This window comes from Sabethes cyaneus, chromosome 3 (genome assembly GCF_943734655.1).
Source record: "Sabethes cyaneus chromosome 3, idSabCyanKW18_F2, whole genome shotgun sequence".
Classification (NCBI taxonomy): Eukaryota; Metazoa; Arthropoda; class Insecta; order Diptera; family Culicidae; genus Sabethes; species Sabethes cyaneus.
In genome coordinates, this window is record NC_071355.1 from 22,415,863 (window position 1) to 22,518,534 (window position 102,672).

Sequence of the window (102,672 nt, forward strand, 5' to 3'; positions counted from 1 at the left end):
TCCAGCCTTGATTGTTGTTATAGAACTTTCAAGCGTACGTGAGCGGAGTTCCCAAAAGCAAATGAACATTGTCGAAATGTTGAAATTAATAGCTGCTTTCGAAGCTGCAATGAAGCTTAAGAAAAACTTTTTTGCGCTCCCAAATAGCCAATTTACGCAATACTGTCAATTCTATTTTAAGAACAAGAAATAATTTTGGCAATCTGCCTTTCCAGTCCCTTTAATCAACGCTTCATCAACCTTTATGCAGCAAAAAAACTATTTTTAAATTTAAAAAATGGAGCGCAGCCTTTATTATTTCGCTGTGAGCATGTTTCGAACGCGATATTTTTAATTTCGAATAACTTTAATTCGTATAATTAAGCTCTACTTAAAAATGCATATCTCTTTTTCCGGGAATTGAACCCGCCACCTTTTGATCCATAAGCACTCACCGTATGATCCGCCCCATTTGCATCTGCAAAACAGACAGTGAGAATATCTTTAGTATAATCAATATATATAGAATGCCAGTGTCGCTGCAGTGCGCGTGGCAAACATCACACATGTTCAGATAATGTATTTACTTTATATATGCATATGTGTGTGTGCCTGAGATTCATCAAAAGGGGAATCTCATTGTCAAACTTTGGCAACCAGTTTAAAATTTCAAATATGGCTGCCAAGTAATGTGATTGGAAACTTCGTTTGCTGCAAATTTCTGAAAAAATCGGTGCAATAGGGCGCAGTTGTGGGATTTAATTCATCCGGACGAAAAGAAAAAGAACGTTTAAAAACATTTCACTGGCATGAAAACAGCGATGAGCGCACTGATGACAGCACCAACCAGCGCACAGATAAAGAACAGATAAATAACAATGAGCAACTTTGACAATGAAGCTCCCGATTCACAGACTTGATACAGATTGTTAGCATCATGTTTACCACAATGAGTCCTGTAGTAAAACAGCGACACTGGCATTCTATATATATTGATTCTACTATATCTTTACACCTGAAGCCTAGCCCGCCTAGCGTGAAGCAGTCGATAATGTCGATAACTGACAAACTGTCTGCTGTCAGCCGAATTGCGAAATTCTATGATCTGACAGTATGTGTGCTGTGAGCCGAAAGAATACTTGGTAGAAGTTTGTAAAGCCACTTTAACACCCTTAAGCAGCCTTAAAGCAGTTTTAAAGCTGTGAGCCTAATGAAAGATTCCACTCTACACTTTAACACCTTTAAGCAGCCCTAAAACGGTTTGATGTTTATGGCTGTTTAGAAGCAGATTTTTTAGTAGAAAAATCCTTGTTTATCAGCTTTTGGGAGGGAACTGGTTTGAAAAACTTAAAGTAGCTTAAACATCGCTTATTTAAACACCATTTAAGTGCTTACTCTATGCAGCTTTCATCGCCTCAAGCTAACCCGTAAACAGCCATTGCTCTTGCAATTCAGCTACCGTTGTTACTTGGGTGTCAGCAATGTCAATATCACACTTGTCGACCAACATTAGAAAAGGGCGAATAAGCCAAACGTCAAACAGACCGAGCGAGAGTTATTTTTTGCTGGAGCAGCATAGGAAAATGAACTCTCACTCGTTCTGTTTGACAGTACTCTGAAACAAAAACCATGGTATCTCGCACAATTTTGCAGAAAACGCATGCTTTTTGTAAGTACCATGAATATGCTATTCAAATTTACCGTAATTCTTGTACAAGTAATATGTTCTCAGATAATTTTACCACCTTCGACTAGTAATTTTGACTATCCAGCTTTTTGCGAACCATAATGGCGGACGTGGTCGTAATATTTGAACAGCATTTTTGACAATTCCCTAATACATTGCACGTTTTCTTTCCGTGCATTCCTTTAGTTCTACCGTGAACGCGCGGAAAGAAAATGTGCGATGTATTAGGGAAATGTCAAAAATGCTGTTCAAATATTACAAACACGTCCGCCATTATGGCTCGTAAAAAGCTGGATACGATTCTGTAATTTTTCTTATGTATCGGGGTAACGCCGAAAGTAAGGCCCCGTACAGACTAAACGCGACAGCGACGCGACACGACTTCGCTCTCATGTTGCTAAATGCACAGTCCTTTTACGGGCGAAAAGGGGCTGCGCGTATAGCTACAGCAAGAAATGTCGCGTCGCGTCGCATGTCGCTGCACTCTGGCGGTACCCTAAGGCCCCGTACAGAGTAAACGCGACACGACTTCGCTCTCATGTTGCTAAATGCACAGTCCTGCTTCGGGCGAAAAAGAGCTGCGCGTAAAACTACAGCAAGAAATGTCGCGTCGCGTCGCTTGTCGCTTGCACTCTGGCGGTACCCTTAGGGTACCGACAACGCGGTAAACGCGACAGCCCAGTTCACCTAACTGGGTCGTCAAAAGTAACTAAAACTTTATGATTTCTGATAATTTCATCCAATAATATCAAAATCAACCCGGCAACTATGAAAGAACATTTCATTTCTGAGTTGCGTGGTGGATAATTTTCAATGAAGCTCACAATATTGAAAATCGATCGGGAAACCGCTAAGCTATTACCCACAGGTCTGCTACTGTTTTACCTGACTCACTGCGAATATGCGTGTTATTGAAATAAAACGTCACCATGCGTTTTATTCGTTTATAACGCATATGCAGCTAATATCGATAACAACCGATTTTTTATAAGTTGTGCTTTTGTTATTGCATTTAACTTGTAAAAAGTTGCATAAATAACAATTCAGTTTCACAATACAATAGAGGTTTTCCGTCAAAAATTTTTATTGCTTTAAATGTTAGGTTTTGACTCCTGGAAATGATCCCTATCCAGCTTTTTACGCGCTATAATGGCGGACGCTATAAATTGTGTTCGTAATATGTGAACAATCTTTTTGACAACTCTGCATACAGCAAAACTGGGCACTCTACTCCTGTACGGCAGTGTTGCTCTTTCTTTCGTTTACGCAAAAGAAGGAAGGCAATAGTTTTGTTTACATTTCGCACAGTTTTGCTTTCCTTCTTTGACGTAAACGAAAGAAAGAGCACGGTAGTGTTGCCAGAGAAGACTGTCAGATTTGATGTATGCAGAGTTGTCAAAAAGATTGTTCGCATATTACGAACACAATTTATAGCGGCCACTATTATAGCGCGTAAAAAGCTGGATATAAAACTTTTTTTTATAGAGCCCCTAACTATTGTAAAAATTAAAAATATAAAAATATGCATATCTTAACCCATTGCTCCCCGAACATACTACCCGCATTTTACACCAGCATCCTCTTCTATTTTCACCACCTGGAAACCATTATGCGGAATCTTGTGCTACTCTTTACTCTTGTAGCAAGAAACATTAGTAAAGAAATCGAATGTGATCATTAACTTTCCAATCGTTCTGCCCTTCTTACTCGGCCGCCAATATATATGTGCCAAAATCCACAGCATAGTTTGTTCTTCTTTTCATATGTAAACATTGCTTGACAGTCGCTTCTTTCTTTCGACGAGAAAAAGTAGGAAGAAGCCAGCTGACGGTTCTTGAATCAACTGCATCAGTAGTTTATTTATTTACACAATAACCATGGCGACAAAGCGAGTGAAAAAGTGCTGCGTATTGGGTTGTAAATCGACCAGCAATAATTTCGAGCTTAGATTTGTTTCGGTTCCTTTAGATACTCGAAAGCGAGAATTGTGGGTAGTACTTATGCAACCAAATAAAATAATCAAGCGAATGTATTGCTGTCAAAAGCATTTTAATGTAAGTATAAAGTATATCATACGTTGTCATAAACGATCAACAATCAATTAATAATGGTTTACATTCCCTAGCTAGAAGACGATTGCGTCGATTACAATGACATCGAGAAAAAACACGAAGGCTTCCGACGATATCTGAAATTGAAAAAGGACGTGTTACCTCACAAAAACTTACCTCTTCATTCAACAAACCTTTCTTTATCACAACTGAGTCATGCAGCTCCATCAATTGTTGCAGACACCAAAACCCTTGATTTAAAAACTCAAATTGAATTTAAAATATCACTACCGGCTGAAGGAAGTTCAAAATCATCGCTACACGGTATACATATTTCAATTGATATTTAAGAAACATATAATCAAAAGTTATTTTTTATAGCATTGCCCTGTGAATATGAGATTGCTGATCCTCTACATGTGGGCGACCAATTCAGTATAATTAAAGAACAAAATTACGAAACTGATAATTCTATTGGACAAGGAAGTAATAGGATATAAATATAAAAATATATTTCGTTTAACTTTAACATATTTTATGGGTTTACAGGTTCAAACGTTGATGTCTCGGTATCGGAAAGTTTCATTTTTGGCTCTTGCAAACCAGATAGCCTCTATGTTCCTAGTCGCTCGTCAACATCTACACGTTTTACTGGATCAGCGGAATCTCAAATAGCATACAAAGAAAAACTCAGTTGGAATTTACTATGGAAACAATGAGGAACAATCCGAAAAGATATATGGGAATTAATGTAGAATCAGTTCATTTATTGAAAATTTTATCGGATGCTACGGAACTTTCAGAACGCGACCTCTTTCTGATATTTGAGAAAAGTGAGACGTGACGAGCCATATTGGCAGTTGGCTGATTGCTTTTCTATAAGTATCACATCAGTTAGTCAAATTATTTCGGAAAACCTAAATATACTCAGTGAAGCGTTAAAAGAATTCATTATTTGGCCAGAACTAGAAGAAATTCAGTACAACCTACCAAGAAGCTTTAAACACCGATACGCAGCAGTAAACACGATTATTGACTGCTTCGAAATCCAGATTCAAAAACCGTCACAAGCCGTTCATCAAACATTGACATATTCAATGTATCCAGCTTTTTACGCGCTATAATGATGGCCGCTATAAATTGTGTTCGTAATATGCGAACAATCTTTTTGACAACTCTGCATACATCAAATCTGGCACTTTTCTCTTGCAACACTACCGTGCTCTTTCTTTCCTTTACGTCAAAGAAGGAGAGCAAAAATGTGCGAAATGTAAACAAAACTATTGCTCTTCTTCTTTTGCGTAAACGAAAGAAAGAGCAACACTGCCGTACATGAGAAGAGTGCCCAGTTTTGATGGATGCAGAGTTGTCAAAAAGATTGTTCGAATATTACGAACACAATTTATAGCGGCCATTATTATAGCGCGTAAAAAGCTGGATAAAAAATGTAATACCATTAAATATTTAATAGGTTGTTTGCCAGACGGTACAATTAACTTTGTATCAAAAGGCGCTGGAGGAAGGATTTCGGATGTAATTAGTAAGGGTGAGCGGATTTCTCGAAAGATTAACTCCGCATACAACGGTGATGGCCGATCGCGGATTTAAACAGGTCGAAAATGAGCTGAGAAAACATAAATGTGTTTTGGTAAGACCGCCTAGTACAATTGCTAGTGAAACGATGTCCAAACAACAAGTTCTTGAAAACAAAAGGATTGCTAGTCTACGGATACACGAAAACACGAAAATTTAGGTTTTTATTTACGTTTGATAATTCAACGGACAATGCACATGACTTTCGAAGCCAATTTGGAGCCAGCTTTTGATTGGCTATCACCCTGTCACATTTGTACAATGTTGCCAGAAAATCTGCAAAAATGTTGTCGCCAGTGCTGCCAAAATGCATCTTTTTTATATTCAACATTCGTGGTTTGGTGAAAAAAAATTCAACATTCTTGCAATTTTCATCGTTTCAAAAGTCATAGTAAATTCTAGAGGTATTAAAAAAAAATTTTTTTTGCACCATTCAGTATCATATTTAACGTACTTTCAGGGAAAAATAAGAAAAGCAGGGGTATGATTTGACGGAAAACCTCTATTATTGCGTACTACTAGCACTTGCAATATAACGTTTAAGTACGTTATTTTTAGTGATCAAAATCAACGATATTTTCGATACAAGGGCGATATTTTTCGAAACCTTTCGAACCAACACGATACCGCGAATACAACGCTATGCGCAGTGAGTCAGGTAACACAGTACGCAGCCATGTTTATGCAGTCAGCATCTAACCATTTGCGTAAATGAGACAGCATGACACTGCTATACGTTCTGTTCGTTTCACTCTGCAAAGCGAGTATGCTGGCAGACGGGTATTATTTTCAAATCTTAGCTAGATTTTTGCAAATAATACCCACGCCGGCAGTAGATGTTGGCTACTGTCAAACACATAGAGTAAGGATAGGGTTGCCAGTCCCTTGCTATTACCCGCTTAGGCGCGTCCGGCAGAAATCGAACAAAAATTTGGCAGCGGAAAACTTTTTCTGCCAGACATTCTGGCCGCCGTCACCCGTGAAAACAACATCCGATGTTACAGAAATGCAACATCCGATTCGGGCAGAAATTTCGCCTTACGATTTTTTTGCCGGATTTCTGTTCGATTTCTGCCAGAGGTTTCGAATAGAAACCGGTTTTGTACCGATTCAGCTTTCCCTCCTTTTTTGGAGGGTAGCAGCAGCGGATTGTAGCAGCAAGAAGCGTGCAATAAACAGGGGTGACATTGCGCATCTCGTTTCGAGTGATTAAGGTTCGTTTCGACCACGTTAAACAAATGGGCGTCTCGAACGAAAATCACTCGAAACGAGATGCGCAATGTCACCCCAGGTTAACAATGAAATTATACCTGCTTTGTCATGTTCCATATTATTCTCTTATCTTTTGACATAAAGAGAATCGTGCGAAAAATGAAGACTGGTTCTGTTCGCTTTCTGTCAGGCATCCGCCTTTTTCGTAAGCGGGTAGCGTTTAAAACCTGACCACTTTTCGAGAAAGATTTTTTGGAATGACACCCTACCCAACCAAACCTTGTCGTAAGACGTAGTCCTACGTCAAAATATGCACAAATTTACACCAGCGAAGAAAATCGACATCCTAAAAACTAATGCCAGATTTGAATAGAATTTAATTGAAAAAGTTTTCTTATTTAAATATTTAAACGAAAGGTGTTAACAAATATCACCCTGCCCTATATAGTTCCACATCATGTCTCGGGCGAGATATTTTTTAACGACGCCTATGCATTGTGCAATCAGCGAAACGATCGAGTAATGATTAACGTTGCTGTCACTGATTCGCAGGTTCTTTTCTTTTTTTCGCACGGTTTCTAGAGCCCAAAAGACAGTGCCTGTATCGCGAAAAAAATTGTGCTCCGGCATCTGTTTCGGTAAATAGCTGAATTTAGAACCGATTAGCGATTCGGGCGATTTAAGGACCGCAAGCTGAACCTAGCGGGATGGACGTATAGCGAACAGGTTTCCAAATTTCGGGCAAAGAAAAACACGCCGACTATTGTCTAGCAAGAACAAATGAACGGACGGTCGAATAGCATTTAGTGCAAGTGCAATATTCAATTTTACTGCTGTGTGCGTGCCCGTGTGCGAGTGTGTTCTTTCATCCAAAGAAAAGTACTGTCAAAATTTCTTCGGAAGTTTGCGGGTTAGCCGATTGGAAGTGTTTTTGCCGAAATTGGTTTTTTCGTCCGCAAGGATTAGGTGTAGTAGTTTTGTTCCTGAAGTTATCACCCCGGTGCCATGGATGCGTTGGTGGAAAACTCGTCAAATGCTCCGTCTCGGTTTTACTGCCACTCTTGCTCGGTAGAGATCGATCGAGTGTCGTCGGATTTCACATGCCCCCACTGTCTGGAAGGATTCATAGAGGAACTTCCGGCTGCCGAACGAAATACGAATCCACCTTCGCCGCCACCTGCACCGTCCGACAGCGACTCGAACACGATGGATTACATGAACCCCCAGGTAAGGTGTTGCGCGAAAACTGATGACAAAATTGAGTGGAAAAAATGGTGAAATATGTTTTTTTTTTGTAGGCAATAAGATTAGCCACCGATATCTTTAGCAATAGCATTTTGTCGCCATTGCTACTGTCGACGGGTGGTGCGGGAGATTCGCGTGCGACGGATTCCGAGGCACCTGCTTCGCTTGGCGACGATGGGGGTGACTCGGCGGCTGGGGGTGCAACCGGCGGAAATGCCGGCGGTCCGTACTCGATGAGATTGCTTGGAAGACACCGTAACCGGCGCAGGGGTGTTCAAAACATTAACAATTTAGACAACATATTACGGGAGATACTGATATCGGTGGCGGATGGTGCGAACGGGGGCGCCGGAGGTACGCCCATGTTTTTCATGGGTAATCCCGGTGACTATGCCTGGGGCCGGGAGGGATTGGATACCATCGTAACGCAGTTGCTCAATCAAATGGACAACACCGGTCCTCCGCCGCTTGAGAAGGAGAAAATAGCGGAGATTCCGAAGGTAACAATCAGCAGCGAACAGGTGGACATGAAGCTGCAGTGCTCGGTCTGCTGGGAAGATTTCCAGATCGACGAAGTTGTCCGGAAGCTGTCCTGTGCTGTAAGTGATGGTGTTGTTTGGTTCACAAAAATGAGCGTTGTTCAAAACGATGTTTTGGTTTCTCCACACAGCACATTTATCATGAAACCTGTATCATTCCCTGGCTAGAGTTGCACGGAACCTGTCCTATCTGTAGGAAAAGTCTAGCGCCGGAGCAACAACCGGATGAGCAGCGAGGCCTGGCAGCTGCCGCCAATGCCGTCGCCAATACGTTACGTAAGTGTTGCGGTTTTAGAACTTTCTAATACTTTAGTTAGGAAAATCAAATTCACATCGAATTTCGATTTCCGTTTCAGGATCCCTTCACTCGGATGCGTTCCCGGGCGCTGCTAGCCAGCTGTCCGCTTCATCGTCGGCCGACGTGAACGGACCGTCGACATCTAGTCTGCTGGTCGAACTCGGTCAGCCGTTTTTTTCTCTCCGCGCTAATAACCCATCCCAGCCAAGGCCATCGGGATCTCGTTCCTCGTCGACGTTGTCAAGCGCGCAACAGCAAACGCAAAACAGCTCCTCCGGCCAGCAGGCAGCGTCGACGACGACGACGACGGCAACGGACCCACCAGGGGCGCAGCCGGCCTCATCCAGGAACAATGGCACGGATGAAGGGGGGAACGGTAGCAGTAGCGGCACTAATCGGTACCGTTTCGACGATGGAAACATTGACTACGAGTTCGATTAATGTGCTTTGAACTCGCACCGGTCATTGTCTGGGGGTGTTGCGTAGATATCTGCAGGACGCTTTGTACCAAAATATTGTTTCAAGGTTTTTCGCGATCGTTTTTTATTGTTTGGCATAGCTATTGGAGACCACCCGAAAAACCGATTGACCTAATGTTAATTAATTTTTCCGCTAACAATTATGTTTATTTTCCAGTTTACAAGGGCGCTACTAGTGTACAATGTATGTTATACACTGCTTGTATAAATAGGTTAGAACGCCAGCTACATTGGGGATGTTTTTGTATGCACTAGTGATTTTTATAACACCTCTAAGATGTCAACGACACATACAGAAAAGTATCCTTATCCCGCTTTACTCCCCGCGTTAGGATTATAAAATAATATTTTTAATAGTTTTGTGACACTTTCAAAAAAAATATTGCATCTTATCACGATGCAAAATTCGAATATGAAAAGAAAGCCGGTAGAAAAAATTCGAACCTAACTGTAAGTTACGCATCCCGACGTACAGAAAGTTACAAGAAACCGATAACAGATTGACAAGAATAAATTATACTGAACGAAACCAAGCGACTGTGAGCAAAATTACTTTTCGCCATTTAGGACCATTACGTATACTAAGTTGAATCCTATTTATCACGTTAGAATGTCGGAGAAAAGGACGTACGGAACACGGTAGACTAAAGTTGTACGCTAGACCGAAAAAAAACATACTAAAACACTACCTACTCTAATAACTTTGAACACACACACAAGGCCCCACCACAGTCAAGGAGGGGGGGGAGGTCATAGAACCGAATAGTGCTGATATTCGTGCGTGTTGATGCTAGATGAATTAATTTAATTTATATCAGGAGTATGCCTATAATTTATCAAGACCTAGTACCGCAAAATACGCAAACGATGAAATGCAGATACAGTTTAGCGAACCTATATCTTAACATTAAAATGTCAGAGTAAGTCAAACAAAGAAACAAACAAGAAGAAATGGTACACGCGCTAAATTTCATATTTTTATCGTTATAATGTAAATTATAGAGATCAGAAGTTTTCAGAACGAGTTCATGTGAAGAACGAGCGGAAATTAAAATAAAAGTCTTAAACAATACATTCATGTTTTTTTTCTGCAAATTAAAAAGCCTAATGTACTGTCAAGTACCTACCTACTAATAATAAATCAATGAACACTACCTCAATTTGCTTTTTTGACAAACATTTGGCTAACTAGATTAGATTCAAAAACCGTTCGATTCGCCATGCGCTCGTCATCGCAATAGGCGGCGCGAATGCAAACTTCATTTTCTTACCTGCAGCATGCACATGCATTCGTGGCGTTTTCAACCGAGTGCAGTGCAGAGCTCAATTTAGTGCAAATTTGGTTATCCTCAAATACGGTGATGGGGCCACCTTCGCCGATTTCCTCCACATCAATCGTTTCGTTCGGTTCAGCCGGGCTTCTGGTACCACTAGCGTGCTCAGACATGGACGAAAAGTGGGGGGCACCCGACCATTCAGGAGAATGTTTTGGCCTGAAAAAATACCGGATTAGCTTGAAGATTCAGGACTTTTAGGGCCAATTCGATTCGAAAATCCTTATTTAGTGACCACGAAATGATCGTACTTACTTACTTACTTAGGTGGCTTGCCGTCCTAAGACAAAGCCTATTGAACAAAGTTTCTCCATGTAACTCAGTTGAGAACTACCGCTCTCCAATTCCTCGACACCGAGTACTCTCCGCCAGATCTCGCTCCACCTGGTCTAACCATCTTGCTCGCTGCGCTCCTGGTCGTCTTGTTCCTACCGGATTTGAGGCGAACACCATCTTTGCAGGGTAGTTGTCCGGCATTCTTACAACATGCCCTGCCCATATAGTATCCGTCCAGCTTTAGCCACCTCCTGGATCCTCCACCTCCATACTCCGTTCTCTTGTACGCCGTCGAAGATCGTTCTTAGCACTCGTCGTTCGAAAACTCCAAGCACTCGCAGGTCCTCCTCGAGCATTGTCCATGTTTCATGCCCGTAAAAAACAACCAGTCTAATAAGTGTCTTGAACAGGGCGCACTTTGCACGGGGACGTAGTCTGCTCGACCGTAATTCTTTGTGTAGCCCATAGTAAGCACGACTTAACGCTGATAATACGCCTCCGAATCTCACGGCTGGTATCAATGTCCGCCGTTACCAGTGAACCAAGGTAGCCAAATTGATCGACTACCTCAAACTCATCGCCGTCGATCAATATACCCAATATAGTATTTACCTTTAACCCAATCTTTTCTGCTTCGCGCTTTAGTCTGGTGTACTGTTCAGCCACTGCCACAGATGTTCTGCCGATAATATTCATGTCATCGGCAAAGCAGACGAATTGACTAGATTTGTTGAATATCGTGTTGAACAGCAGGCATGAAAGACCATCACCTTGACGAAGCCCTCTGTGTGATTCGAATGAACTTGACATTGCAGCCAAAATCCGAACACAGCACTGTGTACCATCCATCGTAGATTTAATCAGTTTGATGAGCTTCCTGGGGAAGCTGTTCTCGTCCATGATTTTCCATAGCTCTTTTCGGTTGATGGTATCATATGCGGCTTTGAAGTCAACGAATAAATTATGCGTGGGAACAGTATAATCAATATATATAGAATGCCAGTGTCGCTGCAGTGCGCGTGGTAAACATCACACATGTTCAGATAATGTATTTACATTATATATGCAAATGTGTGTGTGCCTGAGATTCACGAAAAAGGGAATCTCATTGTCAAACTTTGGCAACTAGTTTAAAATTTCAATTATGGCTGCCAAGTAATGTGATTGGAAACTTCGCTTGCTGCAAATTTCTGAAAAAAATCGGTGCTAAAGGGCGCAGTTGTGGGATTCTATTCATCCGGACGAAAAGAAAAAGAACGTTTAAAACCATTTCACTGGCATAAAAACACAGCGGAGAACGCACTGATGACAGCACCAACCAGCGCACAGATAAAGAACAGATAAATAACTATGAGCAACTTTGACAACGAAGTTCCCGATTCACAAACTTGATACAGATTGTTAGCATCATGTTTACCACAATGAGTCCTATAGAAAAACAGCGACACTGGCATTCTATATATATTGATTCTACTGTGGGAACTCTGTATTCACGGCCCTTTTGGAGAATTTGCCGCAGTGTAAATATTTGATCCGCTGTGGACCGACCTTCTACGAAGCCGGCTTGATAAGTTCCCACAAATCTATTCGCAATTGGTGATAGACGGCGGAAAATGAAATGGGACCGCACTTTGTGGGCGGCATTGAGAACGGTGATCGTTCGATAGTTCTCACAGTTCAACTTGTCGCCCTTATTATAGATCGGGCAGATAACCCCATCTTTCCACTCCTCCGGTAGCTGTTCCGTTTCCCAAACTCTATCAATTGGTCGGTGTAGACAAACGGCCAGCTTTTCTGGTCCCATTTTAATAAGTTCCGCTCCGATGCCATCTTTTCCAGCTGACTTGTTGTTCTTTAGCCTATCGTTGGGGCTAGCACCTCTTCCCCGTTTGTTGCACCGTCGAAATCGCTTTCCCCGCCGCCATGGTTCTCTGCCTGGGCACCATTCAGTGCTGCTTCCACCTATCGGTCACCTCACGATCGTCCGTCAGAATACTGCCAGTCTTATCCCGACACATTTCAGCTCGCGGCACAAAGCCTTTACGGGATCCATTCAGTTTCTGGTAGAACTTTCGCGTTTCCTGAGAACGATGCAACCGCCCTTCTTCTGTTTGTGTCTTTCCACGTTCTGACGTGTGACACTGCGCCACTTGGCCAACCGCGCAGCGTTCTCCTCATCCATCAACCTCCTACATTCATCGTCAAACCAATCGTACCGCTGATTCCGGGCCCCATGCCCGGTGGAGTTCTCCGCTACCCTGCTGATGGCTGTTTTAATAGTGTTCCAACAGTCCTCGAGAGGGGCTTCGTCCAACTCGTCCTCTTCCGGCAGCGCAGCTTCGAGTGAATGCGCGTAGTTTGCGGCAACGTCTGGCTGCCAGGGCTGTCATTCGCTCACACTATGCGCCCAATGTTCCAATATTATGCCTTGTCGCACAGAGCGATTCGGCAACACACCTCTACAGCTAATATGCACACAGCGTACGAGCGAAAGCGGAGTGGAAGCGAACGACAGCACTCGGTGAAAATCGCGCAGTGAGTAATCATCCAAACAGCACTTGGTGTTGCCCTTTGCAACACTCCGTGCGGAATTAACGCAAAAAATTTGTTTTGTATTTACAAATTTTCTGCCCTTTTAAAAGTGAAAATACACGCTGCACTGAACAACTAATATGTGTAGGGAAAGAGCCAAGTTAGATGAATCAGCGTAAAACAAATCTAATGAAACTGAATTATTTACTTGAGTGTAACTGAAATCCATTGCATAGGAAGAATACCGTCATACGAACGATAAGAGACGAGGAGAGAAATGTATCGTTCAATAGGAGAGTTACGCATACTGTGGCAAGATATAGCAGACTCTAAACAAGAGTCAGTTTTTGGACGAACGTAGACTTTGACGGACGTTGTTCCGAATTCCGGAGGGCTCGGTTGGAAATAACCGACGGACACGACAATATGGTCTATGTTAAGTTAGTACGGATCAGGCGACGCAACAGTAAAAATGTTTTTTTCAATCACACCACTTCAACTGACCCAGCGCAGAGTGTACAATCCAGCCGCGCAGAGTGCGGCTCTTGGTGTGGTAAAGCACGCAGCAAATTTATCACTCTGCGTTTGCGACTGCCTTTTCCTGGTGCGCGTAAAAACCGAAAGAGCGTGTTTAGCAAGAGACACTGAAGGGAATTTGTGGGCGAACACACACTGCATGGCGAGTGTTGTGTTGCTTAAGCATGTGTGTCTTTTGGTCTGCGCTGCGGTTTATGCCACCTCTGCTGGCTGCTTCAGCCGCGCGAGATCTAACCGAGGCTGGCGCCGGTATCGAATGTTGTTCACAACGGAGAGTCTTGGGCGCATCACTAGATAGTGGTCCGAGTCAACGTTAGCGCTTCGATAGGATATAACGTCGATAATGTCTGAGAAGTGTCGACTGTCAATCAAAACGTGGTCGATCTGTGATTCTGTCTGATTTGGTGACCTCCAGGTGTACTTGTGATGGATTCTGTGCTGGAAAAAGGTACTACGTACGGCCATGTTTTTGGAGGCGGCAAAGTCGATAAGTCTTAGACCCATTTTATTGGTCCGATGGTGTGCACTGAACCTTCCAATCACCGGTTTGTATTTCTCCTCCTGGTCGACCTAAGCATTGAAATCCCCCATGACGATCTTGATATCATGTTTTGGGCAGCGGTCGCATTCACTCTCCAACTGCGCGTAGAATTCATCCTTGTGATCATCGCTACTTCTGAGGTGAGGGCTGTGCACGTTGATGATGCTTATATTGAAGAATCGGTCCTTGATTCTCAACCTGCACATTCGAGGATTGATTGGCCACCATCCAATCACCCGTTTCCGCATCTCGCCCATCACTATGAAAGCTGTACCCAGCTCGTGTGTGTTGCCGCAGCTCTGGTAGATGGTATGTCCATCTCTGAACGTACGTACCGTTGAGCTCTTCCAGCACACCTCCTGCAGCGCTACGACGTCGAACTTAGGGCTCTTCAATACGTCGGAGAGCACTCGAGTGCTCTCTTGGAAGTTGAGAGATCGGCAGTTCCACGTCCCGAGTTTCCAATCCATAGTCCTTTTTCGTCACGTGGGTCTATTCCGATTGTTCCAGTAAGAATTTATTTGCTCTTCGTTCCGTGCTTTAGTATTTTTCGTGGTGACGGCTTCCAAAGCCTGCTACACCAACCCCCTGTTTCGCCGGAGGGCCAACGGAGCTCGAAAGAGCCCTCCTTTCCTGTCAGCATACGACCTTGGCTTCCACCGGGGTTGGTTACCCGATCTCCACCAAAGTTGCTCGTATCCCGGCTGGTACCACGAGGAGATAGGAATAGGAGTTGCTGAATAAGAGGCTATGAACCACTGTAGGGTCTATTTTATGCCTATACGTGCATGAAGCACCGACGGTACGCATTATTCAGCCGTTTACCAGCCAAAACAAAATGATCGTGTGTAGTCTAAAACATAACAGTGAAGCTGGACAAGCGGCTCAACAAAACGTCGTAAGGACATCTCAAACCAAAAGCTCTCGTCACATAGAGAAGAACGACTTCAAAAGAATAAGACTTGATCTGGAAAAATTGAAGGAAGAAGAGATAAGGGACAAATATCAACAATACGAATATCGAGAATGAAGATTCAATTTCTCGAATGGCTAAAACGTTCAGATTTACAAAGGCGTACATTGTTGCCTGTGCAACAGCGAAAATAAAAGAAAAAGCTACATCAACATTAGGAAATTGCAGCAGAAACTGGATGAATCGTGCCAGGGCAGAGATGACGAGGCAATGTTGCTTCCGGAAACAGACGGTAGATCCCCAGTACCAGAGCCGACTTGGGAAGAAGTAAACAGAATTATACTAAACATACGAAATAACAGCGCCCCGAGGGTAGACAATATTCCCAATGAACTGCTAAAATATGGCTCGGAGAAACTGCAGACAGAAGTAATAAACTGTCTAAAGGCAGCGTTCAATCATATCAACTCTAAAAAACGAAAGTGCTATACAGGGATCCGTATGCCAACAGTGACAAAATGCTAGAAACTACGCGTAAGTTTGGTAGTCACGAACTCACGGTTGTGACAGTACTCAAATACTAGGGATATTCATTACAAGTGGGCTCTCCAGGGTACAACGACAGCGGAACGTATCAGCAAAGAATACGAATCCTTTTTCTACCTGTGTGCATTCTTAAAAAACACTAGCTGGAGTGGACCACAGTCGAGCGTCTGTATCACTGTTTGGTCACTCCAGTTGTGACCTACGGCATGGAAGTATCGACAATCCTCAAGCAGAATAGAACGTCATATGGAGGACGAAATGAGGAAGGATCGCACATGGATAACACGGAAAAGGAGGCGAACCGGAAAGATCCTGTGAAACCCCTAACCTGGCACCCCGATGGTTGAAGAACAACACCATCAACTTCGCATTGCTAAGCTGGGGTTTTTCGGCCATATTTTGCGAAGCGAAGGGAATAGCATTCTGAAAAAAAGCTCTAGAGCTGAAAATACCCACAACAAAGAAAAGGGGAAGACCCGCATTTTCCGGGAGGAACTCAATCTGGCAGGACATTGAGCGGAGCGGAATACCGTTAGAGGCATGGCACGAGGCAGCGGCCGATAAAATCAAATTTAAGGATCCTTATATCCTTATCCACCTTTTCGCGTGCTTAATGGCGGATAGTGGGCGCAACTTTTGGAAAATATTTCAATGCTTTTGGCAACTTTGCTAACGTACGCTTGACAGTTTTGCAAGGGGAAAATGTCAACTTGACGTGAGCAGAGTTGCCAACAGCATGTTATTTTTTCCGATAGTTGTACCCACTAGCCGTAAAGCCCTATAAATGTATATCTTTATAGAGCTTTAACTAGCCGCCATTAGGCACGCGAAAAGGTCGATAATCCTTATTTCCGTTTTGTCTTTTAGTTGGATTCAGCTCCTGATTCGCTTGGCGTACCAACGAATGGTTCGTCGCTGTCCGAGAATCCGTCAAACTCCGATGGGAGGAGCGAGCTTTCCGAACTGGCATCATCCGAGTCCTCGCTGAGTTCGTATTCGGATTCTAACTCCTATTATATTGCAAATTGCATCAAAAACGCGAAATGCGAAAATCTTGCAAACAGTTTACAAGTAAAATGCTACCAGCGAGCTGTCAAATATTTATGTCAACCATGTCAACTTATTGCACGTGTCAATCCCAATAAATTGACATGAATAATTGACGGCTCACTGCTGGAATTTTGCTTGCAAAATGTTTGCAAGTTTCTTGTATTTCGCGTTTTTGATGCAATTTGCAATATAATAAGAGTTAGAATCCGAATACGAACTCAGCGAGGACTCGGATGATGCCAGTTCGGAAAGCTCGCTCCTCCCATCGGAGTTTGACGGATTCTCAGACAGTAACGAACCATTCGTTGGTACGCCAAGCGAATCAGGAGCTGAATCCAACTAAAGGACAAAACGGAAATAGAATGAGAGGAAAAACAACGAAGACAGTAAAAAAAACGCAGAACAAAGTTAGGAAATCTGTAAAATAAAACAAACTATCTCCGACAAAATTTAACCATTTAACCAAAGGGCATTTATTTTCCACATACACATGCCAACATAACACATCACACATCTGTTTTTGACGGTTATTTAGAAGCAAAAATAGGAATAAGAAGAGAACCACACGAATACACGGGACACACACAACATCCTAAGAATTGCACGCACGGGAAAGAAACTAGGACCACTACTAGAACCCAAACAAGGATAGTTGCGCCAGAATGGCTAGATAGATAGCCTAGGTGCTACATTCCGTTATCGAAACTTGACCTTCTGTTTTTATACGACAGACTTCGTAGCCAGCTGTTAAAGTACAGGACAATTGCAGGGCCTGTTGCTACGATCCTACTGACTCTAACAGCCTATCCCAGCCGAGATTCGAACATACGGCGACTGGCTTATTAGGCCAGCATCATGCCTCGAGGCCAACTGGGAGGACAAACCGGACATGAACACGAAATTAGACTAGAAGTTATGCTTGAAATTGGAATTGTCATTTTTCGTCTTATTCTCTCACACATTTGACCTCTTTTCTGTTCCTTTTGTTCTCTCTTCAGTCCCGTTTTTGCAGTTTTGTTCCGTTTTTTTCCTTTTCTGTGACGTTTTCTAGGTTTTTGCTCTTTCCGTTTCTGTTTTTCTTTTTTTCTGTTCCGTGTTTCATCGTTCCGGCTTCTTCGTGTCCTGTTCATTTTTGCTTATTTTCAGTTTAGTTTTTCTTTCATTTTTTGTTACTTTCTTTCCCGTTTTCGGTATTTTCACTGCTCTTTCCTTTTTTCCTTTCTATTCGTATGCGTCTTTTCTAACTCTTTATCTCCTTTCCTTCTCGATTTTCGTTTTCTTCTTTCTGTCCCGTTTTACTGTCTTTTCCACATTCATTTTGTTTTGGTTACCCTTTCCTCTCCGGTTTTCTTTTTTCATCTGCCGTTTTCGTCTTTTATTTTCCGTTTAACCTTTTTCTTTTCCATTTACCTACTTTTCTTTTCTTCTTTTTCTTTGTCCTTTTATATCCCGTTTTACCTCTTGTTTTTTTCGTTTTCCTCTGCAGGGTTTCTCTTTTCGCTTTCACTATTCTTCCTTTCCTTCCGTAGGTTGGCATATGGTTGGATAACAGACTCCGTAGTGGTCTTTAGCCTGTTATGCAGCAACTGCTATCCCTACCCCCACGTGGTACCAGCCGGAATACGAGCAACCTTAGCGGAGATCGGGTAACCAACCCTGGTGGAAACTAAGGTCGTATACCAACAGAGAAGGAGGCACCGTGCTGTCTCGACACTGTGAGATGGCAGCCCCGTCACGAGACTTGGTAGCGTAATCCCTAGTACGGCTACCTATCTAAACTCACTAAACTTAAACTAAAAAAAGTCAAGAAAATTCTACTCGGAACATTCGGCACCAAATAAGGTCATGGAATGGAGACTTGGTACCTGGAAGAGGTACCGTAGACCCCCGTTCGTTTGACCGTTTTTAATCTGAACACTTTTTAATTTGCACCCCGTTGGTTTGCACGATGTGCAAATTAAAAATGGTTCAAACGTCATGCTTAACATGACATTATTTGCTTATGCAGACAATGCGCATAAATGCGATTTGTTTGTACTGAACTAGCGTGTTTAATCTGTTTCACATTGCGTTTTCCCAACGATTATGATAGAAATCCGATCGGAGAATGAAATATTCGCTGCTTCCAACTTCCAACTGAATCAAACCACCAAAACAATAACAAAGAGTAGGGCGACCAGTTCACACAAGTTCCAGCATATTTAGAGTTGCCAGTTGTTCAAATTAAAAACTAACCCCGTTAGTTTGCATGAGGAATCGTTCAAACGAACGGGGGTCCACTGTATGTCGTAAAGGCGAGAAGGTGTGGAGGATCCGTGGTGGCAAAGCCCAATTTTTTCGATGGCGAGAAGGAAGCGTTCTATGCGAAGCTGGAAGCAACGTACGATAGCTGTTCACGACGGGACACCAAGATCGATATCGGGGATACCGGTCGGCAGGGAAGTAATGTATAGATCGGTGATCGGCCCCATAGCCTGTACACCGACACGAACGATAACGGCCAGCGATGCATCAACTTTGCAGCTTCCCGAGGATTGATGGCGATTAGAAGCACTTCTTTGCCCACAAAGTCCTGGAAATCACCTGACCAACGAACCTCGAACCAAATCGACCATATTCTCATCGAGGGCCGGTTTTTCTCGAATGTCACCAACGTACGCTCCCTACGGGGTACGGTCATAAACTCGGACCTAGTCGGTTTACACTTCGCGACAAAGCCGCCCTCCTCGGTTGAACATTCGGCAATTAAACAACCCGCGAGTTGCCGAAAACTAACAAGGAAACATCACTATGGGTTACAGGCTTAGAGCTTAACCATATACACCATAGTGTAGTCCTGTCGATCCAGACCATCACTGCACTGCTCGTATAGGTGTAGCCTATGGAACTTTTTTGAGAAAACTTAACTTGAAATTTGTATGGGAAAATTACTCAATGGAAGCGCATGGTACATGAATATCCTACATACACTCTCAAGTTACAGAACAAAAATAAAATTATATTGATTGAAAAAGGATGATTTTATTATGCAACAAGTTACATCGTAACATCGGGATAGAAAGGTGTTGTAAAATGTGAGCTTCCTAGTTTACATTGCGGCGATAAACTCCGAATTATTACAAATATATACAACTAATGCTTCAGAGTCAGAGAGTATATAAATTGATATTGTGGCTGCCAGCCAAATCTGGATTATTAACCCTAATACCAAATGCTGTTGTTGCTCTGTATCTTTCTTACGACAGTGACTTAAGTATGTCGCAATTTGGTCACAGTTCTGTGCAGTCGCACTTTCAAACTGCAGAGTCCCGTTTAGCGGAAAGTGCGGTATAAAATAACATGGAAAGTGTTGCGTAACGAGGAGAAAAGTTTAATAACACTTCCAGGTGGACAAAAAAGTGATTTTAGAAACGCTTGTTGTATAATAAAATCATCCTTTTTCAATCAATATAATTTTCTTTTTGTTCTGTTACTTGAGGGTGTATGTAGGATATTCATGTACCATGCGCCTCCATTTAGTCATTTTCCCATACAAGTTTCAAGTTAAGTTTTCTCAAAAAAGTTCCATAGGCTACACCTATACAAGCAGTGCAGTGATGTTCTGGATCGACAGGACTACACTATGGTGTATATGGTTAAGCTCTAAGCCTGTGACCGATAGTGATGTTTCCTTGTAAGTGCGCGTACTGGATGAAAATCTGCCTTCCTCTGTGGAGCACGAAATGATTTGACAGGGAATGCCAACAAGCAATAGAGAGCAAAAAAAGGCTTGGAAAAGTTATCTAAGCATATCCACGACAGAATTTGGCATTGTATCGACAAGCGCAGAATGAGTTAATCACGATCCTGAGGAGGAAAAAGCGGCAGAAGGAGGACAGATAACGTGAAAAACTGGAACAACTGTTTCGAGCTAATGACATGCGCAAGTTTTACGAGAAGATGAATTAAACTCGTAGGGGCTACACACCTAAACCTGACATGTCTAGGGACGAGACGAGCGCGAGGTGGTCGACAGGTGGAAGCAGTACTTCGATGAGCATCTGAACAGCGATATAGCAGGAGACGCAACGGAATTTAATCTCGGAGTGCCTACAAACGACAACAGCGTGCCGGCTTCCGATCTCGAAGAAGAATCATCAGCTGAGGAATAACAGCCGCAGGAAAGGACCGACTCCCGGCAAAACTAAAAAAATGGTCAAGAACCGCTGTAGCCGCGCGGACCAATTTTGATGAAGCACGTAGCTTAAGCGCCACTCCTTTAAGAGGCTACCGGCAAGATCCTATTTGCCCGGAAGAGACTGCTTTTTTAAGAGTCCAGTTGGAATTATTTCAAGAAACGAATCCAAATCGTTCCAGCTAGGTACACCAGGTAGAACCAAAGAGGGGTGCAAACACCCTAGAAAGACAACCTCCAAACGCGGCCAATTGGCGACGAGTAGCCCCAAACCGAGTACAATGGAGAGGAGTTCTTGATACGATAAGAGCCACCCCTCTCGGTTGGTAAATGGTCAACATCATCATTTCATTTTGTGAATACCAATAGGGAAATGTGACAATCACTAAACATGATATTGAATAAGTTCTGGTCGTATTATTAGGCGATCTGCATTTCAAAACAAAATTGAAAGCAAGTATTTTGTTCGAAACGACAGTTATGTATCGTGAAGTGTATGTTAAAGTTTGGTGGAATTAATGCTTAAGAAAAGAATTAAAGCAATTTTGAGAAATTCTCAACGAAAGTTCAAATTTAAGTCTGTAAATCTAGTATATATGTTAGGGGTGTGAGGTGAACGTGTAAAATAACGCTTATTAGTTCGTAAAAAAATTAGCATTCTATTCCATTCCCTGAGCCGCTTGCGCCGGAGTGGCACCAGTTCCGTCGTTGTTCTTCTTTTTCGACCCGGACACAATATCGTCGATGCGCAACAGCAGAATGGCCGTCTCCACGGCGGTTTTGTACACCTGCAGCTTGACCGAGAGTGGTTCCCAAATGCCCTTCTCCTTCATGTCGACGATCTGGCCGCTTTCGCCGTCAATGCCCCAGGTGCACGGTCCGGAACCGGCCGGGTGCGAAGCATGCTTCGCTCTCAGAGCCGTTAACGTGCGGATTGTATTAGCGCCACAATTCTGAGCCAACGTGCGTGGGATAATTTCCAAAGCTTGTGCAACGGCCCGGTACGGACCCTGGATCTGCTTGTTTGTCAGAGCTTGCGATACGGCCATTTCGACTGCACCGCCGCCGGGAAGCAAACGCGGCTCCAACATTAGGTTACGAGCAACATGAAGCGCATCCTGAAGATTTCTTTCCGTTTCGTTAAGAATATCCTTTGATGCTCCTCGCAGCAAAATGGTGCACGCTTTCGGATCGGCGCATTCCGTCACAAAACAGAAATATTCATCACCCAACTTTTTGATTTCGAAAAGTCCGGCTCCGGTGCCAACATCTTTCTCGGTCAGCTCTTCCGTGCGATTGACGATCGTAGCACCGCAAGCACGGGCAATTCGATTATTGTCGGTCTTACGCAAACGACGTATGGCAGTGATTCCTGCTTTCAGCAGGAAATGTTGAGCCAGATCCGAAACGCCCTTCTCCGTAAACACCACATCCGGTTTAACGGCAATGATGTCCGCACAAACCTTCGCCACATGTTCCTCTTCAATTTGCAACAGCTTGGTAAAATCTTGATCACCAACAATCTCGACATTCGTTTGGCTCTCGCCCTTCTTGTATTCCAGTGGGCAATCCAACAACACGATGCGAGGTTTCTCGATGTAACGTCGCATTTTAGGATGAGTAACGTCCTTGTTCAACATAACACCCCGCAAAACGCAAGATTCATCAATCGATCCCCCGGGGATCTTTTCTACCTTAGCATACTTCTTGATGTCAATCTCCGTACGACCGTTTTCCGTTAACATGACCGTTTCAACCGCATCCAAAGCAATCTTCACTGCCAAATCCGACCAACGGCCTATGAATTTAGTACCAACGCAAGACTTGACCACTTCAGCCATCTTCGCCTTGTCGTTCTTATCCAAAGGAATACTGACGTCGTTATTCAGCAGTTTGACCATATCCTCAAGTGCTTCCCTATACGCACGAATAATAACAGTCGGATGAATCTGCTGCTGAAGGAACTGTTCAGCAACGGCCAGCATTTCCCCGGCCAACACAATGACCGACGTTGTTCCGTCACCAACTTCTTCATCTTGCGTCCGAGCAATTTCGATCATACTCTTAGCTGCCGGATGTTGCACGGTAATTTCCCGCAGAATCGCGTTACCATCGTTGGTCATTACGATTCCTCCCATCGGGTCCATCAGCATTTTTAGCATAGCCTGTGGCCCCAGACAGGTGCGAATCAGATCTGCAATGGTCTGTCGAAAATCGAAATAAATTAACCTCTTTCCAGGGTTCATGCAGCGAAATGACTCACCTTGCCGGCATTGATATTCTCCAGCTGCACCTTTCGGCCGCTGTCTCGTTTTGTGTTCTGACCTGAAACCGAAGTAAATCGTTAGGTCCACTACGCTAGTGAACAAAGATTCGGAATAGACTTACTTAGAACGAGAATTGGCTGCTGTGGACCGTACATTTTTCAAAAAGCTATCCGATCACGCTATGTAATTTTCAGAGACACACGAGAACAAAAAACAGGCCTGACGAACTGTGAAAAAAAGCACGACGTTCCACTCGTTTGATGTTTGAGGATTTGACAGTTTCGCAATAATTTTTAAGTTGCGTCATGTTGGTATTGTCGGAGTGCTTGACGGCTGAAGAAATTTGTTCATGCATAAAACGGGGTATTGTCAATTGCAAGGAAAATTTTACCACCCAAAGTGCGATATCGCTCATAAAAGTGCTATTTTGCATTAAATCGTTTCGGTATGTTCGGCGCACTTATTGCTTGGAAAATAACGAAAAAGTGCGCCGAAGATACCGAAACGATTTAATGCAAAATATCACTTTTATGAGCGATATCGCACTTTGGATGGTACAACTTTCCTTGCAATTGACAATACGCTGCTGAAAAAAATCGGTAAAATGGGGTAAAAAGATAGGAATAGAGTGACTATATACAGAGTGGCGACAATGTCAAAATTGGAATGATAATTATCTGTCAGTGTCATTCCAATCGAGCAGACGACCTATCCAACGCGTATGCAGGAAAGAGAAAGAAAAACCTAGGATAAACCGCATTGCATACATTTGGGATGACTTGGCGCCACTCTGTATATAGTCACTCTAGATAGGAAGAAAAATGCTCAAGAAATCGATTTCTCTAATGATTTCTTACTAGAGGCTGTAAACCAATTCGAGAAATTTTTGACTTTTTGTTTAATGCTTGGTGTAAAGCTTGGCCATACTGAGTCTCAGTGTTTTCAAAGCACATCTGGCAACCCACAAGGAAGCAACCTTGGACCGCTCCTTTTCCTTCAGGGTGTAAAATTCTGTATGCTGATGATCTTCAAGGTTATCCGTTCAGCTGCTGATTGCAAAAACCTGCAAAAGCTCATAAATGTTTTTTCGAGTTGGTGCGTCAATAACAGGTTTAACATCAGTGTCGCAAAGTATTCAGTAGTAAGTTTCACCAGGCGGAAATCTCCTATTGAGCATCGTTACTTGATAAAGAGTCAACCAATTCAGCGGGAGTATCTTGTGAGGGATCTGGGAGTTTTTTTGGATACCAAGCTAACATTTCATGTGCACTATAGCCACGTAATCAGTAAAGCGTATCGTACGTAATCTTGGCTTCATCATGCAAGTTGCCAAAGAGTTTCGAGTGTGGTTTTGAGACCCTTATTGCCTGAGAGCACTATACCATACGTTAGTGCGCTCGATACTTGAAACAGCTGCAGTAGTTTGGAGCCCCTACACCGCAATCTGGTCCACTAGAATTGAGGCCATACAACGAAAATTTATCCAGCTTTCCACGAGCGATAATGGCGGATATCGAGCACAACTGGGCACAATCTTTTGACATTCATTGGAGGAGCGTCGAGTTCGCCCTGACGGAGTTACTATGGATATACCGTAGACCCCCGTTCGTTTGACCGTTTTTAATCTGAACACTTTTTAATTTGAACCCCGTTGGTTTGCACGATGTGCAAATTAAAAATGGTTCAAATGTCATTCTCAATATGACATCATTTGCTTATGCAGACAATGCGCATAAACACGATTTGTTTGTACTGATCTAGCGTGTTTAATATGTTTCACAATGCGTTTTCCCAACGATTATGGTAGAAATCTGATCGGAGAATGAAATATTCGCTGCTTGCAACTGCCAACTGAATCAAACTACCAAACAATAACAAAGAACAGGGCAGCCAGTTCACACAAGCTCCAGCATATTTAGGGTTACCAGTTGTTCAAATTAAAAGCTAACCCCGTTAGTTTGCATGAGGAATCGTTCAAACGAACGGGGGTCCACTGTATTCATGATTGTTTGTTGTTCGAATGTAAAAATGTAAACATTGTTCAATTTTGCAGATCATGCAGCTAATGAGGAACATAATCGAACGGACAACAAGTTTTATGCAATGTGGCTTTGCAGTTTTCGCAGATTTCAGGGAGAATGTGCAAATACGCAACGGAAAGTTTCTTATCAAGTCGAGACGCTGTTCGAGAGCAAACTTGACAACGGCTCGACCAACATGAAGTTAATGTTTGCGTTAATGTATAATGTTTCGAATGTTTAATTCGCACGATTGCGAAAAAGTATTCTGAGCCAGTGCCTTCAGCAAATTATGGCCGCAAATCACTATAAAAGTTTGAATCCGTTTTGTTATGTTCCACTTCAGCTGATCTGCAAAATTAAACAATGTTTACATTTTTACACTCGAACAACAAACAATCATGAATGTATCCATAGTAACTCCGTCAGGGCGAACTCGACGCTTCTCCAATGAATGTCAAAAGATTGTACCCACTTGTGCTCAATATCCGTCATTATCGCTCGTGGAAAGCTGGATACGGTATGCTATAAGGCGTTTACCGTAAGTCAATTCACTCGAACTTCCCCCATACGAAGACCGTTACAAACTTCTGGACATGGAAACTTTAGCTAAAAGGAGAAGAGACTTGCGAGCTTGCTTGCGAGCAATGTTTATTGCGAAGTTGCTTTGTGGTGAAATTGATGCTCCGAACATCTTGGCGAAATTCTACACACTTAATAGTTCGGTAAAATTTTACCGAAATCTAAACAGCAGAACGTTCGGTAAATTTTTTTATTGCACCAAACATTATTAATGATCTGTAAACGTCGATTGGCACTATCGAAATATTCACCGAACGTTCACGCAAAATAATCCACACGTTCTTTCCACGTGAAAAATCACGTAAATTTCTCTACAGGGAGTTACGTGACTTTCAGTTGAACATTATTGGAAAATACAATAGCATCTATCTGATTTCCACGTAAATGCACGCATACTAATGCAAACTACGTTAAATTCACGTAAATAGTACGGGAAAAGTTAGATGAAAAATAATCACATAACTTTTCACGTAATTTTGACGTGAAAATTATTTTGAGTGTTCAGCTGTTTAGATTCGGTTAAATTTTACCGAATTCGGTGCTTTTTGTTAAGTGTGTAGATAGAATTAACAAAAGGGCGAATGTCGCAAATGAAAACACAACGAGTGAGAGTTATTTTTTGCTGGACCAGCATAGGAAAATCAACCCTCACTCGGTTTGTTTACGCTTGCAACATTCACCCTTTTGTTAATTCTATCTCCAATTAATACCGTTTTTGTTTTTGCTTAGTTCCAATCGATCGGCTGTCAAAACGTTTGTTTTTTCACTCAGGTTGAACTTAGTTTTGCTCTGGGTTGCACTTTTTAGACGACGGGTTCGCACTGAGATTTTTCACAGTTTGAACCTCGCAATAAGCAATCCAGCTTTTTACGAGACATAATGGCGGACGTGTTCGTAATATTTGAACGGCATCTTTGACATGTCACTAATACATCGCACGTCTTGTTTCCGCGCGTTCACGGTAAAACTAAAGGAATGTACGGAAAGAAAACGTGCGATGTATTAGGGAAATGTCAAAAATGCTGTTAAAATATTACGAACACGTCCGCCATTATGGCTTGTAAAAAGCTGGATACACTGACAACCCGAAAACGTTTGTTTATGCTCGTGAAAATGTTTGTTTATTCAGTGGTCGGTTGGAATAAACTCAGGTTAAAAAACAAAAACGCTATAAGCATCACTGCACCGTCAAGGTTTCTGTGTTCAACAGATTTTCTATGCCGATGACAACAGATTTTCTATGCCTATGACGATGTATGGACAAAACGAACCTATTTGTGCAATGTGTGTTTGTTTTTACAATGTGTATCATCTGTTTGATTTTTCGATTAGTTGTGAAGTTTTTAAATGCCCTTTCCGTAATTTAATGTAAAGTGAATTTATCATGTAGACCAGGTAGTCCGATGATGTTAGGGAATAATTAAGTAAATATTGTGCTTTGCAGCTGTACCTGGATTAATCCCAAGGGGTCGGACACTCAGCACATAGTGCCCCGGCACTGCAGAAATATCAAACGGCACACCTCTAAAGCCTTATAAAAATAACATTTATAGGGCTTTACACACCTCCGGTTCGATTTTACATATGAAATGGGAGCACTGCCAGTTGTCAAAATCATCTCACACGGTTGCCAGGTCTATCAGATTTTAACAAATTTAACAAATCTTGCAGTTCGGCACTTTCGGTACAGCACCGGCACAGTTCGGTTCGTTTCAAGTCGCCTAACATAAAAACGGCTGTGCCGAGTGTCCGACCCCTTGATTAATCCAGATTTTCTCTAATTCCAATATATATGACAAAAGAATAAAACAGCAACATTGCAGTTGTCACTCTTTGTCTTTCTCTCTCACAGCATTCGCATTGTCGCACTTTTAGACTGCGGTGTCCAGTAAGGTGCACAACCCAGTAAACCATTTGGTTTGTATATCTCGATTGCAACTGAGGTATACGAAATCATATCTGAACGAAAAAGTTATATTTCACGCCATATAAGAACATATATGTACCAAAGTGGAGGCGATATACGTGCGAAAGTTTTGACAACTATTTGTAATTCTATTTTGCGCAGTTTTTATAACACGCAACTAAATACTCCTGAATATATGATTAAGATATAATCAAATATTGCAATTGTCTATCCTGCTTTATAATTCACAGTCATGAATTGTATATGAAGACACGCACAACTGCAAAACAACTTATTGTTCACTTCGATTTGACATACTCTAATCATTATACAATTCCAACGTGAAATTGACATGAAAACGATTTAATGTGAACTTTCTATTACGATTTTGTGTTATCTGGGAATGCGGGATATTAAATATAAATATTGGTCCACAGCCTTAAATGAACCTGTAAATAGGTCGGATTTACTTAAAGCTAGGTTGAAACTAGTCAAAATGCTCTTAAAGTGTACAAACTCAGATTTTGAGTATAGTTTTTCAACCAAAAAATTGGTAGTAGGAACCTAAAAATGAGTTATTTGTCATATACCATTTTTGTTTTTGGTTAGGTCCAATCTAGATTCGCTCTAGTTTCAATCAAACGGCTGTCAAAAAGTCTTCGCATTCTAAACTGATTTTAATCACACGAGGAGAAATAACTATCGAACTGTCAAATTTTAACTAAAAAGTTAAAAATTTTGCGAAATGGTTCATAGCCGTGATAATCTATCCACCTTTTCGCGCGGTTAACACTTTTCGACAATGTTTATTTGCTTTTGGGAACTCCGCTCACGTACGCTTGAAAGTTCTACAACAACAATCAAGGTTGGAAATATCAACCTGACGTGAAAAAGTTGCCAAAGGCATGCTAATGTTTTCCAAAAGTTGTACCCACTAGCCGCCATTACGCAAGCGGCAGTTAAATATTTGAAAGATAAAATTTATCTCATTTCATTTCGGGTTGAATGAACATATTTGTTATACGATAAGCATCCATAGTGCTAACAGATAGTATTGTGCTTCCCGCAAAATCAAAAACTATTGATAAAACGGTGGGTATTTTAAATGTATTGTATGATCAACAGTTACTGTTCCTGATAAAGTTTTATATCATTTGCTATCATTCAAGTTCATATAGGTTTAACGATTGGCGTACGATACTGTATACAGTTAGTACTAAATAAATAGTAAGAACGAAATTCTGACCATTGAGTGAAAAATTAGGTTGAATGATTTTTCTGTGTACATATAAATGGGTTACATTATTTTACTGTGTACCCACAGAAACGAACGAAAAAGCGATAAACTGTTATTCATTGCTTCGCTGTTGGACTTCCGCCCTCTACACTAACCGTCACCATCGTCACCGTCATTTCTGATTGCCGGTTAGAATCTTTGAGTGAAGATTATATCATCGTGAAAATGCTAGTGAGTATTGTTTAAAAATTGAATTGCCATAATTTAATTGAAATATTTTATCTGCAGATCGAGCAACTATTAAGCGACGAACATGTTCTTAAGTTTTGCCTTAAAGAGATCGCAGCATGCCGCGTATACTACTATCCGCTTTCATTTGGAGTGTCCAAGGTGATATCGGCGAGGAAGTCAAAAGTACGTATAGTGGTGACACGGTGACCTGCCAGGATTTAGTTACGCTGCACAGTTATCCATGAAGCTACCATGGTGGATGGTTACAAACGGAGGCGTGAGTGAAAATGCGCAAAATCGCAAGCGCCTGAGCATTACGAAATAATTGAAATTATATTTCATATCATTTATGAGCTAATAAACGAACTATATAATATGGCTAAATTATTTTCCATTGTTGAAACAATATTTATAGCATAAAATAGCATACACCAACGATTTCCAGTATAATCCCTTAACCATATCAAAACCATTACACGAATGATACATGCACCATTAGTAACAATATAAATACCATTGTCCCTGTCATTCAATGTGAATCGTTTGTTTCCGAAAAACCATAATAATACTATATATGTAATAGTTTTAGTACAATTTCACTGACTGTATGTCCACCATACCAAGTATGGTATCGCCAAAAAATTGTTCGCGAAAATCAGCATTTTTGTATGGTAACCATACCTAACGACTAGTTCATACAATGGTTATTTCTCAAGTTACCATTTACCACATAGTCAAAACCATTGCTGAGTATAGTCTGCATATGGTTATCTGATTATATAGCAAATGGTCCACTTGATTCACCAAATGGTTAGAAAACTATATGGAAAATCGTTGGCATATGGTATTTGACTATGCGGGTTTGCAACTGTACCTGGATTAATCCAGATTATTTTCTCTAATGCCAATGTATCCAGCTTTTTACGCGCTATAATGGTGGCCGCTATAAATTGTGTTCGTAATATGCGAACAATCTTTTTGACAACTCTGCATACATCAAATCTGGCACTCTTCTCTTGCAACACTACCGTTCTCTTTCTTTCGTTTACGTCAAAGAAGGAAAGCAAAACTGTGCGAAATGTAAACAAAACTATTGCCTTCCTTCTTTTGCGTAAACGAAAGAAAGAGAAACACTGCCGTACATGAGAAGAGTGCCCAGTTTTGATGTATGCCGAGTTGTCAAAAAGATTGATCACATATTACGAACACAATTCATAGCGTCCGCCATTATAGCGCGTAAAAAGCTGGATATGACAAAACAAAACAGCAACATTGCAATTGACAGTCTTTCTCTTTCTTACTCACAGCAATCGCATTGTCGCACTTTGCGTGCCAGTCGCACTTTTAGACTGCGGTGTCCAGTGAGGTGCAAAATGCGGGATAAACAAACCCCAAATAGATGTCACATGAGTGAATCGCGTTCATTCGTGACGTCAGCAAAACCTTATCGGACTTTTCGCGTGCGCAATGGCGACTAGTGGGTACAACTTTCGGAGAACGTTAGCATGCCGTTGGCATCTTTATTCGCGTCAAGTTGATATTTCCAGCCTTAATTGTTGTTGTAGAACTTTCAAGCATACGTGAGCGGAGTTGCCAAAAGAAAATAAACACTGTCGAAAATTGTACCCACTAGCCGCCATTAAGCGCGCGAGAAGGTGGATTGATCACACGTGTATCAGATCCTGGCCCAAGATGCATTTTATTTTTATGTGATATTCATGTTTTTAATGGATAGTTTTCTGATAGCGTGTATGGGTTTGCACTTCGACTCCGACACTATTCCCACCAAAAAGTAAATGACAAGACTGTCAAAATTCAAAACCCTCCGCTAGCCGGATTCAAAATATCGTCTATTCGTTGATTCGCTTATATCTTTGAACGCGGTAGGTTTTCTCGTTTTATCTCAGAAATATAAACGATTTAAAAACTATTTGTCAAAGAAAAAGAATATGAGTTCTATTTCCGAGCAGCAGTTACAAAAATTTCTTTTTATTATCGAAGATAATAAAGAGATTGAGGATGCCTCGGAAGATATGCAAATGGCCTACTCAGTGAGTACTTTAGTGTTTATTTTTCATTTTGGAAATTTCACGTTAATTTTCGTTTTTTTTTTTCAACAGACAATTCGTGACCATGGCCAGGAAAAACTCGTCACCTGGTTAAGCGAAAGCGAATGTCTTCATCTTCAGCCGGACCAGCTGACGAAGAAACACGTAACCGTGTTTGAGCGCTTTGACGGAGAGGCATACGAGCACATCCGGACAACAAATGCTTGCGTGATTGGGCCACGCTGCTTGATAAGCTGTTTCAACGACGACCAGACGATTCCGTGCGGAAAACAACCTGTCCTCACGACGGCCATGCGCAATCTAACCGTGAGCACATCTGGATTAAAAGTTGAGGAGAAAACTCGGCTTAGCCAAATGGTGTTTCAAATGGGTGGATGCTATCTGGAAATTTTGACAGCCGCTTGTACTCACCTGATTGCGGGCACCGTAAAGTCGGTGAAATACGAAAAGGCTGCTGAAATTAAGATGCGAATCATGCATCCCGATTGGGTGCAGGACGTCTGGGAGCAGAGTCAGTGCAAAATGATCAGCGCGACAGATCCGGCGTTCGATAAACATGCCCTTCCTGTGTTTTACTCGCTGACTATCACGTCAACTGGGTTGACGAACCAAAAGCGCAATCAAGTTAAGCAACTGATTGAGGAAAATGGTGGCCGCTACATTGGGGCGTTCAAATCGGAACATACTGATATTTTGATTTTGGACAAGAGCAGTGTGGGCTCGGCAAAGTTTCAAGCAGCCGTGCGTTGCAAAAAGGAATGTTTAACACCGGCGTGGGTTATAGACAGTGTCCAGAAGGGGTATGCTCTTCCGATTGCCAACTATGAAGTGAGACGCATCAAATCGTCCACACCGACGAAGGACGATCCTGGGTTGATTTCCAGCATAGACTTCAATCCGGACGGCACGCAACTGTCGATGATCAGTCATCAGAACAGCCGGAATTTAACTATCAACGAAAGTGTGGCAAGTACGACCTCCGCTGCTTCGGCCGTCTCAAGGGTATTGTCCCGTGAAACGATGGGCGGTGCAAATCAACGAAAAGCCTACCGTGAAATGCTGGACCAAATTACGTTGCCACAGGCCAAGAAGTCGGGCCCGTTTTTGGATGGTTGTAACGTAAGTAAGGTTTTCTATCTTGGTACTTAGCGACTTAGAACACTTTTTTGCAGATATATTTAAGCGGTTTCACTACAGAAGAAAAGGACAAATTGAACAAAATCCTCAACAGCGGCGGAGCCATACGGTTCGACGAGATAAGTGACCGCGTTAGCCACGTTATTGTGGGCGAGCAAGTGTCGGCCGATTTTCGAGAAATTCGGGAACAGCAAATAAGTCCACACATTTTGACCTTGGAATGGATTCAAAAGTCTCTAACCCTGCGAATGCCTGCCCCCGAAGATGACGAACTGCTAATGTTCAAACCGAATCTTAAAGATGCCATTGTGGAAAAGGGTCCGGAACCTCCCTCGCCGGCAAGCAAAAAAAATCTAGAATCAATGAACAGTACATTCAAACGACCGGAAGCGCCTCCCAAGTTCCGCCTAGATGAACCCAAACCAGGACCAAGTCGAGAGCGCGGCAAGGAAGACGAGGTTCTGCTGCAGTACATGCAAAAAAATACTTCCGTTCAGTTACCACCGGTGGAGACAAAAAAGAGCGCACCAGCGCCGGCTGCCGATTCCGTCACCTCACAGAATTCGGAACTGGATTCGCAGTACAGTGATTTTATGTCCACGAAAACCCTGTTTGTGTATGGGTTTTCCGACGAGGACGCAATGCAGATCGTAACCGATTGCGAGAACTGCGGTGGGACGATCGTAGATGAACACTACACCGACGTGGCCGATTACATCGTTCTGCCAACTAGTTGCATAGGAGAGATCGACTTTAAGGTGCGCGGCAGGGAAACTGTTAACTGCATTTGGCTGGAGACCTGCATTCAGGACGGTGTCTGCTATCCCCTCCAATACTACTTCGAACCCATCTTCTATGCAGAGGACGATCCGAGACCGCTGGAGGGGGAAATACTAGTTATTAGTACGTACTCGGGGGCTGAGCGGAACTATTTGATTGCGTTGGGTGGAATTCTGGGTGCTAAAGTTGAGGATCGCCTGGTCCGGAAGGCGGCTCCGATAGTGATCTGTAAGGAACCGTCCGGCGCCAAATACGAAGCCGCCATCAAATGGGGTAAGTCAGAGCAATTCTATGCTACTTTCAATAATGTTTTAACGTAGATCTACGTTTTTGTTTACTATATTGGGGTGCGCTTTAGAAGTACAAAATTGAGCATGTAACGAAAAGTGGTTACGTTTTACAAGCCTTTAATTGCCTCGATTGCTCAGAAATTTTTCTGTGCGTTGATTGAAGAATATAATAAGAATTAAAGTACTCTAATAACCGGCTGCGAAGTCTGTCGTTAAAACAGTTACCTTAAAAGATATCAAGTATGCCTTGCATTATAGTCACCATAGCAAAGCAAGCAGTTTTTCATTAACAATTTAGGTTTCTTTGAATAAATACACTTTTACTTTTCTTGTCAGTGTAAAATTATTTCGAAGGTAACAATTTGGCGATAGAAATTCCGATAGGAGCGTTCAATGAAATTCTGATAGAGGGGATAATATTCAAGAGACTTCGCTGGCGAAGGTTTCCCGGCAGATGTCTCTACAGAACAACTCTCTGCTGTTCTGTTCTCCAGAAGGGTCTGCTGACCCTTCTGGAATAACTCACAGGTAGACAACCAACAGCACCACAAGGAAGCGCTCCAGAATAAATTATTTAATTTCATTAAACTACTATCAAGGAGTTTCACCATGACCCGGAAAACGGAACTACTTTCGTTCGCTAGTTTTCAAAGTATGAAGATCTCAGAAATCAGAGAATCAGAACAGATGGTGGTAGTTTGGATGATCCAGGTATCAGCATCTTTGGCTCGAGCAGCACGTTCCTCAAAATCGTGTGGAAGATTTGTGCCTTGCCCTTCTTGCCCTTGTCATCATTTACCTGATGAGGACGGGAAGGAAAACAGGAGGAATAGGAAGGGGTGGATGAGGAATTTGGACAAACACAAACACGTACATACCAAGAGATTTTTGTACCCTCGAGGGGTTGCTGACCCACGATTCCAACAAGTCAAGCACAGTGGATGTCATTTTGGGTGTAGATGTCTTCCTGTCCATACTTCGATTGAGATAGGTCAAGACTCTCAACGACATTCCTGTAGCACAAGGTTCCATATTCAGATGGATGGTCGCAGGAAGAAATTCTGTTTCTGTTTGCAGCACAAGGTGGGGCAGTTAGAGCCAAGTCTGTCCAGGGCTGAGATAAGGTGGTTGTGATAATGTTAAAAGAATCCGTGCGGATTACGCTAGCTCCATAATGTATTGGTGATTATGGATTAATGGGCGGAAGAAGAGTGACAGAACTTGGCTTGATATAATTGTGTGCTTGGTCAATATAGCATAAGATGGCTTGTACTTATCTTGTTTTCTCCTTCCTTTGTTTGTTTCCTCATCTTGTTCGTAGTCAATCTTAATTAAACCTGAAGCAGGCTCCACGCCGGCCGTCCTCTCCATCGTTGTCACCAGTGTGGTCATCTGTGGCTGGTCTCTTGCCTCCCCTCACGGCAACATTATTGTTGCCGTGAGAAGAAGCGATAGAGATCAGGCAGAAAAGAAAAGAAAAGAAAAGAGGAATTTTTTAGTCAACATGTTGATTGCAATTTTCAAGTTAGTAATATCACGAGAATTCTATGTCTGTCCATCACCTATGCTACTACCGACTAACTACTCGCTAGGCTGGACGCTACTCATCTCCCAAATACCCATGTCATCACGATTGACCCAGCGCTGTTCCACAACCTATGCTCATTAAAAGCCACAGCCGCCTCTTTATCTACCATCTTTGCAGTATTGTAGCTGATGGCGTAAATTTTCGAATATTTTGTGCGGAATATTATTCAAGAGCAATATTATCGCTCAGAACTATCGAAAAACTACTTGAACTTCCGAAAAATAGAGCAGATGCGATGTAATGGGGACTGGTACTCGCTCGTATTATTCCCGGTGGCATTAATTGCATATTTGTAGCGGTAGTCAACCGATTTGTCGGTATGCTCTTCAGACCGTGGTCAATTGAAATGATTCTGTAACTAAGAAGGGATGATGTGGATCAAAAAGAACTTCACTTGGAGATATGTATATATGCCGTGTTAGGTCTTAAGTGCAAGCTGTCACTAAAGCAAGACTTAATAAGATGTTAACGACGTTGATAATTCTGTGAGGATGGTATTGAATCGAAAAATAAATCCTCATACCACGACCATATATTATGTACTATGACCACATTTTAGGAAGTGGAAATGATTGAGGACAGCCCTTCGCTATCGCTTGAATCAGCCAGAGAATCGAATACCTGTTTTTACTTGAAGAAGTTTTAACTCTAAAAAGATTTAGTTAGAAATGGAATTTCAGTTGAATGAAGAGGAGCAGGCCGCCGGTGAGTTGCCACCGTTCGACTTGATGGACTCTCCGACAGAGGCTCATCAGCATTAGGAAGGCCCTTGGGAGACAAACAGCGTCATACATGATCATTTTATGTTGTTAGTTGAATACCGTTAACGCGGTTAGTCACAAGACATGCAAATCATTCTAATAAAGGAGGGAAATAAGAAAAAAAAAATTATGATTACATCCAAAACAATACAATAGAGGTGACAGTAACAGCAACGATAGCAATATTAGTAATAATAGTAATAGCATAGGAAACTGATCGGGAACCACAGCTACTGACTATAACTTCCTGCCCATTAATAATTGTAATTTGGCAGCATAGGTATAAGAAGAATTTCCGACTCATCATAGAACACTCAAACATATATTCATTCGTACCTATACACCCATGCACACTCATACATGCATACACATGTATACATGTACGTGTGTGTATATTTTTCAGTGCTGTGCTGTCCATAATCGCATAACAGCCACAAATTCTATGGCAATCTCATAGAAAATGTCTCGATTGCGCAAATAAAGACATCACATCATTTTTGAACACTCGTTCGTTCTAACTAGCGATACATTTTAATTTTCATGAGTAAGTCAAAATCTCATGAATGGTGGGTAGGATTTGGTTTCAGTTTTCTAGAGAAATTTCTGTGCATACCAGCAATTCATCTAGGGAACTGAGTAAGCCCTCCCGGTGCTTCGGCCCAAACGGATTGAATTTAAAATCAAATCCGTTCGATTTCGCTCCATTCCGCTTTACGAGACACATGCTACACATAAAGCTAAATTATGCAATACTACATACTACACATATATCCAACTTAAACTATAAACATTCTACATGCGGAACTAAGAATTTTTAGGTCGTTTGGCCGAAGTACGCGTCAAACCACCTACCCATGGGAGGGGATGGTCGCAGGAAGAAATTCTAAGGAGAAATGTTTACACACCAATCATTCAGTGATAAATGTACATCAGGAATTCGCTATCGATCGCACTCTACGGATGTTTTGGAAAGACCAAGAGCTGCACAACAGCCAGCCTTTGATGGAGGCAGAGAAACGAGTAATCAAGCATTTCTTATCAACATTCACAAGCACGGAAGAAGGACGCTTTATCGTTAGACGATTCAAAGCAAAAGCTCGGTGAATCTTTGGCCACTGTTGTCAAGCGCCTCAGAGCAATGAAGTGCAGGTTTCAGAACGATGAAAATTTCAAGATTAGGTAAACAACGTTCATGCAAGAATACATACGACTGGGACAAATGCAGTTAATCCGAGACTCGGTAATAGTAGTCGGCCAGTCAAAGTCCTATTATTTGCCTTACCACGGGGTCGTTAAGGAAGACAGTCTTACGACCAAATTGTGAGTCGTATTCGACGGATCTTGTGTTACATCTCCCGAGCATCACTTAACATTTTGGCGAACTGTTATTCGAGTAGCGGCAGTATAAATACGCAATACTCCGTATACGCAACGTAGCAAACGCTACATGAATACCCCTATTATTTGAATAACAACGGAATACGACGGTTTACTTTACTTAAACTTATCGTTCAATTTACCCATTGAACCAAATTCAAGAATAACCACCTTACTGCGATGCGCGCACAAGCCCACACCACACGCACCACAAGCAATATGCGTAACTTGTTCAATGCTAAAGATTATTATTATTATTATTATTTATTGAATAAAATTCATCTGACAAAATATTGTCTTAATGAAAAATAAAACGAACACAAGATCATGATAGTCTTCTCATAAAAACATGCAATGGAATGTTGAAGTCAAAAATGCTGTAAGCGAGATTGAATGCACTGGCTATGGCACGGATTGGCTCATTTTGTCCGTATTGTCGACTACGAGCTGCGAGGTGTAAAAAGTTGCGTTGACGTATAACTCTCTCTGGAGCATAGAAGTAAAACTGCCGGAGTAGTTCAGGCGAATCGACTTCCGAAGTGATGATCTTAGCAGCAAAGAGAGCTTGTGCAGTGAATCTTCTCCGTTCTAGGGTATCAATTCCAAGTAGCCGACAGCGATCAGTGTAGGAAGGCAGGTTCGTAGCATCACGCCATGGTAGCCAACGAAGTGCGTAGCGAACAAACCTTTTTTGTACTCGCTCGAATCTAGCAATCCAACACGCTTGGTATGGACACCATACCACACTACTAAACTCAAGAACTGAGCGGACTAGTGCACAATACAACGCCCGTAGGCACAGCGTAGGCAAGATGAACGAGTTAATGAGAAAATTTTGCGAATAACGCATGCCAAATTGCCAGCCGGGCTCTATTTTCAAATCCCCTTCGTACCAACAATCCAACACATTGTTCCTGGTGCTAATCTCTAAAGCAACGTTCAAACGTCGTGTTGAACGTTTTGCTCATTAGCCTGGTAACTAAATAAAATGGAATCAAAGCGAAGGCCATAGGGATATGTGGTAGTAAATTGTTCAATGCTGAAGGTGAACGAGTTGATGAGACAATAATGCGCCTGCGCTTCCGGGTGAAAGCTGTTTCACCTTCTCTTTTTATCTACTTCGTACCAACACATTGTTCCTGGTGCTAATTCAATATCAAGAATCAACACCAGGAATAATGTGTTGGTATGCTTGTGCATTGAGATCTCTAAAGCAACGTTCAAATATCGTGCTGAACGGTTTGCTCATCAGCTTCGTAAACTAAACTAATAATTTACCGAATTATTCGTATTGCATATGCGTCGGTGCAAACGAAATCATGAACTAGTGATGAAACCAGTTTTGTCGGGATGAATTTTGTTGCCTGTCCTATGAACAGATTGAACATGCGGATGAGTCGCCACTGACGCAAATGGAGCTCGAATTTAGAAAGGGTTATCGACTTAGTGACGTGAATGTTGACACTAAACTGATCAATTTGGCAGACGAACAGAATTCGGTGGAAGCGCTACATTGGTTGCCTGAAGAAGACGTTTTTACATTCAAGGTGAATTTTTGAGTAGATGGTCCTAATGAAAAGCTGGGCTGGTAAACGGTTTGGTAATGCGTACCATCGGTGCCTTGTGCACTGGGCATAAAATAGACCCCACAGTGGTCCACAGCCTCTTACCTAGCAAGCCCTACCCCTACCTCCTCGTGGTACCAGCCGAGATACGACCAACCTCGGTGGAGATCGGGTAACCAACCCCGGTGGAAACCAAGGTCGTATGGGAGGAGGGCTCCTTCGAGCTACGTTGACCCCCCGGCGATACTGTGGGGTTTGTTGCGGGCTTTGCAAGCCTGAACTACTAAAAAAATCAAAGCAATGGACTCCGTAAGTGATTATAATAAGTCTAATCGGAACAATCAGCAAACACCCAGGCGACGAAAACGGACTAACGATTGGAAATTAGGAACATGGAACTGTCGGTCTCTAAATTTCCTCGGAAGTACCCACGTGTTTTCTAAAGAAGTGAAGAGCCGCAAGTTCGATATCGTAGTGCTGCAGGAGGTATGCTGGAAAGAAACGATGGTACGTACGTATAGAGATGGTCATACCATCTACCAGAGCTGCGGCAATACACACGAGCTGGGCACAGCTTAGTGATGGGCGAGATGCAGAAGCGGGTGATCGGGTGGTACATCGTAGAAGTACGATGATGACAAAGACGAATTCTACGCGCAGTTGGAACGTCAATACGACCGCTGCCCAAGACATGATGTCAAAATTATCATCGGGGACTGTAATGCTCAGGTTGGTCAGGAGGAGGAATTCAAACCGGTGATTGGACGGTTCAGCGCTCACCCGCAAACAAGCGAAAACGGCCTAAAACTTGTCGACTTCGACGCCTCCAAGAAAATGGCCATACGTAGTACCTTCTTTCAGCATAACCTCTGCCATCGGTACACCTGGAGATCAGCCAACCAGACAGAATCACAAATCGACCACGTTCTGATAGATGGTCGGCACTTTTCAGACATTATTGACGTCAGAGCCTAACCAGGCGCTAACATTGATTCGGATCACTACCTAGTGATGGTAAGGATACGTCAAAAACTATGTTGTAAACAACATATGATACCGGCGCCCGACACGGTATAATCTGGCGCGACTGAAGCAACCGGAGATCGCCGAAAACTACGCGTTATCTCTCGAAACTCGCTGCCGGAAGAGGGTGAGCTGGATGAAACCCCTTTTGAGGACTGTTGGAATGCCGTGAAAACAGCCATTAACAGCGTAGCGGAGAACGTCCTAGGCCGTGTGGCACCGAATCGACGTAACGAATGGTTTGACGAGGAATGCCAGCAGATATTGGCTAAGAAGAACGCAGCGCGGGTACAAATGCTGCGTAGAGCCACCCATCAGAATGTGGAGCGATACAAACAGAAGCGGAGGCAGCTAACCCGACTCTTCAAGGAGAAGAAGCGCCACCAGGAGGAAAAGGAGTGCGAAGACCTCGAACAGCTGTACCGCTTTCACGACACACGGAAGTTCTATCAGAGACTCAACGGATGTCGCAAAGACTTCGTGCCGCGGGCCGAAATGTGCAGAGATAAAAATGGAAGTATCTTGACTGACGACCGTGCGGTGATCGAAAGGTGGAAGCAGCACTACGATGAACACCTGAATGGCATGCAGGCGGAAGACCATGATAGCGGAGGAAATGACCTCATTGGTGTAGCAAGCAACGAAGATGTGCCACCCCCATCGATAAGGGAAGTTAAAGAAGCCATCCAGCGGCTGAAGAACAACAAAGCAGCGGGAGCGGAACTTATTAAAATGGGCCCGGACAAGTTGACCGGCTGTCTGCATCAACTGATTGTCAATATTTTAGATACGGAACAACTACCGGAGGAGTGGAAAGACGGGGTTATCTGCCCTATCTACAAGAAAGGTGATAAGCTAGATTGTGAGAACTACCGAGCAATCACTATCCTGAATGCCGCCTACAAAGTGCTGTCCCAAGTCATCTTTCATCGACTATCGCAAATTGCCAATAGATTTGTGGGAAGTTACCAGACCGGCTTCATGGGGGGTCGGTCTACAACGGACCAAATCTTCACACTGCGGCAGATCCTCCAGAAGTGCCGCGAATTCCGAGTCATCGGAACACGCATCGCCTGTTCATCGATTTCAAAGCCGCAAATGATAGCGTAAACCGACAAGAGCTATGAAAAATTTTGGACGAAAACGGCTTTCCGGGTAAGCTTACTAGACCTATCATGGCTATGGCTACGATGGATGGGATCCAGTGCTGTGTGAGAATCTCGGGTGGATTGTCGAAACCATTCGAATCTCGCAGGGGACTTCGACTAGGAGATGGTCTTTCCTGTCTGCTATTCAACATTGCGCTTGAAGGTGTTATAAGACGAGCGGAACTGGAGATCAGTTGCCATGGACCGAAACAGATGGAGAAATTATACTGCGCAGGCCTTGTCGTAAGACGTTAGGCCAATTAAGTAGTTAGTAATGCAAAGCATCAACTGCTGTCGGAAACAGAGCGACTGTTCGAACCGTTCGGATGGTTTGCACCAGTCAAAAAATTTTTATCAAGATTGTTGGCTATACGAATTGGATTGACACGATCCGTTACACCCGAGTATAGAATATGCGTGGGTAGAAATGAAACAAAATTTGTGGCAACTTGAACAGCTGAAAATTTCAAGATGGATGGCAAACTTTGACGGTCGTATAACTGCACGGCTTTTCAGACGCTTCTGACGAAGCTTACGCCGCAGTTGTGTATATGCGATCACTCGACGAAGATGGTCGTATTCACGTCAGCTTAATTGCAGCTAAAACAAAGGTAGCGCCGGTGAAACGCTAAAACAAAGGTAGCGCCAAGTTCAACAGTATGTCTAGACAGATTCGACGATAGTCCTGTAATGGCTTAGCAACCATCCGCGTAAGTGGAACACGTATGTAGCGAACAGAGCATCGACTATTCTGGAAATTTTACCGCGACGACACTGGGACCATGTTTCAACACACGAAAATCCTGCAGATTGTGCGTCGCGAGGAATAAACCCTTCGGAGTTGGTCGATTATCCGCTTTGGTGGTCTGGAACGCTTTGGCTAGCAACAGATTCCTCGTCGTGGAAGCGCAATGTTTCACCGGAAGATTTCAAAGACGACACATTTGAGGTACGTAAACGGTTTCAAACGCTCAATACGATGATTAAGCTTCCAGGCACCAATTACGAGATTGAAAGGCAGATTCTTGAACGCAAGTCTACTTTACATGCGGCGTGTCGGCAATTAGCATACGTTAATCGTTTCATAACCAATATGAAGGCACAGCGAAGTAAGCAACCTAAACTTTCCGGCACGATCATACTAACCGAACTACACGAAGCTAGACTACAATACGCAAGGCTAGTGCAACATGACGTTTACGCAAGAGAGATAGATAGCTTGAAGGGTGGTAGCGTGGTTTTTTCTAAATCGAAGATCAGCGACATGTATCCATTTCTGGACAGTGACGGAACCATGCGAGTTGGCGGTCGGTTGCAGCTCGTCCATTTCGCATTATGCATCCCGTAATTCTAGCTAAAGAACATTGCGTCACACGACCGTTAATAGAGGAACTACACGTTCAGAACTGTCATGCCGGCCCATCGCTATCGACTGCAACTATAAACCAGTACTACTATGCGAAGGGTTACCAAGAGGTGGTTAAGCAAGTGATACGCAACTGTGTGAAATGTTGTCGCATGAAAGCGAAAACTGCTCAGCAGTTAATGGGAAGTCTTCTAGCGGCACGTGTTACAGCATATCGTCCGTTCGCACACGTCGGAGTGGACTATGCCGGTTCCATTCTGATACGCTGCAGTAACACTCGAGGAGAGCGATCGATGAAGGGTTATATCGTGTTCTTCGTCTGCTTATCGACTAAGGTGGGGCACTTAGAAGCAGCAGGGGACCTTACGTTACCTACGTTCTTGGGAGCGTTGAAACGGATGATTGCTCGACGCGGATATTGCAACGAGATCTGGTCTGATAACGGTACCAAACTGGTTGGAGCTGATCGACAACTAAGAGAAACTTACACAGCTTTGATGTCGCACGGTAAGGATGCTGAGCGCTTTCTCAGTAGCCTCGGTATACAATGGAGATTCATTTCGCCGTCCAGTCCTCACCAGGGCGATATTTTGGAAGCGGCGGTGAAACGCGCCGAGGGCTTACTTCGACCAATCGTTGGAAATGACAAGGTAACCTTCGAGGAGCTGACCACTGTGCTCTCTCAGATCGAGGCTTGCTTGAATTCCAGGTCTGTCTGCCCGATTTCATCATCACCCGATAACTGCGAAGCCCTCACTTCGGGGCACTTTATCGTAGGACAACCGGTAAACCTGTCACCCGAACCAGACGTCTCGCGCGTGCAAATGAATCGACTCGATCATTGGGCGAAGGTCCAACGATACACTATCGAGTTTTGGAACAGATGGCGGAACGAGTACCTGACAACGCTGCATTCCAGGGGCAAATGGCGAACCAGACAGGAGAACATCAAACCGGGTCACCACGCCCAGGTGAAAAGCGACAACGTGCCGCCTTCGGCTTGGGAGTTAGCCAGGGTGTCAGCGGTGCATCCGGATCAACAGGGATTAGTCCGCATCGTCGTACATACAAGCGAGAAGAAAAAATTCAAATTCTTTCACTTACAACTGTAACGTAGAACAATAAAGACGCTATTTTGTACTCGGTCAGTTCTCACTTATATTATCCGGTTTCGGTTCAATCCTCCGGTGATATTCCGTTTTCTGGTCAGTGATTAGTCCAGGTTCTAATAACCTCTCGTTTTCTGGCTCATACACTCTCAACATCTGCTGTTTAGCAAATCTTACATCAATCAACACGAACCTTCTGCAGTTCTGTTCATTTTGTATTTATCAGATTGAAGACGCTACTCAAGTTGGTACTATTCACACGGATGTTGAAGCTGCGTTTGTTCGTATTGATCAACAAATTCTGCTTCGAAAACTGAACCGCCTAGGAGCGTCTGATGGTTTTCTCGGTAAAGTTAAGCTCTACTGAATCGTACAGTTTTTGCAATCAAGCAGGAGTTCCACAGGGAAGTAACTGAGCACCGCTACTATTCCTTATATTCTTTAGCGACGTGTCTGTGTTGTTAAAGACCTAGGGGTTGAATTGGACTCTAGAATGAACCTTCCAATCCACTACTATAATATCCTTTCTACAGCGAATCGCAATTTAGGTCTTAGGGATCTTCCGTGGTCGGACCCTCGAGATCCTCCACCATATAGAGGATACATGCAAGTTACTTTGTATCGAAACGCTGAGTAGCAGGAGAATTGTATCAAGAGTTGTCTTCGTTACTCAGCCCTTGAAGTGCGAAATCGATGCTCCTGAACTTCTGTCCTGGATTAAACGTTAACATTATGTCTCGAGCGTTCAGATCCCGAGGATTTCTTCGGCCTAATTATCATCGTACGCTATACAGACAACAGAAACCAATCCAGGAGATGTGCAGTGTTTTTAATGATGTGTATGAAACTTAAACGTATGAAGAAACTTAATAAATAAAGAAATATACCAGATTATCTGTTTCGATCGAACCTAGACCAACTTAATGTCGAGAAAGTAAACAATTTTGCAACCACCTCTTCTCTTCAATCGATTTTAACGTTTGAACATGAAATCTAAACCAACTTGAAGTCCTGAAAGTAAGAATAGGATTACCTCTTATTGGAACTACAAACTCTAAGAAACTGATAAAAATGATATAAGAATTTTAGGCAATGAACTTTTAAGGTATTATACAATTTCGTAACGAACTGTTGAACAGTTGAAAAACGTCAAACATTGTCAAGCTATATATCTCCCGCGTTCGTATCATCTAGGCACTGACCTTCCTACTTTTTATTTAGATCTCACAGTAGTCAACGCTGACTGGTTGCGGGAATGTCTCAAGCAGAAGCTCCGAGTCAACGAAGAGCCCCATTTGGTCGGTAAATCGGTTTGCTCTTCCAAAAACGTTGTGGTTCGTGAACCAGAAAACAGTAAACGGCTTTCTGATTTGCCGGAATTCTCCAGGAACGCTTGTCTACCGACAACTTCCACAGACGATGTAGACATTGACTCGGTATTTCTTCCGCCGCCTGCGCCTTCGGCGTCGCTTACAAAGTCTAAATCGCGTGCAGACGTAACTAAAGAAAACCATCCTGGAAACTATAAGTACATTTCGGTGGACAAAGCAAAAAATTCAAAAGAAGTCGAATATGAATTCAAACGACTATCTTCACCTGAGTTACGCAAAATTACCCACGAAGAAAGGCAGGTTTACTCTCAAGAGATGGAACAGTACGAAGAGCTGGTACAAACTCAACGCGACCAACGCCAGCCGTTCGACCCCGGGCATCCAGCAGATTCTCCATTGGTATTAAAACATCGTCGGTTGTCCGCTCTTGCTGGCATAAATTCACCTTCCACGCCGGTGGCCACAACCAGCACCAGCGTTTCGGAGTACGAACAACTCAGCGTAACCCAGCGGGTGATGGAATTCGATACACCGGTGCGCGAGACGCTCTACAAGGTACTGAAAGAAGCGGAAGAAGCCGAGAAAAAAATCACCCCCCGAACGCGTCGTAGAAACGAGCTATTGGCTACGCCGAGCACCGGCCAGGATGGTCATATCAAAACACCGACCCTGCCCGAGTGCATGACCAAGCCGGTCACACCGTACGGGTTCCGTCCGGATGCCAGCCCGGAAAATCACCTTTACCACAAGCGAAAGCTTCAGGTATGGGACCAGTACTACAGACCCAGGGAGCAGGGGAAAGATCGTCGGAAGAGTACTCCATTGAGTGAAATTAAGCGACGCTTTTGGCGGGAGAATCTCGGTGACGAATATGTCGACTACATCGAGTCCAAATACTCGTCGACGCAATTCCAGCCGTTCGAGCAAGATGATGAGGATGATAAAAAGAAGGATCAACCTCCCGAATGTCAGCCAGGCCCATCGTCTGGCACCAGCAGCAGAAGTAAAGAAGTTTTCAAAGAAATCACAGCAGAGCCGCTGGACGAAAGTCACAAGTCGGAGGAGAGCAATCGGAGCAGTGAGAAGCGGTCGCGTGAGGAATACGAACTAGATGATGATGAAGACGACGAAATGGCGAACAACTGCGAAACAGGAAAAGGCACACCCGCGGCCAAGCGGATGAATCTCGCCGAAGCCGACAACGTTAAGCGATTGAGTGATCTAATCAATTCCAATAAAAATGCCGCCAAGAAGTCGAAGAAAATTTGCGAGGAGCCGCAGTACTCCGAACTGCCGAGATTCGATTCGGGTGGGTTGGACATATCATAATTTAATTTTTACAGTACAATCATTTCATAAATTTTCTTTTTACATCTTAGAAACGGTATCAGAAGATGCCGTTGGGGTGGGATGGCGTGATCCAGCCGAACCACAGCGAGCTGCCGCGGGGGGAAATGGAATGATTTACACGGGTACTCCCGTATTTGCGATATCCGGAGTACCTGAGCAGCAACGTTCGGCCCTGATGGAAAGGATTAAACAACTAGGAGGTGAACTGTCGGGCAAACCGAACGAGTACGATCCTGCCTGTACGCATATCATCTGCGGTAAACCAAACCGAGGCGAAAAGATACTGTCCGGTATCGCATCCGGCAAGTGGTTGTTATGCTCCAAATACCTCGACGATAGTTGCAAAGCTGGCTTCTTTTTGAATGTAAGTATATAATGTTGAACACTTTTTCCATTTATCAATTAAAATATGTTACTTTTTATCAACAGGAAGAACAATACGAATGGGGTAATCCGAAGGCGAAAAATCTACCACCACTGGAAGCGCTGGAGAAACAGGTTTCCAATGCAGCCTACATCTGGCGCTGTAAAATAGCGCAGGAAGCCGGCAAACACGACGGTGTATTCACCGGTTTCCGCGTCCTACTGTTGGCACCGAAAAAGGAGCAACTCGTACGGTTGGTAAAATCCGGAGGCGGGTATGTAATCACCGTTGGTCCACCGTATGTTCATTCCGCGGAAGCAATGACCGCTACGCACTGCTTCGTGGACAAAAATAGCCAGCTAAGTTCTCGCGATCATAAAGCGCTGGCCGAAGCCGGCATAGCTGTGATGTCCATTATGTATCTCAATGCCTATCTTACGTCGGAAAAGTTACCGGATCCGGTCAAGTATAGGTTGGAGATTTAGGCTATCGGTTTATGAATTTTACAAACGAATTGTTGAATTTAACAAACATTAACATTTATGTTAAACATACGAGTGAATTAATAAAATTGTGTTGACACAAGCGTATATCGAAAGATGAACGTAAACGGGACTTACTTTAACGGTGAAAAGCCATTACTAAATTCACATTGAAACTCTTCAAATCGCCGGTTTCTTGCTTCAGAAAAGACGAAAGCAGATAACGAAGCGTTCCACCAACTGATGGTTAATGTTGTTATAGTAACCGTCATATTGACATCAAGACATCCATGCTTTTCTCTACAATGAAAATTTATTCAATGGCTTTATTAGAAAAATTTTGGAACCTCAAGTTTTTTTTTCCTGCTAAAAAACAGTGAAATTGTTCATTCCAACCAAGAAACAAGCAATAAAGTTACACGAACTAGCCACCACAGATCAAGATTTCCGGGAAGTATGGTTTCATTGGAATCAAATGTGGTGGTGCGTGGAAATATCTATTCATATTCACCATCAGCAAGGTAAGCAAGAATTGAAGATATACCGTTAGACTTATACCTACGTAGGTAGAACCTGAGCGATCTGGTAACGATGGGAAAACATCCAGTACTAAAGAAAAGAAAATGAAAGAGTAAAACCAACCTTCAAAACTAACGAAATTAGGATGTATGAAAAAAACAAGGTAGGTAGGTACCTACATAGTTCACGTTTCCCTGTAAACTTGTAGGAAAGAAGTAGGGTAGAGGATCCATATTGCGCCACGAGCCATATTTCGCCAGTTTGACGAACCCAAAACCTTTTTGCATATTATTGGTGCACTGAGAAATTATCTGACGAATTGGTAAAATGTAGAAAATGTTCTACCAAAAATTATCAATACCTTTGGCTTTAGGTATACTATTTTATCAGTTAATATTCAGAATTTGAAAACACCACCTCGTACTAGGGGTATATTTTTTACAACATCAAAACGAGAGACAAAAATATAATTGGGGCAAAATGTAATAAAACTGTTTCATTAATTAATTATTCATGAGTAATAGAATTCTGTGTACAATATTTCGACTAATTTTATGCCGATTTCAGTTTAAACTTCAGATAATTACGAAAAGATCATCAAAATTAAAGTGGCGAAATATGGTATCCATTTTTAGTCATGGATTCAAATTTCGCCACTTGATTTTTTTAAACCTAATTTTGCCATTTCTTATATAAAATTACATAAATTTGAAAAAAATCAATTAAAAATTTAGTAAACTAAATCCATAAGCTATACTGAATATTGAAACAAAATTTTGGGTTATAAGTGTCTTTAAGACTTATTCTTTATCAAACGACTCGAAGGAAAATTAATACAATTTGACAGAAAATATCACAGCAAATCTTTGATCTTTGTACTTTGCTTGCACAAAGATAAAAATTAGACTGTTTTTACGGGTTAACTTTGGGACGAAATTTTTATTTATTTGTTTATTTACTATTTTAACGAATGGTCCTCCAGTACCGTCGGTTCTGGGTTGCCGGTCTCCAATCCACACGAACACCAGCTGAACATGCATCGTCTTCGACAGCACACACCCACCGGGTGCGGGGCCTGCCTCGGAGTCTACGGCCTCTTCCTGGTTCTCTGATGAAAATAGTTTTGGCTACTCTTTCATCGGGCATTCTGGCCACGTGTCCAGCCCACCGCAGCCTGCCACATTGCACTACCTTCACTATATCAGTATATTTATATACTTGGTACAGCGCCACACTCCCAGTTTTGAGCGAATTTACAAACTACGGGACTTCAGCTAGCTACGTAATCCGTAGAAAGCCCGATTCGCAGCTGCAACTTGTCGTTTCACTTCGTGGCTTATATCGTCATCGTCACATGTCACGAGTGTACCAGGGTATATAAATTCCTCCACCACTTCACATCGTTCCCCATCTAGCTCCACCTCGGCACCAACACCACTTGGGCTCTCATGTTCCCTGCCAGCAACCATGTACTTCGTTTTGGCGGTGTTAATGGTAAGTCCCAATTTCGCAGCTTCCCTTTTAAAGGGCCCAAGGCCTCTTCCACTCCTCTACGGTTGATTCCGATGATATCGACGTCATCCGCAAAACCAAGAAGCATGTGAGATTTCGTGATGATAGTTCCATTCCTTTCCATGTTTGCCCTTCGTAATGCACCTTCCAAGGCAAAGTTGAATAGCAGGTTAGAGAGTGCATCCCCTTGCTTCAGTCCATCCAACGTCACGAAAGCAGCTGAGGTCTCACCCGCTATTCTAACGCATGATTTGGATCCGTCCAGCGTCGCACGAATCAGCGTAACTAGTTTCGTCGGAAAACCATCTTCTAGCATTATCTGCCACAGCTCATTTCGTTTAACTGAATCGTACGCCGCTTTAAAGTCCACAAACAGATGGTGTGTCTGCAAGTTGTACTCCCGCAACTTGTCTAGCAACTGACGCAGGGTAACCATCTGATCCGAGCAACAATCGGAGCAACCCTCACGAAAACCAGCTTGGTACTCGCATTCGAAGGACTCCGCTAACGGTCTCAGTCTGCAGAACAGGATACGGGAAAGCACCTTGTAGGCAGAATGGAGCAATGTAATTCCTCGATAGTTTTTACACTCCAGTCGATGTCCCTTTTTGAAAATTGGGCAAATGAGGCCATCCAACTACTCCTCCGGCATTTGTTCTTCCTCCCAGATTCTGACAATGTTCCGGTGGATTCCTTCGTACAGCCGCTCGATCCCCGCTTTTAGAAGTTCAGCCGGGATACCGTCCTTCCCAGCAGCCTTACCGTTTTCCAGCTCACTGATTGCCTTCTTAACCTCCTCCTGTGTTGGTGGCTCCACAGCTTGACCATCGTTTACAATTCCTATTCTGTCCCTGCTGATCTCCGCATTCACCTCTCCATTCAACAGTATCTGAAAGTGCTCCTTCAACCTGTCTGCTACCGCCGTTTTATCGGTAAGCCAGGTTGCCAGCACTATCATTGCACATCACAGGCATGGCAAAATTCCTGCATCTGACCGTTTTATAGAAACTCCGTGTGTCGTTGCTGGCGTATCGCTCCTCCGCGCCGGCGAGCACCTGCTCCTCGTACTCGCGTTTGTTTAGACGATGGGTCCTTTTTTTCCGCAGCTAGAGTCTCTCTGTACCTCTCTCTGTTTTGACGCGTTGCCGCAGTGAGCATGCGACTTCTGGCTTGGTTCTTTTCATCTGTCACTCCCTGGCATTCGGCATCAAACCAGCTGTTACGCTGTCTTCCACGCGTCGTGCCTACCACCTCTCTCGCAGCTGTTTGGATGGCACCATGGATGTTCCTCCACAGCCCATTTATATCTTTTCCTTCTACCTGCTGTTCTGCGATTCGTTGGTCAAGCTTCCTGGCGTACTCCACTGCTACGCCGTCTGTCGTTAACCGCTGGATGTTGAAACGCGGCGTCCTCTCAATGCGAGCTTTCGCAGTGTTTGACAGTCTTGCGCGAATCTTACTCACTACGAGATAGTGGTCAGAGTCGATATTTGGACCCCGAAAAGACCGTACATCGATAACATCCGAAAAGTGTCGACCGTCAATCAAGACATGATCGATCTGAGAGCTAGAGTCTCCATTTGGATGCTTCCAGGTGTGTTTCCGAATATTCAAACGTGGAAAGTAGGTGCTACAGATGGTCATTCCTCAGGCCGTGGCAAAATTTATGTGCCTCAGACAGTTATCATTGGTCGACAGATGCAGGATATGTCTTCCATTAACTGGACGGAAGAATTCCTCCCTCCCGATCTGCGCGTTTGCATCTCCGATGATGATTTTCACGTCGTGTTTTGGGCACTCTCCATAGGTTCTCTTAAGCCTGTCGTAAAACTCGTCCTTAGCATCATCGGATTTATTATTTGTCGGTGCGTATAAGTTGATTAGGCTATAGTTGAAGAATTTGCCCTTAATGCACTTAAACAGGATAGCTACCGGAGGAGTCGTGGATGGAATGGATAATATGCCCTATATGCAATATATAACAGTCCTTTTTCAAGTTGGAATGTGGAAACTATCGAGCGATCACTATCCTCAACACTGTCTATCAAGTGCTTTCTTAGATTATATTGCGCCGTCTACCGCGGACGGGCGATCAATAAATTGGACCCAATCTATGTTGCTGGAGGATCCTCCAAAAGTGTCACGGATACTAAGTTTCTACGCACCACCTTTTCATAATATTTTAAGCTATGATACTATCGACCGTGAAGAGCTATGGAAAATAGTGGACGATAACGACTTTCCCAGGAAGCTGACAAGAGTTGGACGGTGTACAGTAACGTGTAAGGATATCGCCTATGCGAGGACACCACGCCCGTTTTAATGAAATACGACGTTGTCGGAAGGATGTTTGCTTTAATGGGACGTCTGAAACACAGTGTCTATTACCAGAAGGATCCGAGCGTGATTGAGCTCGCATAGGCAATACTGTGTTAATCGACGGGGACGAGTCCGAGGTGATGAACGAATTTGTATACCTCGAGTCGGTTGACGTCGGGTAACAACTGCAGCAGAGAAATACGCAGACTTATTCTTGCAGAAAGTCTGGCTTACTGCGGACTTCATAAGACCTTAAAGCTTAAACACAAAGTACCTGTGTGTTCAAAGTAGCCTGCAAGGTGCACCTACAGAGACTATACATTACAGAGGCGCCGAGACACTCAAAATCCGCTAAATTTTGAAACAAAACGGAGAGTACCATCATAAATAAAGGTCACTCTCTGCTTTCGTTCAAAATTTAGTGGTTTGTGAGTGTCTCGGCGCCTCTGTAATCTAGAGTCTCTGTAGGTGAACCTCAATTGAGCTCAGTTGAAAATCGACGCTAGATTCCACGATGGCCAATCATGTGTGGACCATGTCAGGGCGTTTCGTATTATATTAGAGCAAATCAACGACTCTCTTCTGCTGGTGTTCATTTACTTTGAATAAGCGTTTGACCGATTTCGCCACGGAAATATCTAGGGCTCGCTTAGGTCTCAAAGGAATTTAAGATAAACTAGTTCATCTTGAACGAACCGAACACCAAACACCAAATTGATATGCAGAGCAAGCTTGAGGACCTCTCGAAAAGCTACCAGGTAGCGGGTCTCATTTAATACAGCAAAGACAGCCTATGAAGGAGCATTGCCAATTCCTCCACCTTCACATTAGTCTAACAAGAGGTTGAGCAATTGGAAGCTTTTCAATATACAGGCTTAGGCAACTCGCTGCAAATATTTTAGGAGGTGATAGAGGACCGCATCTGGTATCGTTCTACAATACGTTCTTTGACGTGAAACGCTTGTATGTTCTAGTTTCGTTGCAATTGAATTTTGTACGTATCGTTTTTGGCTGTTGAATTGGTATCGGAAAACTGCCCGAATTCATACATCACGCATAGTATATTAGATCACCGCGTGCGATTTTGTAGACCAAAACAAGCATTACACCTGGAATCCGGAAACAATTCATCACAATGAAACAATGGTAATTACAATTATAATTACTTTCACAGATGAAAAATTCGTAATAAATTTTATTTTCTTAATCGTCAAAAATGCAGTTGGCATTAAATGCAATCTCTGGTAATCACCAAATGAATTCTGTATAACTAAATAACACTTTTTCTTTGTTGTTGCAACACTGGTTCACTGTGCTAAAATAACATTTCCTCCACTGTAAACAGTATCCTAAATTCTAATAAATGCACTTTAGTTATTCTCGTCACTGGAAGACACTTGTTACTTTTCAACCTGTTCAACCCTTTGGGTTGTATCTCGGTATCGATTTACATACGGAACACACCAAATTTGGTCTCAGCGATCGGCTTATTGAGTGCGGCATGCAAACTCAAACCAAGCACTTTCCTGGTATCAACCGGATCGATGATACCGTCATCCCACAGCCGAGCGGTACTGTAGTAGGGAGAACCTTCCGCCTCGAACTGCTGGATTATCGGAGCTTTGATCTTATCTCCAACGGCAGTTGTCCATTCTTTTCCGGACCTCTTGTATTGTTCTTCAGTGATTTGCGCTAGGACGCCGGCTGCCTGCGAGCCACCCATAACCGAAATGCGACTATTTGGCCACATGTACAAAAATCGTGGCGAATAGGCTCGACCGCACATGCCGTAATTGCCAGCCCCATACGATCCACCGATTATCAGTGTTAGCTTGGGAACATTGGCACACGCCACTGCCGTGACCATTTTCGCACCGTTCTTGGCTATTCCTCCGGCTTCGGCGTCACGACCCACCATGAAGCCGGTAATGTTCTGCAGGAAAATCAGCGGAATTTTCTTCTGTGCGCACAGTTGAATGAAGTGCGCTCCCTTGAGGGCACTTTCCGAAAATAACACTCCATTGTTACCGACCACTCCGACCAGCTGACCGTAAAGCCGTGCGAAACCACACACGATCATTTCTCCGTAGAATTTTTTAAATTCCGTAAATCGGCTGCCGTCAAAGATGCGAGCAATTACTTCGCGTACGTCAAAAGATTTAGTTAAATTTGACCCAACGATTCCGTACAACTCGCTGGCATCATAGCGGGGAGCTTCTGCCTCCGGCAGAAAACTTAATCCATCATGATTCATCTACAGAATTAAAAAGCTTGTCAAATTTAAAGTTTGCCCCCAACATTATACCATCATACCATTGCTTTCGAAGAATATCCAGCATTCTCGTCATATCCACTCGGTCGGTTCAAATTCTGAACGACTTGTCTGGCCAGATAGAGCGCATGCTCATCGTCCACAGCGTAGTGGTCCGTAACACCCGACGTTCGACAGTGCAAATCTGCTCCACCCAAGTCCTCCGCTGACACGACTTCTCCGGTGGCCGCTTTCACTAAAGGTGGTCCCGCTAGGAAAATTGTACCTTGCTTCTTAACGATTATGCTTTCGTCGGCCATTGCCGGTACGTAAGCGCCGCCGGCAGTACACGAGCCCATCACAACGGCTATTTGCGGGATTCCAGCCGCTGACATGTTGGCTTGGTTGTAGAAAATACGCCCGAAATGCATTTTATCCGGAAAGACATCCGCTTGCCGTGGCAGATTGGCACCACCGGAATCGACCAGATAGACACAAGGAAGATTATTTTCTTGGGCGATTTCCTGGGCTCGGAGGTGCTTTTTAACTGTGACCGGGTAATACGTTCCACCTTTCACGGTGGCATCGTTAGCCACGACAACGCAATCAACCCCCTGAATACGTCCAACACCGGTGACGATCCCTGCCGAATTAACAACGTCCTTTCCATACATTTCATAGCCGGCTAGGGTGCTTAGCTCCAAAAACGGAGAACCAGGGTCTACCAGTCTATTTATACGATCCCGGGCCAATAGTTTCCCTTTGCTGGTATGCCGTTTAATTGCCTCTGGCCCGCCTCCGCTTAGCACTTGGTCGGTAATAGACTTAAGCTCGTTGACGAGATCGCTCATTTGCGAGTGGTTTTCCTACAAACCAACGAAAAGAGGCTGCAGTTGGTTGCCATGCCAAGTGGTTGGAACCGAAGGTCACTCACCTTGTACTCTGCAGACTGTCGATTTACGTCGGTGGTCAGCACGTTTGCTTCGGAAATGTGTAGTGCCCGTATCAACCGGAACGGTGACCATCCCGGTACGAGAAAACGTGATTTCGAGAGCATTTTACCGGATAACTTGTTGAAGCGTATTATGTAAACATTAGCCAACTCGTGGAATGGATTTTTGCTTTTGTCAGCACTTCAGCAGCCAGCAGCACATGAGAATGTGAAATATGTGTGAAGTGAAGTGAATTGATGAACAAATGCTTCATTCGACAAGCAGTGGGCGCTGCGGTAAAAATGACGATATTTTTATTTTAATCTGACGTCAAAATAAGGATAGGTGGTGCAAAACTGCCACATCAAGCAAAAACTCTGTAAAAAAAGCTGTAGCCTAATTTCTATAATTTTTCTGCTTTAAATGAATAGTATTGATGTATTATCTACCCGCATGCAAAAATATAAATATCTATGATTTTCTATTTACGGTACGTACTCCGCTTTATCCCGGATAAAGATTTTTATGTCAATTCGAATTTCAAACAAATACCCTGGCAGCACTGGTGATGACTGAAGGAAAGAAGGGAAAGAAGGTAAAAAAGAAAACCAAGCAAACGCAAGCGTGAGCCAAGCAAAAAGCAAAGCAAGCAAACCAAAATAAAAAGCAAAAAGGTTGCTCTGATTCGAGTGTTTTAAACTGAATGTCTTGAGGAGCATTTTTCTTGCAAAAGTATTAATTTATTCAATTGTTTAAAAAATAATGTCCACAAATTTGTTGATGCCAGAGTGTTGCCGATGCTGTATGGTCGAAGAAAGCGAAATGTTTAATGTGTTCGATTATTTGGACGAATTCGAAAAGAAGATTAGCGAGCTGATTGCCAACTGCGGTGGAGTTTTGGTAAGATAAAATTTAATTTTAATACTTGCTGCAGAAAGGCACGCAAACCAATCCCCTCAACTCACAAACCTTGTTTGGTTGTTTGTTTTAGATTCTCCAAAATGACCATTTTTCCAAATGTATTTGTGGTAAATGTTTGAACGATGTGGCCAATGCAGCGCGTTTTCGAAAACGTTGTCTGGAAACGGAAACTATTTTGCAGAGCACAAAAATTGATATTAAGGAGATCGTAAGCTTAGACGCGGGCGATCAACCGAAGCAGGATTGTACTCAGCCGACACCTTCTTTGATTGATCCGGCTGGCTACCATGAAAATCAATGTTCATCAGAAGGTGTTGTTATGGATGAAGTCAAAAGCGAACCGGTTTGGACTGCAGATTCAGCGGGCACAAGTAACGGAGGAACTACTTTAATCCAAAACGATGCATCAGTCGCATCTCGTCATGAATCAGCCGTTGCAACTGCAAAACATATGAATAATTTATCAGCAATCGATAACCGGCCGCACAAGTGCGAGTTTTGTGGCAAAGGGTTCATGGAACCAAACGATCTTAAGCGGCATATGCGCATACACGGTGAGAAGCCACATAAATGTGACATATGTGGTAAAGCTTTTAGCGCAAGTAGCAAACTGGAGCGTCACTTTCGCACCCACACGGGAGAACGACCGAACAAGTGTCATTTCTGCGATAAAGTGTTTACTTGCGGGAGTAATCTATCGAGGCATGAGAAACGCATTCATACCAATACGAGACCATTCGTTTGCGAAATCTGTGGTAAAGGATTCATAGAGAGGTGTCATCTTGCGAATCATTTGCACATTCATACCGGCAATCGACCGTTCAAATGTGACATTTGCGGGGAAGGATTTGCGGAAAACTGGAAGCTAAACAGGCATATAAGCAATCATTCGAACGTGCAACAGTATCCGTGTGAAATTTGCGGAAAAAACTTCCTACAGAAGGGTAATCTCAAAAAGCACATACGAGTTCACACCGGGGAGCGACCCTACATTTGCGACATTTGCGGCAAAGGTGTTTCCAATAGTGGTCACTTGTTGCGACATCGTCGCATCCATACCGACAAACGGCCGCACAAGTGATTTGTGCATAAAGTGCATTCCTGAACAGCAGCTGTTAAGTCTTGGGCTCGAGCGGCCGCAGTATGACACTTGTTTGTAACTGAAGCGTTCGAAAGGTCTTCGTATTTATTTAGTGCGAGTGCTCTATTTATTTATTTATGTATTAGGAATCTTGTCCTTCATCCACAGGATATTAAAAAAAGTCAAACATAAAAAATGTTCACTTAAATTACATAAGATGCACTTTTAACTTATTTTTAATTGATTGTCTACAGTCTAAAATCGACTCTACGCTCTGTACGTCGTTTGTCATGAACATCATGCGGCAAGCTGGTTCGTTCGTGCTGTAGTTCGTATTTCTCGTGGGTAACTGGAACTGGCGAACTCTCCTCAAATTTCTGTTCTCTTCGTTAAACGTTACCTAATTCAAAAGATATGGCGAGTAGAACCGTTAGGGTCCGTTAAGAGGTCCTTCAGGAACAGCACATCGTTAATTTTTCGTCTACAATCCAGCTAATTAAGGTTTACTAATCTGCATAGATCTAAGTATGGTGTTAAACCACCACGTCAACCCAAGTTGTGAAGTGCGAATCGAACAAATTTCTTTTGAACGTGTTCCAACCACTGTTTGGGGCTATCATACTGAGGTGTCCAAACAATTCCTCCGTATTCCACACCTGATCGTTCCAAAGCTGTGTACAGTGTCACAATTGTATACGAATCGTCAAAACCTTTTGCATAACGTTTTACTAAACCAAACATTGAGAAGGCTTTCAAAATCACTCCATCGATATGTGTGTTGAAAGATAGTTCCTTGTCCATAATCACTCCCAGGTCGCGTACTGTGTCGGATCGTTGTAAATCGAAATCTATGCGGTAGTAATGCATGACATTGATGACATTAGATAGCTTGTGTGAAAAAGTCAAAATGCTACATTTCGAAGTGTCATCATACCACATCTGTCGCAAAATGTCTTTAAGTTTTCCAAATCAGCCTGGAGCTAGCAGCAGTCAATGTGGTTCTTCACCGGGTAAAACATTTTCACGTCATCGGCGCATCATTGATGTACTCAGGTAAATCGTTCATTAAAACAATAAAGAACAAGGGTCCAAGGTGGCTCCCTTGTGGGACTCCAAAATTTACACCGAAAGTTTCTGAGCAAGACTTATTAATCTTTATGAATTGTTTCCTATTTGACATGCATGTATAAATCCAGTGTTTATACTTTCTTCGATTTAACAATTTATTCAAACCCATTCTGATCAGAATTCGTATTCAGAATTCTTATGAAACTATATTCTTTAACCTATTCTGATCAAAATGTATTCGAGGCGGTAGTTTACTGTTTGACTTTAAATAGAATGAAATTTATTTATGATATAGATGACAAAATGGCCTTCCTTCATCTGAAAATATCCCACTCTCAGGAATGTCATCTACATCGATGTCTCCGTGATGATTCGTTTCAGCTACGGTTGTTTCAACTATTTCAGCGTGTTCATCCAGGCATTCTTCATGTAATTCTGAATAAGAGAAATCCTGTGTGAGCTCGTTGCAGTACGAAATAGTTCCATTTTCTGCAATTGCAGATATGCAAAGCTTGTCGATAAATGTAAATGTGAAGTTATCCATCTCGTCCTGGCGATCTGGTATGAATATCTCCAGGTTCATGAAGTTGGTATCACAAAATCTCATGCTTTTGTTTTTTTGAGCAGCTATCATTTGCTCCAGCTGCTGAACGTTGTTCGATTCCGTTAAATTAGCAAGACGGTTGCGGATAGTCCTACGAAATTCATTAAGGGTAAGCGGGGCAAGACCGCCCGCCTAAGCAAAACCACCTGTATAAAAAAAAGTTGTAGCTCAATTTCTAATTTATCTGCTTTAAATGAACAATTGATCTATTACCTACATATAAAAAATAAAAACATAAATATCTGTAATGATTTTCTATTTTTTATTGCGATTTGGAAACACGTCCAAAAAATAGAGTATTTTTTCCATGCGGGGTGAAACACGCCCACTAACGGGGTAAAACCGCCATAGCGTATAACTTTAACAATATTCAACCGATTTGAATGAAACTGGTGGCATTGAATTCATGAATTTATCTAATTTAAACAAATTGAATCAGTTTGCTATCAAACAATACATAGTTCCCCGAGATTCGCAAGTTCGAAAGAGTGTCCGGCAACCACTCGTATTGGAAGAATATCAGTAATATAGGTACCGACAGTCTTGAAATTGATACCGTGTAGTTTCCTTAGACAACAAGACGGATCGGGTTAGGCATCCTGGAGTCAATCTTTAAGGACTAGAGAGGATCTAAGATAAAATATAACAATATGGGTATTAAAGATCCTGGAATTGATCCGGTAGGTCATTTTTTGACATTTCAAATTGTTCTGATTGATAAAGCAGATACATATTACTTTTCCATTGCTAAGATAATTGGGTCCTAAAATTTGTGATAAAAAGATGATTTTTTTAGAAGGAACGATAAAGCTTCCCATTATGACTACCAGAGTATAGTTTTTTCTTTTTTAAAAAGATGCAGAGCACTAAAAAATTAAAAAACAAAAATATTGTAATTTACTCTCCCTTGACATTAGAGATCTTCCTTGACATAGCGAAAATAACACGTTTCTGGCAACAATGATAACTTTTTCTCACTGGCAACTCTGGTTTGACATTAGAGCAGCTGATCGTTTTGACAGTTACAGCTTCGCAGTTGTTTCTTGTGCTTGTCTGCGTTTTGCTGGTCGTGAGGAAGTGGAACATCAAATTTGTACTAGTTATCGGATAAAAGTTTTGATTCGGACAATGTATTCCAATCCATCGATTCACGGTGCTAGACTTTGTCCAAATCTAGTTTGCGCTAAGAATGACTAAACGATGTCAAACTGATGGAGAACAGTATAATCTCGGTACAATTGACTCCGCAGAACAGTATGAAAAAAAAACGCCAACCGAAACTGGCACCGTATTATCAATCAGATTGGTATGTTCTGCTACTCCGATACCGATGTGAATCAGCAGTAGGGCGAACGGCAGACCAAAAATTTCTGTGCGTTTCTAACCAAACACGGTCGCATCTCGATGGCGGGTGTTGCATCCGAAAACTGAAGCCATCCGCGCTGTGACCAAGTGCAGTCACTACGCTTATTGCTGATTTTGACAAAGGCCTTATTTAAACTGAGATGACCGGAACCGGAAAATGAGCTGTAAACTCAGAAAATGTTTTAGGTCGCGATTGCCAAGCCATTTCCTGACTTTGCAACTTTTGACTTTTCGATACACTATCACATGAGCGTGAAGGTAAACAAAAGTTTTCCGTGACATTTCAGGACATACTATGGTTTCTTTTTATAATTCGTGTTGTCTAGACACCGCTTGACACAACCATGCACAACTATAGTTTGTCTATATAAGATTGCCCAAATGTTTATTTTTTGTTCAAAATTTCACAAAATTAAAAAAAAAGGTTTTTAACGGCAATAGCCTAAAAATATAAAATTGAATATCAAAATATGTGTTCCTAACCCTAACCTCATCGATTCAAGCTAAAAACGACATAGGGCTTTAGGACCCAATTTGCTATATTTTCATAAAAAATATGTTTATTCTATGTTATTTGTTCCAAGAGGGAGGAATTATTAAAAAAAAAGCTGTATCCGAGAAAACAAGAAAATGTCCATAGCGTCCGCAGGGAAAATTGGCGATTTAGATTTTTCCAAACAGTCCACCAGCTATAAACTAAACACATTTATATTGTTTTATGTAAATCTGAGATCCTTTGGTCCAAACTATGCAATTATTTTAAAAATCTCCTTATCGCACTATCATTATACACGACGGTCTTGCGCCGTTCGTTGTGGGCGGTTTTACCCCCAAATGACCGACTTGCACATTTCACTATTTATTTCAACAAAACTGCATGAACAGTTACCTAATTTAGGTACTGTCGGATGAAGGCAGGATCAGAGAAGCGACGTGGGTTTGATTTACTGAAAGTTTTAACGTTTTGAAGAAAATAAAGCCTAAGTTCTGCGGGAACAAAGTTATAAAAAACGAAACGATTGTAACGAAAAATCTATTTTTATTTATTTCTCCGATAGTTTATACGATATTGCTGTACAAGGTATTGTAAAATATTGCGTACGCATTCAGTAATATGACTGTCATCAACATTTAACACCAATTTGAGCAGGGCCTTGTAAAACCATGGTGGGCGGTTTTACCCCGGCGGGCGTTGTTACCCCGTTTACCCTTACTTTTTTTTAGATGATCAGGATCACCGTCGATGCCAACATCCATATCGTTATACACTTTTAGAAATAACTCTGGACCTCTTCCTGAAAAATTTTCTTTTTTGATCATTGCGTTAACAGCAAAGATGAAAAGCCAACTTGCCGTAGTATAGGCGTATTGGAGCCATACTGAATATTTTTCCGTTTATTCATTGTCGAGAAAATTGCACAAGTTGCACGAGTTAAATATACACAAATGAGCCATGCTCGAAGAATACTTTCAGCAGCCGATAGGTTATATTAGGCTGGGAACGGTATAAATATATTAAGGTTGAAAAAATATTTACATAGAGAAAATTAATATATTTTCAAGAGTGTCTTACACCTCGGGTTATGCTTGAATGCGCAACTACCATGCTGACATTCGCCGGATCTGTGGGGCCGCGTTTCCTACCGCTATCATCAATCTGCTGTTTACCGCTCTATCGATGAGAAGCATTTGGCTTTTCGAAAAAAAATACCCAAAGTTTTTTGCATACTTTCTCTTGTTCCAAATATATCACTGTAATCTCTTAATCTATTTTGTTAAAACTCTACCGATACAAACAACATGCTTTCAACTAAAAATTCAAAATTTCTGTTATGTACAGTGGACCCCCGTTCGTTTGAACGATTCCTCGTGCAAACTAACGGGGTTAGTTTTTAATTTGAACAACTGGTAACCCTAAGTATGCTGGAACTTGTGTGAACTGGCTGCCCTGCTCTTTGTTATTGTTTTGGTGGTTTGATTCAGTTGGCAGTTGCAAGCAGCGTATATTTCATTCTCCGATCGGATTTTTACCATAATCGTTGGGAAAACGCAATGTGAAACAGTTTAAACACGGTAGATCAGCACAAACAAATCGTGTTTATGTGCATTGTCTGGATAAGCAAATGTTGTCATATTGAGAATGACGTTTAAACCATTTTTAATTTGCACGTCGTGCAAACCAACGGGGTTCAAATTAAAGAGTGTTCAGATTAAAAACGGTCAAACGAACGGGGGTCCACGGTATTATGTTTACTCACTTTCTTGAAAAAGTTACTAACTACTCAGTGTGTCCAGTTTTTTCGAATACAGTTTTCAATATAACCACAACTCGAAAGCGAAAGATGGAATCAATACGATGCATTCGGATAAATTGAAGGAAATTAAATGTAGTTATTAGAAATTTTATAGAAACAATGGAGCAACTGGAATAACATAAAAAAGACGTGTTTAAAATAAAAAATTAAGATAAATCTAGAGATAAATCCAACTTTTTCTCCGAATATCTCGAAAACGGCTGCATTTAAAACAATAACTATGACCAATTTTGTTGTAAATGACATAAAGAATTGTTATTTGTATTAAAAATTCATATATTACTTGAAAAATACCAAGTTAGAAAAAAGTCATAAAAGTCGTTGTTCTACGAAGTCCGTTCATAAAAGTTGCTCCATCTCAGAATAACTTTTAAAAACCTAAATTACCGTTCTGATTCAAACTTCGATTCAAACTTGAAATTTTCTTTAAAGTAAAATCACTGACGAACTGACATGACACATAGAAGAAACTATGCCTGACCGCATTTCAAGGTCATGACTAAAATCACGAGGTTTGGTCTATGCGAGCCAAGTTAAAATCCGAGTTCTCACTTGTTCTAGCGCCTGCTGATTTCTTACAAGGAGTCCTACAGTTCAATGTCATGCATCGCCGGATAGAGGACATTTTAACGAGCACGGTGGTGTACAATTAGTATAGGCGAATTCGAGCAAAACTAAGAGCTACCGTTCGCTACCTGGTTGTGATTATTGGAACTACAAAAAAAGTGCAATTCCCAAAATGCTTGCTGGCACCTATATGGAACTCGACTTTAAATGTAATATTTTATTGAATTAACAACAGTGGGAATGATGAAAATGGATAATAAAGGTAAGAAAAAGCATTACCTTTCATTTGATATATATTGTTTCTGTTTCAGGAGATTATTAGAGCTTCGCAAGTGTATTTATGTTTACGAACTGATAGGTTATATGTTTGGTTCTTGGCGCAGATGATGCTAATCAAGAAAATAAATCCGTTAGCATTTGAAAACACATTGGAAAACGCTGAAGACTGAAAATAATTGGTGATTCTCTATCCAGGATATGTAAACTTTACAGCTGACTCTATGTACTTTTGTTTCATGCGGTACAAAATCAAACATTAACATTTTTCTGCCATAAAGTTAATTAATTCGAATATTTTCACTTACCTTAACGTAGATAAACAAATTTCTTCCAATATTTCGCTATCTAAAATCCTGACAATTGAAAGGGTTAATCAAAAACTGCATTTTATTTCAGTTTTTTTCAAAAATGTATGGAGTTTGACAGCGATTTTACTTTTCATCACTTTTTTTATGCAGCGCCTCTAAGCGGGCGATAGCTTGTCAAAAACGCCTATAGTATTTTATCATATTAGCGGTACTAACAAGCATTTTAATCTGAAGTGTTCGAAGTTTGAGACTGTTCTAAGCTTGAATCAGAACGGTACGTCGTTTTTCCAAAAAAAAATTAAAAATGTTTAAAAATGGTATTTTTTTGATATTTTGATTTTAAGTTTTGTTTTCAAATTTTTGAAAAATTGGTAAAATAATATTTTTCACTACAAATTTTTTTATGTTTACAAATCAAAATGGCGCCATAAACCTGTGGAAGGTGCATATTTCCTCCTATCAAATACGTTTGTAAAGTTTCATCTAAATAACATAGGTTCAAATTTTGTCATTTACATATTGCACGTGGAACTGCCCGAGATTAGATCATGGTTTTTTTTATCGCTGTTTATCTAAATTATCCCGGATAAGGATTTTTATGTTAATGTAAATTTTAAGAAAATACTCTGGCAGCTCTGGTAACGACCGAAGAAAAAAAAGCAAGAAAAAAAGCGAAGAAAGCAAACCAAAACAAAAAGCAAAAAGGCCTCGGATTCGAGTCGAGTTTGAGTGTTTTGACGTTTTGAAGATTTTCAGAGGAGCAGAGAATCTATCATTTTTATTGCAAAAGTATATTTTATTTAGTTTTTAAAAAAATAATTGTAGAACCATCGTTTCAAAAAAATATTAAAAAAATAATGTCCACAAATTTGTTAATGCCAGAGTGCTGCCGATGCTGTATGGCTGAAGAAAGTGAAATGTTTCATGTGTTCGATCATTTGGACGAATTCGAAAAGAAGATTAGCGAGCTGATTGCTAACTATGGTGGAGTTTTGGTAAGATACTTGCTGCAAACAAACCACTATCAATTTGCAAACCTTGTTTGGTTGTTTGTTTCAGATTCTGGAAAATGACCATTTTTCCAAATGTATTTGCGGTAAATGTTTGAATGATGTGGCCAATGCAGCGCGTTTTCGCGAACGTTGTCTGAAAACGGAAACTATTTTACAGAGCACAAAGATGGATATTAAGGAGATCGTAAGCTTAGGGGAAGGTGATCAACCAAAGCAGCACTGTGCTCCGACTTCTTCGATCGAACCGATTGCCTACCGTGAAAATCAATGTTTATCAGAAGTCGCTATTATAGATGAAGTCAAAAGCGAACCGGTTTGGCCGTCAGATGCAGCGGGTACAAGTAACGGAGAAATTATTTTAAACCAAAACGTTGCGTCAGTTGCATCTAGTCATGAATCAGTCGGTGCAATTGTAAAGGATACGAATAGTTTGTCAGCGAATAAAGTAATCGATGACCGGCCGCACAAGTGCGGATTTTGTGGCAAAGGGTTTTTGGCACCTAACGATCTTAAGCGACACACGCGCATACACACTGGTGAGAAGCCACATAAATGTGACACATGTGGTAAAGCGTTTATCGCAAGCAGCCAACTAACGCGCCACATACGCATCCACACGGGAGAACGGCCGAGCAAGTGCAGTCTCTGCGATAAGGTGTTCATTTGCGGGAGTGATCTTACGAAGCATGAGAAACGAGTGCATACCAATACGAGACCACATGTTTGCAAAGTCTGCGGTAAAGGATTCACAGAGAGGAGTCATCTTGCGAATCATTTACACATCCATACCGGCGATCGACCCTTCAAATGTGACATTTGCGGGGAAGGATTTACGGAAAACTGCAAACTGAACAAGCATAAGCGCATTCATTCGAACGTGCGACAGTATAAGTGTGAAACCTGCGGAAAAGAATTCCTAGAGAAAGGTGACCTCAAAAAACATACTCGAATCCATACCGGGGAGCGACCGTACATCTGCGATATTTGCGGCAAAGGGTTCTCCGAGAGCAGTCACCTGTTGCGGCATCGCCGTACGCATACCAACGAACGGCCGCACAAGTGTGACCTGTGCATAAAAACATTCCTGGACAGCAAAGGACTTGCCAAGCACAAACTCGTGCATCTGGAGAAACCATTCAGTTGTCCCGTGTGCGCTAAAGCCTTCGTCGAGTGCGATCAGCTGACGCGACACTTGACCACGCACAGTTTGGAGTGATTTTAGGCGCGCTGGTTATAGAACAGTTGAACCGACTGTTATAGGACCAATTCCAGTAATTAATAAATTGATAAAGTAGCGTGAGTGTGCTACTTAGGGCGCGAAAGTGATTCGGAATGTATATGTCTGGGTAATCTTAATTTAAATTATGTATAACAATTGCCAAAATAAACTACTTAGTTTAAGTCTTGCACGATTTTTGTAATAATTGATTCGAAATTTTTTGAACAGAATACTTCGAACTAGATTAGATTCTCTATTTCAGAGTTTTTCAGTTTGCGACTGGTTCGTTCGCCTCTTGAATTCCAGTTGAATTTATCTTTTATTTAAATATGTTTTAAATTTTTAACAGCGAGTTCACTGTGAACATAAAGGTAGTTTGTTTTTCTCGGTATAAACAAATAGTCGAGAACTATTAATCTTCTCAGCCCACAGTATGATCGCGCGTAGAGAAAGCTCTATGCTTTAGAAAAGCATGGAAGAATACAAGACGAATACATACGTAAGTCGCGCACACTTATGTGACTAAGTTACTCAAGTTTGGCTTAATTTCCCGCCCTGTTCGAGTATGTGTGCTAGATTATTTGCTGATCTTCTGCATACCTATGCAATAGTTAATGCAGTTTGTTGTATGATCGTGTCATGTCAGTTCTGTCTAAATGTTTGATCGGATAAACAGTGAACTAAAAAGCTGATCCTTATTGTTCTTCCGAGAAAAGTGATAATTGCTCAATGTTGTGGGATTTTTTTTACCGGAAAATACGACAAACACAAACCAACTTAAGATGAAAAAATCAACAGAGATGCGCATTGAAGCCACTGACGAAGTATTGGTAACAAATAATAATACCATTGAAAAAGTGAAAATTCCAACTGATGAGGGGATCGCAACATCGGACGGATCCTCCGCGGAGAACGAAATTTCAACTGGCGTGTCGGAAAAGCCGCAAAAGCAACGCCGTCGGCAGTGCGATTTTTGTGGCAAAGAGTTCAATGCCAGCACGGACCTGTCACGGCACCGACGAATTCACACCGGGGAGAAACCGCACAAGTGTACCATCTGTGGGAAGGCTTTCATCGCTTGCAACCAGCTAGCGCGCCACCTTCGCATCCACACCGGAGAGCGGCCGCATGAGTGCGATGTCTGCGGCGGACGATTCATTTGTGGAGGCGATCTGAACAAGCACAAGCGAACACACTCCGGTGCGAAACCGTACGGTTGCGACATTTGTGGCCATTTGTTCAATCAGCGAAACCATCTGCTGTCCCACCGGAACATCCACACCGGTGATCGACCATTCGAGTGCGACATTTGTGGCACTAAATTCACGGAAAATAGGCGATTGACCGTGCACAAGCTGACGCATACTACCGAACGCTTCCACGAGTGCGACATTTGCTCCAAACGGTTTGTGTCGAAAAATGCCGTCAAGCGACACATGCGAGTTCACAATATCAAATAAAGTGGTCCCTACGCTATATAATCAATAGGAATTTTCAAAAATTGGCAATAATACTTCAAAAAAATATTTTATAATAATAATTTTAAGTAAAGGTTACAACTACTTGAAAAGAGCTTTATTTACCTAATAGGTATTAAACAGAGGAAAATGATCGAATAAAAATTATCGATAATACTGTTTATAAATATTTTGTCGTGATTCAAAAAAATACATCCAACTCTGACTTAACGAACAATCCTAAGGCCGCAACAAACGACTACCTAGCAGTTCTATTTTTGCGTTTTCGTTATCAATTTATCCACGCAGTTATGAGTTTTCAACCGCTCGGCCCGGGTGAATCGTTTGCCACAGAAGCCGCAGGCGTGCCGCTGCTCACCGGTGTGGATTCGCTTGTGCCGATTCAGGTGAGTTTGCTTGGCAAATGCGCGACTGCAAACGGCGCAGACGTGCGGCCGTTCACCGGTGTGCACACGCCGGTGTTCGATCATATTGATTTTCTGCGTAAAAGTCTTACCGCAAATGTCGCACTGGTGCCGACGTTCGCCCGTGTGCACGAACCGATGGCGGCTCTTCATACTGGATGTGGCAAATTTGCGGCCGCAAATGTCGCACTGGTGCCGACGTTCGCCCGTATGCACGAACCGATGGCGGCTCTTCGTACTGGATGAGGAAAATTTGCGGTCGCAAATATTACATTCGTATTTAAGATCGACCGTCCCACCATCCTTTATGTTTACCTGTGACTCAAGGTTCGACCAAAGCGATGCATCCGAGAAGGATTGTTCTGTGTAATGTGTGCTTTTTTCATCATCATCATCATCATCCGTGTGTTCGATTTTGATTAGAATTGACTCGATTGGAGTCATTTCGTCCGTGTTTTGAACAGGAATAGATTCGTTCCGTAAGAATGTATCAGACTGGCGGCAACGATCTTGGAAACGTGCAGCTATGGTCAAATCATCCAGACAGGCTTTACAGATATTTTGGGGCAAACAATCGTCGTTCGAAACCTGTAAAAAAATCGACCTTTAAGAACAGTTGCTTGTAAAATTTTAACTAATCATAATTACCATAACTCCACTACAGCTGAAAATTAAATCGCTGATCGGACGTCCAAACTCTTCCAGTTTTACAAATAGGTGGACAAGGCCATCTTTCTGTAGCATACAGCACCGACAGCATTCGGACAAGGAATCATTTGCAGACATGGTAGTATGATGTATTTTGGAATAGGATTGCTGAATGGAAACTTTCAGCAAACCGTACAAAATTTTGATGTTTAAGCCACTCTACTGAATGTTGACGCTGTAGGTCACACTATAGTATTATATGAACTAAAAAATTTTATTAGTCGTTTTATCACTGGCCCACTGGCGAGTTTTGCATTTGGTTCAGAAGCAACAGTATTCTCATTTGGAAAGAATACTTGCACGCCGTTACTGCCAGCAGTATTTGCAGATTATTGACCCAATTTCCAAAGATTGGTTGCTGTTCTATCGCGTCAAATAAGAATTAAACTCAGAAAGATTCCAACTTCGGTACTGCTACCCTCTTACCATTACCAAAACCAACCTGCCAAAACCGACCGAACTATTGTTTGTCATGAAAACAAAAACGAAACATCAAAATAAACATAAGTACACATTTACTCAGAGTTGCTCAAAAACTTACCTAAACTATACAATCACGAACGATCGAAATCACATCTAGAGGACATTTTTAACGAAGTAGAATGATGGGTGGATGGATCATTGAAAATGTCTATTATTCGATATTTATTCGGGATATTCAGAAGGCAAGCCGGGAAATGATATGAATTGATTGGCAGTTGACTAAAGACTATAACTGTACATCTCCTCTTGATATATAAATTGGAAAATAATTCACAAATTGCTCCGATTCCGAAAGCTAATAACACTCCTCCTCGACATCGTAGGGTAGGCTGGAATTCCGCTAGCTTCCCTTATAGTTTTACTAACTTAATGCTTGTCAACGCTTTCGCCATCATATCTGCAAACTGATGTTATTCTTATTTTTCATGTCTTTGATGAAGCAGTGTTTCACATCAACATGCTTCGATCGCTGACCTCCCTTCTCGTTTTCTACTTGCCCGATACAGCTCTGATTGTCGTTCAAGTGCTTTCTTACTTACTTAGGTGGCTTGCCGTCCTGTTGAACAAAGTTTCTCCATGTAACTCGGTTGAGGGCTACCGCTCTCCAATTCCTCGGACACCGAGTACTCTCCGCCAGATCTCGCTCCACCTGGTCTAACCATCTTGCTCGCTGCACTCCTGGTCGTCTTGTTCCTACCGGATTTGAGGCGAACACCATCTTTGCAGGGCAGTTGTCCGGCATTCTTGCAACATGTCCTGCCCATCGTATCCGTCCAGCTTTAGCCGTCTTCTGGATACTGGGTTCGCCATAAAGCTGTGCGAGTTCATGGTTCATCCTCCGCATCCATACTCCGTTCTCCTGTACTCCGCCGAAGATCGTTCTTAGCACTCGTCGTTCGAAAACTCCGAGTACTCGCAGGTCCTCCTCGAGCATTGTCCATGTTTCATGCCCGTAGAGAACAACCGGTCTAATAAGCGTCTTGTACAGGGTGCACTTTGTACGAGGACTTAGTCTGCTCGACCGCAATTGTTTGTGGAGCCCATAGTAAGCACGACTTCCGCTGATAATACGCCTCCGAATCTCACGGCTGGTATCATTGTCCGCCGTTACCAGTGAGTCAAGGTAGAAAAATTCATCGACTACCTCAAACTCATCGCCGTCGATCAATATACTACTGCCCAAGCGGCGTCGTTCGGTCTCGGTTCCGCTGGCCAGCATGTACTTTGTTTTAGACGTATTTACCTTTAACCCAATCTATCCATGTCATCGGCAAAGCAGACGAACTGACAAGATTTGTTGAACATCGTGCTCCGCGTGTTGATATCCGCTCGGTTCATAACACCTTGTAGCGCTATGTTGAACAGCAGGCATGAAAGACCATCACCTTGACGAAGCCCTCTGTGTGATTCGAATGAACTTGACAGTCCACCCGAAATCCGAACACAGCACTGTGTACCATCCATCGTAGATTTAATCAGTTTGATGAGCTTCCTGGGGAAGCTGTTTTCGTCCATGATTTTCCATAGCTCTTTCCGGTCGATGGTATCATATGCTGCTTTAAAGTCAACGAATAAATGATGCGTGGGAACTCTGTATTCACGGCCCTTTTGGAGGATTTGCCGCAGTGTAAATATTTGATCCGCTGTAGACCGACCTTCGACGAAGCCGGCTTGATAAGTCCCCACAAATCTATTCGCAATTGGTGATAGACGGCGGAAAATGATTTGGGATAGCACTTTATAGGCGGCATTGAGACCGGTGATCGCTCAATAGTTCTCACAGTCCAACTTGTCGCCCTTATTATAGATCGGGCAGATAACCCCATCTTTCCACTCCTCCGGTAGCTGTTCCGTATCCCAAATTCTAACAATTAGTCGGTGTAGACAAACGGCCAGCTTTTCTGGTCCCATTTTAATAAGCTCCGCTCCGATGCCATCTTTTCCAGCTGACTTGTTGTTCTTTAGCTGCATGATGGCCTCCTTAACTTCGCCTATTGTTGGGGCTGGCACCTCTCCCCCGTTTGTTGCACCGTCGAAATCGCTTTCCCCGCCGCCATGGTTCTCCGCCTGGGCGCCATTCAGGTGTTCGTCGAAGTGCTACTTCCACCTATCGGTCACCTCACGATCGTCCGTCAGAATACTGCCAATCTTATCCCGACACATTTCGGCTCGCGGCACAAAGCCTTTGCGGGATCCATTCAGTTTCTGGTAGAACTTTCGCGTTTCCTGAGAACGATGCAGCCGCTCCAACTCTGCATATTCATGCTCTTCCAGGTAGCGCTTTTTCTCTCGAAAGATTTGGTTTCGCTGCATCTTCTTCTGTTTGTGTCTTTCCACGTTCTGACGTGTGGCACTGCGCATCTTGGTCACCCTCCTACATTCATCGTCAAACCAATCATTCCGCTGATTCCGGGCCACATGCCCGATGGAGCTCTCCGCTACACTGCTGTTGGCTGTTTTGATAGTGTTCCAACAGTTCTCGAGAGACGCTTCGTCCAGCTCGTCCTCTTCCGGCAGCGCAGCTTCGAGTGAATGCGCGTAGTTTGCGGCGACGTCTGGCTGCTTCAGCCGCGCGAGATCTAACCGAGGCTGGGTTCGATACCGAATGTTGTAGAGCCGCGCACGATTATTTCCTTGAAACCCAGCTCACGGCTCCACCACCGAGGAAAATGAGGAAGCCAGAAGTTGATTTTCTGTCCCGTGTGTTCCCGGCCCAGTCTGCGTCGCAGTACACCTCTAATGCAGCGTTTGATGGTCCGAGCTGCACTACAACGTCGAGGAACTAATGGAGATGTCCGGTCATGAATTCACCGCGATATACAGCAAACTTCTTACCAGGCTTTGGTGAAAGTCAGCTAGATGTTGCCCAACACAGTCCACTTGAAACATCCTTTCAGGTGGTTAACGACCAGAATATCGTCAACGTAGATGAGAAGAAGGCTGACAAAGGGTAAACATGTGCATTCCAGCCTACTGTACCAGAACAAAAAAAAAAGTTACCGAAAATGAAAGAAGAAATCTCTCTGGATTATTGGCAACGACCTTTAGCATGAAAACACGGACACGAACAGGGCAAGCTGGCTCAACTTGCAAGGGAAGCTAACCGCCTAAAGCTTGAAATTCTGGGGCTGAGCGAGGTCCGCTGGCCGGGTACTGACGAACACAGGACATCATCCGGGCAAGTCTTGCTCTACTCTGGCATACGAGGTGAAAATGCTACTCGAGAAAGAGGAGTTGGATTCCTACTGAGCCCAGGGGCACATGCGGCTCTGATGAAGTGGGAACCGATAAATGAGCAAAGAATCGTTGCCAGATTCAGAACACGGGTTAGGAACCTTACGGCAATCCAGTGCTATGCGCCAACAGATGCTGCCGACTTGCAGGAGAAAGAGAGTTTTTACAGCCAGCTGAACAGCGTTGTTGAGAAAATCCCGAAGGGGGACATCCAAATTCACATGGGCGACTTCAACGCGAAGATTGGTTCAAACAACGCGGACCTTGAACGCGTCATGGGACGCCATGGCCTAGGAGAGATGAACGAAAACGGGGAGCTGTTTACAGAATTCTGTGGTAATAAAGACATGGTCATTAGTGGATCGCTCTTCCCGCACAGACCAGTACACAAGGTCACGTGGGTTTCCCGCGACGGCCGAACATAAAACCAAATCGACCACATCTGCATTAGCCGGAAATGGAGAAGGAGCCTTCTTGATGTATGCAATAAACGCAGCGCTGATATTGCATCTGACCATTATCTTCTTATCGCTGATACGTCTGCGCGTCGCACGTGTCCAACGACGGGAGAAAAAAGTTGGACGCCGCTACTACGTCCGCCGATTGGAGAATTCTGAGGTGAAAAGAGCCTTTGTCGAACAATTTGAATTTCGAGCCTCGCAGTTGCTACCTGGTGGAACCGTCGAAGAGCAATAGACCGGCATCAAGAACGCCTTCATCACGACCAGTGATGAAACCCTCGGCAAAGCGCGCAGTGGGTGGAGGGAGTGGATTTCGGATGAAACTTGGAGGAAGATCGACGAGCGGAGAGAGGCGAAAGCCGGCATTGAGCGAGCCCGGACCAGATCGGCTAAGACAGCTGCCCGTCAACGATACGCCGAACTGGAGAGGGCTGTTAAACGTGCTTGTAGGCGGGACAAGAGAGCCTGGACTAACTTCCTAGCCAAACAAGGAGAAACCGCCGCCGCCAATGGTGATATCCGTTTATTGTACGATATTTCTCGCCGCATTAGTGGTACCAGGATGAATACAAAGATGCCGCTAAAGGACAGGGCTGGCTGACTGACCGTATAGAATAGCTTAAGCGATGGACTGAACATTTTGAACAACTCTATCGAGTTTCAAATGTGTTTCGAATCAGCAAATGTTGCTGGTCTTCCACAAGCAGCGCAATCGTCGCCTTTCGTCTGGAGTTTCGTCCTCGATGTACTGATCAAGGACTGTATTTCTCCTCTCGATATAAGTTGAAATAAATTCACAGATTGCTTCGATTCGCAAAACGAACATATTTTTGGAATGACAACAGCTTCCCTCTGGGACATTAAATCGTTCATATACTCCAGCGCTAAAAGCTTAATGCCTTCTCCTGTCGACCAATGATAACAGTCTGAGGCTCATGACCTCGGCCAGAGGTATTTATATGACCATTTGTATCAACTTTTTTCTTCTACTTCAGCATAAAACCGAGGGGGCTCCTGCTGTTTCAAGCACTCGTCCGCATTCAACTCGGTCTTGGGCCACTCGTCACCAATTTCCTAGTCGTCTCAGATGTCGCAAATCGCTTTCGAGCTTGTCGAGCCATTGTGCACGGTGGCCCCTCCTGTTTCTGGTGCCGGTGGGGTTGTTTAAGAGAACTATTTTCGTTGCACTATCGTCCGGCATCCTTACGACGTGTCCGGCCCACCGTAGCCTGCTAACTTTCGCTAGTTGTACGATGGGAGTCTCCCCAAGCAGTGCCTATAGGTCGTGATTCATGCGCCTCCGCCACTCTCAGTTTTCAGTTTGTACTCCGCCAAATATCGTCCGCAACAGTTTCCGCTCGAACATGGCAAGGGCGCGTATGTCCTCCGTGAGCAGCGTTATGACTTCAAGTCCATAAAGAACTACCGGTCTAATAAGGGTTTTGTACATTACACGGTGTTACACGGAAAAAATACTTCTCAAATGACCTAGTGTACGTTGTTAGTCACACCTAGTACATCATCAAAACACATTTGAAATCTTCCTACTACCCTCAAAATTTCAAGTTATTGCAAAAAAACGTTTTTTGGCTAAGTGCACACATAGTATCATGAATAACTCAATAAGTTTTCAAGCAATTTTAGGTTTTTTTATACATTTTCGGAAAACTTAGAGGACAAGCTTTCAGAATATATACACATTCACTATGGTTCTACAAAAGTTACACGAGATTTTTTCAATTAAATATGAAATTTAACTACAAAAATGAAATTTTTCTCACTTTAGGGGTCCTTAAAGTGACCCTAAAAAAGACCCACATTCCTGAGCTCAACATCACTTGTTTTATATTCAATCCTAAGACTTTGGTCAAAATTTCAGCCAAATCGGTCAACATTTGCAAATTTGAGACCATTTTTAAGAGTTGTAGAATTTGTTGCTTCTCATATATCACCCGCCTAATCTTACATCGTGTACAAGATGCTTAGTTGTAAGTTCGATCCAATGCAGCTCTGATCAGTTTCGTCACTTTGTCCGGATAATCGTGTTCGTGGATTATCTGCCATAGCTTGTCTCGATCGACTGTATCATATGCTGCTTTGAAATGAATAAAGATGTGATGCGAGGGCACGTTGTCCCAAGCAACACAGCTTGTTATCGAACAGTATAATATTACATATATCAGAACATCTCTATTACCTGAAAAGCGCAAAAAATTTAAGTCTAATGAAACAAGAATTGAAAGAAGTATGTATCAGGTTATTTTATACAAATTTAAAACGTTATTATAGCATAAGCTACAACTTGTTCTTTCAGTAGTTTAAATTTAGTAATGGAGACATAATAAATACTTCGTGTTGACATGTTGACAAAACAAACATTATACATTTGATATGAGCTGTCAAATAAATTCATATTATCCCAAAACATCTCAAAACCTTAATAATAACGACATATGTTTTCAAAGTACGTTTATAGTACTCTTAAGCGACTACTTTCCAGGAATATTCTTTTCTAACTTGTTTTGAGTGTTACTTGGGGTACTCCCGACATTTCTGCAACATCTGTCGGATAGTAAAAATTTGGTCCGTAGTTGCGCGAGCCCCCATGAAACCCGCCTGATAATTCCCTACGAAACCTTGTGCTATCGGTGACAGCCGGCGTAACAGGATCTGGAAGAGTACCTTGTAGGCGGCGTTTACCAGCGTAATACCGCGGTAGTTGTAGCAGTTAGCCGATCACCCTTTTTGTAGATGGGACAAACCACTCCTTCCATCCATTCCTCCAGTAACTTTTCCTCCTCCCAAATCCTCGAAATAACCCAGTGTAGAGCTTTTACTAGCGTTTCTCCGCCATGTTTATAAAGCTCTGCCGGTAGGCGGTCCTTCCCAGCGACTTTATTGGTCTTCAGCAGCCCGATTTCTCGACTTCTTAGAGACAGGTGCTAGGACATTACTATCTTCCATGGGTGCTCCTAGGTTAATTTCCGCGCCATTCATCGAAGAACTGCTTCCACCTGTCGACCACCTCGCGCTCGTTTGTAATTAGATTCCCTCCCTCGTCCCTACACTTGTCATGTTTCGGTGTGTAGCCCTTCTAAGTTTGGTCCCCCTTCTCATAAAACTTGCGCGTGTCATTAGCTCGGAATAGGTGTTCTAATTCTTCACGATCTCCTTTTGGCGGTTTTTTGTCCTCAGGATCGTGGTCAACTTGTGCCTAGTCCGTCGGTATTTGGCCAGGTTCTCTCTAGTGGCAATACGTAGATAATTATTCCAAGCAGTTTTTTCCCCTCCACCGCTTGTTGGCATTCCCCATCAAACCAATCATTGTGTGTACTTCTAGGCTGAATACCTAGTGCCTACTCTACGTCTCAAAATCCAGCGGTTGACGGCAGATGGCGTGGCAGCGGCATACGCTAGAAAACATGACCAAGATGATCAACGAATCGCAGAACATTAGAAAAGAAGACATAGGTGGAGGAACATTCCTGCACCATTGAAACAATTGTGAGAGTTTGGGTGGTTTACAGTTTTTGGTCACTTGAACAAGTTCTTAACAAGCAATTTGTCAAGCCCAACTGGTCGGTGTGAAATCAGCTCGTAAAACAATGTTTTACTCTACGTTCTGAAATTGAATATGTACTGCAAAAATTTACTTGACTGATTTTAGTCTCGGAAGTTATGGATCACCTGTGCTACCATAGGACAGAAAGGAATCTTTGAATTCCCTGGCAATGAGTAAAAAGGATACCTATGGTGTAATGAGACATTAAAAATGTATACGACGGAATTATAACGGTTTCGTTAATCGTCAGGTGCTTTCATTTAATTTTGATATCGTTATTTACAGCAAAAAAAACCGTTGGTTAGTAGCAGAGGTAATCTACTTACAGAGACTATAGATTACAGAGGTGCCAAGACACTCAAAAACCGCTAAGTTTTGAACGAAAGCGGAGAGTTACCTTTATTTATGATGTACTCTCCGTTTTGTTTCAAAATTTAGTGGATGTTGAGTGTCTCGGCGCCTCTGTAATTTATAGTCTCTGTAAATCTACTAGTTCATTGAATTTTAAATCAGACTGAATGGGCCATATGAATAGAACAGTTTACTTTGCTTCCTCCATAGCAAAGCAAACGGTTTTATTCATACGGGCTAATGAATAAATTAATTTGGATTTATCTAGACCGTAACAGGTCTTTGATTAGATCAAATTTCGTGTAGGTACATTTGATACTTTGGATACATAATAAATAAAATTACTTCATTGAATTAGTTATTTTCGCAGCATTGCCATGCCTGTCCAGATGCTTCTTGAACAGTACCTTGGAAACAAATGTTTTTTCGCAGACATGGCACTGATGGGGTCTCACATTTCTGGTGTGAAGCAGCATGTGATGTTCTAGTTTTCCCGGAAGCACAAATTCCTTATCGCATATGTCACATTTGTGTGGTTTTAAGCCAGCATGAACCAGCTTATGGCGTTGAAAGTGCTTAAGGCGAATGAATTCTTTATCACACTCACCACATTTGAAGTGTTGTTTGACTTGATCGTGGGTTAACATGTGCCGCTTCATGTTACCACTTTGAACAAATTCCTTACCACATGCACTGCAACTGTACGGTCGGACTCCGGTGTGAATGCGCATATGGCGCGCCAGATGACCATTTTCAATGAATTCCTTTCCACACACCTCACATTTATACCGCCGTACCGGACCTTTGTGGTTCTTTACGTGCCTCAAGAAGTGGCCGGTTTGAAAGTATTTTTTACCGCACAAGCCACACTTGTGCGGGCGACTTTTGTGAGATAACACATGCCGCTCAAAGTTATCGATTTGCATGAACAATTTGCCACATTCATCACATTTGAAGTACTGGTGCCTTTTGAAAAAACCAACGTCCGGTTCGGAGTTTTCAGAAGGCATTGATTCTTCCGCCAGTTCAGCCGTTGGTTGTTCATTTGGCGGTTCAGTAGGTTCTTCCGTAGAAACTTCCTCAAGACATTGAGAATACTGATCTTCGCATTCCGTGTCAACTATTTCTGTTTTAATTTGAATTGCGCTGGGTGATGGAGATCTGGTAAATTCTGAATCTGGGTCTAGATTAGGACTGGTTTCTTTCAGTGGTTTTTCGACCAAGCCAAATTTGTTGTTTTTCAAAAACTCTTCCGTCTTTTGGCATTGATCCCGAAAACGAGCCGCTATCGTTAAATTATTTAAGCACGTCTGGCAGATGTCCTTCGACAGGAAATCTTGTTCTGAAATCTAAGTTAAAGGTGAGAAAACTGTTTACGTTACCATTTTAAAAGTTCAATACCAGAATGCCTCCGTAGTGCGATAGCATATCACAAATTTGGCTTTCAAACTCCAACAGCGTACCGAAGACATTCGACATTTCGATGTCCTCTGCGAGACAGCACCTGCACCATCCCGGCATGATTTCCAAAAGCTAGATGGCCTTTTAACACGATCAAAGCTTCGAAGACAACACGGGTTAAGTGGAGAATATGTACCGAAAACACTTTTCTGTTTTTCGTACTCGGCACTTCTAAAGTGATTAATTCCGATTCCGGATTGGACTGGGTTCTGCTCCCTGTTCAGCATTCAGCCTCGGGCAAAAATTTTTTACACCTTTGTTGACACTTTTGACAGATCTGTCAAATTTCGTCTCTTCGAGACAGAGCTGCCATAAATACAGATATTTGTGCATGCATAAATTTGGGATCCTACCGTTTTCTCCGGAGTATTTATTTTCTCGATCTAATCTTTTAAATAACATATGGACTACTTTAAAATTCAGGAACATTAGTAGAGCCAGACATCACAGCAACTGAAATAATTGATGGGTCCCAAATTTATGCATGCACAAATATCTGTATTTGTGGCAGCTCTGCTTCGACATTCGAAAGTTTCGAAGAATCGAAAGAATCGGAAGAATCGCAAATGTCGCAAATCGAACGAGGAATGCCCGGAATGCCAAATATTTCGAAAAATGCTATCGCCATCGGTACTGCTTGAAAATCTTGACTGGACATACAGCTCGGTAATTGGCTTTATAATCGTCATATAGACAAAAGTAATGTCGCGGTGGATATTATATGATATAATAATATAATGCATCGGCTCTTGGTTCGGCCAGCATTAAATTCAGAAAATTACCATAATATTTTAAAAGTATTTGGCATCTCTGCCCGGCTTAGGAAAAGGGAAAACCAGGAAAACGGGAAGTATTTATAAACAGTGAGGAGAGGAAAAGCAGGAAAATAAGTAGCCAGCAGTAAGTAACCAAGTTAAGCAAAGTAAAATCTTGCTGCTATATCCACTTTCAGAAATTGACCTGTTGCTTTTTTATTCAAAGGACCAAGTGGCCATCTGATGTTGTATCTTATGGCTGGACCATGTCTTTAAACCTATTGGTTTTTTAATAGTTAGCAACCTATACCTAAGTCAAATATCAAAACAAAAACTTGCAGCTTTCGTTTTACTTAGTGGTTGCTTGTATAGCAGGAGCTGAAACCTAAAATGGATACCCCCGACTGCATTAAACTAGAACCTCTTCCTAACGACATCGAGGTAGAGGTGGATATAAAGGTTGACGAGGGAAGCACTAGCAAGGCAGCTGAGAGCCTTCAGCAGGAGATTCGGTTCGAGTGCAACGTTTGCGGCAAGGAAGTGAAGAATCTGCGAAGGCACAAACGGACCCACACGGACAAACGACGTTATCAGTGCGAGCTTTGTGGCAAGGTCGTTAAAAATATACATGTACACATGCTGAATCATAAGGACATCGAGCGTCGGTTTGAATGTGAATTTTGTGACAAAAAGTTTACCAAGAAGAGTCATATCGATCGACACCGAGAAATTCATACCGGAAATCGGCCACACAAGTGTGGAATGTGTGGACTGGCATTCATTACCAACAGTGACCTGGCGCAGCACGAGCGAATACATACTCGGGAACGGGCGCATCCCTGCGATATTTGCGGAAGAGACTTCATTCGTATCAGTGATCTGCGGCATCACAGACGAATTCATACCGGCGAACGACCGTACAGTTGTACGGTGTGCGGCGAGGACTTCTATCGCAATAATCATCTGAAGCGACATCAAAAGAAGCACGAGCGATTGGAACCGCCGGCAAAACGCGGCCGTAAGAAAAGGGTACGGAAGAGTAGGGGGTTTCTCTTTAAAAGGTCTGACGACAGTCATTTTAACAATTTCAGGATATATCGGAATACATGTCAAAGGAAGCTTACGAATTATACAAATTGGCAAATCAACTGAGCAACAACGAGGCCTGCCTTCCGGCCCAGGCGAATGTATAATGGAATCGGCCAAAGCTGTCGTCTGTAGTCTAACATCTTAGGTCGGTTATTTAATTCAAACGAGACATACATGAAATAGGGTAGATGGACCAAAGATGGATGGATATATATGTCATCAATGTAGACAAATTAATATATAAATATCAAAATAGCGAAAAACGCATAATTTGCCCAAGTTCTACGGTTGAACGTTTTCCGTATTTTACGTATTATTTGTCATACCAATACGGAATGATTTCAGACATTTAAAATGGGTAAGAAAAATACATCACGATAATAGGTACATTCTTACGAATTTGTGGTAATAAAGCAGTTTAAAATTTTCCCCTGTAACGCTAAGAATCTAATTTATGAAATTTGTTATGCAATTACCTTGTATGGGTCCCTTAAAGTCACTTTGTTTTTAAACAATAAAACTACATTCATAGGTTGAGAAATGATCGAATCATCAGTGCTCAAAATCTATCCGATTTTGTGACACTCGGATTTTTAGGTTTTTAGAACTAAGTTTCAATTTTTGAAGCATTGGAATTATCCTATTGTCTTGTAACACGTGCAACACGTCCTCTCATAGTGCAAACAAAACCCTTGTCCACTGTCGTCCACCAGCCACTTCCAAATCTGTCTCCTTTTCGGTAAGCCCTATATAAAGCAAGATGAAACCTTTTTTACGTTTTTAGACTTCCCTCTTGTCAATAGTCACCCTATCCCGCTTCCAGAACCCCGTTTTGTCATCCAGCCACTTGTACACCTGCTGGCCTCTTGCAAGAGAAACTCACTCCTTTACCCATTTGAAACTTCCTCCCCTTCCCCTATTGTAAGAAAACAAATCCACCCTCTTATCAATGCAGGGGCTTGATTCTTTTATGTCAAAGAACAAGTTTGTGCCAAGTTTAATGAAGAACCGACCAGGCCGTCCGGAGTTATGGCGGAACATACATCCATGCTTACGTTCCTCGTCCCCCCTCTGTTGACCCACAATCAGCGCTCTTTCTGTCACGTTGCCAATTATGTATCTGTTTGCTCTCTAAAAATCCCTATAACGGAAAAGAAACAAAGCCATTTTTCCATACATCCTTCATCAGTGGACTGCCAATCAGTCTAAATGCAAGAGGAACGCACAACGCAACCCCTTTTACTTATTTGGAACCTTTTCTCAAACCCCGGTGCTGTTTTCCTTATGTCAAGGAACATGTGTGCTAAAGTTTGGTGGAGAACGGTCAAGGCGTTCTGGACTTATGACGGAACATTGTGGACTGACTGTACATACAAACCTGAGAGAGAGTCGCGGAGACGGTCTTCTTTTTCTTATGCTTTGGCTGTTCTTCTTCTTCCTATTACGTTTGCTTTCATTTTCGGGCAAATAAATGAAACTTGTGCGTGAACATCTCATTGGACGTGTGAAGTGTGCATTTTATAATAACATATTTTGGTGTTAATTGTCACACGGGCATTTCAGTTTTTGCAAAAATGTTAATTTACAATTGAGACAAACAAGACTAATTCAATTCCGAATGTGTTTTTCAAAAAAACACCGGCAGAAAACTTATGAGAATTAACAATACTTTTCCATTTTGGGACAACGATAACGACTGGCTGCATTTGACAGATCGTACTGGCTGCATTTGACGTTAGAATTTTTCCTCTTCGCGAATCTCTCTCAGATACAAACTCGTGTTCGTTTTAGATTGATAGTTCGGTGATAGAACTTAGGTATATTTTTTTGGACATGCCTCATATACTCATATACATATATGGAGTGCCAAACTTTACAGTTAATTTTTTAATAATTCTTCTCTGACAGCTAAAAATGCTGAATATGTACAAAAAAATCAGAAAATTATTTCTGTTCGTTTTATTGATAATCGATCAGAAAACAACTGCGATTTAATCGATTATCGAGATTATCGATCATCAGTACACAACCTACACACACAACAGCAACAAAGGCATCAGCAGGACGCATCCATGTAGCATAACAGCTGATGAAGCGGCTGAAGTCGCTGAAGTTGATGCAAATGCGGCAAATGCAAAGTGTGAGAAAAAGGAGATAAATCCAGCTATTTATTTACAGTGACTTTTCTTGAATGTACAATAATAGATTTATTAGGTGCTAAACTCGCTAAATTACAAAGATTGATGTGCTTTACAAATTGGATTACCGGAAATACCGTTATGATAACATAAACAGGTTCCAAATACGTATCAAAATTTGATGCCTGATTTCAAAGGTAAGAACGGTTGATATGAGTATAAAACAAAATTTAGTTTGGTATTTAATACCAAAGTTTAATTTAAATTAATGGCTCTATTTTCGATGGTTTTAGTTAACTGATTGGGCAAGACCGGGATGATTTACTTTTAACCAGCATCAATCAAGTTTTCAAGTGCAATATTTACCAACAAAGAACAATGGATACAGAAATTTCTACTTTTAAATTCAAATCAGAAAATAGCGATGACATGTATTCTGATCAAGAAGCTCCTTTTGCAGAAGTACCCACTGGCACTAGTGACACAAAAACTGAACACAAGTTATTGAATTTAACCTGTGAATTCCAATCAGAAGATCGTGCCGAATTTTGCATAAAGCTGGAACCTTCGGCTGCACAAGTACCCACTGACACTGGCACGGAAATTAAACAAAATCTTTTGAATTCAGCTTGTGAATTCAAATCAGAAGATAGTGTCGAATTCTATACAGAGCTAGAAGCACCAGCTGCCGAAACAACCCCTGGCACTAGTGACGGGACAAAGCACAAGCGAGCCGAGCGTTCTTACGAATGTAAACCTTGCGGCAAAACGTTTAAACAAATTAAAAACTTTCAACGCCATATGCGCCTGCACAGAGGCGAGCGCCCGTTTCGGTGCGATTTGTGCGACAAAGGTTTCCTGTGTAACGGCGAGCTGACTCGCCACAAAATTACCCACCTTGGCAAGCGCTGCCACGAGTGTTCGGTGTGTGGAAAAGCATTTTTCCGGAAAAATAACCTTACCCAGCATCAGTTGATACACAACACAGAACGTCCGCATTCGTGTGAATTTTGCGGTAACGGTTACCTAACGGCCAGAGATTTGGAACGACACCGGCGTAAGCATACCGGTGTCCGACCGTATAAATGTGCAGAGTGTGGCAAAGAGTTTTCCGCGAGCGGTGACCGCTTGCAGCACATGCGTACCCATTCCGGCGAACGACCGTATCAGTGCGGTGTGTGTGGGAAGGAGTTCGTCCGCGCAAGCCACCTTGCGCGGCACAGCCGTACGCACACGGGTGAACGACCGTACCGGTGTGAAGAGTGTGGTAAAGCGTTTCGCTCCTGCAGCGATTTGTCACGTCATAGGCGCACCCATTCCGTCAAACGCCAGTGTGGTGTCTGTAAACAAGAGTTTATCAGGATAACGCAGTTGGAGCGGCATTATCGGGACACTTCCCACGGTGCGGAAAGCACACCGGCAGTGAAAGTAGAGCCTCTTCTGGAAGAACAAATGCCATTGTGAGTGTTTAAGTATCCTAGTCTAGCTAGCTGGTGACCTAAGAGAAATATAAAGTAATTTAGAAAGAATAGTACAATCTATGTAATATCCAAGTGAACAGTTTAAAAATAGGCAGGAACGAGTCCTCTTACTCGTATTGTGCGCGGTGACTGGAGATCCGATTTATATGAACTCATCAACCTACCAACTTCCAGTTCGTTGCCCTTAATAGTTTCTATCCGTGGGAGATGAAGGCTATTTTCTCTGGAGTCTCTCCCCACCATTTAAGGCATTGATTTGCAACCCAATCCTCCTAGCCTCTGTTTTTAGTCTAAAGTAGATTGCCTCCGCCGTCTCCGAGTTTCTAGTAACAATGTCAAGGTTGTCTGCGACCGGTAGGGGTTGGCTAATTTTGCCGAAGACCGCTTCTCTCGTGTTTCGGTGTCCGCTCGCCGGATCACACCTTTGATAGCCTTTAAAGTTTTTTTTGAGCGTGTAGGTGGAATACGAAGGTTATGAAAGAATTTTTTTTCACGATTACATTCCACTATCAATTTTATTCACGACAGATTTCGCCTACCACTTGCAGCAGGCGTCATCTATCTGTTTTCGAACCATGTTCGCATGCATACTCGCTCCAGCGTAGTTTTGATCAGGCGTCAATTAGTCCGGAAAAACGTTCTCATGCATTATTTATCATAGCTGTTTATGTTCGACTGTCTCGTATGCTGCCCTGAAATCCAGTTCTTCAACTCGAGCGCAAGTGCTGGATAAGGTGGAAGATTGTCGGGATCTCACCAAGGCAAATCCTTAAGAACCATACGAACGAACCTTCTCTGGATGCGTTCGATTCTTAAGGACCACGTGAGCTGATAAGGTAGCCAAATTACACTTGAATTTTCAAGTACTGGACGGACAACAGTTTCGATGCTCGGTCGCAAACAGACGTCATTTACACTGATCTTTCCGCAGCTTTCGACAAATTGAACTACCAAATCGCTATTGCTAAACTGGATGAGCTTGGCATAGATCAGTGATGGCCAAACTGCGGCCCTTCGAGACGATTCGTGCGGCCCGCGGACTGATTTGAGGGATGGCGGACTTATGAATATGTTTTTTGTTGACACAGGGGTCACTCAGTTCACTCGTAATATCTCGTGCATATTGTAGATCTGATTGCTTTCCTGTTTGAATCTAGTGGTGATTTCTAAAAATCGATGTTTGCTGCTGCCTATTTTAAATTTTGTTTTTCGCAAGAAGGGCCAGAGGTCATTGCGGCCCGCGGACTTATAAAGCTATCTGATTTGGCCCGCACTACGCCTATGCCTGGGCACCACTGGCATAGGTGGTCCGTTGCTGCGTTGGTTCCGTTCATACTTATCCGATCGCCACTTAAAGGTGAACATTGAGGGCAGTCTCTCTGGATCGTTCACTGCTCATTCCGGAACACCACAAGGCAACCATCTTGCTCCTTTAATATTCCTTATCTACTTCAATGACGTCAATTACTTGCTCAAAGGTCCGCGACTCTTGTTTGCTGACGACCTCAAGTTATACTCAAAAGTCGAAAATCTATCCGACGCTGCTGTCCTTCAGGAGGAACTATCAACCTTTGCCAAATGCTGTGTCGACAACCGCATGCTGTTTAACCCCAACAAGTGTGAAGTCATCACATTTTCCAGAAAGTTGAGCCCGTTCGCTTTCGACAAGCTGTCAAATACGGCATTACGTCGTGTAAACTGCGTCAAGGATCTGGGGATGCTGCTCGACTCTAAACTTACATTCAAACAGCACATCGCGTTCATCGTGGACAAAACCTGCAGAAACCTTGGCTTCATTATGCGCATCGGCAAGAACTTCAACGATGTTTACTGCTTGAAAGCTCTTTATTGTGCATTAGTCTGCTCCAATCTTGAATTCTGTGCTCCAGTTTGGAGTCCATACTATCAAAATGGAGTTAGCCGAACCGAGTCAGTGCAGCGGAGATTCGTTCGTTTTGCTCTTCGGAGACTTCCGTGGAATAACCCTTTCCAGCTGCCAAGCTACGAACAACGCTGTAGGCTCATCGACCTAGACCCCCTTTATGTTCGTCGCGATGTAAATAGAGCAAAAATTATCTCCGATTTATTGACCTCACGAGTGGATTGCCCGTATATATTGGAAAACCTTGATATTCACGTCCGGAGTCGTACATTGCGCAATAGCCACTTTCTAAACGTGCCGAATCGACGGACTAACTACAGCAGCTGTAGCACGATTACCGGTCTCCTACGCCACTTTAACCGTTTTTACTCCAGCTTTGAATTTGACGTCAGCCATAATGTGCTGAAAAATCGTTTCTTATCAATAGCGCGTAGTTTTTAGGTTAAATTATCATTTGGGCCACAAGGCCTGTTGATGTACAAATAAACAAATCGACTAATGCGCAATACAAAAGGATTTTAGGCAATGAGGGTCCTTGAAATCTCTTCCGATTTTAGCAATGAATCCAAGCTGCCGGCATGCTTTGGAAATGATATTAGAACGGTGAGCATTGAACGTAACTTTTGAGTCGAGTAAGATGCCGAGGTCATTAACCTGATAAACCCTCCGGAGGATACTTCCGTCAAGGCGGTAGTCAAACACAATCGGGCTGTGAATGCGATGGAACGTAACTACCTCACATTTGGCCATACTTACAATCAAGTAGTTTAACTTGCACAGTTAAACAGTTTGAGATCGTCAGTGTAAACAAGTATGCATCCGGCTTCAAGTAGTAACGTGCCGTCGTTGAAAAATAGGATGAGGAGTAAAGGCCCCATTTTTGTGCGAGTTGATGGACTGCAGCGTATTGCTGATTGATTTTCGGCCCGACTCGCGAGTTAACCATGCAAAATAAGCCGACCGAACTAACCATAGCGGGTCAATTCAACGACGTTCCTCGGACCAAGAGGACTTAATTTGCCTGAATTAAGCTCAAGATTTTTGTCGGTGAATTGTCATGTCATAGTCATCGTATTCAGTCGTCTCCTTTTTTGTCTGTGTCTGACTTCTGGCCCTTGCTTCTTCGATTTTTTATATGCGCATTACTGTTTTAACCTTTCTACCGTGCATCATTCAATGAAATGAAATTACTATGGATAAAAATAGAACGAGCTCACCAGCAGTCCGTTGAATCAGATATAGTTGCATCATTTGAGTTTCCATCAGTCGTATATACATCAGCCCAACAATATCCATGTACATTATTAGTAAGTCTTACGGTCAATATTTCCATTGTATAGTAGGTGTTTGAAGAGCTAGAACGAAACAAATAATTAGAATACATGTTGGGACTTACCTATCAACGGGGCCGAGTGGATCGGCCGTCTGCTCAAAACCACAATTTTGATATCAGGCAGCCGGGATCCTCGCCGCATTGCACCTCCTAGCTTAGCTACTTAATCTTAAGGAAAGAGCATTACCGGGTATGACCACGTAGAGGTGCTAGGTCGGAACTTGGGATGGCCAGAGCAATGTTGGACGCATCTTCATTACCTTCCCCCTTTCATACCCGGATGGGGAGCATGTTAGGTTGTTCTACACTTATGGACGGTTTGCCCTACATAGGTTAATGCAAGTCAATGTTACCGTGGACCCCCGTTCGTTTGACGTTTTTAATCTGAACTCTTTTTAATTCGAACCTCGCTGGTTTGCACGACGTGCAAATTAAAAATGGTTTAAATGTCATTCTTAACATGATAACATTTGCTTATACAGACGATACACATAGGCATGATTTGGTTGTACTGATCTAGCGTGTTTAATATGTTTCACGTTGCGCTTTCCCAACAATTAAAGCAAAGCAAAGCCTAGGTGCTACATTCCGTTATCGAAATTTGACCTTCTGTTTTTATACGACAGATTTCGCAGCCAGCTGTTAGAGTGCAGGACAATTGCAGGGCCAGTTGCTACGATCTTATTGACTTTAACAGCATTTCCAAGTCGAGATTCGAATATACGACGACTGGCTTATTAGGCAAGCTTCATACCTCGAAGCTAACTGGGAGGAAGTGCAATTTCCAACAATTGGGATGATAGAAATCTAATCGGAGAAAGAAATATTCGCTGCTTTCAACTGCCAACTAAATCAAAGCATCAAAACAATACAAAGAGCAGGGCGACTAGTTCATACATGTTCCAGAATATTTAAGGTTGTCAGTTGTTCAAATTAAAAACTAACTTCGTTAGTTTGCACGAGTAAAAACCCTAAATTTCTTGATTTAGTCTTGACTAACGAAGCCGCAACACCAGTCTGTACCGCTTCGGAAGCAATTGAGCCTTTGATCACTTTCGATGCAGACCATTCTGCTTTGGACGTCCTGTTGAATCTCCCAACGCCGATCATTTTTGAGGATGCCTTCGGGAATGATGGTACACCGGACTTTCGCCGAGCTGATCATGACGGAATCAGATCCGCTATCTCTCGCGTTGACTGGCAGACTCTATAAATAATAAACTCTGCTACATGTATTGACGACGCCGTCGATTATTTCCAGCGTACAACCTTAAATGTGATCAGTGAATTTGTACCCGACGCCCACCCGCCTTTAAAACCTCCTTGGTCGAATAATCGCCTACGCAGACTAAAACGACTGAGGGCTAGAGCTCTACGAAGATACTGTTGGAATCGTTCTCACCTTACAAAACAGGAATACCAACGATATGTTCTCCGTACACAGGCATTTATGTGCAGGAATCCACAGCGGTTTTGGCATTTCGTAAATTCCAAGAAGAAAGAGGCTGGTCTGCCAATGTCAGTTCACCTTGGGGAACAAGTTGCTAACTCAGAACTTGATAAGTGCGATCTTTTCGTCCAACACTTTAGGAATTCGTTCAACGAACGCTCTGCCTCACCTGCACAAGTCGCCATTGCCATCAACGACTGTCCTAGTGATATTTTTGAGTTCCGTCTATTTCACATTAGTGAACAAATCGTCATGTCTGCACTCCAAAAGTTAAAGCTTGCTTATCCTGCTGGTCCCGATGGTATTTCAGCGTCCATTCTAAAGTTGTGCTCGGAGGTGAAATTTCCTGAACTATGGAAATCCTCATTTATGTTCTCTATTCACAAGAAAGATGATAAGAGAGACATTCGGAATTACAGAGGCATTACTTCCTTATGCTGCTGTTCTAAAGTTTTTGAGATTATTAACAATGAGGCGCTTTTCTGCTCATATAAGAATTATATTTCAACTGCTCAGCATGGATTCTATCCCATGCGGTCTGTTGCGACAAATTGGACCGAATTCGCATCACTATGCGTTCGCACAATGCACAACGGTGGACAAGTTGATGCTGTCTACACTGATCTCAAGGCAGCATTTGATCGAGTGGATCACGAAATTCTGTTAAGGAAACTTGGTTCAGATCCGATAAATAAACCGATCGCTTCGCGTTAAGATCGAAGCTTCCTGTTCCGAAGTGTTTACGAATGTTTCGGGTGTCCCTCAGGGTAGTAATCTTAGGCCACTTTTGTTCTCGTTATTTATCAACGAACTTTCTGTCATACTGCCATCTGGATGCCGCCTGTTTTATACCGACGACGTCAAAATATATAACGTCATCAACAGTACTAATGATTGCGGCTACTTGCAACTAAGTGTAGATCGTATGCAGAGTTGGCGCTCCCGGCATTTTTTGACACTTAGTATTAACAAATAGGGTATGAAATGGTGAAAGTTACCTGGAAGGAGCGTCAAACATAGCTCTGGCTCTCTCAAGCTCCCTGGCGCCTCCACGCAGATCTAAGTCAAATAATGACGGTCGATGGCCTTACCCGGATATGCTTCATGTACTTACTGAAGCAGCTAAGCTAGGAGGTGCGAACTAGAGCGCCTGTTCTCCAGGTGAGGGACGGCTCACACAGCGTCTGTCTCGTAACGAGCGGCTGAATATGAAAGGCTGTATCCCGCAAGCCATACCTAAGATGACAGACCCATCAGCGGGATGTAGGTATCGCGACCCCGGTGAGGTAGTATACCGTAAACTCAATAACCACGAACAAAGAAATTCAGGACGGAACAATCGGTATAGGATACGGCAAGGGACAAGGAAACGATTGGAAACTTGGTACCTGGAATGTCCGAACTCTCCATGAACCGGCACGGGCTGGCTTGCTTGCTCGAGAGCAGCATCAACTCGGAGTGGAGATCACTGCTATGCAGGAAGTTCGGTGGCCAAATTCCGGAGAAAGGGAGTTCCGTGCAGTAGACTCTATTGCAAGCACTTCTTTCAAGTACCACATCCACTACAGTGGCAGCAAAAAAGCAGAACATGGAGTCGGTTTCGTAGTATTGGGAAAACAAAATCAACGAGTTATCCGGTGGAGGCCCGACGATGACCGTATATGCGTGTTGAGGATTAGGGGGAAATTCTTCAACTATAGCCTAATCAACTTATACGCACCGATAAATGATAAATCCGATGATGCTAAAGACGAGTTTTACGACAGGCTTGAGACGACCTATGCAGAGTGCCCAAAACACGACGTGAAAATCATCATCGGAGATGCAAACGCGCAGATCGCGAGGGAGGAATTCTTCCATCCAGTTATTGGAAGACATAGCCTGCATCTGTCGACCAATTATAACGGCGGCCGACGTTTGAATATTCGGAAACACACCTAGAGGCATCCAAATGGAGACTCTAGCTCTCAGATCGATCATATCTTGATTGCCGGTGGACACTTTTCGGATGTTATCGATGTACGGTCGTTTCGTGGACCAAATATCGACTCTGACCACTATCTCGTAGTGAGTAAGATTCGCGCAAGGCTGTCGAACACGGCGAAAGCTCGCACTGCGAGGACGCTGCGTTTCAACATCCAGCGGTTAACAGCAGACGGCATAGCAGTGTAGTACGCCAGGAAGCTTGACCAGCGAATCGCAGAACAGCAGGTAGAAGAAGATATAAATGGGCTGTGGAGGAACATCCAGGGTGCCATCCAAACAGCAGCGAGAGAGGTACGACGCGTGAAAGACAGCGTAACAGCTGGTTTGATGCCGAACGCCAGAGTGACAGATGAAAAGAACCAGGCCAGGAGTCGCATGCTCACTGCGGAAACGCGTCAAAACAGAGAGAGATACAGAGAGACTAGAGCTGCGGAAAAAAGAATCCATCATCTAAAGAAACGCGAGTACGAGGAGCACGTGCTCGCCGGTGCAGAGCAGCGATACGCCAGCAACGACACACGGTGTTTCTATAAAAGGGTGGGATGCAGGAATTTTGCCATGCCTGTGATGTGCAATGACAGTGCTGGCAACCTGCTTACCGACAAAACGGCGGTAGCAGCCAGGTGGGATGAGCACTTTCAGACACTATTGAATGGAGAGGTAAATGCGGAGATTAGCAGGGACAGGATAGAAATTGTAAGCTGTGGAGCCACTAACACAGGAGGCAGACTGAGACCGTTAGCGGAGTCCTTCGTATGCGAGTACCAAGCTGGTTTTCGTGAGGGTTGCTCCGATTGGTGCTCGGATCAGATGGTTACCCTGCGTCAGTTGCTTGACAAGTTCCGGGAGTACAACTTGCAGACACCATCTGTTTGTGGACTTTAAATCGGCGTACGATTCAGTTAAACGAAATGAGCTGTGGCAGATAATGCTAGAACATGGTTTTCCGACGAAACTAGTTACGCTGATTCGTGCGACGCTGGACGGATCCAAATCATACGTTAAAATACCGGATGAGACTTCAGCTGCTTTCGTGACGTTTGATGGACTGAAGCAAGGGGATGCACTCTCTAACCTGCTATTCAACAATGCCTTGGAAGGTGCATTACGAAGGGCAAACGTGAAAAGAAATGGAACTATCCTCACGAAATCTCACATGCTTCTTGGTTTTGCGGATGACGTCGATATCATCGGAATCAACCGTGGAGCAGTGAAAGAGAACATTCGGTATGAACAAAGGCGATAAAATAAGGACATGGAATGGGTGCTTGATAGAACTGCAGATCGCTGAATTTCGAGATCTATCACAAAGGTGAAAAGATGTAAAATTCCGGATACGGGTTTTTATTTGTTGGCCAGACAACAGAAATTCAAAAGCCAAAAAAGCAATTTGGCAGCGCTGCTTATGAGACTGCGCTGTAAAGGTTGTAAAGATTGTCAACATCAAAAGAAAACGAAAAAATCAAAATATTTAGCTCCATATCCGCACAAAAATATTTAGTAGCGAACGAGTATAGACCCAATCGGAACCGGACCCACCAATGTCGATACACGGGATAAAAAACGAACAAGGCAACAAATGGACTTTATGTGAAACATCTGTACCTCGTCTGACCCAAACTAATATTAGTACCGTAGAAAAGTCACATGCTTGTGATGTCTGTGGGCGCAGTTTTATTAAAAAGGACCATCTAAAACGGCACAGAAATGTTCACACCGGCCAGCGCACATTTGGTTGTGAAATCTGCGAAAAGAACTTTCTACGGAAAGATGTCCGCGATAGGCATCGGAGCATTCATACCGGTCTCAAGCGATTTACGTGTGACATCTGTGGGAAAAAATTCACCGAAAAAAGTGCCAAGGCAGTGCACATTCGGTCCATTCACCTCGGCCAGAAGCCACACTCGTGCGGAATATGTGGTAAAGCATTTTCATCGAGAAGCCAAACGGCCGAACACCTACGCCGGCATACGGGGGAGAAACCGTTTGAATGTAAAGTTTGTGGTAAACGGTTTGCATACGTCGTTGGTTTAACCAAGCATGAGCAAAACTGTGAAGTGCTACTAGAGGATGCCATTACGAGCTCTGGAGAATGATCTGATATTAAATATAAAAGAAAGAGATAGGCTGTTTATGTAGTATTATAGTTGTTGCGTGCCATGCAACACACGACTTTATTCTTGAACTCTATTATAACGGTTAGGAAGAAATGCTGAGAGATTAACGAGCCTCAAATAGTTTTCGAGGTTAATAAATTAGAGTCTTTGCCTCCCAGTTGGCTTCGAGGTATGACGCTGGTCTAATAAGCCAGTCGTCGTATGTTAGAGTCTCGACTGGGAGAGGCTGTTAGAGTCAATAGGATCGTAGCTACTGGCCCTGCAATTGTCCTGCACTCTAACAGCTGGCTGCGAAGTCTGTCGTATAAAAACAGAAGGCCAAGTTTCGATTACGGAATGTAGCACCTAGGCTTTGCTTTGCTTTGCTTAATTTAGAGCCTGAACTTTATTTAATACAAGTTAGCTTTAAGATACTATGTTAAAATAAATTAATAAAAGAAAAGCGAATCAAAAACAGTAGACAGAATCGTTGTTTTTGTAATTACAGATAGGACATTTAATAATTTACCTTCTGAAGACCTATATGCTACTTTCGCGGCGACCTTTCGCTAGAATGCGTTCTCGTGTGACGCGTTAAATGGGAATTGCTGGCAAAATTTTTACCGCACACATCGCACGCGAATGGTCTTTCGTCGGAATGTAGCACGTGGTGCCGTTCCAGTGAACGCGCTGCCGTGAATGTTTTATCGCAAACGTTGCATTTGAATGACCGTTCTCCGGTATGCACACGCAGGTGGGTTGTAAGACCTCCCTTTTGGGCGAACTCTTTTCCGCAGATGGTACACTTGTAGGGCCGTTCGCCCGTGTGGACTCGTGTGTGCCGATCTAGGATACTGGGAGTAGGGAACGATCGGGTGCAAACGCCACATTTGTACAGGTTTTCACCAATATGACAACGCATATGCTTGTATCGTGCTCTTGTTGTGTAGAATGTCTTACCACAGACAGTACATTCAAATGTCTTTTCACTCGAGTGCGTTAGAACGTGTTGATTAAATAGATATGTTGAGGCGAATTCTTTCGAGCAAAGCTCGCACTGTTTTGTTAGAGACGGTATGTTTTCACCCGAATCAATAACCTGGTTTTGTTTCACATTGCGATCATCGGATTCAACGGATTTACCGTTATGGACGTTTGGTAGCACTTCATCCGTACGATGAATTCGTTCGTGAGCTATAAGCAATTGTTTTCGCACGAAAGCCTTATCACAGATCCGACATTGAAACTCACGAGTGTGAGAGTGCATGTGACTTGTTAGTTTGTATTTATTAATGAATTCCTTGCCACAAACATCACAACTGCTTGAAGTCTCCCCGTTGTGTGTTCGCATGTGCAAGTCAAGTTTTTCGGTTGAATTGAATTTTCTCGAGCAAATGCTACATTTTGGTTGTTTGATATCGCTATGGGTGTAACTGTGCATTATGAGTTCCGTACTTCTGACGAAAGCTTTATCACAAAGGCTACACTTGTGTCGTTTGTCGCCAGCATGTCGACGCTCATGCACCTTCAGGTTGCTATAAGATGCTAACGATTTACCGCAGATATCACATTTGTAAGCTCGTTCTCCTGTATGTACTAGCAGATGTTGTTTCATAGAACATTTGATCGAGATTTCCTTACCACATATGTGGCAGCTTTGGGACCGTGCGATTGTAAGAGAATCCTCAACTCTGAAATGCAAATGAATGTAATGATGTTTCATATCACACTAATCAAAATAATACCTAGTGGCAGTTGCTTCAAACTTAAGCTCTAATTCTACAACTTTCAAATCTACGATCTGATCTCTGGTATCGAAGCTTGTAGAAATGCTCTCTTGTTTTAGTTTGAGCTCTTTCATCTCCGACATTGCACTAAACTTATCAAAACCTTTTTTTTAATTTAATTACTCAGAAACACAGTGTCGGTTTGGCGCCCAACTGAAAAATAAGCCAAAGTTTCATTAGGATTTCCTACTTTCTGATCATTTGAAATAATTATTACCTGCGATGCTTAGAATATGTTACGGACAGTCAAATACAATAGAGGTAATTATTTAATAATCATGAGCATCATTGTAGATATGATTTACAACTTCTAAAGCCCAAAAATTATTTATAAATATGTACTTTGTTTCATTGCGAAATGCGAAAGCGAATTCATTGTTGTATTCTGAAGATCATAAGGTTTTGCAAGGTGACGTCACGAATGAACGCAATTCATCCATTTGACATCCACTCGTGGTTTGTTTACTATTTGTTAGGCAAACACAATATGCATAAACTACAGTTAAACGTTTTAAAAGCATATTGTCCAGCAATGTCGCCCTCTAAACTACTCGGAATGGCAGTTTTTGTGCTTTTCTGCCCTGCCGCAGACGCCTTTAACAATATTCACTTTAATCATTTTTTAACCCGCATTCTAAGTCGATGTAAACAAACCACTGATAGACGTCAAAAAAGCGAGGTTATGCTCGCCCGTGCAAAACCTTATAGGACGATTATAAAACTAACTTGCGCTCTGAAACGACCAGAGATGCCAGATTTTTTAAATTATATTCAATGTATGTACTCACTCAGAGCTACAGACGGTAGATAATCTACAGACGCGCAAAGAGAAAAATTACCAATTCGGCAACACTTTTTTTGTTTATTTTATTTAAACAGTTTTGGCAACCAGTCAGAATTGGATCAATCTCCCTATAATCAGCAGTAAGTTGCGTGAATCGTGAGGTATGTTCCATGGAACTTCGCGAATTACGACGCATATTTTGCAAATTGAACAAGCCAATTGAATTTTTCAAAGCATTATATGATATATCGAGTGTAACTAATCCATATGTTGTTAGTAAATCAATAGTTAAAGTTTTAATATTTCAGGTAGATTACAAAACTTAGTCTTCCCTGCCTATACGAAACACAAGTTTGTTTACTTTGCTCATTTGGTGTCTCGATTTGACGGTTCGATTGGTGTTTTATGCCACGCTCTTTGCGCGTCTGTAGATTATCTACCGTCTGTACTCAGAGCTGCCATAAATCAGCCGTATGAAACTGAAGGGTAAAGATGCGGCTAACATCTTTTTACGCTTCCTACACGTCCGACACAAAAAGAAAAAAAGCAAAAAAGTAACTTTGTTCGGGAGCTTACCAATACAGATTCATCCGAGGCTGAAGTTAGAGCGGGCTACTCACAAATACATTTTGTCCGAGGCAAAGTTTGTTGTGGGCTAGATGAGATGTTGGCTACCAAAGTAAATTGATATATACCAGGTATATGACAATGCGAGCTGTCATATACACTTTGCACTAACACATCTACACTAGTTCTGAGATTTCGAGCATTTTGTATGGAAAATTAGTTAATTTTTTTAAAAAATCGTTGGATACGCAAGATTTGTCTTTTTTTTCTTACAGCTTTTATGTTTATGCTTAGAACATTATTTCTAGTATGTATTTTCATGAATACAATGAAGTACAACATTCCAAATTGCAAGCGGAAATTTTTTCGTCAAAGCGGTATCAAGATATCTCAAAGAAATGTCCTTATATCGCTTTCCTACAAGTAGTAAAACAAAAAAGAAATTCTTTAAAATGCTCGGACATGATTGTTCAATAAGCAGCATGAGCAACATTGTAATCCGCCCGCGATATTTTTCGTCTGATTTCTGGTAAGCTTTTAAAGTGTTAATTATCATCTAAGACTGTTTTGTAGCAATCTAAGATTGCTTTTTATGGTTTTCTACGTAGTGTTGAAACAAGAGCATATATATCAAACAACGTGAGCGGGCAAATTTATGATAAAAAGGTATCATCTTGGAATAGTGACTTCAACTTAAGGATTTTCAAGCAGTAGCACAAGCATCTATTCGAATAAAACTATTTTTTAAAAGAAGACATCAGAGGCAGATATTCAAGAGCATCATGCAAGCAAAATGTTGGACGGAACGTGTTTTAATTTAAGCAACCGTATACCGTATTGATCGTGAAGTATTAGAAACATTAATTCATTTTTCAATTGTACATCGAAATAGTTAGTCACCCATGTTCTCAAATTTTTTACGCATCATTAAAGAAGGCTACAAGTGCAAATGACTTAAAAATATATTCCTTACATTTCATTGTAAATGTTCAAATATTTCTCTGGAATAATATAGCTGCATTCATTAATTACAATTAATTTAGTTTTAATTTTCATGCAAGTTCCACCATATTTCAGAACTATTTCTTCTTCTTTCTACACACACTAATGCAACCCTCGATGGTCACATACCTGGTATATATCAATTTACTTTGGTTGGCTACACGAAAAATGTATGGGAATGACATTTGTGACAGCGGGGTGCCATAAATACAGATATTCGTGCATGCATAAATTTGGGACCCTACCGTTTTCTCCGGAGTATTTAATTTTCTCGATCTAATCTTTTAAATAACATATTTACATAGTTTATGGACTACTTTAAAATTCAGGAACATTAGTAGAGCCAGAAACCACAGCAACTGAAATAATTGATGGGTCCCAAATTTATGCATGCACAAATATCTGTATTTGTGGCAGCTCTGTATGTATTGCGGTTATTTACATAAATTTTCATCCTGTTGCGGCGGTAACCCGCATCGTCAATCACCGCAAAGAGAACAAGGAAAGGTGGCCAAATATTTTTTGGTTTATATGTGCAATTGTTACTGATGCTTTAGCAACTAAAAATACATAAAAAAAACGTCTTTTAACCTTTTACATTCAAAAATATGTATTATATAAATCCATTGAATATCATAAGTATAAAAATATGTGTAAATAGTAACACAATTTAAGAAGTACGGAAAGGGGTTGCAAATATCTAAACAATAAAAATTAATCTATTTGTATGGCAGCTCTGGACAAAAGCACATCCTTCAATATTTGGCGAGGTCAGCATTGGGTGATAATGTATCGATATAACTGGTATCGATATTCGTGGACGAAATCTCGATATAGTTTTTTTTCGAAATAGTTAATTTCGGCATGCATATAACAGCTTTGTAAATGTTAACACGTTATACGGAGTGTTAAAAATAAATGTAAAATGCAGATCGTCACGTGATGCGAGCAATTTAGCTGATTATGCTTTCAGCTGAGTATACGTATCGATATGTGAAAAATATCGATATTCAAATAACGAAAATTCGTCAGCTTCGCTCAATACAGAATTATTTTGACAGCTTGCTATGAACTTTCCGAGAATGAAAAGATTTCTTGCAATGCACAATACTTAAAAATGCAATAAAACTGCTCGAAATCCTATCCTGGAGAAAATCCTTAAATCCGCAGCCTAAAAATTCGTTAAGGGGGCATAGTTTTTTTCAATTCGTAAAAACGGTAAAAACCAAATTTTTTTTTATTGATTATTTCGAAAGATTAACATTTTGACAATATGTGTTTGAAGTCATTTGGATCTGAGAGAGAGTCGCGAAGACGCTCTTTTTTTCTCATGCTTTAACCGTTGTTATTTTTCCTGTTATGTTTGTATTCATTTTCTGGCTGACTGTTCCAGCGCATTCGTGGACTTTGTGATAAGGTGTGATAAGGGCGTGTCTTGGAGTGTCATTTTTTGCTGCTAGTTGGTCTATGGGTACATCAGATTTTGCAAAAATACTGTATGAAACATGTAATAAATCGGAACTTCAACTTTTGTCAAGTTTCCCTAAAGAACTACCATCCGAGAACTTCCATGAGTTATCAATACTTCTCCATTTCTGACGAATAATAACGACTGGCTGCATTTGACGTTGGATTTTTTCCTATCCGCGAATCTCTCAGGTTTGGATGAATTCCAAAAATTGACAGTTACAGCTATTTGTACGCCGCCTATAAGGTACTCTCCCAGATCCTGTTACGCCTGCTGTCACCGATAGCACAAGGTTTCGTAGGGAATTATCAGGCGGATTTCATGGGGGCTCGCGCAAACGGACCAAATTTTTACTATCCGACAGATCTTGCAGAAATGTCGGGAGTACAACGTGTCCACGCATCACATCTTTATTGATGTCAAAGCAGCATACGATACAGTCGATCGAGACAAGCTATGGCAGATAATGCATGAATACGGTTTTCCGGACAAACTGACGCGACTGATCAGAGCTACATTGGATCGAGTGATGTGTTTCGTACGCATCTCTGGGACACTCTCGAGTCCCTTCGAGACGCGACGAGGGTTGAGACAAGGTGACGGTCTATCCTGCTCCTGCATGCTGTTCAACACAGGGACGTAAAATGTACTGGTTGGTGACCAAAATCTGAAGATATTTGACATTATTTCTTGTGACCAGTCATGCGGCACATTTCTAGTACACACGCACCGAGAAGAAATACCAGAATAACGACAACATCGCTTGCTCGTCGTGTCGCACACATTTCGGAGCGACAGAGCCACGCTTCAACATTCTAGCACCATGCATGACCAAAGGTGTAGTGGTTTTTGGTATTCTCGTGTGCTGCTTCATTCGTATGCCTACAGCTTTTCCCCAAATAATGCGGATTCAATGAAGAACGTTCCCAAACTTGAAAACGAACTCTACTGCATATATTCCTACAAGATCTTTAAAGTAGTGGTCAACCATAAAACCGTGCAAAAATTCGTTACATAAATTTCAGGTGAAAAACGCATCAATAATTACACCTTATTCGCTATCGCTTGTCCATACTATTTCAGCTAGAACTGTATGCAAAAAGAGGCGAAAGCCTGTCATTTCTATACTGTGATACTTTTTTCGACTGGTCACAGTGAAATATGAATGTTTGCTTCCCAGATAACACAAAATCGTAATAGAACGTTCACATTAAATCGTTTTCATGCCAATTTCACATTGGAATTGTATAATGATTAGAGTATGTCAAATCGAAGTGAACAATAAGTTGTTTTGCAGTCGTGCGTGTCTTCATATACAATTCATGACTGTGAATTATAAAGCAGTATAGACGATTGCAATATTTGATTATATCTTAATCATATATTCAGGAGTATTTAGTTGCGTGTTATAAAAACTACGCAAAATAGAATTACAAATAATTGTCAAAATTTTCGCACGTATATCGCCTCCACTTTGGTACATATATGTTCTTATATGGCGTGAAATATAAGTTTTTCGTTCAGATATGATTTCGTATAGCGTCCGCCATTATAGTGCGTAAAAAGCTGGATATGAAGACACGCACGACTGCAAAACAACTTATTGTTTACTTCGGTTTGACATACTCTAATCATTATACAATTCCAATCCGAAATTGGCATGAAAACGATTTAATGTGAACTTTCTATTACGATTTTGTGTTATCTGGGTCGCTTGTTGAAAATGTCAAAATTACGGTTTAAGTGAACGAATGCAACTAAATAGTATAAACTAAAATGTATATGTTTAGTTCTTCCTGTTTCTTGTTAGTTATCTTCAAAAATAAACAGTACAAATTCATAAACGTTGAAATAGAGGTTTTCCGTCAGATCATACCCCTTCTTTTCTTATTTTTTCTCGAAAGTACTCCCAATACGAGTGATAATGGTGCAAAAATATATTTTTTTCGTTGACTCTAGAATTTACTACGATTTTTCAAACAATGTAAATTGCAAGAATGGTGAGTTTCTTTTCACCAAATCACGAATGTTGAGTTTTAAAAAATTCGTTTCGGCTGCACTGTTTATTAAAATTTTCAGATTTTCTGGCAGCATTGCACAACAGATATTGACATATGTGTATCAGCGGTTGAGTGAAAAGGACAAAACGAATGAAGCTAATGATTACCTTCTTTTTCGTTTCGTGCGTTGCTTGCCACAAGAGTAAAGAGTGGCATAAATGGTTTCGAAGTGGTGAAAATAGAGGACACTGGTACAAAAAGGCATGTAATACATCCGAGAAGTGACGGGTTGAAATATACGTATTTTAGTTTTTCATTTTTACAGTAGTTAGAGGTTTTAATAAAGAAAGTTTTATATGGGTATAATTTCTAAGAGTCAAAACCGAACATTTAGTGGAAAAAAAAATTTTGACGGAAAACCTCTATTGTACCCGAAGGACCACTACAGGGAGAGGGCCCACTATTGGTAGATATCCAGCTTTTTACGCGCTATAATGGTGGACGCTATAAATAGTGTTCGTAACACCCCATCGACATCTCTATATTAGAGATGGTCGGGTATGAAAATTTGAATACCCTCACCCGACCCGTACCCGGTCAAGAAAAAAATTCAAAACCCGTACCCGACCCGAACCCGCAAGTTTATTATTTTTGATACCCGAACCCGACCGCAACCCGACGGGTACGGGACGGGCCCGGGTACCCGACCATCTTTAGTGTTAAACGTGGTCAATAGAGATACCCGACCCGACCCGTACCCGGTTTCAAAAACAAAAATTAAAAACCCGTACCCGACCCGAACCCGCAAATTATTTTTTTTCTATACCCGAACCCGACCCGAACCCGGCGGGTACGGGTACGGGTACGGGTTTCGGGCAAATTTTCCGCTACCCGACCATCTCTACTCTATATCGAGCTGCAGTAAACGTCAGCGACAGCATGTCCTGGGCTCAAAATTTGACAGCGGGCCCAAATCAGACTACTAGCAGTTAAGTGAAACGCAGTGCTGACATGCTATCTGATTTTCGCACACACGAGATGTGGGTGGCGAAAACATGGTTGCCTGCCGATGGGGTGGTTCGTAATATTCGAACAATCTTTTTGACAACTCTGCATCCATCAAAACTGGGCACTCTTCTCATGTACGGCAGTGTTGCTCTTTCTTTCGTTTACGCAAAAGCAGGAGAGCAATAGTTTTGTTTACATTTCGCTCATTTTTGCTCTCCTTCTTTGGCGTTAACGAAAGAAAGAGCACAGTAGTGTTGCAAGAGAAAAGTGCCAGATTTGATGTATCAGGTATATCAGGTATCAGCATCTTTTGGCTCGAGCAGCACGTTCCTCACAATCATGTGGAAGATTTGTGCCTTGCCCATCTTGCCCGTGTCATCATTTACCTGATGAGGACGGGAAGGAAAACAGGAGGAATAGGAAGGGGTGGATGAGGAATTTGGACAAACACAAACATATATATACCGAGAGATTTTTGTACCCCCGAGGGGATACTGCAATCCTTGGTAGTTAACTTATCAAAAGTACACCCCCTGGGGGGTATACTCATGATAAATAAGAGCTTATAGCTCAATACCGCTTTCGGTAAGGAACATCAAAATGTCTCGTAATTTTAGTTTCCTAAAATCCGATTCATTTAAGACGTAGGATCCAAAGATCCTATGACGCAATTGTGCTACTGCAGGACAGTTGCAAATTACGTGATATGGTGTACCGTAGTCGGATTCACATAAATTACAATGAAACGATTCAGCTCGCTGAATCGTAGCCATATGATAATTTAGCCTGCAGTGACCAGTCAGTGATCTGACAAGAATACTGCAATTTACCTTTGAGTGTTGCAAAAGAAATTTCGCAACCTTCTCACAAGGCTTAACAATGAAACTTTTCGTTTGACGACAAGTTTCAAGATTTTCCCAATAACGTACATGTTCAGATGAAAACCAAGATCGAATCTTTTGTTTTATCCAACATGCCGCAATTGGTAAAGCAGGTTCCGGTCCGAAAACCGACTTTTCTGCTCCAGATCTTGCTAGTTCATCAGCCCATTCATTTCCGGTTATACCAGAATGACCAGGAACCCAAACCAGATGAACGGCATTTAGAATGCTTAGTTCTTCTAATTGGGTGTGACAGGCGATGACTGTTTTAGATTTAGAATTAGCCGCACAAAGGGCTTTTATAGCGGCTTGACTGTCAGAACAGAAGTAGATAATCTTGCCTATCAGTTCTTTCTGAAGTGCAAACTGAGCTCCGCACATAATTGCAAAGATTTCAGCTTGAAAAACGGTGCAGTAACTACCCAACGAATAGGATTCCTCCAATTCTAGCTCACGGCAGTAAACACTGTAACATATAGCAGTTTATAAAGTGTAGCCCCCCGTCAAATATTACTGAACAGTCACTCACACACATACCTATCACTTGTATACCTTACCCAGAGAAACCGTTTAATAAATCAGTATGTTTAAGACACGCGTCCGAGTAACACTTCGTTCCTACATGGTGTCAGAAGTGCGCGAGTCGAATGCCGTATTCGCGTAATTGTCACATGAGTGAACTTGAACTGCAAGAGTAGCGCGAGTGAAGTGATTAAAGATAGAATGGCCGATCAGAAGGCAACGTTAATGCAAGGGGCATCGATTAAACCCCCGAAGCCGCTGGTGATTGAAGAAAATATGGCGGCAAAGTGGAAACTTTGGTGGCGTCAGTTCCACTGGTACTCAGTGGCAACGGAGCTTTCGCAGAAACCAATACAAACACAGGCAGCCACCTTCCTAAGTTGCGTAGGCGAAGATTGTGTACGAGTGTTAGACACGTTCGGGCTTACAGACGCGCAAGAAAGTGATATCGATGTATTGAAAGCAAAATTTGATGCCTATTTTATTCCCAAGTCGAGTCTCACGTACGAACGATATGTGTATGGGAAAGTAGTGCAGCATGAAGGAGAACAGTTCGATACCTTTTTAACGCGTGTGCGTCAGCAAGCAAAGAAATGCTCATACAGCATTCTTCACGACTCATTAGTGAAAGATCGTTTAATTGCGGGCATGGTACATGTAAAGCTGGTCCCACAATTGCTTAATGATGAGTTAGATTTGCAAAAAACCATCGACATTATTCGCGGATATGAGCTATCGCTAAAGCAATCTCAGGAAATGAGAAGTCAGCCGGAAATCGACGTTGATTTAATTTCGAAGCAAAATTGGAGCGGTACCAAACCGCGCAGTGCAGTGAAAAGTGAAATCATTCAGTGCAATAGATGTGGCAGAGAACACAAGAAGGGCATATGCCCAGCTTACGGCAAAACTTGCTTCAAATGCAATCGGGTGGGACATTTTGCAGAACGGTGTTTTAGAGCAGTAGCTAGCAGTGAGGCGCGAAGTAAGGCTGTAAAATCAGTGAGCTGTGAAGAAGAAGAACTTTCCATAGAAGAGCTGTTTATTGGAAGTGTTTTGGACGA

General features: G+C 42.4%; 10 protein-coding genes, 1 long non-coding RNA gene and 1 pseudogene across 12 annotated transcripts; 7 read left to right on the plus strand and 5 right to left on the minus strand.

The window, feature by feature from the left end:
• Nucleotides 1-3,543: 3,543 nt before the first annotated feature.
• LOC128739378 (uncharacterized) lies at nucleotides 3,544-5,470 on the plus strand (annotated as a pseudogene).
• A 1,581-nt stretch (nucleotides 5,471-7,051) lies between these two features.
• Nucleotides 7,052-10,145, plus strand: LOC128742038 (E3 ubiquitin-protein ligase Iruka-like). The gene is made up of 4 exons (XM_053838219.1): nucleotides 7,052-7,749; nucleotides 7,821-8,366; nucleotides 8,438-8,582; nucleotides 8,663-10,145. The coding sequence occupies exons 1-4, from the start codon at nucleotides 7,528-7,530 to the stop codon at nucleotides 9,043-9,045; spliced, it is 1,296 nt and encodes a 431-aa protein (XP_053694194.1). The 5' UTR covers nucleotides 7,052-7,527; the 3' UTR covers nucleotides 9,046-10,145.
• An 11,269-nt stretch (nucleotides 10,146-21,414) lies between these two features.
• Nucleotides 21,415-23,510, minus strand: LOC128742116 (T-complex protein 1 subunit gamma). Its single transcript, XM_053838335.1, has 3 exons — nucleotides 23,375-23,510; nucleotides 23,250-23,311; nucleotides 21,415-23,190 (listed from the first exon to the last, which is right to left on the minus strand). The coding sequence occupies exons 1-3, from the start codon at nucleotides 23,406-23,408 to the stop codon at nucleotides 21,646-21,648; spliced, it is 1,641 nt and encodes a 546-aa protein (XP_053694310.1). The 5' UTR covers nucleotides 23,409-23,510; the 3' UTR covers nucleotides 21,415-21,645.
• Nucleotides 23,511-28,828: 5,318 nt separating this feature from the next.
• LOC128744318 (uncharacterized) lies at nucleotides 28,829-29,350 on the plus strand. Its single transcript, XR_008412382.1, has 3 exons — nucleotides 28,829-28,851; nucleotides 29,084-29,227; nucleotides 29,285-29,350. It is a non-coding gene; the product is annotated as an uncharacterized LOC128744318 (long non-coding RNA).
• Nucleotides 29,351-31,154: 1,804 nt separating this feature from the next.
• Nucleotides 31,155-47,039, plus strand: LOC128741226 (DNA topoisomerase 2-binding protein 1-A). Its single transcript, XM_053836872.1, has 6 exons — nucleotides 31,155-31,278; nucleotides 31,348-32,415; nucleotides 32,469-33,486; nucleotides 44,662-46,080; nucleotides 46,151-46,485; nucleotides 46,551-47,039. Exons 1-6 carry the CDS (start codon nucleotides 31,177-31,179, stop codon nucleotides 46,968-46,970), a joined length of 4,362 nt encoding a protein of 1,453 aa, XP_053692847.1. The 5' UTR covers nucleotides 31,155-31,176; the 3' UTR covers nucleotides 46,971-47,039.
• A 5,464-nt stretch (nucleotides 47,040-52,503) lies between these two features.
• LOC128742626 (probable methylcrotonoyl-CoA carboxylase beta chain, mitochondrial) lies at nucleotides 52,504-54,684 on the minus strand. The gene is made up of 3 exons (XM_053839043.1): nucleotides 54,503-54,684; nucleotides 53,631-54,434; nucleotides 52,504-53,571 (listed from the first exon to the last, which is right to left on the minus strand). The coding sequence occupies exons 1-3, from the start codon at nucleotides 54,623-54,625 to the stop codon at nucleotides 52,765-52,767; spliced, it is 1,734 nt and encodes a 577-aa protein (XP_053695018.1). The 5' UTR covers nucleotides 54,626-54,684; the 3' UTR covers nucleotides 52,504-52,764.
• Nucleotides 54,685-55,322: 638 nt separating this feature from the next.
• LOC128739379 (zinc finger protein 91-like) lies at nucleotides 55,323-65,349 on the plus strand. Its single transcript, XM_053834861.1, has 4 exons — nucleotides 55,323-55,400; nucleotides 55,492-56,498; nucleotides 63,862-64,003; nucleotides 64,068-65,349. The coding sequence occupies exons 1-4, from the start codon at nucleotides 55,323-55,325 to the stop codon at nucleotides 65,235-65,237; spliced, it is 2,397 nt and encodes a 798-aa protein (XP_053690836.1). The 3' UTR covers nucleotides 65,238-65,349.
• Nucleotides 65,350-65,921: 572 nt separating this feature from the next.
• Nucleotides 65,922-79,654, plus strand: LOC128739380 (zinc finger protein 83-like). Its single transcript, XM_053834863.1, has 5 exons — nucleotides 65,922-66,686; nucleotides 67,007-67,330; nucleotides 77,894-78,048; nucleotides 78,513-79,166; nucleotides 79,229-79,654. Exons 1-5 carry the CDS (start codon nucleotides 66,023-66,025, stop codon nucleotides 79,328-79,330), a joined length of 1,899 nt encoding a protein of 632 aa, XP_053690838.1. The 5' UTR covers nucleotides 65,922-66,022; the 3' UTR covers nucleotides 79,331-79,654.
• LOC128744334 (zinc finger and SCAN domain-containing protein 31-like) lies at nucleotides 66,811-68,209 on the minus strand. 2 transcript variants are annotated; one of them, XM_053841241.1, is made up of 3 exons: nucleotides 67,771-68,209; nucleotides 67,438-67,710; nucleotides 67,123-67,360 (listed from the first exon to the last, which is right to left on the minus strand). In XM_053841241.1, exons 1-3 carry the CDS (start codon nucleotides 67,906-67,908, stop codon nucleotides 67,211-67,213), a joined length of 561 nt encoding a protein of 186 aa, XP_053697216.1. In that variant the 5' UTR covers nucleotides 67,909-68,209; the 3' UTR covers nucleotides 67,123-67,210. The 2 variants fall into 2 exon arrangements, with proteins under 2 accessions (XP_053697215.1, XP_053697216.1); XM_053841240.1 differs by having other exon boundaries at nucleotides 66,811-67,710.
• On the minus strand, nucleotides 75,987-77,582 carry LOC128744333 (zinc finger protein 16-like). The gene is made up of 2 exons (XM_053841239.1): nucleotides 77,323-77,582; nucleotides 75,987-77,270 (listed from the first exon to the last, which is right to left on the minus strand). Exons 1-2 carry the CDS (start codon nucleotides 77,440-77,442, stop codon nucleotides 76,263-76,265), a joined length of 1,128 nt encoding a protein of 375 aa, XP_053697214.1. The 5' UTR covers nucleotides 77,443-77,582; the 3' UTR covers nucleotides 75,987-76,262.
• A 1,528-nt stretch (nucleotides 79,655-81,182) lies between the features above and the next one.
• Nucleotides 81,183-92,048, plus strand: LOC128739381 (zinc finger protein 345-like). The gene is made up of 4 exons (XM_053834864.1): nucleotides 81,183-81,561; nucleotides 81,658-82,824; nucleotides 87,651-87,846; nucleotides 91,014-92,048. Exons 2-4 carry the CDS (start codon nucleotides 81,743-81,745, stop codon nucleotides 91,590-91,592), a joined length of 1,857 nt encoding a protein of 618 aa, XP_053690839.1. The 5' UTR covers nucleotides 81,183-81,561; nucleotides 81,658-81,742; the 3' UTR covers nucleotides 91,593-92,048.
• LOC128744332 (zinc finger protein 26-like) lies at nucleotides 91,893-93,704 on the minus strand. The gene is made up of 3 exons (XM_053841238.1): nucleotides 93,597-93,704; nucleotides 93,338-93,532; nucleotides 91,893-93,283 (listed from the first exon to the last, which is right to left on the minus strand). The coding sequence occupies exons 2-3, from the start codon at nucleotides 93,460-93,462 to the stop codon at nucleotides 92,140-92,142; spliced, it is 1,269 nt and encodes a 422-aa protein (XP_053697213.1). The 5' UTR covers nucleotides 93,463-93,532; nucleotides 93,597-93,704; the 3' UTR covers nucleotides 91,893-92,139.
• Between the last annotated feature and the right edge of the window lie 8,968 nt (nucleotides 93,705-102,672).

Coding starts and splice junctions, on each gene's coding strand:
- LOC128742038 (XM_053838219.1), top strand. CDS start 7,528: ATGGATGCGTTGGTGGAAAACTCGTCAAATGCTCCGTCTCGGTTTTAC. Junction 7,750..7,820: donor TGGATTACATGAACCCCCAG/GTAAGGTGTTGC, acceptor TTTTTTTTGTAG/GCAATAAGATTAGCCACCGA. Junction 8,583..8,662: donor TGCCGTCGCCAATACGTTAC/GTAAGTGTTGCG, acceptor TTTCCGTTTCAG/GATCCCTTCACTCGGATGCG.
- LOC128742116 (XM_053838335.1), bottom strand. CDS start 23,408: ATGTACGGTCCACAGCAGCCAATTCTCGTTCTAA. Junction 23,312..23,374: donor GCAGCCAATTCTCGTTCTAA/GTAAGTCTATTC, acceptor CTTCGGTTTCAG/GTCAGAACACAAAACGAGAC. Junction 23,191..23,249: donor AGAATATCAATGCCGGCAAG/GTGAGTCATTTC, acceptor GATTTTCGACAG/ACCATTGCAGATCTGATTCG.
- LOC128741226 (XM_053836872.1), top strand. CDS start 31,177: ATGAGTTCTATTTCCGAGCAGCAGTTACAAAAATTTCTTTTTATTATC. Junction 32,416..32,468: donor CGTTTTTGGATGGTTGTAAC/GTAAGTAAGGTT, acceptor ACTTTTTTGCAG/ATATATTTAAGCGGTTTCAC. Junction 46,081..46,150: donor ACTGCCGAGATTCGATTCGG/GTGGGTTGGACA, acceptor TTTACATCTTAG/AAACGGTATCAGAAGATGCC.
- LOC128742626 (XM_053839043.1), bottom strand. CDS start 54,625: ATGCTCTCGAAATCACGTTTTCTCGTACCGGGATGGTCACCGTTCCGG. Junction 54,435..54,502: donor GACAGTCTGCAGAGTACAAG/GTGAGTGACCTT, acceptor GTTGGTTTGTAG/GAAAACCACTCGCAAATGAG. Junction 53,572..53,630: donor GATATTCTTCGAAAGCAATG/GTATGATGGTAT, acceptor TTAATTCTGTAG/ATGAATCATGATGGATTAAG.
- LOC128739379 (XM_053834861.1), top strand. CDS start 55,323: ATGTTTAATGTGTTCGATTATTTGGACGAATTCGAAAAGAAGATTAGC. Junction 55,401..55,491: donor CCAACTGCGGTGGAGTTTTG/GTAAGATAAAAT, acceptor TGTTTGTTTTAG/ATTCTCCAAAATGACCATTT. Junction 56,499..63,861: donor ACCGACAAACGGCCGCACAA/GTGATTTGTGCA, acceptor AAATATTAAAAA/AATAATGTCCACAAATTTGT.
- LOC128739380 (XM_053834863.1), top strand. CDS start 66,023: ATGAAAAAATCAACAGAGATGCGCATTGAAGCCACTGACGAAGTATTG. Junction 78,049..78,512: donor TTGACTGGACATACAGCTCG/GTAATTGGCTTT, acceptor CTTGTATAGCAG/GAGCTGAAACCTAAAATGGA. Junction 79,167..79,228: donor AACGCGGCCGTAAGAAAAGG/GTACGGAAGAGT, acceptor TAACAATTTCAG/GATATATCGGAATACATGTC.
- LOC128744334 (XM_053841240.1), bottom strand. CDS start 67,908: ATGTCTGCAAATGATTCCTTGTCCGAATGCTGTCGGTGCTGTATGCTA. Junction 67,711..67,770: donor TCAGCTGTAGTGGAGTTATG/GTAATTATGATT, acceptor ATTTTTTTACAG/GTTTCGAACGACGATTGTTT.
- LOC128744333 (XM_053841239.1), bottom strand. CDS start 77,442: ATGCCGGGATGGTGCAGGTGCTGTCTCGCAGAGGACATCGAAATGTCG. Junction 77,271..77,322: donor CGCACTACGGAGGCATTCTG/GTATTGAACTTT, acceptor CCTTTAACTTAG/ATTTCAGAACAAGATTTCCT.
- LOC128739381 (XM_053834864.1), top strand. CDS start 81,743: ATGGATACAGAAATTTCTACTTTTAAATTCAAATCAGAAAATAGCGAT. Junction 82,825..87,650: donor CTGGAAGAACAAATGCCATT/GTGAGTGTTTAA, acceptor CCAACACTTTAG/GAATTCGTTCAACGAACGCT. Junction 87,847..91,013: donor TTCTAAAGTTGTGCTCGGAG/GTGAAATTTCCT, acceptor GAACGAGTATAG/ACCCAATCGGAACCGGACCC.
- LOC128744332 (XM_053841238.1), bottom strand. CDS start 93,462: ATGTCGGAGATGAAAGAGCTCAAACTAAAACAAGAGAGCATTTCTACA. Junction 93,284..93,337: donor TTTGAAGCAACTGCCACTAG/GTATTATTTTGA, acceptor TTTGCATTTCAG/AGTTGAGGATTCTCTTACAA.